At 38.5% G+C, this 121896-nt stretch overlaps 3 protein-coding genes across 5 annotated transcripts; all 3 read left to right on the top strand.

Moving 5' to 3' along the window:
- The first annotated feature begins 2547 nt into the window (after positions 1 to 2547).
- hnrnpul1l (heterogeneous nuclear ribonucleoprotein U-like 1 like) lies at positions 2548 to 79265 on the top strand. Its single transcript, XM_039768243.1, has 16 exons — positions 2548 to 2666; positions 2975 to 3298; positions 20178 to 20279; positions 22081 to 22255; positions 29814 to 29887; positions 39488 to 39627; positions 39752 to 39851; positions 39988 to 40100; positions 49498 to 49764; positions 50062 to 50184; positions 57334 to 57462; positions 64984 to 65152; positions 66819 to 67094; positions 67241 to 67458; positions 77911 to 78090; positions 78323 to 79265. Exons 2-16 carry the CDS (start codon positions 3055 to 3057, stop codon positions 78437 to 78439), a joined length of 2427 nt encoding a protein of 808 aa, XP_039624177.1. The 5' UTR covers positions 2548 to 2666; positions 2975 to 3054; the 3' UTR covers positions 78440 to 79265.
- LOC120538776 lies at positions 27027 to 29806 on the top strand. Its single transcript, XM_039768244.1, has 2 exons — positions 27027 to 28135; positions 28381 to 29806. Exons 1-2 carry the CDS (start codon positions 28063 to 28065, stop codon positions 29196 to 29198), a joined length of 891 nt encoding a protein of 296 aa, XP_039624178.1. The 5' UTR covers positions 27027 to 28062; the 3' UTR covers positions 29199 to 29806.
- A 20128-nt stretch (positions 79266 to 99393) lies between the features above and the next one.
- On the top strand, positions 99394 to 118309 carry ccdc97 (coiled-coil domain containing 97). 3 transcript variants are annotated; one of them, XM_039768240.1, is made up of 7 exons: positions 99394 to 99493; positions 109199 to 109389; positions 109789 to 110116; positions 110746 to 111015; positions 111315 to 111444; positions 116914 to 117011; positions 118086 to 118309. In XM_039768240.1, exons 1-7 carry the CDS (start codon positions 99484 to 99486, stop codon positions 118097 to 118099), a joined length of 1041 nt encoding a protein of 346 aa, XP_039624174.1. In that variant the 5' UTR covers positions 99394 to 99483; the 3' UTR covers positions 118100 to 118309. The 3 variants fall into 3 exon arrangements, with proteins under 3 accessions (XP_039624174.1, XP_039624176.1, XP_039624175.1); XM_039768242.1 differs by lacking the exon at positions 99394 to 99493 and adding an exon at positions 101054 to 101072; XM_039768241.1 differs by lacking the exon at positions 99394 to 99493 and having other exon boundaries at positions 109303 to 109384.
- The last annotated feature ends 3587 nt before the right edge of the window (positions 118310 to 121896 follow it).

Genomic DNA, 121896 nt, shown 5'->3' with positions numbered 1-121896 from the left:
CACACACACACAGGTGCGCGCGAGACAGAAACACACACGCAGGCACGTGCGAGACAGACACATACGCAGGCATGCGCGCAAGACAAACAGACACACACACACAGGCGAGCGCAAGAGAGACAGACAGACACACACACACACAGGCAAGAGAGACACACACAGATACACAGACACAGAGGCGCGCACTTAAAAGAGACACACACGCGATTGACAGATACACACACACACACATGCAGGCCCGCAAGAGAGAGACACACACATACAGGCCCGCGCGTGCATTGTTGCAATGTTACTTTTCTTGGTTGTTTATTAAATTACGGATTTTTCAAATGTTCATTTTTTTCCCTGTGCTTAAAACTCATTAAAAAAAGTGTTTTTAGCGGCGGGTCATAAGGCTATAGCGCAAACTCTTGCAGTGTTAGTTTTCTCTGTTGTTCAAGGTTTTCTTAGTGTTATTCAATGTTTTTACATTTAGTTTACTATTACGCTGTGCATTCAATGGTGTAATTAACTATGTGCTTAAAAACTTAAAAAAATATATATTTACATACAGTTCAAATGGTCTGGAACAGATTAATTGTATTTACATACAATCCTATGGGGGGAAATTACTTCAGTTCACGACCAAATCGGGTTACAACCAGAGTTTTGGAACGAATTATGGTCATGAACTGAGGTTCCACTGTATTACTGTCAGACAAAATTACAGGCATTTTATGGAATCACAAACCAGTATTATCGAGAGAGAAAATTAAAGTCACACAATACAGTGACGCATATTACGGCCACATACAAGGTCCCTTGCTATTTAATATAGACTGTTCCTACTAATGTTTATGCACTACTGCTCTAGCGCCTGTTACTGTAACAGGCTTAATGTCTAGTTTATTCATAATAGAAATTGCAATTTCACGTTTTCTCTGTGAGATCTTATTTTCGATTCTTCCTTCAGCAGCTTGGTCAAACAAGAAATTTCATACATCCAGGTGCAGCCCACTGTATTTAAGTGCGAGTAAGTACTGCTTTGTAATATTTTAATGGAAAATATTGTTATTACCACCCATTGTTCCAAAATGGATTTATAATTGTAAATGAGTCAACTATTAAAGTTTCAGTTAATTTAAAAAAAATCACATTTATTCTGTCATATACAGTACATGCAATATCTTTTTAGTTATTAGTTGATCAAGTAATAAGTCACTTCTTCAAGTAATTTAATATTTTCATAATTGTTTCATTTACATAAATTCAGGAATACCCTTTATGCCGAAAGTTCACAAACTACTTCAACAACAAATATCCTTGTTTTTGAAAAGACAGAACAGATTCAATTAAGGGGCTAATGCTCACAAAATTCAATTTCAGTTGCAAGCTATGTAAAGATTTCTGTTCATATTTATCCAAGAACCCAGATTTAATAAGGAAAACAGCTTCAGTGGAAAATTAAAAAAAATGTAGATAAATGCAAATAAACTAAATTGAAAAGAGTAAAATAATTTATTTTACTAGAAGTGAATTTATCATGTGTATCAATTTTTACAGGTGTACGACAGTTAAGTTATCCAAATAAGAATGGAAGGAATGAAGTCTGTTAAGTTAAGAGACTTGACATATTCAAAATATTTAATGGGTTATTATTTTGCCAGTGACCATCTTATCATAATTATAGTGATAAACTGCTACAAAAGGTTTATATCATTAAACAGTAAGACAGTTGGCAGCCCTAGGAGAAAAGTATGACCAAAGAAAAAGTGGGTGGACTGGGTGAAGGGGGATACATGTGAGAAAGGGGTATTAAGAGGGCAAGTGCACAACAGACTAGAATAGAGAAGGTTGGTCAAAAACACCAACCTCACATGAAAGCCTGGCCTGTACTGCAAATACACAAATGTGTAAATCATAGATTCATGTAAGCAAAACACTTTACGATTGTTCTAACAAGTCCTGCGGTGGGGTGGCGCCCTGCCTGGCGCCCTGTGTTGGCTGGGATTGGCTCCAGCAGACCCCCGTGACCCTGTGTTCGGATTCAGCGGGTTGGAAAATGGATGCATGGATGGATGGATTGTTCTAACTATTGAGCTACTGTATATAGCGAATCTGTATCTTGGATTAAATTGGAATTAATGCCCTGAAAAATACAACCTAATGGACTGACACATAACTAACACAGAAGAAATAAAAAGTTTCAATACGTCGTCCTAAAGCTTAGATTTAAGTGAATGTGCATACAACTAGTACTAAGGAAATTTGACAACAGTTCTGAAACTATCGCAACGTAATTTTTGCTCATATTTAATTCATTTTCTAGCTGTTTTACCGTACAAAATACTGCAGCCAAGCACTTCCACACAGGTAAGTCTTTCGCCGGGTGTATTTCCCACGTGATGCGCAGAGTGTTCTTATTTCCCGTTTACGCAATCACTCACTCCACCTCTGCAGCGCTGTCAATCATTTTGAAACCGCCAGCCTTTGGCGCGCATCCTTGACATTTTATCGCCATTGGGTCGTATACTGTAAGACCGAGCTGTGAGATCCAATAGGAGTGAGAAGGAGGGTGGGTCTAATCTTCAACAACTTGAGTCCGGAGGCGGCCATTTTGTACGCGGCGAAAGGAGTTGGACATTGATAAGTGGTGGTTATAAACAAGGCCAAGCCAGAGTGGAAAGGTAAGTTGCTCTATGATATATTGGTTCAAATACTTGTTTTAAAATGTTCATTATGGAAATTTCTTAAGATAGACATACTTTATATATATATATATATAATTAATGCAGACATAATTAAAATAATCGTTTACCTAACTGAAAATAGTCGGCGCGTTCACGCAGCACTCTTACCTACTTCCATTGAAACTGACGACGGGAACGCGCGTCAGGCATACAAACATACACATGTAAATCATTTTTGAAACTCCATTAAATCTGGTTCAGATGATGCAATTTGTAGTAATATTTACTTTTGCATTTTTCATCAGCTGCGACTTATAAAGAAAACGAGGACTCGCCACCATTCCCTAATATTTAAAAGAATTACTGCACTTGGTTTGGAAGAAACATGAGTTCGGTGGATGTGAAAAAGCTGAAGGTTAACGAGCTAAGGGAGGAGTTGCAGCAACGAGGCTTGGATACCCGCGGATTGAAAGCCGATTTAGCCGAACGTCTCCAGGCGGCCCTTGATGCCGAGGCCTCAGGTGGGGGTGAAGCGGGAGGCCCGCCGGCAGGCCACGGAGGGGTTTATCAAGGCGAGGACCAGGATGACGACCGCGGCCTAGGAGATGGTATTCTCTGCGAAGAAGAAGGTGAGTGCTTCGATTTAATGGTACATCCGAGCTCTTTTTTCCGGTTAGTTGAGCTTTTTTTATTTAAGGCGGCGTTGTGTTTTTGGTAAAGTTTATTAGTTATTCAGGAAGTTTGTAACTTTTACATTTTGTTGTGGAAAGTTAGATGCAACAAGTGTATGAATAATCAAGTTGGTAATTATTTTTGCAAAGAAACGAAAGTACAGGTGTTCAAGTGAGCGCTGTACAGTATTAACTATACGTGGCTAGTTTTGAACTCCTGATTTTAGGATTACCGGATGTTGCTGCTTAAACCTGCTCTTCAACTTAAGAAAGATGTAACAGCCATTGTAATTAAGAACGAATTCCTTTAAATGATACAGTTCAAATGTGAATTACGTTTTTTTTGTTTGCCGTTTAGAAATTTAAAAAGACTGAGTTAGGGTAAGCTGCCCTACTTTTCGATGTTGATAGCAATTATAACGATCTTCTTTAAGAGGCAGAAGTACATAATAAATAAGAATAGTTACTTAAAGCATCCCAAATATTAAAATGCGTGCTTTAATGTAAATGCTAAAATTCAAAATATTCACGGTCGTAATAAAATTGGTCTTTTGATAGAGGCCTAGAACCTTTAGTAGTGGTTCAAAAATTACATTCATAAACACTGATCCTGAAATAGTCCAAGAAAATACTCCACGTGCTTATTTTAACGTTGTAGGAGTTGATCTTTTAGGGCTAAGAGTACTGGTAAAAAGAGAAAATATGTGAAAAATAAATGTGATCAGCAACCTCCAAATTAGGATAAAATGATGCTCCTCATGCCTATATTACCAATCGTCACTATCTCTGAACGACCCCCCCCCCAGCTTTGTGAAAGGTGAACCTCTAGGATCAGTTGATGAGGCATGCACAACTTCAAGCAGAAATAAGGCAACCCAAATTGGCTTACTCTTTATCATGAAAGTGTAATTTCCTGCATGAAATATGGTACATAAATGGTCTTAAAGTGAGGATTTAAATGTTTTCAAAGCATTCATAAGTATTTCTTATGAACACAATGTTGAAGTTGCTGTTTGTTTCACCTTAAAAGTACTTAGATACAGTATGTTTTATTTATTTTGCACATTTCCCATGCTTGAAGTACTTTATAGAATTTAAAATGAACAGTGGGGAATAAACAACATTGGATACAAATTCAATATAATATCCTGCTAAAACCTTAACTAAAGAGAAATATGTGGAGCACAAAGCTCTGAATTTAAAGAAGACCTAATACAGTCCTATGAAAACGTTTGGGAAGCCCTCTTAATTCTTTGAATCTTTATCATTGGCTGAGCTTTCAAACTAGTAACTTCCTTTTAATATATGACGTGGCTTATGGAAACAGTAGTATTTCAGCAGTGACATTAAGTTTATTGGATTAACAGAAAATATGCAATATGCATCATAACAAAATTAGACAGGTGCATAAATTTGGGCACCCCAAGAGAGATATTACGTCAATAATTAGTTGAGCCTCCTTTTGCAAATATAACAGCCTCTAGATGCCTCCTATAGCCTTTGAGTATCTGGATTCTGGATGGAGGTATTTTTAACCATTCTTCCATACAAAATCTCACCAGTTAAATTTGATGGCTGCCAAGCATGGACAGCCTGCTTCAAATCATCCCATAGATTTTCAATGATATTCAAGTCTGGGGACTGTGAGGGCCATTCCAGAACATTGTACTTCTCCCTCTGCATGAATGCCTTTGTAGATTTCAAACTGTGTTTTGGGTCATTGTCTTGTTGGAATATCCAACCCCTGCGTAACTTCAACTTTGTGACTGATGCTTGCATATTATCCTGAAGAATTTGTTAATTTTGGGTTGAATTCATCCAACCTTCGACTTTAACAAGGGCCCCAGTCCCTGAACTAGCCACACAGCCCCACAGCATGATGGAACCTCCACCAAATTTGATGTAGGTAGCAGGTGTTTTTCTTGGAATGCGGTGGTGTTCTTCCGCCATGCAAAGCGCTTTTTGTTATGACCAGATAAGAGAAGTCAATTTTTGTCTTATCGGTTCCAAGCACTTTTTTCCAAAATGAATCTGGCTTGTTTAAATGAGTATTTGCATACAACAAGCAACTCTGTTTGTGGCGTGATTGCAGAAAGGGCTTCATTCTCATCACCCTGCTATTCAGATGTTCTTCGTGCAAATTGCGCTGAATTGTAGAACCATGTACAGATGCACCATCTGCAGCAAGATGTTCTTGCAGGTCTTTGGAGATGATCTGTAGGTTGTCTGTAACCATTCTCATAATCCTGCACATATGTCGCTCCTGTATTTTTCTTGGCCTGCCATACCTGGGTTTAACAGCAACTTTGCCTGTGGCCTTCCATTTCCTGATTACATTCCTTACAATTGAAACTGCAGTTTAAACCTCTGACATAGCTTTTTGTAGCCTTCCCCTAAACCATGATACTGAATAATCTTTGTTTTCAGATCTTTTGAGAGTTGCTTTGAGGATCCCATGCTGTCACTCTTCAGAGGAGAGTCAAAGGGAGCACAACTTGCAATTGACCACCTTAAATACCTTTTCTCATGATTGGACACACCTGTCTATGAAGTTCAAGGCTTAATGAGCTAATCCAACCAATTTGGTGTTGCAAGTAATCAGTATTGATCAGTTACATGATTTCAAATCAGCAAAATTGCAAGGGTGCCCAAATTTTTGCACAGTCAGTTTTTCACATTTGATTTAATTTCATACAACTAAATGCTGCTTCACTAAAAATCTTTGTTCGGAAAACACCTCAGTACTCAGATGTTCCTTGGAAATGAAAGACGTACCACTTATCTTTTTTTTTTTTTTTTTGGGAAAGTAGAGTAAGTTATTATGCAGGCTGAGGGGGGTTCCCAAACTTTTTCATATGACTGTATATACCAGAATAAAAATACAAAATAAAAGAAGAAAACCTTGCACAAAGAATATAATTTGTAGTACAAATGCAAGTCATCCTGAACACTTGGACAGAGGGGTAAACTGAAAAAAAGTGTAAAAGTCAGGGTAAGTTAATGCCTTTCTGAGCAAATTGCAACGTTTTTTGTTAAGACGCGTCGGATGACCTAATTTAGTGAAATTCAGTTCAAAGTCTGGTTTAATATAGTTGAAGGCTCTCTAACCCAGAGCACAAGCTATTTTTGGGCATAACGAGATTGCCAGGATTGATGGACCTTAGTGGGCAAGCAGGAGCATACAGGTGGAGAATGTTACCAATGCAGTGTGTTGCAAGACCATTTAAAGCTTTACAGGTTAGTACAAGAATTGTATATTAAATCCTGTAAACGATATTGATCCTGTGAAGGTAAATGATGGTGACAGTAATGTACTCACTGTTGTATGTATGTAAGGACTCGATGCTGAATGTTTAACCAGCTGGAGCTGTGATAAAAGATTTATTGAAAGGGTACCTGGCAGTAGGGAATTTTCTGTAGTTGATGTGAGATGTTATAAAGCATGAGCAAGTTTCTCTGCATTAGAAAATGAGAGGAAAGAGCGAACATGGGATATGTTACAGCGGTGTAATTAAGAAAGCAGATTATTGTGATTAGTGTGGGTAGAATAAGATAGGGATGAATATTGTATTTTTTTAATTTAAACTAAATTTGGATCGTGATTGCTTAAGAACTTGAGACTGGAGTTAACATCCCGATTTCCTTCCACTGTCTAAAGATGTGCTAGACATCGATGGATGGAATCAAAAATCACACCAAGATTCCTAGCAGAAGAAAGTGTAATCTAATTACCAAGAGTGATTGGAAAATATGCAAATTTTCTTTAGCGGAGCTTTACTACCAATTAGCATGATTTCCATTTTGTTGCAGTTTAGATTACAGTGGTTTATTAAAGAATTGACCATGTTGGTGTTAAAGTGAGCCGATTCCAGTATTCTTATGTGCATGTCAAATTTATTTATACAGCGCATTTAAAAACAACATAGGAATGCTGTGGTCAAAGTGCTTTACAGTAATAGAATAAAAGAAAAACATACAATTAAATAGAAGTAATATTACATAATCACAATGAGGAAACCATCAGTATTACTGAATGTCACGGAATGCAAGTGAATAGAAACGAGTCTTTAATCTTGTTTTGAACAGTTCAATTGTAGACGAAAGAGTTCCAAAGGCATGGAGCAGCAGCAGCAGCTGCAAAAGCCCTGCCTCCCCTTAGTTTTACACTTGGTACGAGGGACAACAAGAGACAACTGACCAGGGGTCTCATGTATAAATTGTGCGTACGCACAGAAATGTTGCGTAAGAATGTTTCCAGGTTCAAATCACGATGTGTAAAACCTACGCTTGGTGTAAAGCCACACATTTTTCCATGGTACCTATTACCCTGTCGTATGCAAGTTCTCCTCTTGGTTTTGCAGACTGGTGGGACCCAGTGTCAAAGCAGTGCTACTGTACCTGTGTATTTACCCTTTATTTCTTAGAACCACATTCCTGACACGGCTTTATAAATACACTGAAACTAACCGCATATTGTTTTAGTGTAATGCATCTGATTGTAATTAACCTGTAACAATATAGTGGTCCAGGGAAAAGCCATAGTATTCCAAATACCATAACTGCTTTAGCGTTGTTACTCTCGCTGCACCACCTTCATTTTCTTCTTTCAGCTGCTCCATTTAGGGGTTGCCACAGCGGATCATCTTCATTTTACTCTCACTGCACAACTCAGAGTATTTATATCGCTGTATCTGAATGGAGAATCACAGCAGCAGCTGATCAGAAAGAATTATCGGTATACAGCATCAAGCACATACTGCCTCAGCCACGGCAAAACGGTTCAAAGCCTTTCCTGTGTGGACCTCACGGTTCAGAAACTGTTTCATCCCTAGAACTATAAACACACTCAATCAATTGCACCTTGTAGAACTGTTTGTACTTGTAAGTACAATCGCCTCACTGTAATCTTGCACTACAGTTATAATATTGCACAACCTACGCCACTTTATAAAATGCGTATTTACATATAATGATGATATCATTAAGATGAAATGCAGCAAAATATGTTTTATACAGATAAAACTTTAACTTAAATAACATGTATTGTTGTTAAACATGTGAGGACACCTATTGTCCCTGCCTTGCACTATATATTTACCGAGGCTGGCGTGACAGTGGAAGGATAGACGGATAGAATAATTAAACACCTACTATGAAGATATTTCAATGTTCCTTAAAAGTTTTGAAGAATCGTCATTGTAAGCTTACAGATGGCTTAACGTCTATTACAGAGCTGATTGGGTATTTGGGGACAGAAAAGGACGGACAGGAATTGGAGTTTAGTATGTTTGAAAGAGACAGTACTGTTACAATAAATTATTTCATTGAAGGTTGCGCATGGCGCAGCAGCATCTCGTGTAAGACAAGAACAATCACTGCACCATCGTGTTCTCATGTTTAATAACATGCTTTCATTCCAATCATCATGAAAATGATATCACGTATACATCTCAGTATTTTAATTATTCAGAGAGCTGTAATATCACGAATGTAATGGATTCTGTGTCCTGTCGGAGAAAGAGAGAGAACGGAAGCACATAGTGATTCACACACACGTAGAGCACATAGAAGATCAAATACAAAACAAAGCATTTAACTTGCTACTTTAGTTACGATGGGATTTGAGAAACTAGTAAATTAAGTGATTTTAAAATGAAGTTTATGATGTTCTACTTTAATGACAAAATAAACAATGTGGTTAAAGTGGAAATTTCGAGATTAAAGTTGACATTTCGTCCTTTTTTCCCCACTGTGTGCCCCTTTTTTTTTTTTTTTTTGGTCTGTACCCTAATTGGCTCAGACGGTGGCCTACGACTCCCTTTTCATGGCTACTTTGATATCTGACAACTTCTTTTTTATTTTGGCACTGTGCGACTTTGTGAACTTGAGCTTTCGAGTTTCTCCGACATGCTATGTCACTCGATCAACTTCCTTTTGTTCATTATACCACTGTTTAAATTAACAAATAGTATGTTTTTCCTTTGCCTATAAATGACTTAAGGGCAATTTATATTGATTTGCCTATTCAAAGAGGTATAATTCTGGGAGGAGTTGGGGAGGGACTGCACGCACGTTACTTTTCACGCTGACTGGGATTTATGTAGCGGAAGTTGGCGAACGCACAGATTCCTGCATCTGGATTTTTCTGTGCGTAAGCACATTTCGGCTTTTGTGCTTATGTCCTGTGTTAGTGCGAATTCTACGCACGGCGTTATGCATGAGGTCCCGAAAGATCTAAGCACTCTAGATGGCTTGTGTAAAACACACAATTCGGATAAATAGGCAGATGCAAGCCCAAGTAAAGATTTAAAAGCTATCAACAAGATTTTAAAATCAATTTGAAAACTTGACAGGCAGCCAGTGTAAAGAAGCTAATATTGGAGAAACGGAATCAGACTTTCTTGCCCCAACCAGAAAGCAAGCGGCAGCATTCTGGACCAACTGTAACATGCATATCCGGGATTTGCTAATCCCAGAATACAGTGAGTCGTAGTAATCAAGGCGAGAAAAGATAAAAGCATGAGTAGCTTTCTTAAGAGATCTAGAAGATAAAGGCTTGATTTTACCTAATAGACAAAGCTGGAAAAAGCAACTCTTGACTTCAGAATTAACTTATTTCTCAAAAGAGAGGTTACTGTCAAAGATAACGCCAAGATTGTGGACTTGAGGTTTGCAAAAGACGGAGAAAGAGCCGGGAAGTCCAAGACCTCTTTGGGCTTTAGTTGATGGACCCACTATAAGCACCTCTGTTTTATTTTGATTCAGATCAAGAAAATTATTAGCCACCCAGGATCTTAGTTCAGATGAACACTTGTGCAGTTGACTTATTGCAGTGTTGCAGATAGGAATATAAACATGTGTATCATCAGCATAGCAGTGAAAAGAAATGTCAAATTTCCTAAAAATAACTCCAATAGGGTGAAGGTATATAGAGCACAAAATAGGACCCAAACTGGATCCTTGCGGAACACCACATTTAAGAGGAGCAGTGGACAAAAAAGTGGAATTTAATGTCGCTGAAAAGTGTCTACCAGTTAGATATGACTTGAACCAGTTAAGAGCAGCCCCTTTAAGTGCAACAAGATGTTCAAGCTGCAACAGCAATATCTCATGGTCAGTAGTATGAAAGGCAGCGGACCGGTCAAGGAGGACTGCAGCGCCACCTGAGTCGCTAATAATAGAGATGTCATTGAATACTTTAAGGAGGGCAGTCTCAACACCATGATAATGCCTAAAGCCAGATCGGTAGATGTTAAATAAATTATTGGAGTTAAGGTGATCAACCAATTGATTATAAATAATTCTAATATTTTAGCCAGAATGTATGTGGCTAGTTTTGCTATTCCGGCTGTCAGATTTTCAGGGTGTTGCTCCTTAAGTTCCAGTACTACTTGCCATCTTTTTATAGCACCTCTCCTATTCTCATAGCTCTTTATAGAAATTCAAAATGAATTACGGGGAATATATAGCATTAAATACAGACAATATCTGCCTAAAGCATTAGATGTTACTAAACATTAGATATTACTTAATTAAAATGGAGTTATACAGTTATGGCCGAAATTATCAGCACCCCTGGAATTTTCCCAGAAAATGCACCATTTCTCCCAGAAAATTGCTGCAATTACAAATGTTTTGGTATACACATGTTTATTTCCTTTATGTGCATTGGAGCAACACAAAAAAAACGGAGAAAAAAGCCAAATCTGACATGTCACACAGATCTCCAAAAATTGGCCGGGCAAAATTATTGGCACCTTCTCAAAATTGTGGGTAAATCGTTTTATTTCAAGCGTATGATGCTCGTTTGAACTCACCTGTGACAAGACACAGGTGTTGGCAATATAGCAATCACACCTGTAGCCAGTTAAAATAGAGAAAAGTTGGCTCAACCTTTCTGTTGTGTGTCTAAGCATGGAGAACAGAAAGAAGAGCAGAGAACAGAAATTGTGGAAAAATATCAACAATCTCAAGGCTACAAGTCCATCTCCAGAGATCTTCATGTTCCTTTGTCCACTGTGTGCAACATAATCAAGAAGTTCACAACACATGGCACTGTAGCTAATGTCCCTGGACGTGGATGGAAGAGAAACAGTGTCGGCTCGAACTATCCGTCGATATCTGAACGAAATGAAACGCTATGGCAGGAGAGCCAGGAGGCCCCCACTGCTGACACAGAAACATAAAGCCAGACTGGAGTTTGCAGTTGACAGGTGTCTGCATGGAGATTGATAATACACAAATAGGTTATTGAATAATATTTATTATTTAAGAAGCAATATTTGATTATTTTATACCAGTGGACTCCTGTTGTAGTAATCCGAAAACACAGAATCACGGAATTAACGCTTAAAAACAGATTTTAGATTTAAAAATGGAAATGTGTGGAATTTAGAGACTGAAGGGGTGACTGTTACAAAACTTCCCAATCAATTAAGCAATTGAATAATCTGTAGTTCTATCATTCAGATACTATTTTCTAGTTTTTTGTTTTTGAAGTGAACGCAATTCTTTGTAGAAACCTAGTTGTGCCACTGTTTGTACTCGTTTCCTGTATGTTTTCTCGTTCAAGGCATGTGAATTAGGTAGCTGCACATGACAGAAATGTTGAAGTGAACAGTATCAAATACCCTAATTACGTTGCAAATACTAAGAAACATGAGGTTAACTGTAAAATTGAGGACACAATATCCTGGTGACTTACGAATCAACGGGTTCCCTTTTAAAAATTCACAACAATGTTTCAGGATTTAATAAATGTTTTGCCTCACGGTGAGGAGGAACACCAGGTCCATATTTGACTCTTCTGTTACAAACTCGGCACGTACAAACCTGAGCAGAAGAGCAGGCATCTCCTCGGATGCAACAAGCCCTTTAAAGCGGGTTACTGTTTCTTGTTTTTTCTGTTTAGTTCCCGGATTTAGCGTCTTGCAGATTAGTTTGCTTGTCAGATGTTATCTTTATGAAGAGCTGCAACTTTTCCACCTTTTCACAGGCCACACTTCAGTCCCTTCACAACAACCAGCTGAATCTTAATGACGTTTTAGCAGTGGTTGCAGACAATGCATCATACTGTCTGAAAGCATACCAGGAAGTTTTAGGGGTTATGCCTAACGGTGTACATTCAACCTGCTTGTGTCTTGTCATCAGAGAGACCTTGCAGCACTATAAATACTTTAGTGAGGCTGCATCACTTGTGGTATGGGTAAAGTATGTAAAAGGAGATGGGCAGCCTTCTTGTCACTGAAAGAGATTATGCTGACCAAACCATACCCCCAGTTCGAATCAGTAGGGTACCAGGCTGAGCATATTCACCTCTACAAAGAGTTCTTTCTGGCTGAGAACACATCAGCTCAGGTTGTCACAAATATCCTAGACCCTAAAAGTAAAGTTAACATTCATCTCAGATGGATGCAACAAACTAGTAACAGATCTTACAATTCTGGAGGGCATTCGCTCTCCTACAACAATCTCAGCATACAGTATCATGGAGGATCTAGGCTCCTACCGGGTGAATGGAACTGCAGAATAAGGTTCTGTTGTGCTAGTGTGCTGTTTCATTAAAACGAATGTAAAGTGCCATTTCAAAACTGGAAATGTTTGCGTACACCAAATTCCATGCACTTTCCCATTATTAATCCCAATGAATGTGCACATGCCCTACAGCCCCACCCTGACACCTTCCTGAATTTTGTATATTTTGATTATATAAATAGGCCCTTCTGTTCAGTGTTTTGTTAAAAGATTATGGCAGAAGCATGTGGGGGATGGAGGAGAATATGAACTGGGGCTAATGGGAAAATTTACAATTTGTTAGCTTAAGCAGTGGTATGAGCAACAAAAGGAAGTTGATAGAGTAATGTAGAGACACACAAGATCAAGTTCAGAAAATTCGCATAGTGCGCAAAATAAAGTGGTCAGATATAAACGTTATTGACTTCCTCACAAAAAGCAATGCAAAGAGAAATGAGGCATTCACTTTACTGGCACTTTCTAACCACAATATTCATAAGAAAAATGATCACATTGAATAAACAGAAGCACTGTTTTTTACAAATGAAATAAGTGTATTAAATGTTGCTTTGTGGTGGTCTTTAAGTATTTTCTGTGTATTATAATTTTATTTAGCAGACGCCATTTTTCAAAATAACATTTAAAAAAAATTGGTTTAAATTTTTATTTACGAAACTAAGTGAACAAACACCAAGCAAAAATGTAAAGGAAAGAAGTATATTCTATAGTTAACTCAGTCACTAGATGAAAACTAGCGATCTTTTAAAGGGGAGTGACCTTTAAATAATAACTAATAATACAGTTTAACAATTTACAAATGTGTATAGGATGATCCTAAAGAGTTCAGAGCAAAAACAGATCTGTAAAGTCCCCTCAGTATTAGTATTTTAAATAACATGATGCTGAAGTTTGTGTGAGGTAAAGTCATCAACTGCTGTTGTACATTTGATTGCCTTTTTTTCTCCCCTGCCATCTATCTATCCCTTTATTTGTTGTGGACAGTCTACTTGTGAGTCGTTTGTATATTGTTTGCATTGAAATATGGCGCTTTTCCACTGCATAGTACGGCACGACACGGTTCAGTTCAGCTCACTTTTGGGGGTTTTCCACTGGGAACAGTACCTGGTACCTGGTCCTTTTTTTAGTACCACCTTAGCCGAGGTTCCAAGTGCGCCGAACCGTTACCAAAACGTGACGTGTAAACTCTGCTGGTCACTGATTGGCCGGAGAAAATCGTCATTACTGCGTCACTGGCTATTCTTTTCTTTAAATGTACACACACGCGGAATTTTGTGTCCCGTCTCTCCATCGCTGGACGCAGTTTGTTGCATAAGTGGATGAATGTTTCTTCAGACATTCGAAAGTTCTCCAGCCACTGAGTGTTTGTAAAACCAGGAACAATCACATCACACCACTCTGAAGCACTGTTAAATGTCCAAACAGATGGTCTGTTGCGGCGACTTTTTTGCAAAATGTGGAAGATCTGTAATATACAGAATCAGCATTTTAATGTTACACTGGCAGTTAAGTTCATTTTATGCTTTGCAACATTGATAAAAGTTAGCTAGTGATGTGCTTTTTTTAGACGCTTACCCTTGCGCGTCGTCGAGCTAAAGTGTTGTCGGTTGTCTGCGTGTTGTTGTAAAAGTTCCACGGTGTCACGGCAGTAGAGGCGGCGCAACTATAACGACACGTGAATAATCCTGCCCACTCTAAAGGGGTACTAAACTGCAGTTGAAACGCAAAACGAGCCGAACTGAGCCGAACCAAGGTAAGCGGTACTGAACTGTGCTGTACTATGCAGTGGAAAAGCGCCTATAGTGGTCCTTGTACCTTGGGTCTACAATAGTGGCAACAATGTACCCGAGTTCTTTGTAAATCTCAATAAAACGATTGTTTACGGCCTCCATTAAGAGATTTTACTGGTTTTTGACTCTGAAGTCAGTATGAGCACTCATTTTAATGCATTAACTGAAGGAATAAAGTTAGAAACCAAGGCTTCAGATTGGCAAATTTCTTTTGTCAGTTGTTGAGATGTAGCGAGGAGTGTGATTATGTTCTTGATCAAACCCCACTGATTAGGTATTGATTGCAGGTAACACAGAATCTGTGCACAAGTTCCAAGGTGTGTCTTCTGCTCCAATAAGCTTTGCACATATATAGAAATGTGCTGTTCCATCTCGCTGAAACATCTTTTTGAAGAATTTTCAACTGCATACCAAGTCCAGTTTGTATAGTTTTGGGTCAACAGTTTGCTAATTTTGAATGTTTAAAATGGCTGACTATTTTTCTGCTGATCACTGTTATATCCGAGGCACTTCAGTGGAATATTACACAGTCATTCACGGAAAACTGTAAAGTATGAGTCATACATGGCACACTTGTGGTCTTGCATTCTTCCATCGCCTTTGCAATGTCACGTGTGTTGTCTCGTAGTACTACATGAACATCCTCTTTGGGTATGTTCCATGTTTCAGACATGCTTTAAAATAAAATCAATAAAAATATATTAAAAAGTAAGTAACATTCAATTCAATCAAGTCACGCTTAAACCAAAATTCAACCCCCACCCAAGAGAGAGAAAACTAGAGCTAATCTTTAAAATTAGCAAGGAAGGATTAATATCCTTTTCCGCGGTACACAAGGTTTTTCTAAAATGTAATTGATTAGATCCTGCCATATTTTTAAGTAGTGAACAGATCATCTAAGTGAGAATTAGATTTTTTTTCAAGTTTCAAATAGTATAGAAAATTGTTTACCCATTGACTTAAAAAGTGGGGTGGGATTCTTCCTATTGAGCAAAACCAGTCATGCATACATGTAGTGAGGTAAAGGCAATTCTAATTTGTCCTTCTCCTCTTTAAGCCCATCTGGGAATACAACAAACACAGCTGTTAATGGATTAGGAGTGATTGTGGTACCAAGGCTGTCTGATAGGCATTTTGTCCTAAGTTGTTTGGTGCACATCCAAAACAAGAATCCAAAAGTAAAATGGAATTAAAACATAGTTCAAATTAATTTTTATTCAAGAATCAAAATGAAACTGAATAAATAAAAATATCAGGATCAGATGCTACAAGTGAAATAGTTCTTTATATTAAAATTCTCACACTCCTAGGTTTTCTTTGTATAGCTAAAGTGAAAAATTTGGCCAGTCCAATCTCTTCTCAACTGAAACTGGTCCTTGCTTATTAAGCTAGTATCCTATAAAAATGCTATCTTGGGCCTTTAGACCTGTTAGGTGAGAGAATACTTTTTTCTCTTTAATTCATGATTGAGACCTTTGACATTCCATTTCATAAAATTTACTGTTTCATCATAGAGACCTTGCTTCTGAACTTTTTTTTTGGCAATTTGTAGTAAGGTAGTAATTGTTAATAATGATGGCTTTGACCTAGGCTCCATAGCCATTACACCCAAAAATATGAAGTCTATTGTTATGTTTGCATTTAGTTATTGGGGTGGAAAGGATAAATAAGAAATTAGCATTGCTCCCTTTTTCAAACCCCTCCCCTAATCCCCCATATTTTTTCCCCCAAGTGAAGGCTATACTACACTTCACAAAGTCCCGGACCTCTGACATATCAAGAGTGACAAAGCACGTTCACAACAAAAAACACAAAGCAGCTGCAGTTTAAAAAGGTTAAAATTGGGATCTTATAATAGTACAGTCCAAATATAATAAACCTAAGGAGTGAGATTAAACAGTTCCCATGGAGACTGAGGTATCCTATGATAGACATGCCTGATACAATAAACCAAGGGTATGACTGGGTGAATGATGTAAATAGTTAATTACTTTGTGGTTGCCAAAATGTACACATGTTTGATGCAAGAAATTTCAATATATTACTTGAAGTTTAGCAAAAAAAGGGGGGGAAAAGGTGGCCGAAAAGAAAGTACAGGGTGGGCCATTTTATATGAATACACCTTAATAAAATGGGAATGGTTGGTGATATTAACTTCCTGTTTGTGGCACATTAGTATATGTGAGGGGGGAAACTTTTCAAGATGGGTGGTGACCATGGTGGCAATTTGGAAGTCGGCCATTTTGGATCCAACTTTTGTTTTTTCAATAGGAAGAGGGTCATGTGACACATCAAACTTATTGTGAATTTCACAAGAAAAACAATGGTGTGCCTGGTTTTAACGTAACTTTATTCTTTCATGAGTTATTTACAAGCAATAGCAATACAAGCAATGAGTTGTTACTCATTCATGCAGTTTTTCACAAAGTGGTGCTCCTAACCCCTTCTTTGACTGTAAACGACTTGGTCTTTCATTGTTTCTGGTTTTATGACTAAGTGTAATTGTCACCTTTTAAAACAAATTTCTTGATCCTTGCACAATATTTATAGGCTTGTAATGGCCTGTTCCAACATTTTTTGGAAGTGTTGTAGTTATGAAATTTGGAATGCGTATGTATTTATAAAAAAGTTATAGGAAAAGAGTTAAATTCTTTTACTGGTTTCAATTCAAATACGCATCAGAGAGTAATAAACACAGCTTTGTTTTAATTTGCATGTTTCAGATTTTGTGCAGTTGAGGTTTGTACTTGCCAATGAATTTTGTTATTGATTAGTTGCCTTGTTATATATTATGTACAGTTAGCTGTTACCGATCTCTGATTTCTTGTTACTTGATTGGCCGATTCTGATTTTTCTTTATCCCTTTATAAAAAAAAAAATAAATATATATACAATTTTTTTTTATATTTTCTTCATTTGGATCTTGATCTTTTTTTGTCCGCAAATGAATTAGAAGAAGCACTAGATGGCAGTAGAGAGACAGCTAAAACATAGGCATTGCATTAAGAATCTCCTCCAGGCTTATACTACTGAAGACTGTCACACCTCAAAACACAGACATTCAAGCTGAACAAATTGTTGTGCTTTAAATTAACTAATCTTTATATATAATCTTCATTTAGATCTTGATCTTTGTTTATCCGTGAATTCCACGCATGCATAGACCACCTTCCAGTTTAGTACGTTGTTGTTACTCACGAATGTCAACAATGTACCGGAATAACGAAAGGGGTGGTGGACAGTGTTACGCTCGTTATCTCTTGAGGCCTGGTTAGAGAATGAGATTGCCGAAGATAAGATACGTGCCTACATAACATATGAATAAAAGACCGACAGTGGGTAAAATGAACGGCACGTTCCGGAAATTATTATTGTTACGTTGTTGCTGGCGAGTGCTGCACATCTCATAGTCAGTGAAGTGATCCCTATTTATGCTTTAAAGAGCCTGAATACCTATGTGTCCCCCTTTTATAACCATTGCTCCGTGTATATTGACTTACTCTTTGGATTGCCACAAAGCAACCTGCGAGATTGGAGAAAGGTTGAGAAGAGATCGTGAGAGGAAACGACGGACTGTGTGTTAACGGACAGAAGCAGAAATGCTCCCACACCACCACATAATTACTATTCGGACAGTGATTCCGAGTAGGCCGTTCCTATCGAATCAATATCCAAGGGTTTTCTTGTGTAATTTTGTTTCCCTTATAAAAAAAATCAAGGGCCGAAGGGCCCAGTTCACGACTAGCAGCCGTGTTTAAACAGGGAGCCCTTCACAGACAACTTTTAACATGCTAGCGTATTTAATACATACACACACACACACACGCACTACGCTCCTGCGTAACCAGACACTTTGAAGCCTTATGTTCTATATTAATGTGATATCTTTTTGTATTAAACTATAGAGCACAGGTGTTAACTGTGCCTTTTTATTAACAAAAGGTGTAACAATTCATCCCACACTAACACGAGCCGATTGCTACCACTAATCTGTCCTAGGTAACGGCAGATGATAATAGGATAGACCAATATCACACCCCAAACAATTTCCCGTACACCCTTTATTCTACTCGGTTCAATCCCTTAATGCCAATACTTTATAGCCCACAAAAAAACCAAATAGTCAAGCTCTATCATCAAATAACGAGTATATTATATACAATCCCTTACACATGCACCGCCCCACCATAAATAACCCTTATTCTGTAGCGCCACAAATATATACATATATTTACACAATAACAATATTAATTCCCCAGTTCCCTTCAAGAGATGATAAATAGATCCACAAATGTCCCATGTTCTGTCCTGCAACTGCCGGCAATAAACGAGGTGTCCTGAAAATCGTGGACTACTGTCACAATCATCTTTTAGTCATAAAGACATACAGTCAGTCCTGCACCATGATACAATAGAAGTCCTTTGAAATAGCTCACCCGAGTCCGAAGGAATTAGAACGTTTCATTCCCGATCAAAAGAATACCTTCCACCTTCTGCCAGGACTGTAGGAGCTCCTAGTCTTCTTGTATAGCCAGTGCAGTAAGTGATCTCCTTTTATCTCTCCGATTTTCTTTTCCTTTTCTCCTCTTCTCCTTCTCTCTTAAAACGGCATGCTTTATGCAAATGACTCCCGAAAGAAAACAGTAAAACCGGAAGTTCCACATCTGGGCACCGCTGTCAATCTCCGGATGTATTGTTATAATTACAAGCTGTCATATTTTAATGTACGGTCTGAAACCAGGCTTAAATGGGGAAAGCTCAAGCACCTTTTTGGGGAGGTGGCTAGGCAGGAACCTGGAAATCGTATGTGCATTACATCTAGTGCTGTCTTTAATTACATCCCTTTGTATGCAGTGACAATCACATTTTTGTAAAGAGCTATATTTTCAGAGCTATAGTTTTCACATATTCCTTTTAAACACCACACTAGCCATACTCGCGTCATGCTTTTTGTTTATACTGTTTTCTCTTAGTGTGTCTAATAAAGATGTAAAATGAGTACATAGAAGTACAAGCAAAGGGGTAACACAAATGTTAACCTTGAGCATACATCCAATTTCAATATGAATATTCAAGCCTTTCTTTAGGTAAAATGAAAATTAATAATATAAAATTAAAATAAAATGAAAAATTACCTGTTCAGTCAAAATGGGTGTCAATTTTCTTACTACCAGCAAGAAATCAAAATTCTTTTAAGTAGATTGATTTAGCAACCATATATTAAATCGGGAGATCTCCGGTTTCCCTACCTTATGTAGCCTGTGTTTGTTTTAACACTGCATATTCTTTGAAGCTACAGTATGTCATGAGCATAAAAAAAGGTACGGTTACAGCATGATGTGGATCAAAAAAAAATGTCTCCTTGAAACAAAGTTCTATCTAACTATCTAAAAGCATGGTGGTGTGCTAATTGTAATGTGTTCAGAATGCCACTGAACAGTGTGGACACAATTGTGAGGATGTAGGAGTAATCCAAGATTTGTTTTTATTTTTATTTTTTTTTTATTTTATAATAGAGGAAGATTCATCGGGTCAAGATCAGCACTATCATGAATTAGAAGAAAGTGTGATGCAGGACCGCAAACCACCTTTAGACAACATGCCACCTTCCCATCCAGGTAAAACAATTTTTTTTCCTTGTTTGTGTATTTGTTGATTTAATTATTTATTTTTTAAGCAGTGTTTTATTTTGAAATGCCGATATGTTTAATATTTGGAAGCAAGACATAAACTAATGTATTTTTTGAGCAATTTGCAGGGAAGTACTGTAGATATGCTCTACTTTAACTCTATTTCTGTTGCTGGGAAAACTTTTAAGTCAAACAGAATAACTGGTTAATACAGTTACTCTGGCTGTACTTAACTTGTATAGTAAACTGTGGAATATACCTGATCAGGTGCAAGCTTTTGGACTACCATTTTCAGAAACCTCTCTTGAGGAATAATGTGGAAAATAACAGCTTAAAAGAACAAGAAACGGGAAATACTTTAGGGGCTGTTAGATCTAGTTTTATTCCTTGAAGATATAGATGGTGGAGGGGTAAGGGAACACAATATTATGTATGTGGTTTATTTTTTTCCCTTGTTTGCATTACATTGTAATTTGGAGAAATGTCAGACCTGCCATGTGTATTTAGAGAAAGCTATAATTTATGCACCACTTAAAACTGTTAAGCAAATTTTTTCATTTATAATGTAGACAATAAAGAAATGTGTACATTTTTGCTAATCTTAGACCCGGTCCACACGTACCCGAGTATTTTAAAAAAAACAGCTTTTTGTATGCATTTTGTCCTTTCCTCCACACACAAACTGTTTTAGATCTCTGAAAACTGAGCTTTTGAAAAACTTCCAAGGTGAAGATGTTTAGAAACTCTCGTAAACAGATAAAATAGTTTTTGGCTTGTAATGTCAGAGTTTGCATGGGTATCTTCTTTGATTGACATCTGTATATGTGCCATTATCTTTTTTTGTTTACATGAGTCAATTTTGTGCGATTGTGATCTAAACTGGTGTTAACCTTGTTAGCGGGACAGTTTACAAGTTTGCATTTTAAGCATACATTTACTTTATCAGAGGCGTCAGAATGCGTTGCAGAGGTAACTGCTATATCAAAAACTCTGACACAGATCTCTAGTTGAGAACAATTTGTGTTTGTCAAGGACATCACTGTTGTCTTTGAGTGAGCTGCTTCGCCCGCACATCGAAGGAAAGACAACTGTAAAGATATTGCTTATCAGTGTTGTCAAAAACATTGCCTGCACACTCTACTATTTAGTAGGTGAGGGGAGATTCCTCAAGGTGCAGATGCCTTTGGGTTATCAAGTGAGGTGGTTTCTAAAATAGTAAGGCAAGTGTTTGAAGCAATTATTGTTCCTTGGGCCCCATATGTATACAGTCACCTGTCACTGAGTCCAAAGTAGAGGAACATGTAGAAATACAGCACTAATTCATGGATTATTTGAACAGAAAGGGGAGGTTTTCTCTTAACATACAAGCCACCTGTGATTAAAATCGTTTATTTATTGACGTCGTAGTGAAATGGCTCGGTGATCATGACACCTGTATTTTTGCAAATTCCATGCTGAACACACATTTAAAATAAAAGGTGATGGACATTAATTTAAGTGACATTTCCTTTGTTGTCTGTCTGTTTCGTGCTTTTGACAGCAAATTTTTGCATTTTCATGTGGATGAAGATTTTTTTAAAAACTGCACATGTGGACGGAATTATTTTAAAAGCTGAGGAGGAAAACTCCCATTTGAAAAAATATCCGGGTATGTGTGAACAAGGCATTAGCCAATTATTCCAAAAGGGTTGTTAAGCATACTTTGCATTCTACAAAAAATGTGTGTTTTCATCTGTTTTAGCTAGAGTGGTAAACATGTTTAAATCTTTAACATTCTGCTGTTGCACAGAAGTGAAAGTGGAGGTGAAGGAAGAATCTGGGCCATTTGAAGTCACAAGTGCTCCTTTAGATGGTGTTCATCTCAAGCAGGAAAAGCCTCAAATATACTCCAACCAGCTCAGTCGCAAAAGGCCATATGATGATGGTCGTGGTCGTGGTTACTATGAGCACAGGGAGGATAAAAGGTATGGGACACATTATGTGAAGATAGGACTTCTGTCACTCCTTAGCTGTTTGTAACTGCAACAAACACTTAAGTTTTAATAAGTAGTTAATGCAACAAAATGTGTATTTGTTTGGTTTTAACAGGTAGAGGTTTTTTTTATTGACCTACCACAATCGGTGATGTCAATTTTACCAAAAAAAAAAATCTGGAGGCACGTATGTGCATTAACCCTCTTTCTCCTTGGGCATTTTGTTTTTCTGCTCAATTTTTTTTTTATCTATCTAAAACTCCTTAATCATTGCAGCACAGTTTTCAGGTTGCAAACAAATTCATCATCATCCTAATACTCTTCTTTCTAGCAAGAAGTTTGAGTATCGTTATGATGAGTTCATAAATAGCTGGTTTTTTTGTCTTTAAAAATGTGAGCCTACTGTTTGCTTAAATGTCGTTTTACTACTGTCAAAATTAATTGGCAATGCCCGTTTCATGCCTTTAAAGGAAATGTTCACTAAAGATATGTCATTGCAATTCATGGGGTAGTTATGTCTACACATGGTACTTTTCCAATATCCATAGTATAAATATTGTATTAAAATATGATGGGTTCAACAAGGTCAACCAGACTGCACACATTTACTTTTTTATTCCTGTGATCATGAGATGTACGTAGGTACAGTGCATAGTGTACAAATTGTAAAATATGTTCATGGCAGTGTAGGTAAAGACTGAAATCCTTTTCTGTAAACCTAAAGTAACACTTAAAGTTCTTCCTTTTTGGAAAATATAACTTTGTACAACTTTTACTTTACACTTAAGGTGTGCCAGAAGTTTGAAGCAACTAACAAACTCAATTCAGAGCATTCTTTGGTGATGCTTGTGGTTTTCCCATGTTTGTTTGGTGTTCAGCTGGTGCAGCTACATGCGTACCTAAGACTCTGTGGTCATGGGGAAGTTGCACCATTAAATAGAGTTCTTAAAATAAAAAACTTAAAGGCTCAATTTCTTACTTACCCAAGTGATCCATCACTGTACATATTTTCTGAAGGTTACTGCATCAGTCTGTAGCTCAGTTTTTTTTGTTTTTGTTTTTTTTTTTTACAACTACAGTACCTTGTTGCATAATTACCCAATATGAGGTAGTTTTTATTATTCAGTTTGCACATTTTTTGTTGTAAAACCATTCGGACAAATATTTTTTTTTGTTAAACTTAAACAATAAGGTTAGCATGTTACTGTATCGTGTGGAAATACAAATATATGTTACTGAACCAAAAAAACGTCAAGCCGATTTATTTTTAAATAAGGAATACATTTACTATAAATGTGCACTGTGACATATAACTAACTTTCCAGATTTTTGCCAGTAGGGGTCAGAATTTCAAAAACAAATTAGAAATGTCTTCTGTGTGGTCCATTTGGTCTGTTTTTATATTCACCATAATTTTCCTTTAAGGGGAAATGGGTCCAGGTTCTTATGGGTTAATACTTTATATTATCCATCGGTATTTTTATTATGCCTAAATTAAGTTATTGGTGTTTTCCTGGGGGAAGCTGCAATTAATAGTAAAAATGTAAATATTTTTTACTATTAATATTGGATAAACTATTTTATATATATATATATATATATATATATATATATATATATATATATATATATATATATATATATATATATATATACACACACAAACCCGTGTTTACCTGCCTCATTGCTAGCCAGTACTAGTGCAATTGTACTGCTGACAAATATCGATTTATTAATATTGATTCTGAAATTTTAAAACAATACAGTACTTGTTTTCTGTAGTTTCTGTAAATTAGATGTGCTTTCCTGTTCTTTTCATAGCAAGTTCAGATCCATAGACTACTGAGATATATATATATATATATATATATATATATACACACACACACACAACCTTCACTGACTCCTCATGTTGCTGTTCAAAATTAGCTGAAAAAAACTGCAGCTTTCAAACAGTGTCCTGTAAATGTTGGTCTCTTAATTTATTGAAGTTTTGTTAAGGTGTTTGTTTCTTATCCCTTTGTGCTCTCCTACTTTGCGCGTGATTTAACGAATGCTGCATCTTTAAAGTGCATGCATAGCCACTTTCTTTGCTGTTTGTCCCTGGGGTCTACATTCTTAATTTATGTTTGTTGTGTAATTTTAGCTTTAGGGGGTGAGACTACTTTAAAAGTTGACAGTAATCTTGGGGAGTTGGAAGAAATGCCTCTTTTCAGATGGTGTTTTATCTTGAAACGAGACTGGTGTGTGTATTGTGTTCTGTTGTCCTTAAATAACACTTTCTAATCAACACTTTTCAATCAAGTAATATTTAAATATTATCTAAGCAGTAATAGCTATAGTAATTTTTTTCTTTAATCCCAAGAATGTCGCACATAGTTATTAAAGACAATCCACTAAAAGAAAGGTACTCATCCATCCACTTTCTGTACTTGGTCTCTTGCTCTGAACCGTTTTATGTATAGTTTCACAGTTTGTTATATTTGTATGTTGAGCCTTGGGTGAAATTTTGATTGAAAAGTTTGGGAAACACTGCTTTAAGACTAATGTCTAAAGGAGGTTGCAGTACTTGCATTTTACTGACAATGTCACGAATGCACGAAATCAAAAGGAATCTAGTTCTCTCTTTCCCAACTGTTGTAGTGAAAATGGTGTTGAATATCGAAATTTTTCAAAATATTTTATTGAAGTTAGGAATTTCAATATCCATATGACGCTAAGCAGTGGTCAGCCATATAACTGGCTCTTCTAGAACTTGCTTTGTATTTATGAATGTTAAGTTTTGGCCTGTTAGGAAGGTTGTACTTGTATTTTAATTTAACAACCATCTTATTGTTGCAGCAGAACCTGTGCATCTTAACTGTGTTGCTCCCGCTTCATTAAGGCACTATAATCTACATAAAAATACAGCTGGAGAAAGAGGATTAATGTTCATAGTGTTTAGATTTTTTTCCACTGTTCTCATGAAGGTCCTGATATTGCTTTAATGTATATGCCTAAAATATGCTAAATATATATAAACTTTGTTCAGTTGAACCTTAAAAATGTTGTTTGTTGTTTTACTTTTACTGGCCATTAACCAAAGTTTGCTTTTTCAGTGGTAGAGAGAAACTGTTCTTGTAATTATTACTAATGAACTGTGGGAATCCCAGGAGTCATTTGTGGTGTGTGTGTTGTTTTTTTTTTTTTGTAGCTTGTGTGAAAGCATCGTTAACCCTTTAATGACATAAGTATTTAATGTTTAAAATTTGACCTGCTTCTGCTGCTAAAATGTATTTAATGTTCATTTGAAGTGTTTAACAAGTTGAGAGTTAAAAACAACCTTTAGCATGTTTTATAGTGTTGACTGTAACTTGGAAACTGCGTGAATTTACTATTAAGTTTTTGGAGGCAATGCTGTGTTCATCACTGAAAGGCATATAATGTGAATAAAGTATCTTTAGATATTTCACTAGCATAAGAAAGACTTGAAATGCAGCCAACAATAACGCGTATACTTACTAAGGTGCAATACCTATCACCTACCTTAGCAGCAACTTGTTTTTCTTACTCTTGTAGGTCTCGGAGGATAAGGCCACTTCTGGGACTACAGTAAATGTGTCTCATCCACTTAATGCAGCTTTATACCCAGATACCTTTTTAGTTATGTTCACTACAATATCTATGGTTTCAAATTGCAGATTATACAGTATTTTATCATTTAAAACACTGGGAGTAAAACTAATGAACTGATATTTATTAGAATTTGATGGTTATCTTTTAGATTCCAGTGCTTTTGTCAGATGTCTTTTTAGGTGCTCTTTTAGCACTCATGAAGGGGAGCAGTTTATTCATGGCAACTCTCAAATCATTAGACAAATATGTTTTACTTAGAAGATGCCTCACATTAAGAAATATACTGTGATATACAAACAAGATTAATAATCCACATAGTTGGGGGTAAAAAAACTGAACATTTGGCAAAACGGTTTCCTTACTTTAGTTTGATTGAATCGTGACCAGGGTGAAAACTTGCTTCCTTAAACTTGCCTTTAGACCAATGAATGAGTAAATGTGCTAACAAAAATCAATATAAAAACCCGAGTTTAGACAGAGAGGAAGCTGTAGGAATTTTTGTACTGATTGTCAGAAGTCCTCACCAAATTGTGTGATATTCTTGCAAGAAAATTTAAGCAAGTATTGGATGTGGTGGGGATAAGTAGATATAAAACACATGCTGCTGTCTCCTTGGAGAGCTGTTGTCCTTTGGGGGTTACTAGACCTAGAACAATAACAAGGAGGCAGTAAATTGTTCAGAAGAAAGCAGGTCACATGTTGCCTATATCTCTCAAAAATAAGTATTAACAGTGTAGAGGTTTTTTTAGCTCTTAAGTGAAGAGAATTGTTCAGTTTATTCTTATCTAGTAATTGGCACGGATTAAAAGTTTAGAGTTCTTGAGTATATTCAAAGCAATAATGAGGTAAAAAATAAATGTGCTAAAAAATATATTTATTTACATTAGCATATATCAGCGTAAACCAGTAAAACAAAACAGTCTCAGTGATTAACAGTGGAGACATTGACAGTTAGCTGCTAACAGTTCTGTAAAATAGACTAAATGTTGTGCAACAAGGCAAGTATTGTAAAGCATCTGAGCATAAATTTTTGGGAAGCAAAAAAAAGTTCTGTTTTTGTCTTGTGTATGTTAGACATACTTGTTCTTATCTGCTTCATTTCATTTTAAATTTGGATACTCTATGCATAATAGAGATGCTAATAAAATCTGTGCAATATAGTATTGTAGTACTTCCATACACTAAAAAAATAATTTTTTTTGCTATTTTTTGCTTCTGTTCCAATGTAGAAACTTTTTATAGTTACTTGCAAACATAGCATCTATATGTTGTGCAGCGCTAAAAAACACAAACTGGCTGATTTTGGGATCACTTTTTTCCTAATTGTTCATGTCATGTGTTTGTATTGTACTGATTAGACTGTTGACACAGTATGGAAAAAGTATCAAAATACAGTGCTGACAAAAATCATTGAAACATTTGAGTGTGGCTGTAGATGGGAATACAAATTTTGACACAGACAGCTTTTAGCAGCAGTGAAGCATTATAGGTTGTATAATTTTAAAAATGGGTTTAAAATTTTTGTATTCTGGAAGTAGATAAATGATGCTTTGTAAATAAGTCTTGAAAATTTTTCTGAAGCACCATTATAATGTAGCTCTATTGCTAATCTTGCAAATGTTTTTATTTCGGGAAACTGAAAAATATTTTGTCATTTAAGGGGTTAACTTTGTTTTTGATACAGGGAGTCTTCTAAGAAATTCTTCTGGATCATAGCTTTATTTCTGGGTATTTTATCTCTAGTTAAAGCCACACTATTAATAATCGTAACTTTTCTAATGCTAATGCACCTACCTTGCATATTGTATTAACGGGAAAAAAGAGGCTAAGTATCCCCTCCTTTCAGAATTCCCTCCCATGGACTGGTTTTAGACGTGGAGGAGAGGCCTTTCGGCACTAGGAAACCAAATTATACGGAAGCTGAGACCAGAGTCCTTGTAGAGGAAACTCTAAACCACAAAAATGTTCTGTTTGCCACTGATACTCGAAGGCCAACCCCTTATGAGCGACAAGCATGCTGGCTGGAGATCCGTGAAGCAGTTAATGCTGTAAGTTCTACAAACAGAGAAGTGGAGGAACTTAAGAAGAGATGGCGGGACCTGAAGAAAAAGACAAAAGATCGTATTACCAAATTAAAGGAAGCTCCTTCTGCTGGAGACCCTAGACTTTGCAAATGGGAGCAGATGATTGCAAACTTTCTGATGGATGAGATCACAGAGTGTGATTACAGCGGTTTGGATGCTGCTGACCTTGAAGGCAAGTTCTTGTACCATGATTTATGTTTGGGAGGGGTTATTTTCAAGTTTAAATTAATTATTATTAGTAATTACTTGACATCTTGAATAATTGTCTAGCAGGAAATTCCATTATTCAGTGTAGTTAAGGTACATACTGAAGCTTTCCAAGCTGCTTAGTTTTTGAATATGTTAACCATTAGCATTTCATGTGTTTGGGAAGGATTTTATATTTTGTATATTAAATCGGCCTGTGTTTGCTTCTAGGACCTCAGAACCATTATTTTCAAGTGGAGACTGAAAGCAGGTTTGAGACACTTCAACTGGATGGAAATTCCCCGACAACAGGAAAATCTGAGCAAAATCAGCCCATCATGATAATTGATGCAACGGGTGTTGTACACCACCAGGATTTTATGAGCAAGAGCAGTCGCAATGATTCCTCAGATTTTTCCAGTTCATTTGAACTTCCAATGTACAGTGATGAACCTCTGGTTAATACAAATGACAGCAGTAATACAGCCCAGGGAGTGGCTTGCTGTAGTGCCTCTGTTCACTTGAAGGAAACTAGTATTGCTCTAGATATGCCCTCTCAGGGACAGAGGGTGCAAGAAGTTTCAGTGCTGTCTGTATTTAAATCAACTTCTCCAGAGATAGTACCCATGCAGCATCAAAGACCAAGTTCTGTCATCCTAACAGCTGACCAGGACTTGTTGGAAGAGCCTTCTAGGCCATTTGTTCACAATAGAACAACGCAGGTGCCACAGTGTGGTGTTAGTACATGCGAAGAGGGAACAAGCATGAGAGATCCTCTGTCAGAACAGCTTGGACCTAGTATATGGAAAACGTGTGATGACTTGGTCCAGGAGCTACGTGAATGGAGAGAGGAGAGGTCACAACAACATGCAGAGTTGCTGTCGCAGAATGCACAGCAGCTGGCTTTTCTTCGGACATTAACCCAGCACATGGCAGCTGCTGTTCACAACATGGCTGAAATTTCTGCAGCTTTTCAGAAGATTGCATCTGATGTGGCATCAGTGATGAGATCTGCTTCTTGTCCTCCACGCGAGGATGCTAATCAATAATGTGGTTGAGACAGGTGGTTATGAAACAGGTATCGCACATGTGAAAACTAAATATTAAGGATTCAAAAATGTGTAAATTCAAAACAGGCTTAAGGTGTAGATATTTTTTTTTTAAGTTAATTTTACATTGAAGCAGTCTTTTACTTATCTACATTGGTTAACCTGATCTTGCAAGATGAAGACACAATCAAATTTCAATATAGAATAATGTAGTTTCTTTAGGCTAGCCTTCAAAATACATTTCCAGATTAAGTGCACTTACTACAGAGGAATAGAAGGCAGTATTTGTGTTATCTGTATAGCTACTTGGTGGTTTTGTTTTTATCCTGGGTCGAGGGATCCAAAAACGTTTAACCTGTTGAAGTTACATGTGTGTGAAACTATATGCGTTTGTCAAAATAGTAATGCGTTTTCATAAGGTCTTCAGCAGTTGCAAAGGTAAATGAAGTTTGTGTGTGTATGTATGTACTGTATGTATGTATGGTGTTCATTTTAAATTTGTGACTTATTATTCTTATCCTCATTTTAAACCATGTATACATTTACTCAATACTTATTTTAAAAATTGTGTTTAACACTTGCTTTAAAGTTCTTTACCTTTTGTTAAAATTATAGGTCTAGATCTCCCCAACCTCCTGCCGAAGATGATGAAGAAGATTTTGATGACACCCTGGTTGCTATTGATACATGTAAGTCCTTCATGTACAATGAATCTTTAGATCATATTTTAACTTTGGTTTGTGCCTTCATTGTTGTTGAGATGAAAACTGTCATGAATTGGGAGCTTTAGTACTAGTACTTTATTTGCTCGGTCACATCTTCCAGAGCATCTTGGTAATTTTTTCCCAGGTAAGGGCGCAGAGGTATTTACAAGAGTAATAAGTATCTACAGTCGCATCTTTCTTTTGTAATTTTTTTTTTCCTTTTAAGGTGTTGAGTAACAATGGTAGCATAAAGGTTTTGTTCCATTTAAATTTTTAATGAATACTGGATCGAAAGATCTATTTACTTATCCAGGGGTGTTTTTACTGATGGTGGAGAAAACGTTTAATCTCATGCACTTGTGGAAAACAAAGATACCATTGCTTATGCAGTGTGCTTAAGTTGGGACCCACACTAAACAGCAGCAAGCCATATTGAAAGAGAGATGAAAAACGCCTGATTACCCATGCTGCACAGTCCATGTTAAGTATGTAGTCTTAAACCTAGTGAGGTGTAAGGCAAGTTTTCAATTTAAAAGTTGGCACTTGTTTGAATGAGCCCTCAGTTGTTTCCAAGACATTTTTTCTGGAAGTGTTTTATGTAACAAATGTTTTTACCAAAACACACACGCTCGGGACTTTGTGTGTGCGACCGGATGCTTGATGTGGGTCATGCGGCATGAGTAATTCGAGGTTTTTCTTTTTTTTTGAATGGATTGATATTGTTGACTGTTTAGTGTGGGCCTGGATGTCTCTTCCACCCCCTTTCTACAAACAAATTGGTTAAATGTTTGTTTTGTATATCCCTTTAATATCTAGATGCATTTGAGATCTAAACAGTACTATGCTGGATAAATTAAACCATGGATCTATTCTAGAACTCTTGATCAAGTCCTCAAGCTTTATGGCTTCTGTTAGCTGGTGTAATGTTTATATCTGAACCACACACCTGTTTCTGTTGGTAAGATGGCTCGACTCAGAAATTTGCACCTTCAAAAACATTTCACATAGCTAACAAACTAGTCCCACACAGCTTTGAATTTGCAGAAATAGGCACTTGTTCAAACATAAACCAAAGATCTCAATGCACCAGTTGCCCATAAAGCCCCTGGTTTCACACAGCTTGCCAAGAAAATGAGGTGACTTGAAAATGACTGTGTGATGCACCTAAAATGAACTAATCAGAATATCTGTATCTTAAAACTAAAATCTTTTTCTGAACCACACACACAATCATGTTCCTTGAAAATAAAACTTTAAGAATAATCAAAGATGAATAGTAAACAGACTTGCCTAAGGTAAAATGTTCACAGCGTGGTTTACATGGTTTATTGGATCTCAAATGTGTATAGAATGTTGACCTTATACTTAACTTACAAACCTCAGGTTAGGTTGGGGTGCATCAACATCCTCAGAGCAAACATTGTATCCGTGGTGCTCTTTCTTGGCATGAAACCATACTGCTGCTCGCTAATCATCACCTCACTTCTTAACCTAGCTTCCACTACTCTTTCCCATAACTCCATGCTGTGGCTCATCAGTTTTATTCCCCTGTAGTTACTGCGGTCCTGCACTTCCCCCTTTTTCTTAAATATCGGCACCAGTACACTTATTCACCACTCCTCAGGCATCCTCTCGCTTTCCAAGATTCCATTAAACAATCTGGTTAAAATATCCACTGCCATCTCTCCTTAACACCTCCATGTTTCCATAGGTTTGTCATCTTGACCAATGGCCTTTCCATATTTCATCTTCTTCATAGCTGTCCTTACTTCCTCCTTGCTAATCTGTTGCACTTCCTGATTCACTATCTCCACATCATCCAACCTCCTCCCTCTCTCTCTCTCTCTCTCTCCATTCATCAGCCTCTCAAAGTACTCTTTCCATCTGCTGAACACACTCTCCTTTCTTGTGAGTATGTTTCTATCTTTATCCTTTATCACCCTAACCTGCTGCACATCTTCCCCAACTCAATCTCTCTGTCTAGCCAATCGGTACAGGTCCTTTTCTCCCGCCTTAGTGTCCAGCCTCTCGTACAACTCATCATATGCCTTTCCTTAGCCTTCACCATGTCTCTCTTCACCTTGCGCCTTATCTCTTTGTACTCTTGTCTACTTTCTGCATCTCTGACTATCCCACTTCTTTGCTGTCCTCTTCCTCTGTATACTCTCCTGTATTTCCTCATTCCACCACCAGGTTTCCTTTTCCTCCTTCCACTTTCCAGATGTCAGTCCAAGCACCCTTCTTGCTGTCACCCTTACTACATCTGCTGTAGTTTCCCAGCTGTCTGGTAACTCTTCACTGCCACCCAGTGCCCGTCTCACTTCCTCTCTATCTCAACCTTGGAGTCTTCCTTTTTCAACTTCCACCATTTGATCCTTGGCTCCACCCTCACTCTCTTCCTCTTCTTGGTCTCCAGCGTCATCCTACAGACCACCATCCTATGCTGTTTAACTACACTTTCCCCTGCCACCACTTTGCAGTCTTCAATCTCCTTCAGATCAACTCTTCTGCATAGGATGTAATCTACCTGTGTGCATCTTCCTCCACTCTTGTATGTAACCCTATGTTCCTCCCTCTTCTTAAAATACAATTCACGACAGCCATATCCATCCTTTTGGCAAAATCCACTATCCTCTGACCTTCTTCATTCCTCTCCTTGACACCATACCTACCCATCACCTCCTTGTCTCCACTATTCCCGTCACCAACATGCCCACTGAAATCTGCTCCAATCACCAGTTTCTGTCCCTTGGGTACACCGTTCATCACTTCATCCAACTCGCTCTAAAAATCTTCTTTCTCACTCATTGCACACCCAACTTGCAGTGCATATGCACTAACATTCATCATCACACCTCCAGTTTCCAGCTTCATAATCATTACTCTGCCTGACACTCTCTTCGCCTCCAACTCTCTTGACATACTGTTCTTTCAGAATATCCCCTACTCCCATTTCTCCTCCTATCCACACCATGATAGAACAATTTGAATCCACCTCCAGTTCACCTTGCTTCCTTTCTATTTAGTCTCTTGCGCACACACAATATATCAACCTTCCTTCTCTCCATCATATCTGCCAACTTTCTCCCCTTACCAGTCATACTGCCAACATTCAAAGTTCCTACCCTCCGTTCCACTTTCTTTGCTTTCCTCCTCTCCTCCTGCCTCCACACGTCTCCACTCTCCTCCTTCGGCCACCAGTAGCCCAATTTTTCTGCTAGCACCCTGTTGGCTAACAGTACTGATGGCGGCCGTTGTTAAAAGCAATCAATGATTCCTTTAAAGCCAAGGATACAGATTACAGGCAGGAAACCAATGTCTTCTCTGCTGACCCCAGTGGGATCCTGCTGCCAGAAGAGACGTCCTACCGACAGGCATAACCAACCCTTTAACTGGCTAGGACCTTGGCTCCTCCGACTCCCTCTGCCATTCCTAGGCCTTGCGAGAGAACCCTCCTGGAGCAGTTGGTCACCCTTGCTCCCCAAATTACTCAGCAGGAGTTACCCTCAGTACCATGTTGAGCAATGACCACATGCTCCTCTCCTAGGACTCATCTTTGCTGCTTGCCCACATTTTCTTGCACTGGCTCTCTTCTCCCAATCCTGCTGCCTTTCTCCTGTCTCTTTAACCTCGGTTTCTCTCTTCTGTGTCTCTCTTCTCTTTCTGTCCTCTACTCTCTGCTGTGCAGGCTCCTTTTATGGCCTGATGGGGTGTAGATATGATGTGGTGCTACCTCCTTGGTGTGAATGAGGCACCTGACTGATATGCTTGCCTTTGCATGTGAATGTGCAATCATCCAAGTACCACAGTCATCCTGTACCTGACCAAAGCCTGCACTTCCTGGGATGTGATTATTTAAAAACTGAACTGCAAACGGACCTCTCATCACAATACCAAGATAGAATATATTATTTAGTCTTATGAAGCATATATATATATATATAGAGATAGAGATATAGATATATATAGAGAGATATAGATAGAGAGAGAGAGAGATATAGATAGATATATAGATAGATATAGATATATAGAGAGATAGATAGAGATATACATACACACACACAAACAATCCCTCTTTACCAGCCACCTCGGGACTGGACACATGGCCGGTAGCTGTTTTGGCCAGTTATTCTGATGCATGCCTATTTTCAAGGTACTTGTTCTGTACCTCTTCGTTCCTGAAGAAACCATATCCACAAGGTTTCATCCACGATTTCGCACGTGTGTTTTTTTTTTTTTCTTGTACGACGACTGAACAGTTTGGTGTAGTAGGTCCACAGCTCAAGTCAAAAAGGCCACTTTTTAAATACTCGCCACACTCGTGGCTTAGCGAGGGGGCATGGTATATATGGCCAATGGCCTTTCGGTTCACGGAGAATTCGTGTTGTAGGCGATCTTAGCTTAGGTGCACAGGTGAGGAGTCGTCCGCATTCGTAATTGTTCCCGGGAATTGCTAATTGCCACATCTGATCCACATCCCCGTGATAAATAGAAGCATGAGGCGGTTAGGGGGAGGAAAGGGAAAGAACGGGAGGTTAATGGAGAAGGAAGCAGGTAGAGGAAAGCCGGTGCAGGAGAGTGAATGAGAGAGAGCAGATTCGTTGGAGCAAAGACGGGCAGCTGTAAGGTGAACCCCTGCAGAGGAGTGTTTTGCCGATGCTCAGTGGGGCTGAAGAAAGCGGTCGCTCCAGCTGAGCGATCACGGAGCTGCAGTGATTGTTATTGAAGACAACTGGCTGTCGAAAGGAGGCTTTGGGCTGGTTTAGCTCTAGCGTGAGCGCCCTGGCCGCTGGGGAAAGAACCCAAGACTCGGTCTGCAGGCAGGGCAACTCCCCTGTTGCGAAGCCCAATGGGAGAAGCAGGGGAGCCGCCAGGTAGAAAGAAGGCGGCACCCTGATTCATACCTACTGAAGTGTGTGGGAGTTCGAAGAAGGGTGTATGTAACATTTCTCATTTTTAACTGAAAAGAACATTTCATTATGAATTTTCACAAGAATCTTTTCAAAAGTGCATTTCAGCATTTTTTTTGTGTGAAAACCGTATAATCCTTTTTATTAATACTTTGCTTTAGTCAAAAACCTGACAAATCAATCAATAAATATTGGTGACTGGGAGAGTAGGCTGGGAAACTGCAGCCTGAGCAATGGTCCCTGTACTCAGTCTGGTTTCATGGCCATGGTGGCATTGAGTGTAGTACTTAGTAGCATCGAATACAAAGTAGGAAATCTCCCTGGGTAGGGCGATACTCCAACACAGTTTAACAGCACAATGTAAATATTCAATAAACTTAAAACTGTTCATGTTTAATCAATCTACCTACGTGTTACCTTTAACCTCCCTGTGAGAAAACTGTGAAATCTTTTGCTTCCTTGTACTGACACTCTACCCCACGCACAAACTGACTGAGTTTTGAGGATGTGAAAGGTTTGCAAAAAGACAATGTTGTGAAAAATGGTAAACTTGCTTCTCCTATATGGTTAGTTTAAATGCTTTCTCCAAATATAACTTGTGTGTGCCCTTCAAATTTATTGTCCCATTCTGGTTTTAATTTACCTGTAAGCAAATACTTCTAGAACCTCTGAAAGAGTCAGGCTTATTTAGTAATTGAATAAATATACAGAAAGAGAGAACCCACACATGTGTAGCATCTTACAGTATGGTGAAGCCTGTGCTCTTTTGTACCTTTTTGAAGTGTCCATGTAATTTATTATATGTTTATTTTCAATAATATGGATGATCTAGTTTCTTCTTGTGCAGAGTAAACAGCAAATCGACAGTGACCATACTCTGCTCCAGAGCTGCTGACCACCAATGTGCATGTGTAGAACAATATGGGAATTTGAAGTTTGCAGCTGGCTACTGCTGTTAAACTGTTGTGTGTGCGCGCCCAGCGCTTGCTTGATACTCCCTATGATCGTCTGTGCGAAAAGTTCACTGCTTAATGTTAGGAAACATTTTAAACTTGTACAAGGATTCTAAAACAGAAGTTTAAAGAGAAAAAAGCATGTCTTGTACAATTTTAGTTTTTGCCTCCACGCAAAGAGTATTGTTTGCCTTGCCATTCCACACTTTGTTTTATGCTTCTAAAATCATCCTGTGTCTGAAATGGATCAAGAATTTTCAGCAGTCAGATAGGCAAACGGTATATTACAGAACAGTACAATGTGTCGTTGAGTTGCTTGCATTGCATCATGCTATATGTTAAGTGTATGCGCTCACTTTTTTATTTATATCACATTGAATTTGAAGTAATTCATTAGTTTTAAGTCTGCCCTATTGATGATTTTAAATGACCAATCAAAAACTAGTTCTCAGCAGAACCCACTGTTTGTCAAGTAAAAGTGGCAGTTTTCGTTTCAGGACTTATTAGCTCTTGCCAAATTTCACATTACTTTTAATTTGCTTATTTAATTTCTTTGAAATGTCTTCATACTGTTGTAAATGCTGTGGACCTTTTTCATGAACTCTAATGTATATTACAAATGGTTTTTATTCTCTCATGATGTTGTAGATACCATGAATTTATATTCGGAAACCACCACCAATTTAGAAAGGTCAATAAATTTATCAAGTCATTCCTCATGTCCTGCTTTATAAAAAAAAAAAAAATTTTTTTTAATTTAAAGGAAGAAGTCAACCTTGCATTGCATAAGTGGAAAATACATTTCAAACCTTTTCTAATTTATTTGGAAAGTGTAAAAGATGAAATTTATAAATGTTAAGCAATACCTAGTATAGCTTCAGTGTACCACTACTGGAAAAGGGCTGGATTGCACAAATTTTAAAAATGTGTAGTACCACCATTATGGTATTTTCAGTACTGGTAGTAAACATCGGCTTTCCTTTAAATCACACAACCCCTCATCCACTCAACTTGGTACTCCTGCTGTGGAAAAACTTTTGTTATGTAGACTACATGCAGCAAAACCACATTCTTTGAAACTTCACAGGGAAGCTAGCAATTGTACAGTGCACCAGGGATGCTGGAGTGACACTGGAATTTGGAGTTCTCCATTATTTGCTTGAGAACAATTTCAGTACCAGAATGGGGGTCAAATATTGGTATTCATTCCAAAGTCAAACTTTTAGTGCCAATCCAACACTAGTACCTGGGCGCCACACAGAAGCATCTCAAGAACAATGGACCTTCAAGAATGCAACAGTGAAGTAGGTAGTTTACAGTGGCTTGCAAAAGTTTGGGGACCCTTGCTTAAAATGTTACTGTGCATAGTTAAGTGAGCAGAAGATTAACTAATCACCAAAAGACAAAGTTAAAGATACAGCAAAAGTTTAACCACCTGACATGGTTAGAACTTAGTAAAACCCACTTTTCGCAAGTATTAGAGCTTGTAAACCCTTTTTGTAGCAACCCAAGCATCTTTCAGGTCTGTCTTGGGGTATTTTCACCCATTTGTCCTTTATATAAAAGGCTTTTAATTCTGAAAGATTGTTAGGCCTTCTTGCATACACTGCTTTTTTTTTTTTTTGAGGTCTGTCCACAGATTTTCAATAATATTTTGGTTGAGGGATCAAATAATATTACAAAATGAGGAAACAACCACCTGAAAACACTTTGCAATCTTCTTGTAGCGTTCTCCTGCTTTGTGAGCATCAATTATTTTATTTTTCAGAGGAGTGCAATGCAGCTACTTAGAGGTGCCCATGGCTGCTGTTTGTTGGGACAAGGTTTGAGAAGTCAGAGAATTTATCCAGCTTCACACTTTGCATCACCTATGGTTTCCTAACGATGACTGCGAACAAGCCATAGCCCTAATGAGCTAATTAGGGTCTGAGACTTTGGTAAAAGTTAACAGAGACCTCAAATATGTTGGGGTTTCCAAACTCCTGCATGGTGCTCCTTTGCTTTTTTTCATTGTACAGTTGTACAAATCAAAAACATTGCACTAATCTTGCATAAAATGCTAAAAAGAAATGTCATCTTTAAAATTGTGCCTTTTGGTGATCATTTCATCCTCTGCTCATTCAACTCTTCACAGTAACGGACATTTAAAGTAGGGGTGCCCAAAATTTTGCATGTCACTGTACACTCACCTAAAGGATTATTAGGAACACCTGTTCAATTTCTCATTAATGCAATTATCTAATCAGCCAATCACATGGCAGTTGCTTCAATGCAGTTCGGGGTGTGGTCCTAGTCAAGACAATCTCCTGAACTCCAAACTGAATGTCAGAATGGGAAAGAAAGGTGATTTAAGCAATTTTGAGCGTGGCATGGTTGTTGGTGCCAGACGGGCCGGTCTGAGTATTTCACAATCTGCTCAGTTACTGGGATTTTCTAGGGTTTACAAAGAATGGTGTGAAAAGGGAAAAACATCCAGTATGCGGCAGTCCTGTGGGCGAAAATGCCTTGTTGATGCAACTTTGACTGAAATAACCACTCGTTACAACCGAGGTATGCAGCAAAGCATTTGTGAAGCCACAACACACACAACCTTGAGGCGGATGGGCTACAACAGCAGAAGACCCCACCGGGTACCACTCATCTCCACTATGAATAGGAAAAAGAGGCTACAATTTGCACGAGCTCACCAAAATTGGACGGTTGAAGACTGGAAAAATGTTGCCTGGTCTGATGAGTCTCGATTTCTGTTGAGACATTCAAATGGTAGAGTCAGAATTTGGTGTAAACAGAATGAGAACATGGATCCATCATGCCTTGTTACCACTGTGCAGGCTGGTGGTGGTGTAATGGTGTGAGAGATATTTTCTTGGCACACTTTAGGCCCCTTAGTGCCAATTGGGCATCGTTTAAATGCCACGGGCTACCTGAGCATTGTTTCTGACCATGTCCATCCCTTCATGACCACCATGTACCCATCCTCTGATGGCTACTTCCAGCAGGATAATGCACCATGTCACAAAGCTCGAATCATTTCAAATTGGTTTCTTGAACATGACAATGAGTTCACTGTACTAAACTGGCCCCCACAGTCACCAGATCTCAACCCAATAGAGCATCTTTGGGATGTGGTGGAACGGGAGCTTCGTGCCCTGGATGTGCATCCCACAAATCTCCATCAACTGCAAGATGCTATCCTATCAATATGGGCCAACATTTCTAAAGAATGCTTTCAGCACCTTGTTGAATCAATGCCACGTAGAATTAAGGCAGTTCTGATGGCGAAAGGGGGTCAAACACCGCATTAGTATGGTGGTCCTAATAATCCTTTAGGTGAGTGTATATGATGTCTGGTGAAAAGTTGTGGTGTGTGGTTTTTTTTTTTTGTATAGACTTTATTAGATGTGAATTAGCACATCTGTTCCCCAGCAGTCACCAGTTATTTGATAATTTGGAAAGTGTTTGATTCAGATAATTTTGAATTTTTTAAAGTGCCCAACCTTAATACCAAACACACTACACAATTCTGTATTTGTGTTAGACACAAAACATACAGAGCCAGATCTATCAGTGAATCCTGGTGTTTTTAGATTCAGATCTTGCTATAATATGCATTTCTTTTGCTTAGTAAGCAGAGCTTGCAATTGGCATATGTTGGAAGACTGAAGATTAATGTAGGTGAACTTAGTAATGTTTTAATGAGTTTTATTTTTTACTTTTTATAGATAATTGTGACCTGCACTTTAAAGTGTCCCGTGATCGATACAGTGGCTACCCGCTTACAATTGAAGGGTTTGCATACCTCTGGTCTGGAGCACGTGTGTCCTATGGTGTCAACAAGGGCAGAGTTTGCTTTGAACTTAAGGTAAGGAAGAAGCTTTGTGCTTTCAAAATTTTATTTTTTTTTTTCAGTTGAAAATTCTCAGTTTTCAATTTTTTTTTGAGTAATTACTTTAGTGTGTTATGCAAATATTTTCATTACTTTTTAGATCAATGAAGAGATCTCTGTCAAGCACCTTCCAGCCAGTGAACCAGATCCACATGTAGTGAGAGTTGGTTGGTCACTGGATTCTTGTAGCACCCAGCTTGGTAAGATTTCTGTTTTTGGTTTGTTTTTGTTTTTTGGTTTTTTTTTTGTGTGTGTGTTTAAACTTTAGACATCATGGCTGAATTTTTTTTGTTGACATTGTACAATGTTATATGGTGTATTTTAATATTTCTTTAGGTGAAGAAGAATTTTCTTATGGTTATGGAGGTACTGGCAAAAAATCTCATAACTGCAAGTTTGAGGATTATGGCGAGAGATTCAGAGAGAATGATGTTATCGGTTGTTTTATTGTAAGTTTTAACATTGCATTTTATGGAGCTGTGCACAGGTTCAGCGACATTTTCCTTGAGAAAAATGACTGTGTAAATGCCATAAATGTGATTTTTATTTACTTTATAACGCTATCAGCAAAATCGCTTGATTAACCTCCTTAGCATTATGTTTACCCTGGGAAAACAAGACAAATGTTTTTTGACAAGAAAAATTTTTTATTAAATGTAATAAACATCTAAATACTGAAATGTCAACATAAATGATAGATACTTTATTAATCCCAAGGGGAAATTCACAAAATACAGCAGGAAGGGAAAGTCTATTAGGGTTGTCACAATATCAAAATATCAAACTTTGATATGATACAAAGTATTGAAATATGATACCCAATACAGTACATAATGTAACTCAATAAAAATTTTCAAGTAAGTTTCAATTCTATGTGCATTAAACTCAACTATCTCTAGTATACAGTGAAATGTTACAAATACCATTGAATGTTAATTGAATAAGTATTGTCATCTCTGTAAACATATACTTAAAAATATTTAAACAAATGTTTTAACATTCAAGTTAAAAGAAATCTAATCCTTGGCGGCCTAAGGGATAAAGTGATCTATTTAGGCAGTTAACCATGCTCTGATATTGCATCGACTTTGCACACACTGTTCCCCAATTGTTCGTTTGTTTTTGTATTCTACACAAACTGCTACAATCTAATATATAAAACAGAGTCTGTGTGTGTGTATGTTTGTCTGCCATACAAATCTGCACCGGGTGTCCGATTGCCACCAAACTGGGGATGGGCTCCTTTGTGACCAGGAGGAGGTCATGGGATATGTTTGGTTGTGAAAAATGTTCATGATGAAGCGCAGGGCACCTTTTTACCGACACAACGTTTGGCACACGCATCGCAAAAGACGTTCACAGCTGCGCCATCTAGCGGCACGTTTGGTACCTGTGCGTCGCTCTTTCCCCATGTTTCTTTAAATTGCCAAGAGATGGTGCAAGTGTCCAAGTATGAGAAGGCCGACTGCTTTGGTCGGGTGAAGGGGAACTGCCATATGGATGTAAAACGTGAATGACCCAGTGATTGGCTGACACACCCACGTTTCCATGGGTCACACTCCCACATGCACTGATAATGCTGTATTTAATTCACCAACCTCCGTTATATCGCACCACGTTTGAACAGACACTCGCCTTAAAAAGACAGCATCCTTCCCCCACCATTTTCCCCAAACACAGCAGCGGTTGTATGTCAATTCTCTCTGTAGTTACCATCGCCATCGTCCGTTAGATGGCAGCACAGTTCAACACAGACGCTCTTTACAAACAGAGCACCCCTCCCCGCCATTTTTCCTAGTACGGTTTCAGTGCTACTCTTTCTAAATGGCTTTCTGGATTTGTATTTGCTCACTTTCCCACTGACAGTATGATTTCAGTGTTGCTCTTTCTGACTGACTGGTGCCATTTGTTCGCTTTCCGACGTATTGTAAATAACGTAAATTCATCTCACTGTGATGCTTATTCCGTACGTAATAGCATGTAACACATTATAATTGTCCTGCTTTTCGCTAATATAGCCATGCCACCGAAAAAAGATGTAGAATTGGAAGGTCTACTTCAGATGCCACAACAAAGTCTGTTTCAAGGGCATCAGAAACACCACAGCACACAGAATCTAGAGTGGAGGAACTTGTAATAAAATGTCAATCAGAAAAATGTTTGTTCTATTTCTATGTTCTGTTTCTTTCATTTGGGAAATTCACCGGTTATAAATTCCCCGGCAACGCCGGGTACTCCTGCTATTAAAATATAAAATGAAAGGTGGTGAAACTTAAGAATTTATTAAAATGCTTTTAAGGGAAGGAAAAGAATCTGTGGTTCTGAACATTCAAAGATAACTACAGAAAACATTATACAGTTGGCCAAAACATTTTGCCCCTGAAATATGGTCCCCTGGGTAGGGCTTTGAGATATAAACTTATTTTAGTAATTTTTTTCTATCTTGTAAAATTATTTTGAATTGCCCTCATAAATTAGCATGATGTGCTGATAACCCCTGTTAACACCCCCAAACAAAATGCTGCCAAAGACCTGTCAAGTCAAACAGAAGAAAAAAGGTTCTGGAGACACTCTGTTTGCACAATAATCAGTGTATTGTGCCATATTGCCCAATTGCATTCCTTTGCTAGAATTTTTACAGACCACAATGAATACAAAGCTCATAAAAAATCTTTTTTTATTTAGCCAATATTAAGAAAACAAATTATCTCCATACATACATGTTGAACGTATCGGTGCCGCTTCTCCAAAACAGTTTATGTCCATAGTTGGGCAGTGTGGCACACCGTAGGCTCTGCAGTTCTATGAAGTGACACTTCCTTTTTCCACCTGCTTTGGCACTGGTGACATGTCCTGCAGCATCAGCTGTTTTTCAATATTGCATCACTTATTGCGGCAATTGCCAGAGAAACCTGACTGGTGCTCGTTTTGCAGTGGAATTCAACTCTTACCCACATAGCTAGCATATTGGTTCAACAATAAACTGTGTCTGTATGATGGTGATCTCACAGAAATGAAAAATGTGGTACAGTACCAGTGCATATATTTTCTATATAATGTAGCGGCGAATAAATACTGTAACAGAGTGATCTGCTAAGAAAACCGCACACTGTATTACACAAACATTGTGTCTGCCATATTAGCCACATATTTTACTAAGTAAAAACAGTGTGGTGTTTGGCTGAAAGACAGGTATTACATCTTTGTTTTTAAATGAGTGATCTGCTAAGAAAACTGAACACTAACACACAAATATGCCACTGGCAGCAAAGTAACAGTTATCTATGAACATAAAGCAGTATGTATATATTCTATACATAGTTTAAATTATCGTCCAAGGGGAAAAAAGTACTTTGCAATTGCTGGGGGGCAGAGCTTGATTTCAGTTTTATTTGTATGGGAATATAAGATTTTTTTATTAAAAAAAAAAATAAAAAAAGTAAAACAACCAGTTTTATTTGGTTCATTCAAAAATCATAATTCATACTGCCTGAAATAGTCATGTTTAAAAGTTACATTTCTAAGCTTTATACCAACAGTAATATATTTCTTGTATAGCCCAAAATCACTCAAGGAATGCCTCATTTAGCTTTAACAGGCCCCGTTTTTGACATTCCCCAGGTTGAATCCTTTAGAAAAGAAAAAATAAACTCCCAAAAAATAAATGTTTGGGAAAACCATTCAGAGATGGTTAAATAAGTTATGAGATGGTTAAATACAATACACAAAATGGAAAACAAATAATCCTCATCACAGAGCTAGATGGCCAATTCATTGAGGCCACCTCAGAAATACAACAGTACAAGCTGCAAGGCAAAAGGCATGAATAGATACCACTTGCTAAATACAGAACTATCACACATGAGGATACACATTTATTTGTATTAATCAAAAACAAAGTAGAAATTAATGAACATAAATGAAAAACAACAATGTCTATTTAATTGTACAACCACTGCCAGTTTGTAGAAAAGGGAGTCAGACAAGCCAGACAGAGCCCTAGAGACCTCAACCAGCCTTCCCTCTTCTGGCCATTCTACAGTAGAGTCGGTGTTGGGAAAGCTAATCTGATTAAAGGACTCTTCTACTTCATGATTCCAGTGTTTGTTTATCTGAGATGACTTTTCTATAGGCTGGCAAAAAACTTAGCAGTCGAGCAGAGAATACCGAAAAGCGAAACGAATAGGCGCAAGGGTTAATAACAGTTCTTAAGTATTGTATTATTTCTGTTAAAGTACTGATGACTAACAGCAGAGGTGCAGAATACACAAGCTAATTAGTGGCTAAACTGAAGTAGTGAGTCTTCAGCTTGGATTTGAGACTGAAGAGGCACCTCTTAGTGTATCAGACGGACAATTCCACAGTTTTAAGGCCCTATAACTAAAAGCTTGACCCCTCACTGTTGTTTTAGTAATCCTTAGAACCGTAAACAGACGGGCAGCTTCAAATCTTAATGTGCACTTTCGTTTGTAAATAGTAATAAGTCTTGCAGCAGCATTTTGAATTAACTAAAAGTTATTTAAACAAGGCCTGAGCAGCAAGTGAACACCACATTGCAGTAGTCAGGCCTACTAGAAATAAATGCACACATTTAAGTTTTTTTTAGTATCCTGAACGTTTAGAAGACATTTTTTTAGTTTTCCAACATTTTTAAGATGGATAAACATGTGTTGGATAATTTTGTAATGTGCACTTTTAAATGACATGTTAGTGTCAAAGATAATTTCATTAATGACAAAATAGTGTTGCGATTCCCTCCTACAATTAACATTTTTTTTTATCCATGTTCAAAGACCATTGTTTTGATCATTCTTCTAGATATTTGTTTCACTTGGCAAAGCTGAAAATGTTTTAGGGGATGCACAGTAAAAGTGCAGGCATGTCCGTCAGCCTTAAGTTCACTCCACTCATGCACACACACAAACACTCACTTACTCACTCATTTATTTATTAACAGTTGCTCAGAAAAGCTTCACACAAACAGACCACCAGCACATTTGAAGGCTTTGCATAACTGCAAACGGTGCACATTGCATTTTTGTGTAAATAAACTGCAATGTTTTTTTAACTTCCACATTTTTGTAAGACAAATTAATATGTCAGTGTCCTCATCCTCACTGCCGCTGCATGTGAGTTTTTTTTTTTTTCCCCCCCTATTATAATGTGAGCTGCTGTACTAAATACAAATTTACTCATTTCCCACACTCGCACTCTGTTTTATTTAACTCTTGAGTTAATTTTTTTTTTTCCCCCCTTTTGTCCCTGGGCTGAATGTTTTTTCCAGGGAGACAGTTTTCTTAAAAGTACACACACCAGTAGTTTCACACGTAAATCAATATAAAATATTTATGACAATTGTTAATCTGCTTTATGTTCCATGAGCCTCTACAGCATTTAAATTCACATACTTATTACGTACTTGTTTGTCTCGGCTCTCCTAAGCTGAAAGGCACTTTCTGGGGGGGAAAAAAAACAGCTTGAAGTAGTTGAGTGGCTGGTTTGGTAATCTGTAGCGTCCACTAGAATGCTGTCTGTAGTGTCCATTGGCCCACGGCTTCTTTAGAAGTCCACTAGCCAGCTTGCATCCTACAGATCCATGTCTGCCTAGTCTTCCCAGAATAACGTTGCCTCAGAGTCCAATTCAGCAATAATACACAATGAATAAATAATACAAATTGAGTATTTTGCTTCTACTCATCCACACACACGGATTAGACGTCAAGTGTCGTAACTCCTAGCAAACAGTCTCCATATAACGTAATGCCAGGTTTTGTTAACGTTTACCGCTGATTGTTGCCCTATACCCCTGGATGTCAACTTATGTCTATATCGGCCCTCAGGGCTAAGTGTTAACAAATGTTGACATCCGCCCTAAAAGAGTTAAAAGAAAAAAATGAAAAAAACCTGAACTCGTTATGGCAGCTTCCTTTCAAATTTCTGCTAAAGGTGTGCTTCTCTGTTGCAGGAGTTCCCTTTCTTCCACTATAAGTTCAACTGGACAACATATGTATGCCGTTTCTCTTAGTTTTATAAAGAGCATTTCAAAGTGGCCACTATTATGGAAAGAGGCTTTTCTATGTAATGCATTACAATTGGAGTAATGTTTAGTTTTTAGGTTGCCCAACTATATAAAGAAAAACAAAGCTTAATGTTATTTGCTATGTATCCATGTGATTTATTCCCCCCCACTCCCCTTCAGGGAATTTATCAAAGCCCCTGAACAAGCAGGTGGTCATACAAACAAAACCCAATGTAGAAATTATAGCAATGACTTAGTAACAGTTTTTAGTGAGTTGCAGACTTCATCTGTAATCAGTAGTGGCGCACTACAATCGTGAGCAATCCTAGTTTTCATCCTCTCTCATTGTACATTTAGCATTCGATTGCTCAGAGGTTGATGGGCTTGTTACTTCCTGAGCAGTTCTTCTTTTCTCCATCCTAGCAGCCCGCTGCTTCTCTTTTTGTCCGCATCTTTTCTCGTTAAAACTAATTAAGTCAGTGTTTGTGTTGCAATTGCTTAGTTCATTTTCTTGAATTTTTCTCTTAAGCTGGCACTTAAGTCTTCAATCTGCCTCAAGAATGATTTAAGATATGAAGAGGTAGGGGAAGTGACAGCGAAGGTGGTAGGGATGAGAATGGTGCCTGCCCGCTGCAGAGAGTGGATTCTACAATAAAATAAAATTAAAAATAAAAAGAGAGAAATACACTTGGAGGTCAATCATCACCCTGAAAGCAGATAATAGACATCAAGCAGTAAATGTGTACCAAATTCCATTCCAGGTCAATAGTTCAAATAGTTTGCTACAGGTGATTTAAAATCCTGGGCAGACAAATGGTAGCGTATTATATATAAAGATGTGGTAGATGTTACTTGGTTGCATTTCTTTGTTTAGATGGTTTTGTTTTGAAAACACAATGCATATAAATTTGACTCAATATTCCTTGAGTTTTTAATTTAGATTTTATATCCCTGTATCATGGGATTTGTTTGCTTATTTATTTTTAATATTTATACACCAAGGATATTGTATATGTGCATTTTATATCTAGTTCTAATCGTATAGGATTATGCAGCAGATAAGTAGGACTTTTTGCATCATGCATAGAGGTAAACTTATGATTTGCACACCTAATGGCAGCAGATGTCCTCCTGCTCAGAATAATGTGCTGTTTTTTAGTTCCGCTTTTAAAGCTGACTTTGATTTGTCTGAAAATTCTAGTTGTCATTGTTTTGTACACTGTATCACCAGTGACAGAAGTATGTTTATAAAGAATGATTTGACTGGTAAACAATTTTGAATATATTATTAAAAAAAAAAAAAGCAGTGTTCATTAATTTACTGCCTATAGATAGCAATGAATAGTCTGTAAGGATTGTAATATTATACCATTTAAATCAACTCTTGTTTTCACATTACTTTTATTAGTTTAAAACATTTTGGTTGTACCATAATTTTATGAAACTTCTTATGCATCAAGGAACTAACATGTTGATTCTGCAAGCAGGGTTTAATTGTCCTGGACAGCCTGAAAAGTCAATGAAAAATTAACCAGACAAAATTCAATACTGAAAAGTCCTTGAAATTTTTATAAAAATTAAATGGTATACAAGTCATTAAAAATATTAATGACTTCTAATTATCGCCTATAAAAACAAAACTCCCACATTACGTATTCATATTTTTGACATCGTTCATTAATACCGCCACCTGTTGTGTTCTGTGTGTGAATGCTTGCTGGTGAATATAGATATGTTTCGTTAACCTGCACATTGAATTATTAGTGTTGGGTCAGTATTCGCTGGTAAATAGCAAGGTAAATTGTGGTGTTCAAATTAGACTTGTCACTGATTTATTGAGCAGTCAGAATGCCAGGAAGAGTGTTTTAACATGAAATGGTTTGAAAATGCTAACTGCAAAAATATTTTAGTCTGCTATGAAAAGTCGTATGAAAGGAGGTAAACTGTGTGACCTGAGAACGAGCAAGGAAGGCAGTAATTCTGTTAATTTTTTTTGACATTTTGCAATTCCATCTTCATATTTGACCACCACCCCAGTGAGCTGTTCAATTGCTAGTGAGTTAGCCGCTATTGAGATATCTAGTCGGGCTAGTGATACTTCTACAATATCGCCATCTTTGTTTTCATTTGGCTTTGAAAAGTGTGTATCTGAAATCCTATGGGTGTTAAATGTGATGACAAAACATTATTCATACAAGTCATGGAGAAGACATGGGTAACTTTTTTTTTTTGTGTGTGAGATCATAGAGAATCTTACAGTGTGCATAGACAAACTTCTTATATACCTTTTAATTCACAACAGTTTACTACTTGAATATGGCAACAAAAAAAAAATTCTGATCATTCGTTTGCCTAATAGGTATAGAGCAGTGTTTCCCAAACTCGGTCCTGGGGACCCCTGTGGCTGCAGGTTTTTGATCCAACCAGCTTCTTTTTTTAATTGAACTCCTGGGCTAATTAAGTGAACTGATATTTCCCAAGTTCTGTGTTTAGGGAACTAATATAGATATTAGAAAACTAAGTTTGAGAAAAAAAAATATTAAAATGTACCAAGCAGTTATATAGGAATGTTTTTTGTTTTCTTTTTAACAGTATTTTCATTCTACTTTTCTAGGTGTTCTAATTGTTTAATTAATCCATTATTTACTAATTAGTGGGTCTGACTCTAAAGTAGTTGTAGCCTTTGATTATTCAGTGTTGTTTGCCTGGGTGTCTGATCTGCTTGTTTTAAATTGTCATTATTAAGATACAACGAATGGGGAAAAACTGCACAGAGAAAGGGCAAAGTATAATGAAATCAACAAAAGAGAGTTAAGCATTTAAATCTATAGCAAAAGCACAAATATTTATAAATGTCTTATAAATGTAAAAATCATGCTGCTGTGCTTTTCTCAATGTCGAATAAAAGAAAAAAAAATACCAGCTAATTAAATGAAATCAGTGTTATCAGGTGTTGTCACTGATTAAGAATCCGGTTGGAACAAAATCCTGCAGCCACAGGGGGTCCCCAGGACCGAGTTTGGGAAACACTGGTATAGAGTCACTGGTGTCTCAACCAGTCAAGTTTCTTTTACATGCTCTTTTAAAATGTTGCATTTCTAAACAGTGCTTGAGCAAAATGATGCTTTTATTTTTCAGTGATTTCTTTTGTGTGTGCAAGCAATAGATGCACAGCATTGGCTCATCTCTGGTCTTTGCACACCATATGTATAATGGCATGTTTGTTGTCCAGAAAATGTTTTTTTTTTTTTTTTAAATGCAATGGCCCTCCCTGCATAAATATGGCAGTGCTTTCCATTACTCTGGGTAAATAGCATAAGTTTTAATGTTCAATTATGTAGGCTGTCAGCCGTTTAAAATGGGTTACACATTTGAGTTCATGTGTGTTCTTATTAGGTTCATGTAATTTTGCTGTAGATATTCAGAACAAGAGTGTAAAGTAATGTTGAATTCTTATGCCTGGGAAAGTCATGAAGTCCTGGAATATGAAATGTACTGAAGTGTACAAAGCCTATGCAAGAACTAATAGATACCACAGAGAATTTTATTTTTGGATAATTTGTGTAAAAGCCCCCATTTCCTGGTAACAAACTGTTAAGGTTACTATATAATGCAATAAAAAAAGGTGAAAGATTTCTTGCCATATCTGTGAAGCCCTAAAATCTCTCCCATAGATTTGAAGTGATCTGAAAATAGGATGAGTTGTTTTTTTATTGGCATTGTTTTACTTATGAAGTAAGATCATAATATTGTTGGATAATTTGACATTTTCTGTGGAGAACAGCTTACATATTTAACTGTTTTTCCTGTTCTACTTTTCCATACAGGATTTTGAATCTGCTGGCGATGTTCAAATTGCCTTTACGAAGAATGGAAAGTGGCTTGGTGTTGCTTACAGGATTCGAAAGGATGTACTTGGAGGTCGTGCACTCTTCCCTCATGTGTTGGTCAAGAACTGTGCCATTGAATTTAATTTTGGGCAAAAAGAAGAACCATACTTTTTACTGCCAGAAGACTACACCCTGATCCAGCATGTCCCATTACAAGATCGCATCAGAGGTGCTAACAGCCCCACTGGAAAGTCTGAGTGTGAGGTGAGGAACTTAAGTAAGCTGTTTTGCTTATATAAATATTTTTAATGCAAGTGATGTAAATGTTTTATGTAGTTGATGTAGTATTAAGATGCATATATTCAGGTTTCATTTAAAAACAATTTAAATTTAATCACCACCCTCTATATATTGGTTTCAAGTTTGTTTTCTGGGCTCTCTGCAGTGTATTGCTATCATTAATCTAGTCAACAGAAATGTGGTCCTTTAAGGGAGTCTTTAAATATAAAAATATAAATATTTGTGTTTTTTTTTTATTTTTTTTTATATATATATACAAAGATCCTGATGATGGTTGGATTGCCTGGAGCAGGCAAGACCACCTGGGCTATGAAGTATTCTGTTGAACACCCTGAGAAGAAATATAACATCTTGGGTACAAATTCCATAATGGATAAAATGAAGGTAAGATCATATTTATATAGTTAATAGACAACACACTAGGCTGATACTTGAATAATTTGGTGTTTTTTTTTTTTTTTATTGTACCATGAATTAACAATTACCCATGAAACCTGTGGTGCTAAATGAAATATGTGAATATTAAAAGAAAAAAAAAATGCAGTATTCCCCAGCTTCATACAATTTGAGTTGATAGGCATTAGAAAAAAGCCGAAACTAAAGCCTAAAAACCTGTCAAATGTCATCTTTAAAATAATAATAAAGGTTTAGATTTCAGTAAACATACCTTCCACTTTTTGAAGGCATGTCATCACAGATTTTTTCCAATGTTTTCCTGGAACAACAATGTGCATGTTCTGTTCAGTTACTACCATCATTGGAGTTTTTATATAAATAGCCATTCTTTAAGAAATGCTGGTACAAGTTAGGAGCCCTTAAGCTAGCATGTCATGAAATGAAGCATGTATCTGGAGCAGTTTAGAATGACACTGCTAAAATGGTTTGAAAAATACATTTACCCGGGTTGTGAAACAAACCCCCTTGCGACAATCTTTAAAACTGTGACTTATAGAACTTACATGTGTGGTATGAGGCTGCCACTAATGAGCTAATAAACCCTCCATCATTAAAGTTGTCTTTTTTTTTTTTTTTGATCTTTGTAGGTTTTAGAACCTTTTTGTTTTTTAGTTTCTATCAATGGAGTAGTGTGTCCAGGCTGGTATTGGGTCAGTACTAAAATTATATCAGCTTTTGGTTCTCAGTACTTGTACCCATACAGTTATGAAGCAAACAGATATTTCCAAAACACCAAGTCTTACTTCAGGCTACTTGGTGCACTGCATCATCACACCACACTATGTTGTTTCCCTCTTGACAGCTATGAAGTTCAGATCATGCCAAATCAATTTCTGTAGTTTTGATCGCTTCGTAGTGTGTAGTTTTGTTTAGTCTACCAAGTGTCAAAGGAAGGAAGGTGGGGATCAAGAGCAAAGTTGACATTTACTTTCAGTGCCGATAATCCTAAAATGCTGATACCATTCCATTTTAATAATTTTTAATACTTGTACCAGTATTCCGTGCAACCCTAGTCTAGGCTACAATGAATGATCAACCATGGAAATGTCTTCTCAGTAAAACAAACTGTAGCCTTGTATGGCAAAATATGGCTCATTGTCAAATAAGCATAGGTTTTCCAGCAATAGTGGCATTAAGTTCCCATCTCTGCATCATATGCATTTGTCCTTGCTAGGCTTTATTTTTTGTTTTAATTTTTTATTTTTTTATCAGTGTGTTCTGGTTTATATTGGTTTCTTGCAGTCAGGTTAAGTTTTGTTATCTTTGTATTCATATACATTGATCGGCTGAAAGAGCAACTTATTTTTGTAAATAATGCCTAAATTTTCAATGTCACCAGAAAAAAAAAGAATAGCTTGAATGCAGTATTATGATTGCATCTACACGTTTCATGAAGCTAGCTAACAGTACTCGCATAGAGTGAAATGTGCACTTAATTGAATGAAGTGAAATAAGCAGGTAGATGACTTTAAGAATGGTGGTCTGTGAAATTTACAGTGACACGTAAAGGTTTTGGCACCCTTGCTTAAAATGTCTGTTACTGTGAATAGTTAAATGAGCAGTGGATGTATTGATCACCAAAAGGTACAATATTAAAGATGACATTTCTTTTCAGCATTTTATGCAAGCTTAGCGTGTTGGGTTTTTTTTTTGTACAGTTATACTGTGAAAAAAGAAAAGAACCACCATGCCAAAGTTTGGGACCCCCAAGATATTTGAGGTCTCGGTTAACTTTTTCCAAGGTGGTCTCAAACCCTAATTAGCTCATTAGGGCTACAGCTTGTTCACAGTCATCATTAGGAAACCCCGGGTAATGCGAAGTGCAACGCTGTATAAATTCTATGACTCCTCAAACATTGTCCCAACAATGGGCAGCTAAGCAGCTGCCTAGCACGCCTCTGAAAAATATAAAATAGATGCTAAAAAAGCAGGAGAACACTACAAGAAGATAGCAAAGTGTTTTCAGGTGACTTTCCTCATTTTGAAACGGTGAATGTCACTTTGAGGTCTGGAAGAGTAAGAAAAGTTCCTAAAAGAACTGCTCATTGGATTGCTAGAAAGGCAAATAAAAACCCCTGTTTGACTGAAAAAAAAAAAAAAACACCTGTAAAAATGAAGTTAAAAACAGCATGGGTCATACAACAAGGTAATCTGAAACACACCACAGCATCTACAATGGAATACCTCATGAGGCACAAGCGGACTGTTTTTTTCCAAGGCCCTCACAGTCCCCTGACCTAAATATTATTGAAAATCTGTAACTAGATCTCAGAAGAGCAGTGCATACAAGGCGGTCCAAAACCTTGCAGAATTAGAAGCCTTTTGCAAGGACAAATGGACGAAAATGTCCCAAAGAAGACTTGAAAGATAGGTTACAAGAAGTGTTTACAAGCTGTGATAGTTGCCAAAACGGTGTGTTACTAAGTACTGTACCTGTGTGTATTCAAATATATTCATTCACACATAAATACATATACAGTAGAGTCTCGCTTATCCAACATTCCGTATCATCCGACGTCCCACCATGCCAAAAAAAAAAAGCGCAACCATTACTGCAAGTTTTTAGCGCAGTCTAGTTTTTTTTGCTCCCGACTCTACCGCAGATTACAGTGGAACCTTGGTTTACAAGCATAATTTGTTCTGGAAATGTGCTTGCGGTCCAAAGCACTTGTACAGTATATCCAATGCAAATTTCCAAATAAGAAATAATGGAAACTCCGATGATTTGCTCCACAACCCAAAACTATTCATATAAAAATGATTAATACAAAATATAAAGTAAAAATACATTGAGCAAATTAACCGGCACTTTACCTTTGAAAAGCATCATAGCTGGTGTGAGTGAGTTTCTAAACTCTTGTGGGATTCCACCCAGCGGGACAACACGCGGAAGAGCATCCCAAAGCAATCACAGTCTCCCAGCGCTGTAGTAGTTTGCCATAAAAGCGAATCCGAAAAGATCACGGACATGCTATAAGTGCCTGCTGTCGATAGGTGATACAAGGAACATTATAAATGCGCAGGGCACATTATTACTTTTCCCCGACCTGCCTGACTGCTGTGTCTGTGTATTTTAGAATGGCAGATCCTGCCATAATAAGTAACCGCGCTGGTGCTGTTTCAAGCTTAAAGCTGGTATTGCTAAAGTACTGAGACTCAGCTTTGTGTTTTCGGGTGCAAGACTGGGACTTGCACATTGCAGCACAAACACACACGTGCAGTCACAATGCTGTAGTAAACAGTATATGCTCGTACGGATGTTGACTATATGAGTGACGGAGTTAAGGCTCTAGAACCTGCAATTAATTACATTGAGCAACAAGAAGCTGCTACAGGAATCGTCATAATGATGCTGCAAAGATGGCGAGACTTGACAGCGAAGAAACGGCACTCGTTAGGAAAGCAGACTACGATCAAAAATGTCTTTAAATCATCACAAGACTGAACTTTTAAGTACAGTACATACTGCATTTAACTTCAGACAATTCTGTAACTGTTAATTTTTTTTTTCCAGTTAATTTATTCTGTTTTGTTGTTAAACGTGATTATTAGGTTCGTAATGTGTAAAATTATAACACAGTTTGACATTCAATAGGCTTTTTCTTAACATCTGCCATTATCCAACATTTTCGCTTGTCCGACATTCTGCCGGCCCGTTTGTCGGATAGCGAGACTCTACTGTCTGTGTGTGTATATGTGTGTGTGTGTGTGTGTATATATATATATATATATATGTATATATATATATATATATATATATATATATATATATATATATATATATATATATATATATATATATACACACACACACACACTCTCTGTGTGTATATATTCATAGAAAGAATAGACCCAAACAAGTAATTGCCTATTGCAGTACACCCCCAAAATTCGCAGGGGTTACGTTCATAGAGCACCCGCGAATTGTGGAAAACCGCAAATTTTGGATGTGGTTAAAAAAACAAAAATGCCTATTTTCATAGTTTAAACCTTAAATATACCCCCAAAACACTTTACATTCTTTATTTTTAGGTAATGTATTAAGTCGAGTTTGAAATTAAAGGTAAACCTGTATACTGTACTGCTAGAATGTAAAATAGGTGTTACCGCTATATGTACTGTAATTCATGCCAGCGTGTTTTCATTGCCAGAAGCCTTAGATGGTGCAGCTCGTTTCAGCGGCATCTTGGGGCTTTAACTCTTAAACTGCCACATACTTGGGGGTTAATGCATCCCTGGACACCAAATACTTTTTTGCTGCACTTTAAAGTCACAATTCACAAAGAAAAAGTGAAATTTTAACAGAACACATTTTCTTCCATGCAAAGAGCATCACAATTACTGCAACACTAATCATTTTACACACTGCTAATAAACTGTAAAAACTATTGGAACAATACGTACAAAGTGCAACTGATGCCATGGATGTAAATCACAGAGCCAACTGCGCCTAAACTGGCTGTATGCAAGCGGACCGAGGGAAGCGCAGATGCTTGCAGGCTAGTCTTAGTGCAGTTTGAACTTCAAACATGTCTCATGCAGTTAGTTATCGATTAAACAATAAACAAACATCATAGGGGAGCACAGGCCACATTCCTTGCGTGCTAAAACCGCACGAAACAGGTGCAGTGAAGAGAGAAACAAAGCAAAAACCCAAAATGGACAAGCGCTGCTCAGACTTAAGTAAACTTAGCGTCGAGCGAGAAGCCACAATCGAAGACGGTGATTTATTTTATTTTATGGTAAGGATTCCAAGGACGCACCCAGCCTTTAGAGACAAAAGCAAAGCAAACCGGTAATCAAACCGCAAATAAAGAATGTAATGTAAGCAAATGAAATAAGAAAACAATGATACCACCCCTGTTCCCCTTACGGCGATCACACATTAAATACAACAAAACACACAGAGTAAATCATGAAAAACAGCAAACGAATGAAATATAATGATGAAAACAGATAGTCCAGAGATCCGCACATTGAATTGGAATGTACAGATAGTCCTACCGGTAGTTCCTGAAATTGTGATGACGGGTTCAGGAGTGCTCTTTCTTTGCAGGATGGCCATGAATCCACGTATCCTCATGTACACAGGCAGGCGGCAGACAATCCAGACGCATGAAACAATCCAGGACAAAATGAATAAGTACAGATAGCCCAATAGAAGGCAGACAGGAACTTGAAACACAAATTACAAAAACTTTTTTTTTTTTTGGGTCACCTGCCCCCTTTTTAAAAGCCACGCTGACATCCTTTGACCTGCAACAGCCCCAGCATCCTCAGCAGAAGACCAATCGGAGCCACTGCAGGGACTGCTTAGAGTTGCAGTTTCAAGTTCTATTGGTTACTTTCACCATCCCAAGTCGGTTTTCTCTACACCTGCTTCCTGTTCTCTCTACAGTACAGTATTGCCATAAAAAAAGCCATAAAAATTGTGGAGGATATTTGCAATTTCCGCTAACAATTATTAGTTAGGTTCTAAGGAAAATTACGAGAATGACTGAGGCCGCAAACTCTGAGCCGCGACTTCGCGGGGGTCTGCTGTATACAGTTTGAAATAAGTAATGATGAGTCTGGTTATTTAATTTACATATGTATAAAAAAGATAATGTCTTATCTCGTGGTGTATTCCAAGTTGTAAGAACATTCAGGTTTGTGGTTAAAGTGCCCTATCCTATGAAAGAAAATGCCATAGTTTTGTTTTCATACTACAGTGATCCCTCGCTATTTCGCGCTTCGACGACTTTCGTGGCTTCACTCTATCGCGGATATTAAATGTAAGCATATCTAAATATAAATCATGGATTTGCTGGTTCGCGGATATCTGCGGACAATGGGTCTTTTAATTTATGGTACATGCTTCCTCAGTTGCTTTGCCCAGTTGATTTCATACAAGGGACGCTATTGCAAGATGGCTGAGAAGCTACCCAATCAGAGCACGTATTACATATTAAATAAAACTCCTCAATGGTTTACGATATGCTTCCTGTGCAAGGCTTCGCATACTTGAAAGCCCAAACAGCCCGTATTGATTTTTGATTGTTTGCTTGTCTCTGCTTCTCTCTCTCTCTCTGACATTCTCTGCTCCTGACAGAGGGGCTGTTTACACAGAGGCTGTTTGCCTAGAGGATACAGACACTACTCTAAAAAATGCTGAAAGAATACTTTCACATTGCTGCCTTCCTTGTAGCTGCTTTGTCCGGCGGTGCCTCACGCTTTAAAAGCACAAAAAGCCCTATTGATTTTTGATTGTTTGCTTTTCTCTCTCGCTCGCGCTCTCTCTCTTTCTCGCGCTCTCTCTCGCTCTCTCTGCTCCTGACGCACACTTTGAAGGGGAAGATTGCATTCTTTTAATTGTGAAACGGAACTGTCATCTGTCTTGTCATGGAGCACAGTTTGAACATTTGACTAAAGGGTGTTATTTCATGTCTAGAAGGCTCTAATGTTAGAAAATGGTATTTAGAAGGTTGTAAACAGGTTTTCTATGCTGTAACTGCGAAAATATTCAATTTATAAATAAAGAATCCTACTTCGTGGAAATTCATTTGAGGCAGAGTCTGGAACGGATTAACCGCGATAAACGAGGGTTGACTGTATTCACAAAAGGTCTCTGCATGTACATGGCTCAATCAGTAGAGGTTTAAGGGGACCTAAGAAGAATCGTTGAACTTTGTAAAGCTGTAGAAAGCTAGAAGTGTTTGTAAAGGCCAGTGACTATCGGTCTGCAGTCAGCCAGCCAATACATAGATTAAAAAAAATGCACTGGAGTCTCACTTTGACTCGTTTTTAAAAAAAAAAGCATGTTGAAAAAAAGACCATCAGTGTATACCTACTATAGCACAAAGTGCATTCTTCATTTGTTTGATATGACTTTTTACGTAAAGCATTATGAACTCTCAGAAATACTATATTTCACAAAATGAAAAACGTCCTGTAGGTTAAACATAAAAATTGTTCAAGTCCTGGACTCAATTTTGTCTATGTGCTACTTTTTATGTCTTCAATTGCATTAAAATATTGCATTGGTATACAAAATTGCATTTATTTAAATATGATATATATAAGTTTTGCTCTTTTTAGGTGATGGGCCTCCGAAGACAGCGTAATTATGCAGGGCGATGGGATGTGTTAATCCAGCAGGCTACACAGTGCCTCAATCGGCTTATCCAGATTGCAGCCCGCAAGAAACGCAACTATATTCTGGACCAGGTACAGCATCATATACCTTAATTCGTTTCTCTACAATCTATCTGCGTTCTTTGATTAGACAACTGATTAGCTTTGCCATGTCTTCAACTCCTTGTCACTTGTCTTAACTTATTACTGTCCCTGTAATACTGTTGCTTATGTTTCTTTTTTATTAATTTTGCAAAGCATTTATATATATATATATATATATATATACACTGTGTGTATATATTTATATATATATATATATATATATATATATTTTTTTATATATATTTATATATATCTACAGAGAGAACAAACATTCTTTTAAATGTTTGGGTCATAGGGTTGTTTCCCCTACATGTAAAGATAGACACTGAGACTTAATGATGTTGAAAACATTAAAGTCTTCCTGGTGAGTAAGAGAGAGGTTCCATTTGCTAAGTTATATTACTAAATGTAAGTTAACTAGACATCTGTAGATGTAGCTTGTGGAACTTTTTTTTGTTTTGTTTTTAAGCTAAATTGCAAACAGGTAAGTGAGCCATAACCAGTTTTTGCTTTTAAGTGCGTTTATTTTGTGTGGGATGAAACTTAAAGGTAAGTACGGGTCAACTGGACATTCTTTACGGGCCATGGCAAAATGTAAGTACCCCAGGTAAGTAGTTTCTGTTTGTCTTTGTTAAAGGCAAAGGAGCAATCACAGGAAAAAGGTAAGTTGAGGTAAGTATTACAGGTTAAGGGGGCCCAGTATCTTTCTTCTGTACTGAACAATAGGTAACATTTATTCTTTGAAGAAAATATATGTAGCGGTAGTAGTTGATACTGATAGACCATTTATATTATGCTTAGCCACTTTTTTCCTTTACTACATCATAGGAAGACATTAAAAGAAATTGTCAAACTCCCAGTTAGGGAGTTAACTCCCTACATAAACAGCAATAATGTTTAGATTCGTAACTCTGTAAGTGGCTTTTATGACTCAATTCATCTTGTTTAAGGTAAATTTCTTGCGTGCTGCCAGTAATACTCGATAACCACATCCCAAGTACGTGGTTGTGCCTCTTGATTTTTATCATGAATTCCTACAGAAGTAAAACCGTCTAGACTGGACATTCCTTGATCCCATGTTGTTTTTTAAACAAACATTAGTTAAGTGACGATAAAAGACATTTGTGGACAATCCATAAATATGTTAATATTTTCTTGTCACATTCCTGACCAGAGTTGCAATATAGTTGTATCCAGAAAATTTCAAATGATGCAAGAAAGTAATTTTGTACTTTACTATTTTTGTGTAATAAAAAAAAAAAACCTTTTCCTGATGATAAACTATATTTGAGCTTTGACAAAACCGAAATCTGAAGTGGAAAGAAATAATTGCATTTTTTATATGTGCTCCCACCTTATAGCACCACCCCCATACTTCACAAGTAGCTGAGAGGAGATGGCAGTTTTAGTGCTGTTCTGTTTTAAAAGGTCCTGTATTGAAATCTAGGCTTATATGAAAGATGTGATTCTTAAAGATAGCGACCAATTACATCAACAAAACTGCACATGTTAATAGCTAAGCTAAGTCAAAAGTACCCATTATGCTTGCCATAAGTATACTGTCAGGAATTTTTGCCTCTCCTGTACATGGTGTAGAAGATGGTATTTTAATAAAAATTAAAGGAACACTTTAAAGAAACACATTAGATACATCAGATCTCAATATGAAGTTGGATATCCATACAAATAACGACAGGGCAAAGTCTTAGGAACAAAAGGATGCCAAGTCTTGTAATGGAAATAAGTTTTCTGCCTACAGAGGGCTCAATTGTGTAGACACCCTAAAATCAGAGTGAAATGAAGATGTGGCAGGCTAGTCCATTTTTTCAAAAACTTAATTTCTGCTACTCAAAATGCTTTTCAGTATCTTGTGTGGCCCCCACGAGTTTGTATGCATGCTTGACAACGTCGGGGCATGCTCCTAATGAGACGACGGATAGTGTCTTGTGGCATTTCCTCCCAGATCTGTATGAGGGCATCCCTGAGCTGTTGTACAGTCTGAGGAGCAACCTGGCGGCGCCTAATGGACCGAAACATAATGTCCCACAGATGTTCTATTGGGTTTAAGTCAGGGGATCGTGAAGGCCATTCAATTGTTTTAATTCCTTCATCCTCCAGGTACTGCCTGCATACTCTTGCCACATGAGGCCGGGCATTGTCGTGCATTAGGAGGAAAGCAGGACCTACTGCACCAGCGTAGGGTCTGACAATGGGTCCAAGGATTTCATCCTGATACCTAATGGCAGTCAAGGTGTCTTTGTCTAGCTTGTAGAAGTCTGTGTGTCCCTCCATGGATATGCCTCCCCAGACCATCACTGACCCACCGCCAAACCAGTCATGCCGAATGATGTTACAGACAGCATAACATTCTCCATGGCTTCTGCAGACCCTTCAACGTCTGTCACGTGCTCAGGGTGAACCTGCTGTCATCTGTGAAAAACACAGGGTGCCATTGGTGGACCTGACAATTCTGGTATTCTATGGTAAATGCCGATCGAGCTCCACTGTGCTGGGTTGTGAGCACAGGACCCACTAGAGGACGTTGGGCCCTCAGACAACCCTCAAGAAGTCTGTTTCTGATTGTTTGGTCAGAGACATTCACACCAGTGGCCTGCTGGAGGTCATTTTGTAGAGCTCTGGAAATGCTCATCCTGTTTGTCCTTGTCCAAAGAAGCAGATACCAGTCCTGCTGATGGGTTAAGGACCTTCTATGGTCCTGTCCAGCTCTCCTAGACTAACTGCCTGTCTCCTGGAATCTCCTCCATGCCCTTGAGACAGTGCTGGGAGACACTGCAAACCTTCTGGCAATGACACACATTGATGTGCCATCCTGGAGAAGTTGTATTTCCTGTGCAACCTCTGTAGGGTCCAGGTATCGCCTCGTGCTACCAGTAGTTACACTGACCATAGCGAAATGCAAAACTAGTGAAAAAAACAGTCAAAAAGATGAGGAGGGAAAAATGTCAGTGGCTTCCACCTGTTAAACCATTCCTGTTTTGGGGGTCATCTCATTGTTGCCCCTCTAGTGCACCTGTTGTTAATTTCATTAACAGCAATTCAGCTGAAAGTGATTAACAACCCCCTCTTCTACTTAACTGACCAAATCAATATCCCAGAAGTTTCATTGACTTGATGCTATACTCTGATTAAAAAGTGTTCCTTTAATTTTTTTGAGCAGAATATATATAAAAAAAAAATATATATATATGGGAGTGTCCAGTAACGCCAGATTTCCCACCTACTTTTTTCACCAAAAAAATAATAAACGTCGCAGAAAATCTATGGAGATCCAAAACCCACATGTTTTACGTAGAAATCTGACTTTATTACTATAAAGTAAGTCAAAAAGGCACATTTAATATTTCTTATTCTTGTAATTTGTGCCAAGTATTAGAAGATCACGTGGACCGCACTGAGCCTCTAGAATGAATGCTAGCATGACATGAAGTCACTGTAACTTATTCCAATTTTTGTTCTAATGTTCAGGCAGCTCCTGAAGTGGCTGTTAAAATAGCTTGACTCTGCCTACTTCTGTTTTGTTTTCAGCTATTTCACTTCAAAGTGTAAAAAGAGAAATATAGTGAATATGAACAGTGAACTGAGTGAAGTCTCAGTTAGACAAGACCTATTTATGTAACACAGAGTAAGACTGTTAGTTGTGCTTACCTATGGAATTCTGATACAGCAAATACCAAAAAGTAACTGGCCATCTTACATATTGATGACACCTTTGAGGAGGGATTCTTATATTCTGAAATGGAAGTACTAAAACAAGCACCAGTATACCGTTTTTCTATTTTTCATATGACCATTGCATTTGTTAAATTCATTGAATCAAAAAAAATTGAACACAAAAAGCCAAGTTTACACCTCAGTAGAAACTAAGAGAAGAACTACTAGACGTACATTTCCTTCAGTTTTAAACACCTTTTTAAAACACGCAAGTTTCTTTTTATAAACCCTACATTATTTTTGCACACCACCTACCTACCTTCCATCCCACCAACATGTCTTTAAGCACAATAAGAAGCACTGACATCAACAACTGGTATAAATGATGATAAACATTGCTTGTACTTAACATACAGTATGTGTACTAAACCCAAGAAAGTTCCAGCACTTTGTCTGAAGATCCATACTGTACACTACTGTATCTCAGTCTCACCAAAGTGTCCTTTCTCTTTCTTTGTTTGCTTGCTGCTTGACTGTACCCTTTACTGCTATGTCCTTGCTTGTATTATTAGTTGTGCAACTGGCAATGGGGGAGCACTTACTAAAACAGATCGCTCATATCATTAGGACTCGCAAAAAACCTGTTCTATCAAGGTCTGTCAGAAGTTGCATTATTGTTGCTCTTTATTTAAGCTGTGTAAATTTGATTTTAAGACTCAACCTGCAATTTATCAAGGAGTTTCCAGCGTTCATTTGATGCGTCCTCTGAGCAGGTCCTAAGAAATTAGCGCAATGCATGCGCGAGTTGCAGTACCAGGAAAAAGTCAGGGGGACGTAGTGTGCTAAAAGTTGGAATGTGACGTTCAGAGTCTCTGGTTACTATCTACATGTGACAAAAAGCCGCTTTTCAGATCCTACGAGATCGGCATGCGCGCTTCGATGTTTGATAAATGGTTCGAAGTGGTGAAGCAAAATGCCGACATACAGATTCATTCGTGGTGCTTTTATATTCCCGATCGTAATGATAAGATACATTTTAAAAGTCTCGCATACCATCTTCTGTGCAGTCTATAAAATAAGTATACATGTTACTTTACAGATCGGTAATTTCGTTGAAATAATGAGTACTGTTAATAATTACACACATGGGGGTGACACGGTGGTGGAGTGTTAGAGCTGCTGTCTTGCAGGGAGTCACATCGCTGGTATTCCCTGCCTGGAGTTTACATGTTTTCCTGCTGGGTTTCCTTCCAAAGATATGCAGATTTGGTGACACTAAAATGATGCCAGCGTGTATGTGTGCTTGTATTCAATTTGTGATGAGCTCATGCCTCTTCCAGGGATTGTTTGCTTCGTGTCCAATGCTAACTGAAATGGACAAATCCCTGGACTGATGGGATTTAATCATTAAACATCCTTTTCAGAGATATTGCGGTAAGGTGTCATCGGAATTTAATGGGTGTTCGAGGCAATTCACAATACAGCGAAGCCGCACCTGTTCTCACCGTGATAATATCTCGCATTGCCACCTGCTGGAATCCTCCAGATTTACGTGAAGTACGCACGCAAGGATAAACAGTACAACACTTGTGTAGCAGGAGCATCTGCTGCAGCATGCATCGCGTGAAATATGAAACCCGGACTGCGGTGTACAGGTACCTGCAATACCACTTAACTGCTGCAAAGACCTGACACATCCCCTTCGATTGCCTATTCATCTCCTTAAGTTGTATTTATGCTCTGTTTACATAATTGTTTACATATTTCAAGTGAGTATTGATGATGCGCCATGTTGCATATAATATGATTTCCTTGAGAATGATCCAATTAAGTAGAAAGTTCTATCACCATAGTGGAAAAATTTTTAGTGCCATAATTCTTCCCTTGTTCTTATAACTTAGTTAAAGAAAACTGTGTATATGCTTCAAGACCAGCCAACTGTGTGTGTGTTCTGTTAATCTCTGGCCCCTTAATGGTTTTTGATAATTCAGACTTTGAAGGCACCTGGTATCTTCAATATTGCATGGAGCCTACATTTTTCTGTCTGTTCATCATTGATAGTAACACAAGACATAAAATTGCTTCCTAATTATGTTTAGGTTTGTTCAGTTACTGACATTTTTTCAGGTAGGTTGACTGATTATAAAAATGTCTTTACAGTTATTCTCCTAAACACCTACATCTACCCCTCCTGAAACTGATAAGAAAATTTCAATATTGCCTGGTGTTGGTTTTTTATTGCTGAAGGTTTTCTATAATGCATTAAAGCCGATTCTGTATTTTGAAGATTTGTATATCCAAAATGTACCTTGTGGAGTAAATTTGTATTATTAAGATTGCATAGTGGTGTGTGCTCAGTGCAGTTTTTATTCATGTTATGAGCTGATTGAGAATCTCAGACATGTGGCAGGCATAATTGTCAGGGCTGTCGGGACCATTTTCTCTATAGTAATCTGGAAAGGGACCTTGCTAATATGGGCCTCCCAGTCTCTCTCCTATAGTACCTCCTCTGTAGCACATCTATTTAATGTAACGTTTTTGCCTTTCCTTCACATTTTTCTACTTTTAATTTACAGTATTCATGTAATGGTAAAATATATACTTATTTTGCTGCATAATTTCATATTGAGAACAAAATCTCACATTGTTAATGATTTACATGAAAGGAGAGCTTGCACATGTCTTAGTGCTACTTCCCCTTCTCCATCACTGTACACTTGTGCTAAAAATTATGCGATATTCAGTTAGCTTAAAACAGTTTAAATATACTGTAAGATGTGGAACAAAAGTGTCGAACCATCTGTTCATGCCTGTCACAAATCATATATGGATGATAGTTGCTGTACCTAACTCTGTAATTAAATTTAATAATTTGAATGTTGATCCCCATTTTATTTTAAGACTAGATATTGCATTACCTTTGTGGTATTTTACAAGTATTATCGTACTATGCGGTCATCATACATCACGTAGCTCAGTACTTGACAAATTTTAAAGTGGGTGAATAAATGCATGGTAGTTCAGCTGTACAAGCAGAACCTCTTCTGAAAGTCTCTTGTTTATCATTTTTGTCTTTGGTTTTTCAGAAGTAGCTCATGGTGTCCCCTGCTAACCTATATTTAACACAGTGTTCAACTTATATAATTATGCTTAATTTGTCAAGTGTGGGCTCTTAGCAGTTGAAGAAACGTACTTTATGCTCAAACAAATTACATGAATGTGTGTTTGATGGAAAAACTTGCCTGCCTGTTTTTACCAAATAATAAAGTTCTCTAGGTGTCATTTGTACTTTTGTACATGTATTTTATGGTAGGTACTTTAGTTTTGCTGAAAGCTTATTGTATTTAGACTTGTGTTGATTCGCTCTCCTTCAAATGTGTGAATTTGTCACCTGGAATTAACATTCATTCCTAAATCTATGGGTCAGTATTTTAGCTAACTTGTGTTTTAGTGTGCTGCAAGTGGTGTGCAAGTGCATGGGGCGAGTTCTTTATTTCTTCCAGTCAAGTGCAAAATCATTCTGTATACTTTGAAATTGGAAATTTGAAGGAGAAATAATTCATTTTAGGTATTAAGAGATGTTGGGAAACATTTTTATCAAAGGGTTGAACTGGGTCCCCTTTTCTTTCTCACTGTGTTGTCCCCATATTGAAAGGAGAACGTCATTAAATCAGGTAAGAGTTATTTTGAGGGCAATAGCAGGGCCTGACAAACCTTGTGAAAACCAGAATTGTCTTATTGAATCATTACAGGCTTCAGTATCCTCTCTGAAAGCAATTAAAGGAAAGCTAATGAAATAATGAACAGATTTTACCTCTTCTTTGTCACCATTGCTAGACAAATGTTTATGGATCAGCCCAGAGACGAAAAATGCGTCCTTTTGAAGGTTTTCAACGCAAGGCTATTGTAATTTGTCCCACGGATGAGGATTTAAAAGAGAGAACATTAAAGCGCACTGATGAGGAGGGAAAGGATGTACCTGATCATGCTGTATTAGAAATGAAAGGTAGGATACTGGAAAAACCTACCAAAAACAAACCAAAAAAAAATCCACATCATCACACAAAAACAAATCTGCTTTTTTATAGAGTCGCAGCCGGAAGGAGCAACCTGAATCGCCATTGTGTTGTTTTGTTTTATCTGAAATACAGATATTTTCCTTTTGACTCCGCTTTATTTTTTATAGCTTTTTAAATGCATTTTAGAAATGTTGATTGCAAACCCATGTCTGGTCTAGTAAATCTCATCCCAGTGTATCTTTGCGATTGTATACATGAGAGACTGGCTTTCTGCTGCTTGTCAGTGATGAGTGTTATAGTCCTCATTTTAAGTTTTGGCTTGCATTTTTAAGTTTAAAATTATAACCTTTTAAATGTTGAGCCATTAACTTAAGATTAGAGGTATTGTAATTGTTAGGTTTATGGGTGTTTTGATTAACAGCAGGATCAGCTAATGAAGTCTTGCAGATTAGATTTAACAATATGCACCCTCTGCAAGTGTTAATGCCAAGCATTTGTTGTTCATGCATTTTGGCTGCTAGTAAAGGTGCTTTCAAGGTTATAGTATGAATCCATGTGTTTAATGGATCTGTTTCTTGCTGGAGTGTATTTACTGTAAATGTTCCTACTATTGTAACCAAAATGAACATCTCCACACAGGGCAGTTTAAATTATGCACTTTTTCAGTTGGGTATATGTATTACTGGGTATATTATTATTCTATATAGCTCGTCCGATCAGATGAGGATAAAGTGCAGGCATATTGGGGTCATTGTATGTGCATATCCCTTCATAATTATCCAGCTTGGCTGATCAGACTATTATACCTATGGATCTAAGTGCACCATGTCTGAAACAAAAGTAGTATCTTGTTGAATTTTATAAAGGTTCCATCACATGTTTATGATATCTGTTGTGTACTATTTGCAACACTCTTAATGTTTAAGTGTTGCAGTCAGTTGTTTCTTTCAAATTGTGTGTGTATATACTAATACCTGAGACAATATTAATTGATTTAGTTTCTTCCCCAGCCCCCCCCAAACAATTTATTTTTGTTCCTAAGTAGTATAATGTGTCGTTGAAAGAAAAAAAAAAAGTGTTACATTGAGAAGGTATTCTTGTGCTGCAAATCTGCATTACTAACTAACAAATCAGCAGATTTATATTTACTCTTAATGTAACGTGCAGGCTCTGTTTCCTGGCTGATCACTTAGTAAATATTTACTTGCAATTAACTATAAGGTAGATTTCTTCAGCAATCATTAGTTAAATTGAGCGTTTGTATTTGAGAACTTATTTTATCTAAATTTTTGTAGAAATCATTATGGGGTTTACTTAATGAATTCAGAATGGATTAAGGAAATTGATTCAAAATAGACTTGGGGTGACTCTGAAGGTTTTCATTTTGTGACATGTTCAAGATAAGTTTTGCAATCTTCATTTCTTTTTCTTTTTTTTTTTTTTTTTTTTTTTTTGTACCTTTCCTCCTACTTAAATCCTTTCCCAACAATTTTATTGCTGGACTGGTAGCCACTTCGCCATGTGGCAAAGCCTGCTTATTGAGGCAAGGATTTGCTACAGAAAACTATATAATCTGTTTGATGAAAGTTAAATTTGTCGTCTTTTGTTTGTTTTTTATTTTGTTTGTACTGTGTTCTTGATGTGGTGCTGCAGCAAACTTTTCACTCCCAGAACCTGGAGACTTTCTAGATGACGTGGTCTACATAGAGTTGCAGAAAGATGAAGCTGAGAAGCTTGTGAAGCAGTACAATGAGGAAGGGAAAAAAGCTGGACCTCCCCCAGAAAAACGCTTTGACAACCGGCCAGGCGGGTTCAGAGGCCGTGGTGGTGGATTTCAACGCTATGATAATAGAGGAGGTTCTCAAGGTGGTCACAGGGGATACCAGACTAGAGGAGGAGGTGGAGGTTCTGGTGGTGGCTTCAGAGGAGGTAGGATTCTGAGCTGTATATCAAACTTAAGTGTGAAATTTAAATATTACATTTTTCTGTTTTTTTTTTTTTCTCCATTTTCTTTTTTTTTTTTTCCTTGTATTTCCTTTTACATGAACATGAGGTTTTTTTTTTTATTTCTGCAGGTTATAATCGTGGAGGATACAACCAGAACCGCTGGGGTAGTGGAGGAAACCGTGATGGAAGTTCTGGAGGTCGTGGTGGCTACAGTAGGAACCAACAACAAAGTAGTGGGGTTACAACCAGCACTAACAGTGTCTACAACCAAAATCGTCCTGCACCTTACAATAAAACTGGAAGTGCAGGTAGCACTGTGGCCTCAACTGGATATAGCCAATCTCAGGTAACAGTAATGGCCTGAACAAAATTAACTGTGGTTATTCACTCAATATTTCCCAGATTGAGTTCTAGAATGTTTTGATGGGAAAGACTGGATTTGGCTAGGCACTGTCCACGTTTTCCCATAAAAATCAAGAAGGGTTTGAGGCTGTCAAGAACTGTCAGATGTATTTTTCAAAAAATTCTTACTTAAGTTTGCCAGCCTCTGTACTGTCCTGTTTGTTTAACCTAGGAATATACAAAGCAGATGTGAATTATGGTTTTAAATGTGCTACTTTAAAAAAAATTGTATCAGATTTACTTTTTTTTTTTTAAATTTTATCATCATTCCATACAAATCAATCAATTCCTACAAAAAGTAGGATTGAGAACAAGTCGACCCCCATCCAGAGAGAGAGAGCGCGAGCGAGCATGGCCAACGGAGTAAAACTTAAGGCTTGTAAACACACCTAAATTGATGAGTTTGATAAGCCAATAGAGATGAATGGAGAAGAAAAAGAAATACAGAAATAATTGCTTCCTCTGTGCTTTAGAGCTTATTCTAAAATATTACTGATTAGATCCTACCATGTTTTAAAAAAAATCTGTACAGATCCTCTGAGTATTTTTGATTTTTTCCAATTTCAAATCGTATGAAACATCGGCTTCCAACTGACTTAAAAGAGGAGAGTCAGGATTCTTCCAGTTTAGCAAAATCAAGTCTGCGTGCCAAAGGTGTACTTAATGCAAGTTTTTTTTTCCTTCTCCACTTTAAACCCATCTGGAAGAACCCCAAACACAGCTGTTAATGGGTTAGGAGGGATTGTGAGACAAAGGCTGTCTGAAAGGTAATTAAAAAATTTTGGTCCAGAATGATGATCATTTGGTGCAGGCCCAAAACATGTGACCCAGTCAGGCTGAGACTTAATTGCAGCGTTCGCAGGTTGGATCATGCCCTGGAAACATTTTGGAGAGTTTTAGGCGAGACAGATGAGCTCGATTATATAATTGTATGCTTTGCGCATATGGAGCTCGAGTGAATTCTCTGCATTGCTATTTTGCACTCCTTTACTGATATATTAATTGAGAGATCTTTTTCCCAGTGTCCTCTTTGATCTTTGAAAGGGAGGGACTGTAAAATAATTTCATATATTGCAGAGATGGTGTCTGAGTCCTTGAAATTGAGCAATATGTTTTCCAGCATGGACGAGGGTGCAAGATGAGGAAAATCGGGAAGGTTCTGTTTAACAAAGTTCCTAATTTGAAGATAGTGAAAGAAATGTGTAGCTGGAATGTTAAATTTAGAATATAATTGTTCATAGGATGCAAAGACATTGTCTATATAAAGATCTCTAAGCAAGTTAATCCCAAACTTTTTCCAGATATTAAAAACTGCATATGTTTGCGAAGCTTGAAAAAGGTGGTTCTCTTGCAGAGGTGCCACAGATAAAAGATTCTCCATCTTAAAATGCTTTCTTCATTGGTTCTATATTCTGAGTGAGTGAAGCACAATTGGGTTATTAGTATATTGCCAATAACTTGCATTTATTGGGGCACAGAGCAGGGAATATAAAGTACTGCAGGATTTTAGTTCTATTGCGGATGAAGCCTGTGTATGATGTTCTATTTGTGTCCAGGTTTTTATAGCTTGTATGTTTGCTGCCCGGTAATAAAACTGGAAGTTAGGTATAGCCATGCCGCCTTCTGCCTTTTGTCTTTGTAGGGTTGCTCTTTGGATATGTGGATGTTTTGAGTTCCAAATAAATTAGGTGGTTTTTGAATCTTATTGCTTAAAAAATGATTTATTGATTTATATTGGAATGTTTTGAAATTTAAAAAGGAGCTTAGGAAGATTATTCATCTTAACAGTGTTAATTCTTCCAGAGTGAGATGCATAGATGGTCAACCCTTCAAGTCTTGCTTAATTTTTTCCGTGCAGACGGCGAAATTTTGTTGATAAAGAGCTTTGTTTACTTGTGATGTTTACCCCTAGGTATTTAAACTGTTCTGCAATGATAAAAGGTAGGGTATCTAATCTAATATTATATGCTTGAGAATTCACTGGAAAGAGTACACTTTTATTAAGATTAATTCTGAGACCAGAGATCTTCTGAAATTCTGTAAGTGCTGGTAAGAGTGCAGGCACATAACTTTGTGGGTCTGATATATACAGTACCATGTCATCTGCATATAGGGAAATTTTCTGTTCCAGTCCTCCTCCTCTGATAATCCCCTTTATCTGATCAGCATTTCGACAGTGTATTGCCAGTGGTTCAATGGCAATTGCAAACAGCAGTGGTGAAAAGGGGCATCCTTGTCTGGTACCAAGTTCTAGTTTAAAGTAGTCTGAACAAATGTTGATACAAACTGATATCAGATTTACACTTAAACAGAGATGTGTGTGTTTGTTAGTAAAAAATTTAATCTCTGTATCAGATTTACACTTACAAAGATTTTTTTTTTCTTCCACTCAAACACAGTGATTTGATTTAATTGTATTTGTTTTAAAATGTTTATGGTGAAAACCCAAAGGGTCTCAGCTAATAGTGTACACTTTCCATGCTGATGGTGAACTGCTCAGAAAGTTATTACATATCCATGAAATAGTGAGGTAACCCAACCATTGTGTAGGTTATTTCTGAGAACATACTTGCATATTCTATGATGCATTCTGTAACTAATTATTGACATTACTCATCTTATGTTATTCACAATGTTGGATTAATAACTTCTTTCCCTCTTAACAACTAACTAAATAAAGCACATTGAAGAGAGATTAAAGATGGCACAAACTAGAAATATTCTAAAACGAAGCTCTGGTGTCCCACAGGGCCTTGATATACAGTTTTCAACACATTATATACTTGCTGAGCATCTCTTCACACAACATGAATGTTGTTAAAATCCACAATTTCTTATCTCCCAAAATTAAATACTTTACGACTTCTTGGCAGATTGAGTACTTGCCTACTTTTAGGGTCATAAATATTTGGACAGAGACAACTTTTTTCTAATTTTGGTTCTGTACATTACCACAATGAATTTTAAATGAAACAACTCAGATGCAATTGAAGTGCATGCAGACTTTCAGCCTTAATTCGGTGAAATGAAGGGGTTGTGTTAAAAAAATGCTTTAGTTGCCTCACATTTTTATGCAATCTTTTTGTTCAACCCACTAAATTAAAGCTGAAAGTCTGCACTTCAACTGCATCTGAGTTGTTTCATTAAAATTCATTGTGGTAATGTACAGAACCAAAATTAGAAAAAAGTAGACTCTATCCAAATATTAATGGACCTAACTGTATATATAATATTTTTTCACAGATTGTTTTTATTTGAATTTGAGTGCAAAGTTGTTTCAGATTATATTTACCATTGAAAATTTAACTAAACTCCCTTATGGTTTAGTTATTTATCTTTGCAGTGTTACCTGAAAGAAATGCCTACAAATCTCTCTTTCTCGTAAAGTTGACTTGCTCATTCATCTAAAAAACACTTTTTTCCATTTAGTTAAAAAGCTGAAAATGTGTAGAATGGTACATGTACAGTCATGTGAAAACATTAGGACACCCTTTGAAAGCATGTGGTTTTTTGTAACATTTTTAATAAATGGTTATTTCATCTCCGTTTCAACAATACAGAGAGATTAAAGTAATCCAACTAAACAAAGAAAACTGAAGAAAAGTCTTTTCAAGATCTTCTGTAAATGTCATTCTACAAAAATGCCTATTCTAACTGAGGAAAAAGATAGGACACCCTCACATGTATTCCCTCTTAAATTGGCTCAGATCTCACACAGGTATATCACACCAGGTGCACATAATTAGTAGATCGTTACTCTGCATGTTGAATGAGGCTTGCCCTATTTAAACCTCAGACATTTAGTTTGGTGTGCTCCTGACTGTTGAAGTGAGAGTGAGCACCATGGTGAGAACAAAAGAGCTGTCAGAGGACTTCAGAAAAAAGATTGTAGCAGCCTATGAGTCTGGGAAGGGATTTAAAAAGATCTCAAAAGATTTTGAAATCAGCCATTCCACTGTCCGGAAGATAGTCTACAAGTGGAGGGCTTTCAAAACAACTGCCAACATGCCCAGGACTGGTCGCCCCAGCAAGTTCACCCCAAGAGCAGACCGCAAGATGCTAAAAGAGGTCTCCAAAAACCCTAAAGTGTCATCTCGAGAACTACAGCAGGCTCTGGCTACTGTTGATGTAGAAGTACATGCCTCTACAATCAGAAAGAGACTGTACAAGTTTAACTTGCATGGGAGGTGTGCAAGGAGGAAACCTTTGCTTTCCAAGAGAAACATCGAGGCCAGACTGACATTTGCCAGAGATAAAGTTGACAAAGACCAGGACTTCTGGAATAATGTTCTTTGGACAGATGAGTCCAAAATTGAATTATTTGGACACAACAGCAGAGGACATGTTTGGCGTAAACCAAACACAGCATTCCAAGAAAAGAACCTCATACCAACTGTGAAGCATGGAGGTGGAAGTGTCATGGTTTGGGGCTGCTTTGCTGCAGCAGGACCTGGTCAGCTCACCATCATAGAATCCACGATGAATTCTACTGTGTATCAGAAGGTGCTTGAAGAACATGTGAGACCATCAGTTAGAAAATTAAAGCTGAAGCGGAACTGGACCATGCAACATGACAATGACCCAAAACATACTAGTAAATCAACCAAAGATTGGCTGAAAAAGAAGAAATGGAGAGTCCTGGAATGGCCAAGTCAAAGTCCAGATTTGAATCCCATTGAGATGCTGTGGGGTGACTTGAAAAGGGCTGTACGTGCAAGAAACCCCTCAAACATCTCACAGCTGAAAAAGTTCTGCATTGAGGAGTGGGGTAAAATTTCCTCAGACCGATGTCGAAGACTGGTAGATGGCTACAAGAACCGTCTCACTGCAGTTATTTCAGCCAAAGGAGGTAACACTCGCTATTAGGGGCAAGGGTGTCCTATCTTTTTCCTCAGTTAGAATAGGCATTTTTGTAGAATGACATTTACAGAAGATCTTGAAAAGACTTTTCCTCAGTTTTCTTTGTTTAGTTGGATTACTTTAATCTCTCTGTATTGTTGAAACGGAGATGAAATAACCATTTATTAAAAATGTTACAAAAAACCACATGCTTTCAAAGGGTGTCCTAATGTTTTCACATGACTGTAAGCAAAGCAAGTACATAGCCGCTAAGAGAGGACATTCTGACATATCAGTATTTAGCAGTAAAATCCGCAATAGACAATACAATACAGTTTATTTTTGTATAGCCCAAAATCACACAGGAAGTGCCGCAATGGGCTTTAACAGGCCCTGCCTTTTGACAGCCCCCCAGCCTTGACTCTCTGAGAGACAAGGAAAAACTCCCAATAAAACCTTGTAGGGAAAAATGGAAGAAACCTCGGGAAAGGCAGTTCAAAGAGACCCCTTTCCAGGTAGGTTGGGCGTGCAGTGGGTGTCAAAAGTAGGGGGTCAATACAATACAATATACAGAACAGAACAATTCCTTAATACAGCATAATAATAAAAATTTTAGAAGTACGGTTTAACAGTAGATGATATGACATAATTAGGTTTGGATATTTTTAGAGTCCTGGAGACCTCATCCATCTAGCTGCCTCCCCATTTGGCCATGCCACGGCTGAAACGTTGCTCCGATGAAAGGACCCCTCTTTCCCATGATTCCTGTGATCCTCCATCAGGGATGACTTTACCATAGGCAGGCAAACAACTTGGCAGGTGGGCGTGGCACCAATGGCCACATTTGGGTACCGAGAAAAGAAACAGAATAGGTGAGGGTTAGTATTCAAATATAATTATGTTACTTATGTTATAGTGCTAATGACTAACAACAGAGATGCAGTATGTACAGTTAATCAGCAGCTCTAGTCAGGATATGCTAAACTGAAGTAGTGAGTCTTCAGCCGGGATTTAAAGGCTGAGACTGAAGGGGCATCTCTTATGGAAGCAGGAAGACCATTCCACAGTTTAGGGGCCCTGTAACTAAAAGCTCGACCTCCCACTGTTATTTTATTAATCCTTGGAATCCTAAGCAGACCAGCATCTTGAGATCTTAATGTGCTCAGGTTTGTAAGTCATGATAAGTTCAGACAAGTAAGCGGACCTTGGCCATTTAATGCTTTATATGTTAAAAGGAGGATTTTGAAATCTGCCCTAAACTTAACTGGGAGCCAGTGTAAAGATTTAAGAACTGGAGTTATGTGTTCATATTTTCTTGTTCTTGTAATAATTCTTGCAGCGCATTTTGGATTAACTGGAGGCTGTATAAGAACAGTTTGAACAGCCAGTGAACACTGCATTGCAGTAGTCAATCCTACTAGAGATAAATGCATGAATTAATTTCTCACAATCCTGTTTATTTAGAAAGCGCCTTAATTTCCTAACATTTTTAAGATGGAAAAACATGTTTTGGACGACTTTGTAATATGTGCTTTAAATGACATGCTAGAGTCAAAGATAACTCCTAGATTGCGGGCTGATTCAGTAAAATTAATTGGGATTCCAACTGAGTTAAATGATGACAAAATATTGCTGTGATCAGCGTCATTCCCTCCAACAATTAACATCTCTGTTTTATCTGTATTTAAAGACAAGTAGTTCTCATTCATCCATTCCTTTAATTCACTAACACAACTAATTAAAGACAACATCGGAGAAACTTCATTTGATTTAAATGAAAGGTATAACTGGGTGTCATCTGCATACGAGTGAAAATTAACATTATGTTTCCTAATGAGAGATCCCAGTGGAAGCATGTAAAGTGAAACCGGTAAAGTTCCCAGTACTGAGCCCTGCGGGACACCATATTGAGCTTCTGTGTATAATGATGGAGTACTGTCTGCACATTTCTGTACATACTGGAATCGATTTGATAAATAAGAACTGAACCAAGCGAGCACGGGGCCTGTAAGCCCAACATCGTTTTCTAGCCTGTGCAGTAAAATAGAATGGTCAATGGTGTCAAATGCTGCACTTAAGTCCAACAACATAATTACAGTGGAATTTCCTTCATCAGAGGATATCAGAATGTCATTTACAACCCGTGTTAGTGCCGTTTCTGTACTATGACCAGTGCGAAAGTCAGACTGGAATTTCTCAAATAAATTGTAACAATTTATTTACACACAATTTCACAATTGTGACAAACTTAATACACCATAATCTCTAAAACGCCTTGATGGTTTTTATTGAAATTTGGTGAAATTAGCTGGCTTATGTTTATTTGGCAATACGCATGAATGAAACTTAGCATGATATGGTTTGCGCTGCTGAGAGCATTCTTTAAGCAAATGAATGACACAGCAGAAATAATCGACGGGCCACGTGAATAGCACCATTAACCAATAGGGTGGACAGACAACTTTACATTTTTCATGTCCTGGATAGAAAAAAAGATGTCATCACATTGTGAAATGGAAAGTGAAAGCTTGGCAAAGCATAGAGGTTAGCAAGCAGTTTTTTTGCTGTTGAATACAAGTACTTACCGACTCTTGTCTTAGTTATCCGTTCTGCTCAATCCTACACCTCCCACTCCTCAGTTTCAGCGATTAAAACATTAAAGATGAAAACCCCAAATCCACTACAACCTAAACCCCCCACTCCGTAGCCCTAGCTGCTTACTTTTGAACATGTTAATTGCACAACTCCACATTCTGCCATTTTATATTTGGTGATTAGTGTGTATGAAAGCACAAAAAGGTTGAAAATGGTGACAAACTGTGATAGGTACTTTATTAATCCCAAGGGGACATTCATATACTCCAGTAGTAGCAGCATACTGATAAAGAACAATACTAAATTAAAGAGTGATAAAAATGAAGGTATAACAGACAGACAATAACTTTGTATAATAACGTTTAAAGGGTACAATTGAAGAGTCGCATAGTGTGGGGGAGGAACGATCTCCTCAGTCTGTCAGTGGAGCAGGACAGTGACAGCAGTCTGTCGCTGAAGCTGCTCATCTGTCTGGAGATGATCCTGTTCAGTGGATGCAGTGGATTCTCCATGATTGACAGGAGCCTGCTCAGCACCCGTCGCTCTGCCACGGATGTGAAACTGTCCAGCTCCGTGCCTACAATAGAGCCTGCCTTCCTCACCAGTTTGTCCAGGCCTGAGGCATCCCTCTTCTTTATGCTGCCTCCCCAGCACACCACCACGTCGAAGAGGGCGCTCGCCACAACCATCTGATAGAACATCTGCAGCATCTTATTGCAGATGTTGAAGGACGCCAGCCTTCTAAGGAAGTATAGTTGGCTCTGTCCTTTCTTACACAGAGCATCAGTATTGGCAGTCCAGTCCAAATTTGGCATCCAGCTGCACTCCCAGGTATTTATAGGTCTGCACACAGTCATCTCTAATATTCACGGGGTCCGTGAGGGGCCTGGTCCTCCTAAAATCCACCACCAGCTGCTTGGTTTTGCTGGTGTTCAGGTGTAAGTGGTTTGAGTCGCACCATTTAACAAAGTCCTGGATTAGGTTCCTATACCACTCCTCCTTCTGCCCACTACTGATGCAGCCCACGATAGCAGTGTCGTCAGCAAACTTTTGCACGTGGCAGGACTCCAAGTTGTATTGGAAGTCTGATGTATATAGGATGAACAGGACCGGAGAAAGTACAGTCCCTTGTTGTGCTCCTGTGTTGCTGACCACAATGTCAGACCTACAGTTCCCGAGACGCACATACTGAGGTCTGTCTTTAAAAGAGTCCACGATCCATGCTACCTGGCATGAATCTACTCCCATCTCTGTCAGCTTGTCCCTAAAGAGCAGAGGTTGGATGGTGTTGAAGGCGCTAGAGAAGTCCAGAAACATAATTCTTACAGCACCACTGCCTCTGTCCAAGTGGGAGAGTAATCGGTGTAGCATATAGATGATGGCATCCTCCGCTTCCACCTTCTCCTGGTATGCGAACTTCAGAGGGTCGAGGGCGTCACAGACCTGTGGCCTCAGGTGGTGAAGCAGCAGCCGCTCCATGGTCTTCATCACATGTGACGCCAGAGTGACTGGCTGGAAGTCGTTCAGCTCACTAGGTTTTGATACCTTTGGGACTTGAATGATACGAGATGTTTTCCAAAGCCTCGGGACTCTCCCATGTTCCAGGCTCAGGTTGAAGATGCGCTGTAGATGACTCCCCAGTTCCAGCTCACAGGCCTTCAGCAGTCATGGCGATACTCCATCTGGACCTGGTGCTTTGCTGGCACGAAGTCTGCTCGGCTTTCTGCTTAACTGTGCTGCTGTAATTGTAGGTGGAGATGTCTCTTCTATGCTGGTATCAGTAGAAGGATGGTTGGAGGATGCAGTACTCCGAGGTGAGAGTGGGTTAGGGTGGTCAAACCTGTTGAAGTTGTTCATCTGGTTTGCTCTCTCCACGTCTCTCTCGATGGTGGCACCCCGCTTTGAGCTGCAGCCAATGATGCTCTTCATCCCATCCCACACTTCCTTCACGCTGCTGTTCTGCAACTTCTGCTTCAGCTTTCTCATGTACTGCGGAGTTCCTTCTGCACGCACTTGAGCTTGTGCTGATCACTGCCTTTAAAAGCCCTTTTCTTCTGGTTCAAAAGGCCCTTAATGTCACTTGTAATCCATGGCTGCTTGTTAGCATAGCAGTGTACTGTTCTTACTGGAACTATAATGTCCATACAGAAGTTGATGTAGTTAGTAGTGCAGTCAACAACCTCCTCAATGTTCTCACTATGTGACCCCTGCGGGATATCCCATTCCATAGTTCCAAAGCAGTCTCTAAGAACCTGCTCTGTCTCAGGGGACCACTTCCTGAATGAGCGTGTGGTTGTAGGTAGCTCCCTCACTCTTGGTTTGTAGTGAGGCTGAAGCAGAACCAGGTTATGATCTGCTTTCCCAAGCGCAGGCAGCTGGGTGGCGATGTATGCGTCTTTAACGTTTGCATACAATAGGACGATAGTCCTATTTCCCAGAGTGTTCCAATCCACATACTGAGAAGGCAGGTAATGTTTTGTCCAGCGTCACATTGTTAAAGTCTCCAACGATTAGCACAAGCGCCTCAGGGTGCTGCTTTTGTAATTTAGCTACAGTGGAATGGATGATGTGACCTGCTATGTCCACGTTTGCCCGAAGAGGGATTTAAACATTAACAACAATGACGTGTCCAAACTCTCTAGGCAAGTAATAGGGACGCAATTGTTGCTCTGTATCAATCTGTGCCAATTAGTTTGATTCATCCTTAAGTAAGCTATGGGTGTTGCTAAATAAAATAATTCTAATTTAGTTGAAAAAAAATTAACACATTTGTATTTCTAGAATATTGGTAAGTCTAAACTGCTCCTAAACTTCTCTGTATCAGTTTTTTTTAGTATGCCCATATGTTTGATGTAAATTTACAGTTTAAAATGTTTAAATGTATTTATAGATGGTTTAGTTGTAAGAAAATTAAATACAAGTGATTTCAACCCCCCTTAACATTTTCCTCTATTTCTTCTAGCCACAGACATACAGTCAGGGATATAATCAAAGCAGTTACAATCCAAGCAGCTACAACCAGAGCTACAACTACAGCAGCTACAGCAGCTACCCAGGGTACAGCCAGAGCTACACTCAGCCTGCTGCAACCAGTCAGAACTATAGCCAGCAGCAACAGAACTACAACCAACAATACCAGCAGGTGTGTGCCAGAATCCTGTTGTTGAGTGTCGTCATTAAAGTGATTAATACACTTTTTCCTATTATGTACTAGTTTGTTGTGTAAAATATTATGCTGGTAGTTTTCATCTAAAGTGCCTACGCTGTTAACCTACTTGTATGGATTTGTCAACTTGTGCAGTGCATATGGGCATGAAGGAAACAGCTGTGGATGTTTGCTAACATTGTATTTATTTCCATCTCTCTCTCAACAGTATGCACAGCAGTGGAGCCAGTATTACCAGAATCAAAGCCAATGGAACCAGTACTATAGCAATTACCCTAATTACGGCAACTATTCAGGCAGCACTCAAGGCTCGGGCACCCAATAAAGTCTATCTCAAAGCTGACACTTTTCACTAAAACAAGTTGCAGAGTGGAAACACTGGTTGTCCCTCAAGCTTCCTTCTGTGTATCACAGCCTGTATCTGAATAGGGAATGATATTGTATTAAAATCCCAACCCCACCCCTTTCCAATGTTAAACCCACACTTTTAAGTTTACTTTCTTGACATGTTTTTCCTTGGTGTTAATATCTGCCAAAAACATTTAATTTCTTATACTGAAGAATGTTATTGTGGTCAATAAATTGGGGAAAGGCTTTAATTCACTTCTGCTTATTTAGATTTTGGAATTTTCCATTCTTTTTGTCTAAGGCTTCAGTTTAATTTTTAACCAATCAAGGATATGCATTTTTCATGTTACTGCTGCTTTTAAAGTGGGTGAAACTCCTTTGTGCTCTAAAAGAGAAAATTATTATAATAATTTCAAGTCCATAGTCTTCAATGCTTTTTATAATACAATTACAGTTGTGTTAGATTTGTACAAAAAATGTTAAGCTCCTACTTCTCGCAGTTTTGTGTAACTTGGCTTTTTCTTTCCTTTTGGCAAAGTTCTTTTTATTATGTCTGAAGTAACAATAAAAACCAATGCAAGGCAGTTTTACCATAAACATTTTTTAGTTTTAAGGTTTTATGTACTTTTTTTAAGCTGTTAATATTTTTGTCAGAAGCACTGACAATGTTCAGCAGAACCCGAGGTCAGTAATGTGTGTTAACTTTTTATACAAGGTCTGTGTTTCCTGTAACTGCACGTGCTTCTGTGTTGAGTTGGTTGGAAATCTTTTGTATTTGAAATATAATCAAAAAACTCAGTAAATCTGTCTGAGACTTTTTGTTTAATTCTATAAGGTTTGCACTTGAAAAATTGTTTGCGTGCTTTTACTTCCTCTCAATTTTTAAGTTGAAAAAATATAAATTTTTCCTGGTGTCACAAATGTGGGTGCCTCCCATATGTATCCACTATAGAGTAAATCAGAAAGTGTTGTGTTGTGTGACTGCATAATTTGCTTCTGTGCTTCTCCATGTTTACTTTTGTGCCTTACACAACTATAATAATATTTATTATATGTGTAAAGTATCTTTGTTTCATCTTTTTGTAGCTTATTTTAAAAAACTCTGTCTGATAGAGATTGGTAGTAGCATTGCTAGCAACAACTGAGGTATACTAAAGTGGTCCAGTTTTTTAAAATACTCTAAGGCCAGTTGCTTTGAATTCTGTAATTGAAATATTAGATACATTTATAACACTAGTTGGCTCTGCCCCCAATCACTTCGCTCCCCCACCCCCGGGTTTGGTAATCCGGAAATACAATTTTAAGGCATTAATTTCATGGGAATTGTTGCATATGGATTTTTTTCACTTTTACTTCAAAAAATCAGTAAAAACAATATTTGGAATTCACTTTTTTCTTCAAGATCGCATTGAAATTTGATTCCGTGTTTGGACTTGCATCGTGAAAACGCAAGGTATAACTGCCTGTGAGTGAAATATTGTTTCTTTCTCTCTCATAAATAAAACTACTTTTTTGAATGTTTGTCCATGATCTTTCTTTTTCACTTAGTCATTGACGTGTCATCCAGAACGTATAAAATTGTCCGAATATCATTTATAAGAGCTGAGAGCGCAGAAAGTGTGTGCCAAAAGCATTCACACGACTGCGGTTAGATGACCGTGGTTTTGATTGAAAATAGTTGTAAGTAGGAAGTGACTTGAAAGAATCTGTTAAGTCTCTGTCTCATGGGACTTCATACTGCGTCAGCGTTTTTGGAATCTTTTAATTCTCACTGGCAACCTGAATTAGGCAATCAAAAAGTCTCCGACTTAGTTTAAATCCAAACAATATATTCGATCTCTGTTCGCTGTTCTGTTATTTCGCCGAGTAATATTTTCCGTTTGCGCTAATGCAATCTGTCCTGTTTTTGAGAGTTTTTGAATTTTCGTACTTTCATGATCTCTAACCAGCTTTGCATGTGTACTGCACCAACATTTTTGAATTCTTTACCATGTTCTACTTTGTCATCTACTCTTTGTCCTTTATTTCCGGACCCGGGTGTGGACTCGTCTCGCGGGATGTATAAGTGTCTCTCCAAGAAAATCACATCTCGTGTCTCTATTATAAAAAAAAAAAAAAATCTTGGAAGGAGACATGCTCCCTTGATATTCAGGTAAATAACTGTTAATTTTACATTTAATACTGATGTCCATTTCATCCTGTGCTTTTTCAGGATACAGTCCAGTGGGTTCTCTTAGGTTAATGGTTAAGATTAAACTGAACTAGTGTGTGAATGCTGATGTGTTGGTGTGCCCTGTAATATTAACCCATGTACAGGATTGCTTTCTTTTTTTGTTTTTTAACAATTATAATTTAAATGAGAAAAATTGTCTAAAATGATTTAAAGGCTGAAATCCAGACAAATTGGCAATCGTTGAAATTTCCAAAAAGGAATGGTAAGCTTGAAAGTGTGTGTTAACTTTTTAAAACTTTGAGTATAAATGTGCTGTGTAAATCCAGTTATAGAGGAGATTAGAAAGGGTAACATTTTCTTTAATTTTCTGCATGTTTTAACAATCAAATTGGTTGTTACTAGTGTCTATATAGACTGTGTGTGTGTGTGTGTGTGTGTGTGTGTGTGTGTGTATATATATATATATATATATATATATATATATATATATATATGTATATGTATATGTATATATATATATATATATATATATATATATATATATATATATATATATATATATATATATATATATATATATATATATGTGTGTGTGTATATATATATATATATATATATATATGTGTGTGTGTGTATATATATATATATATATATATATATATATATATATATATATATATATATATATATATATGTGTGTGTATATATATATATATATGTGTATATTATGCACAGTGCTGAGGCGTGTTGAATGTGCAAGTAAGAATTTCACTGTACTCTACACATTTGACAATACTAATCCATCTCTTTCTAGGTGTATTTTCTCAAGTACTGACTATTCAGTGCTCTGTAGATCATTTAACCTTGGAAAATGTATCTACACCCCCCATTTAAGTTTTCATGTAGTTTGTGCAGTGGACTTTGAATCCTGTTCGAGACTGGGTCCTTTCTGGGCCTAATACTTCTGAATAGGCTCTTGCACCTATCACCCTTTAAAAAAGATTGAATGAGGTACTTGATGGATGGCTTCAGGCTCATGGTTCCATTTACAGTATGTTTGTGCTCATGTTTTCAAGTTTAGACACTTTATGTTTTATATCTGTAAATTATAAACACTACCAATCAATAGTTTTAGATCACCATTTTTCCAGTTTTTTGTTTTCTATCTCAATTCTAATCAGTTGAAATGCAATGAATGATGTAAAATGGTGAAAAGGTAAGCAGTAAACTGCCAGAGATTTAAATTTAGGATAGCAAAAACTAACAAAGGACATTTCTAAATATTACAAATATTTCAGGAACAACTAACAGGTTACTACCTTCAGATGTTCTGCAGCAGTTAAAGTAAATTAAGCCTTCCAAGTTGAAGCAATTTGCACTGGTGTCCCAACCTCAGCTGATTACTTAAAATCCCTGCCTGTCTTAAAGCAGGGATGGAACAGACTGTGGTTACTAGACCTTCTGAAGTAATACTTGGCCAATAATCCACTGGCATAGAACAAAAACTGCCAAATCAAAAACCTATTAAGTTTTAATTCATCAGAATAGCCACCATTTGCTGATTAAACAATCAAACTGTTGTGACCCTGATGATAGAAAGCTCCATTCAGTCTGTATAATTCACCAACTCTGCCTCCAAAAGAAGAACCCCAGACAATTACACTTCCTCTTCCATTTTTGACAGTTGGTGTCACACATGGAGGAACCATCTTTTCACCAACTCCAGGGCATACAAACAACCCTGTGTGATGAACCAGTAATTTGAAATTTTGATTCATCAGTCCATGAGACTTTCTTCCAGTCTGCAGTAGGCCACAGCAAGCATTTCTAGTCCCTATTTTGTCCTTTAAGGAATGGATTTTTTACTGCAACTTGCTCTGTCAAATCTGCAGCACAGTAGAAACTAAGACTTGCGTTTTTTATTATTATTATTACTCGCACTGTTAAGCTGTGCTTCAAGCTGCTGTGCTGTGAGGTTCAGATCACGCAAGTTGGCTACCCTCAGAAACTTGTCTTCTGAATTGGTTGTCATCTTATGTCTGTCAGATTGCTTCCTATCAGAGTTGTTTCTAGTTTCCAATTGCCTTTGGATTGTGCAGGACACTGCTGTATTCTCCGACATTGGCAATTTCCCTAAATTAAGGGCCTACACTTCTAAGGGTAATAATTCTGCCTTTTTTTTTTTTTTTTTTTATATAATTGCCATTTTCTTGGAATAATTACTGGAGTTTACAACTTTCTAGGATGTAGAGAGTGTAGTAAAACAGTCTGTTCCAACTCTGCTTTAAGAAAAACTGAGGGTTTTTAAAGTAAGTGAGAAGGTGGGGACACACAGATTATTTTTTTTTTTTTGGTTCGCTGAGGAAGGTCCACTTGTAATATTTATAAAATGTAATTTCCTCCCCAAACCCCCACATCTACACTTTTTGGTAACTTAAGCTTTACATTTAAACCTCTCACAGTTTTCACCATTTTAGGTCTTTCATTTCAACTAATTCTGAAGAAAGTCTGAGGTGTTCTAAAACATTTAACCAGTAGTGTATACATACATATACAGTAAATTGTCAAATCAAAATTCCGCTGGAATAATTGTTTTTTATTAACTTTAACAAACTGATACTACGTCCAGATTTTTTTCCAGAATCAGGGCTGTGTTTGATAAAGTGGGCATTGTTCCTCCTTTGCTGGTATTTTATTGTTGCACAAGGCTGTCTATGAAAAGAACAGTTTAGACAGATATACAGAGATCCACCTGCGCCCTAATGCATTTTAGAAAGACACTAAAATTGTCCTTGCTTCTTTATTGCTAAGTTACCTATCATTGGTCATCTTCCATTCAGAATTTCATCTCGAAGGTGGGCCATTAATTAAGGATAAGTTGGTCATGGAAAAGAGTGGAATAAGCTGAATTTTTGTTTACTCTGATGCTTGCACTGATCTGCACACATAAGCTATGTAAACTGAAGTGGACTCTGAGCCAATCGACAGACCATCCCTTATATATTATATACTAGCAAAATACCCGCACTTCGCAGCGGCGAAGTACTGCATTAAAATTTTTATTAAGAGAAAAGTAAACCTTTTTAAACTGAGGGAAAAATATACCAATAATTATTTAAGGATCTCTCTGTATGCCACGTTGGCAGTTCGGCCCTCCGGTTGTAATATGACCAAGCTGTGCTCTGAGCTTACTCTTGAGCGTGCAATGTACAGTTGGCCATGTGAACAGTAATCTTGTTTCAAATCTCACAGCTTGGATTGCTGCTGTCCTAATCGGTTTGAGTTTCATGGTTTGTTTCAATTATGACAGTATTTGTAGGACTTGTGTTGAAGTGACATTCGGCATCTGTCAAGCGTTGTAAGCACACAACCAGTTTCATTGATAACTTCGCATCCAGCTTTTGAGAGTTTAAACATTCATAAACATCAAAGTGTCCACTACTCAAATCGTCACCTGTGAGTCTAAGATGTTTAAGAGGCATTAGCGGTTGTCCACAGGTGTAAAATATTTGGCCATTTTGGTACATGTGAAAGCAACAACCAAGCAATTTAGCGGCAGCCACCAACTCGCATGCAGAGCCATAGGTGAAGGGCTTAAGCATTTCACTCTTCTAGTGCTCCTGTGTAGTATAATTATCTCCTGTACCATCATCAGTCCACACCTTGAACCTGTCCCAGTCATTCAATACATAAGACAATGTTCCTCCGGATATGAAGAGTGAGCCCGATATGGCCGTGCAATATGTAACACCAAGAATGGAAAAGGTAGGCATCATCTCTGAGCATGGAAACCACTCCGTAAGTGACAGTTCTTTGATCGATGGTGATCACCTCGATAGACATGTTAATGGAGGTATGGTTGGAACGATAAAGGAAATGAGTACCTGAACAATGTAAAGTCTAAAATACTTGCACAATAACTATAATCGTAATAAATGAGCAATAAAACAGCGGAGAAGCCGTGGATTTAAATAAAAAGGCTACAGTTGCCAGCAGGGAGACATGAATACTGTGGAGAAGCAAGGAAGGGAATGAAGAGACCGAAGCGACGGATGGCCTTATATAGGCAGGCATCCAACAACGTGGGAGGCGTGGGGATGGGGGACCCAACGCCGCTTCACACGGTGACCGAGCTGCAGGTTATGGACATATATGTACGTAAGTAAGATTCAGTTAGTGTTGGGAACCCGCGTACCAAATTTCTTGAAGATGGGGCCCATAAGTAACCAAGACCTTTGGAAAGTTCAATATGGCAGCCGACAGTGGCGTCATACCACCGAAATATGTGCATACATCGGTTACGGTTAGTGCAGGGAAGCCGCCTACCAAATTTCGTGAAGATGGGGCCATAAATAAGAAAGTCTAACATGGCAGACATTGTCGACCGTTACACGTAGAATTTCGAAATGAAACCTGCTTAAACTTTTGTAAGTAACCTGTAAGGAATGAGCCTGCCAAATTTCAGCCTTCTATCTACAGTAATCCCTTCTCAATCCGCGAAGTAGAAACCATGTTTTTATGATTATTTTTATATATTTTAAGGCCTTCTAAACGCTCCCACCCTGTTTATAAATATTCCCCGCACAGTTATACAAAAACCCTTTGTATTCTCTTAGATATTAGGTAAGATACATTGAAATTATGTATGTAAACACACTGTTTATATACAGTAAAACCTAAATATTTTAAATATATCCAGCATCTCCGATATCACGTTATAGACATTACGATAGACAGGCCACCAGCAATAAATATATACAATACAAGAAAAATTGTATACAGTAAATGTGTACATATACTAAGTACAGTAAGTAGAAAATTAATTATGGTTGCTCACCAACAATGACACGGCGACTTGTCCAATAACAATAAGTTTAATTTTACTGCACAACAAAGGACAGCGTTACAGCTCTTCTAAAGGAGCCTCTTCAGGTGATTGTGTAGCACTGCCATTGTTCTTCTTCCGGCAGTCTTCAATCCAAATCCCTAAAGCAGATTCCATCCAGACTACCGCCTTATTATGTCCACTTACAACTCGTTTTGGGCCCTGGTTAAAGGACACTGCGGCCATAGATCTTCTTTTCCTCCTTTTTAAATAAAAAGAACCGTGGACTCATTGATGCTGTAATGGCCTCCTACAGCAGTGTAGCTTTTCCCTTCCTTCAACATATCCAAAACTTTTACCTTTTCGGCAATCGCGAGCATCTTCCTTTGGCGCTTGGGCACAGCCCCTGAAGCAGTAGCAAATCGTTTTGGAGCCGTAATGAAGGGCTTAAACACAAAAGAGCACAAAAATTAACTCTTTACACAGCGAAACATGTTGATGCTGAATGAGTGAGACAAGACTTCATGGTTCACGCCGCGGAATCGAATTCTGCACTCTGTCACTGAGCCAGTCCGCGCACAGGAACTTAACTGCATTCTCTGATTGGTTAGCTTCTCAGCCATCCGCCAATAGCGTCCCTTGTATGAAATCAACTGGGCAAACCAACTGAGGAAGCATGTACCAGAAGTAAAAAGACCCATTGTCCGCAGAACCCATGAAGCTGCGAAAAATCTGCGTTGTATATTTAGATATGCTTACATATAAAATCCGCGAGAGTAAAGCCGCAAAAGTCGAAGCGTGATATAGCGAGGGATTACTGTACACGGGAAGTTGGAGAATTAGTGACGCTGGAAATTTCAATATGGCGGCCGACACTGGCGTCATACCACCAAAATAAGTACTTACATCGGTTTCGGTTAGCGCAGGGAAGCCGCCTACCAAATTTCGTGAAGATGAGGCCATAAATAAGAAAGTTTAACATGGCGGACGTTGTCGACCATTATGACCGTTACGCGTAGAATTTTGAAATGAAACCTGCCTAACTTTTGTAAGTAAGCTGTAAGGAATAAGCCTGCCAAATTTCAGCCTTCTACCTACACGGGAAGTTGGAGAATTAGTGATGAGTCAGTGAGTGAGTCAGTCAGTCAGTGAGGGCTTTGCCTTTTATTAGTATAGACTAGCAAAATACCCGCGCTTCGCAGCAGCGAAGTACTGCCTTAAATTTTTATTAAGAAGAAAATTAAACCTTTTTAAACTGAGGGAAAATATACCAATAATTATTTGTTAAAGGTCTCTTTGTATACCACATTGTGAGTTCGGCCCTCCGGTTGTAATATGACCAAGCTGTGCGCTGAGCTTACTCTTGAGCATGCAACATACAGTTGGCCATGTGAACAGTAATCTTGTTTCAAATTTCACAACTTGGATTGCTGCTGTCATAATCGGTTTGAGTTTCATGGTTTGTTTCAATTACGACAGTATTTGCAGAACTTGTGTTGAAGTGACATTCGGTATCTGTCAAGCGTTGTAAGCATACAACCGGTTTCATCGATTACTTCACATCCAACTTTTAAGAGTTTAAACATTCATAAACATCAAAATGTCCACTACTGAAATCGTCACCTGTGAGTCTAAGATGTTTAAGAGGCACTGGCAGTTGTTGAAAGGTGTAAAATATTTGGCATTTCGGTACTCTTGAAAACGACAACCGAACAATTCAACGGCAGCCATCAACTCACATGCAGAACCATAGGTGAAGGGCTTAAGCATTTCACTCTTCTAGTGCTCCTGTGTAGTATAATTATCTCCTGTACCGTCATCAGTCCACACCTTGAACCTGTCCCAGTCATTCAATATATAAGACACAATGTTCCTCCGGATATCAAGAGTGAGCCTGATATGGCCGTGCAATATGATCATCTCGATAGACATGGTAATGGGGGTTGGAATGATAAAGGAAATGGGTACCTGAGCAATGTAAAGTAAGTGTAAAATACCTACACAATAACTATAATTGTAATAAACAAATAATAAAACAGCGGAGAAGCCGTGGATTAAATAAAAAGGCTGTAGTTATCAGTAGGGAGCTGCAGGCTATGGACATATATGTGTACGTAAGTAGGATTCAGTTAGCGTTGGGAACCCGTGTACCAAATTTCTTGAAGATGGGTCCATAAGTAACAAAGACTGTTGAAAAGTTCAATATGGCGGCCGACAGTGGCATCATACCACCGAAATAAGTACATACATTGGTTTCGGTTAGCTCAGGGAAGCCGCCTACCAAATTTCAAGAAGATGGGGCCATAAATAAGAAAGTTCAACATGGCGTACGTTGTTGACCGTTATTACCGTTACACGTAGAATTTCGAAATGAAACCTGCTTAACTGTTGTAAGTAAGCTGTAAGGAATGAGCCTGCCAAATTTCAGCCTTCTACCTACACAAGAAAGTTGGAGGATTAGTGACGTTGGAAAGTTCAATATGGCGGCCGACAGTGGTGTCATACCAACGAAATAAGTATGGACATCGGTTTCCATTTAAAGTTCAATATGGCGGCCGACAGTGGCATCATACCACCGAAATAAGAACCAAATTTCAGCCTTCTACCTACATGGGAAGTTGGAGAAATAGTGACGTTGGAAAGTTCAATATGGCGGCTGACAGAGGCGTAATACCACCGATATAAGTATGTACATTGGTTTCGGTTAGCGCAGGGAAGCCGCCTACCAAATTTCGTGAAAATGGGGCCATGAATAAGAAAGTTCAATATGGCGGACGTTGTTGACCATTATGACCGTTACGTGTAGAATTTTAAAATGAAACCTGCTTAACTTTTGTAAGTAAGCTGTAAGGAATGGGTCTGTCAAATTTCAGCCTTCTACCTACACGGGAAGTTGGAGAATTATTGACGTTTGGAAAATTCAATATGGCGGCCGACAGTGGCGTCATACAATCGAAATAAGTACGTACATCGGTTTTGGTTAGTGCAGGGAAGCCACCTACCAAATTTCGTGAAGATGGGGTCAGCCTTCTACCTACACGGGAAGTTTGAAAATTGGTGACGTTGGAAAGTTCAATATGGCGGCCGACAGTGGCATCATACCATCGAAATAAGTACAGCGGTTTCGGTTAGCGCAGGGAAGCCGCCTACCAAATTTCGTGAAGATGGGGCCATAAATAAGAAAGTTCAACATAGCGGACGTTGTCGACCGTTATCGACCGCTATGACCGTTGCGTGTAGAATTTCGAAATGAAACCGGCCTAACTTTTGTAAGTATGCTGTAAGGAATAAGCCTGCCAAATTTTAGCTTTATACCTACATGGGAAGTTGGAGAATTAGTGATGAGTCGGTGAGTCAGTCAGTCAGTGAGGGCTTTGCCTTTTATTATTATAGAATAAGGTGCATGCAACACTCCTGGGGTTCAGGAAACCATTCCATTCTTTCATTTTGGGCCTTAAATTTTTTCATTTCGTTGAGTTCCACACTAGTAAATCCCTGTGGCACCTACAGTCATGAAAAATTTTGGGATCCCCTCTTAATTCTATGGATTTTTGTTTATCATTGGCTGAGCTTTCAAAGTAGCAACTTCTTTGTAATATATGACATGCCTTATGGAAACAGTAGTATTTCAGCAGTGACATTAACTTTATTGGATTAACAGAAAATATGTAATATGCATCATAACAAAATTAGACAGGTGCATAAATTTGGGCACCCAACAGAGATATTACATCAATACTTAATTGAGCCTCCTTTTGCAAATATAACAGCCTCTAGCATAGACGGCCTGTTTCAAATCATCCTATAGATTTTCGATGATATTCAAGTTAGGGGACTGACGGCCATTCCAGGTCATTGTACTTCTCCCTCTTCGTGAATGCCTTTGTAGATTATCAAACTGTGTTTTGGGTCATTGTCTTGGTGGAATATCCAACTCCTGCATAACTTCAACTTTATGATTGATGCTTGAACATTATCCTGAAGAATTTGTTGATATTGGGTTGAATTCATCTGACCCTCGACTTTAACAAGGGCCCCAGTCCCTGAACTAGCCACATGGCCCCACAGCATGATGGAACCTCCACCAAATTTGACAGTAGGTAGCAGGTGTTTTTCTTGGAATCCGGTGTTCTTCCAATATGTAAAGCGCTTTTTGTTATGACCAAATAACTCCATTTTTGTTTCATCAGTCCAAAGCACTTTGTTCCAAAATGAATCTGGCTTGTCTAAATGAGCATTTTCATACAACAAGCGACTCTGTTTGTGGCGTGAGTGCAGAAAGGGCTTCTTTCTCATCACCCTGCCATACAGATGTTCTTTGTGCAAATTGGACTGAATTGTAGAACGATGTATAGATACACCACCAGCAGCAAGATGTTCTTGCAGGTCTTTGGAGGTGATCTGTGGGTTGTCTGTAACCATTCTCACAATCCTGAACATATGCCGCTCCTGTATTTGTCTTGGCCTGCTGGACCTGCTGGGTTTAACAGCAACTGTGCCTGTGGCCTTCCATTTCCTGATTACATTCCTTACAGTAGACAGTTTAAACCTCTGAGGTAGCTTTTTGTAGCCTTCCCCTAATCCACAATACTGAACAATCTTTGTTTTCCGATCTTTTGAGAGTTGCTTTGAGGATCCCATGCTGTCTGTCACTCTTCAGAAGAGAGTCAAAGGGAAGCACGACTTGCAATTGACCACCTTAAATACCTTTTCTCATGATTGGACACACCTGTCTATGAAGTTCAAGGCTTAATGAGCTAATCCAACCAATTTGGTGTTGCCAGTAATCAATATTGAGCAGTTACAGGCATTCAAATCAGCAAGATTACAAGGGGACCCACATTTTTGCACAGCCAGTTTTTCACATTTGATTTAATTTCCTCAGCCGGAAAAGGGTGGAGTGTCCTCTCAGGGTTGGGGGGGGAGATCCTGCCCCAAGTGGAGGAGTTTAAGTATCTCGGGGTCTTGTTCACGAGTGAGGGAAGAATGAAGCATGAGATTGACAGGTCGGATCGGTGCAGCATCCGCAGTGATGCGGGCTCTGCATCGGTCTGTCGTGGTGAAAAAGGAGCTGAGCCGTAAGGCAAAGCTCTCAATTTACCAGTCGATCTACGCTCCTACCCTCACCTATGGTCATGAGCTATGGGTAGTGACCGAAAGAACGAGATCGCGAATACAAGCGGCTGAAATGAGTTTCCTTCGCAGGGTGTCTGGGCTTTCCCTTAAAGAGAGGGTGAGAAGCTCAGTCATCCGGGAGGGGCTCAGAATAGAGCCGCTGCTCCTCCACATCGAGAGGAGTCAGATGAGGTGGCTCGGGCATCTGATCAGGATGCCTCCTGGGCGCCTCCCTGGTGAGGTGTTCCGGGCACGTCCAACCGGGAGGAGGACCCGGGGAAGACCCAGGACACGCTGGAGGGACTATGTCTCCCGGCTGGCCTGGGAACGCCTTGGGATTCTCCTAGAAGAGCTGGAAGAAGTGGCCGGGGAGAGGGAAGTCTGGGCTTCTCTGCTTAAGTTGCTACCCCCGCGACCCGACCTTGGATAAGCGGAAGAGGATGGATGGATGGATGGATTTAATTTCATACAACTAAATACTGCGTCACTAAAAATCTGTTCGGAAAACACCTCAGTACTTAGGTGATCCTAGGAAATGAAAGACATACCACTGTTATCTTTTTTTTGTTGAAAGTTGAGTAAATTATTATGCAGGCTGTGAGGGGTTCCCAAATTTTTTCATATGACTGTATCTAATGTTGATCACTAGTCCAAAGATCCAGAGTTTCAAGTCAGGCTCTCTGCCAGAGACAAAAACCAATTCGGGAGGTACTTGGTGCCTAAATCCTTGTGCTAGAAAATGTCCGTTTTTCCCATTTGTAGTGGCAACAAACACTTAAACAAAGACAAATGAGACAACAACAAGTACTTCACTTGAACTCCACACTGCATTGGATGTCCTTTTTAAAGGCCTGGTCTATTAAAGTGACTAGCGTGATACATTAAAACTTGGCTTTCTGTAGATCTGCTTCCTTGAGTTTGTTATGATGAAACAAGCTTGTGATTATTATCTGGTAAACTTCAAACTTTTATAAGACTTCAACAATTTTGTAGAGTAGAAGCCTCATGGACCAGCCGGATGGTTTGGATCTTTTTCCTCCTTGTTGTCATTTGGAATTTCCAAAAGTGAAACTCCAAACTGCAAAATCTGGAGACTCCAGACGGCCTCCTAATGTGGCAAGAATTACGTGGCTTTCTGCATTAACTGGTCATAAAATGTGATATGTTCTTCATCTAAGTCACAAGTATAATCAAACACACATAATTGTGATGTTTAATGTCTTTATTCATCACACCCATCAAACATTCAGTCTTACGTGGAAACATTAGGTGAACCCTTGGACCTTTGGCAGCAATACTCTCTTAACAAGCAGTTGTGGTAGCTGTGAATCAGACCTGCACCACATTCAGGAGGAATTATTTTGGATCATTCTTCATTACACAACTGATTTAGCTCAGCCAACTTCTTAAGATGTCTGGTGAATTGGTATCTTGATGTCTTTCTATATTATTTCTATGAGTTTAAAGCCTCCAAAGAGCCACTTGCCTTTTTTAATGTGTAGGATTTCCTTCTTTTATTTTTTAAAGCCATTCTGTAGTACAACTGTTTTGATGTTTATGGTCATTGTACTGGTGCATCACCCAACTTCTACAGACCGGCAGTGTGTCATTATCCTGTAGGATGCCTTGACAAACTTGGGAATTCATTTGTGTCTCTCTGATGGCAAATTGTTGATGTCCTGATGCAGCAAAGCAGCCCCAAATAAGCCCATGATCCTATCTCCGCCATACTTCACCACTGGTGTGACTTCTTCAAGTCAGCATGTGGTGCTATTTTCATGACGTATGTGCTGCTACATATTCTTCCTGAGCAATTAGACCCTAGTTTCATCAGTTCAAAGAACATTTACTCAGTGGCATTGTGGAGTGTCAAGGTGGTCTTTGGCAAATGTCAGACTTTTTTGAGAGTGGCTTTCTCCTTTGTGTCCTGACTGGACACATGCCTATTCAATGTTTTGTGTACTAAATGTCATTTTTTTTGAGCGGCATATGTCACATCAGCAGATGCTTCTTGTGAGCAGTAAACTCAAACTTTGTGAGTCACTTTTATTGGTCAAAGATTCTCTAAGCCAGACCTCTAATCTGGTTTCTCTGGCTGGACTCCAGGTAAGCTTTAACTTTTGTTGAAGTCATCAGCCTAGGGGTTCACGTACTTCTTTTTGAAACGTACTCCTGTGAATGTTTAAATGATGCATGCGATATGTACAGGAATCATATACAAGAAAGTGTGGGGCTATTAGTTTAATCGGACGGTTCATTAATGTAACTTTGATGAAGATCGGACAATATGTTAAGACAAATTTATATAAAAATACAGTTATTTCCAAAGAGTTCATATGCATTTTCTTGCCAGTATATGTATTTGTTATCCTTGTGTTCTGTTTTTGAAATTAATATACAAGTACTGTAATTATTTTTCTGTAACCCTTATGTTTATGAATGTTGTGTTATTTTGTTTCCTAGCACTTGCATCAATCTAATGGTTGGCACGCGTACAGAGAGAGGTAAGTAAAATAAAGAAGTTAGAAAATGCATGCTGGGCGCACCATTCAGGCGAGTCTGGCAATTAAGCTGATATGGAAGTTGGAGCATTTCACATTTGTTATGTACTTCATTCAAGACTCAATTATTACATTTTTGTTTATTAAATATTTTTGTTACAATCTGTTGTATTCAAAAGTAACGGCGATAATCCAATGCAATTAAATGTGTTCTTTTTAACAGCAGTTTACAATGGACTCCAAAATGTAGCCTGAATAGACTTGTGGCTCAATAGCTTCCATTTACAGCAGATTAAAATTCAGTTGATGTGTGTGTCAATGGTAGAGGGGCTATGAGTAATCTGATCCATTTTCTTAAATGTAACATTTTTAAAACCATGCCTAATAATTAGAAAATAAATATCTATAAATGCAAAATGACCAATACTAGCATAAAATCAATATCAACATTACCTTATAAAAGGAGAAAAGTAACTGTAATAAGAGCCCCATCGAGGTATTAATGGGAGTTAAGAGACAGTAACTGTGTGTGACAAGTGAACTGGATAAGGAGAAGGACAAAAAGAACAATGACCAAGGCTGACAGAAGCAGAGTGCATTTCATATGTGATCAAGTAGAGCCGTCGTAATTCTATTACTTTAAACGTAAAAGAAATGCACACTCTTTTAATGTTTTGAGTGGGGCCCTGTAGGTCTCAGAAAGGAACAATAAAAATAATGACACCTGTGGAGCTCCATAGGTTTTGTAATATATAACAATCTGCAAAATGTGTTTTCTATTTTTATGGCTACTTCTACATTTCAATCACATCGAGACACACCAGGACATACATTTATTTTTTAATGGTGATATACTGCTGGTGTCAATTATTTATTTAGACATTAATTTAATGTTGATTTGAAAGCTTTCCTAGAATGAATATTTGAATCAGTGAAGTGGGTGAATGACTGTGTAAGGGATAGATGTGAAATGCTCCAGCATATAATCTGTACTAATCAAAGGCAAAGCCCTCACTGACTGACTCACTCATTATTAATTCTCCAACTTCCCGTGTAGGTAGAACGCTGAGCTTACTTATAAAAGTTAAACAGGTTTAATTTCGAAATTCTACACGTAATGGTCGACAACGTCTGCCATGTTGAACTTTCTTATTTATGGCCCCATCTTCACAAAATTTGGTAGGCGGCTTCCCTGCGCTAACCGAAAACCGATGTACATACTTATTTCGGTGGTATGACACCACTGTCGGCCGCCATATTGAACTTTCCAATGGTCGTTGTTACTTATGGGCCCATCATAAAGAAATTTGGTACACGGGTTCCCAACGCTAACTGAATCCTACTTACGTACATATATACGTCCATAGCCTGCAGCTCACTCGCCGTGTGAGGCCGCGTTGGGTCTCCTATCCCAACATCTCCCACGTTGTTGGCTGCCTGCCTATATAAGGCCATCCGCCGCTCCGGTCTCTACATTCCCTTCCTTGCTTTGCCACGGGATTCACGTCTCCCTGCTGATAACTGCAGCCTTTTTTATTTAAACCACGGCTTCTCCGCTGTTTTATTGTTCATTTATTATGATTATAGTTATTGTGTAGGTATTTTAGACTTACTTTACATTGTTCAGGTACCCATTTCCTTTATCATTCCAGCCATACCCCCATTAACATGTCTATCGAGGTGATCACCATCAATCAAAGAACTGTCACTTACCGAGTGGTTTCCATGCCCGGAAATGGGACCTACCTTTTCCATTCTCTTTGTTACATATTGCACGGCCATATCAGGCTCACTCTTGATATCCGGAGGAACATTGTGTCTTATGTATTGAATGACTGGGACAGGTTCAAGGTGTGGACTGATGACGGTACAGGAGATAATTAGACTACACAGGAGCACTAGAAGAGTGAAATGCTTAAGCCCTTCACCTATGGGAGTTGATGGCTGCCGCCGAATTGTTTGGTTGTCGCTTTCAAGTGTACCGAAATGCCAAATATTTTACACCTTTCGACAACCGCCAATGCCTCTTAAACATCTTAGATTCACAGGTGACGATTTGAGTAGTGGACACTTTGATGTTTATGAATGTTTAAACTCTCAAGAGCTGGATGTGAAGTTATCGATGAAACTGGTTGTATGCTTACAACGCTTGACAGATGCCGAATGTCACTTCAACACAAGTCCTGCAAATACTGTCGTAATTGAAACAAACCATGAAACTCAATCCAAGCTGTGAGATTTGAAACAAGATTACTGTTCACATGGCCAACTGTACGTTACATGCTCAAGAGTAAGCTCAGCGTACAGCTTGGTCATATTACAACCGGAGGGCCGAACTGCCAACGTGGCATACAAAGAGATCCTTAACAAATAATTATTGGTATATTTTCCCTCAGTTTAAAAAGGTTTACTGTTCTTCTTAATAAAAATTTTAAGGCAGTGCTTTGCCGCTGTGAAGCACGAGTATTTTGCTAGTGCTGTAATAAACGGGATATATAATAGCAATACACATTACAAAAGGTTTATGGGTCTTTGCATAAAACATAGGGTTAAACATTCTCTACAGGAAAACCTGCTATGTAATAACCAATGAAAAAGATTTGTGATGGTGGGCCACCAATAATAAGCTCCTCCCTAAATACCCAGCTATCTATGTCACCGAACATCCAGCTCCTCCCTGTTCTGCAGGCTGCACTGAGGATCGCCTCCAACGATGCCATTGATACCTCACAGACAGATTTTGTTTCTTTTGTACGAAAATATAATTCATATTCCTCATGACACCAACCTGTGCTACAGTCCACAAACTGAGATGAGTGTCAAGCACTGATATGAATAAGAAAGGAGGAGAGAGGGGGAGTTCAGGGTTGTAGTTTAGGTTTTTTCCTCGTTACCAGTATGGCACTGATTTTATTCTTTGGGTCCTTGGATTTAAAGGTTTAAGAGAAACACTGTAGGACAGGAGTTCATGAACTGTTGTGAACCACATCACTACTTCATATACAATTTAAAAAAAAAAAACACAAGTTTTGACACCTTGTAGCATCCAAAATTAGAGGAGAACTAAGAGTAGGTTTAGGGTTAGGGTCTTGCCAAGCAGTTTGAGCAACATTATTTGTATAAAAATGTGCTATATAAATAAATCAGTGTTATATAAATAAATGTTGTTGTCCAAGTGTGTCCTTTAATAAACCTTCAACCTCAGCTTCGCATTCACCACCATTCATCTTTTTGTCAGAAAAAGCCCTTTTAGGAAAAATGACTGATGAGATTAGAAAAGGTTGTAGCATATCCCATGAAATAAGATCGTCAAAAAGTATATTTGGACTGTAGAGATACAAATATTATAACGGTGCTGACAAGCTGCATCAGTAAAGGATGCGTCATCCATAATTTTGAGAAGGCATCCCATCACCAGCAGCAGAGGTGCCTAAAAAAAAAAGCAAGCTTGCAAAGTCACAAACTGAAATCCATCCAGTGTGGCAATGGTGATAAGTCCTTTGAAGAGAAGTGAGGCACCTAAAAGAGCATAAAATGCGTGTGAATCCTTTGAGTCAGTGCTGGCAAGCACCTTGCAGCGCCACATTGGTGTCAACAATGGGCTGAAAAGAAGGCCAATTTAGCAAAGCACAAAGGGCTGTGGAGACTGCCGAGAATCTGCTTGGCTCTTCTGAGGAGATCCAGGATCTAGAGCAGGGGTGGGCAAAGTCAGTCCTGGAGGGCCGCAGTGGCTGCAGGTTTTTGCTCCAACCCAGTTGCTTAATTAGAAAACAATCCTTGCCAATAATTAAATTGCATGGCTTGTTAGTTGCTTTAACTCTGCCATTTTAGGCCATTCTCATATCCTAGATTTTTTTTCCTTTCTAAGGATATCATTCAAATGATTTGAAGTCTAAAATGGACTCAATCTTTCACTTTTTTCCAAATATTTAATTAAACCAAATAGTGCACGATAAATACACACGGGTGTAAATGGTAACAAGCTAAATGCAGAAATGCTGGTCTCTTTTGTCATTTTCATCTTATTGCTAATTAGGAGCAATTAAAAACTGAGAAATTTAGCTGTTTAAGACTAAAATAAGCAATAAGGGTTCAAAATCTTAACAAGTGAGGTAACTAAAGTGAAGCAGAAGTGTCACTTGAGCAATAAGTGCTTCTTATTAAGCAATTGGGTTGGAGCAAAAACCTGCAACCACTGCGGTCGTCCAGGAATGACTTTGTACTAGAGTGTCATCTGCAGCATTGTTACAGGGATGAAGACAACTTAGAGGCTGCTACCTCTGCACCTCCACCAGTGCTCTACCGTCTGTCAAGGTCCATTCGCTTGGACATGTGGATGCCAGAGGACCTTCCAGCTCATAGAGCTGGGAAAAGCATGGGAGATCAAGTTGTCCCTGACTCCAGATGAGCCATGCGAAGCAGGGCCAGTGGTAAAACTGTACAATCAAAGGAGGAGACAGATTACAGATATGTTACAGAGCAGCAATGGAGGGAGAGTCTCAAAGCTGAGATCTGGACTAGGATGAACAGTGTTTGCGGTGACAGTTCAGTCAGAGAATCCAGCCAAGACAGAGCAACATCTACAGCTTCATGCAAGGAGGTTCACCTGATCACGTACAATGGACCGATCATTGTGCAGAAGTGCAGCATTTAGCACCTCTGCTGCATCTCAAGACAATGCAGTATTCAACATTCATACTGCGACATCTGATAATGTAGCACTTAAGACCCCTGCTGATGTGCTTTTGTCACCAACTGCAGTAGAAATGAAGACCACCCCACCATTTTGAAGAGTTGTGCGCTATTTCAAGAAGATGGAAGTGGTCACTGGGGACAGTGACTTTGAAGAGAGGGCTCTGTAACAAGTGGCATCAGTCAGGGATGAGTCATCCATAGTATGAGCTGGCATCCCATCACCAGACAGCAGGGGCACCTATAAAAATGGCAAGTCTGTTAAGTCTTAGATTTCCATCTAGAGTTGCAATGGTGAGTAGTCCATTAAGGATAGGGAACCACCTGCAAGGGACAAGTAAAGAGGAAGAGGATCCATTCTGGCACTCGATGCCAACACTACCATATGAACAAGGAGATTGGAAGGTGCAACTTGGCACAGAAGAAGAGAAGAACATATTTATATCAGGCAAGATTTACTGCATGGTTAAATGTGAAGCGAAGATGGTCATGGAGCCCACCTCGCTGGTTCTCTTATCAGTGTTATGCTGAGGACACACAGATGCACCTGTCATTCCCTCCTGAGGACAATACGGTATTAGCTAGAGTCTCTTGATGTCTTACTGATAACTCAACCTAGGTAAAGGATCATCATCTACAGCTCAACATGGCAAAAAACGAGCATCTTGTGATCCTGGGCAGCCAGTCTGCTCATCTCCCCATCTCTGAACAACTTGGCTCACTGTGTGATTGATGAGCAGCTATCTTTTTCAGGCCATTTTCTGCTTTTCTCATCCATACAGGTTCACACTGTACAACATCCGCCAAGATCAGACCTTATCTGACAGAGTATGCAGCACAACTTCTGGTCCAGGCTTTGGTCATGTCGCGGCTGGACTACTGCAACTCGCTTCTGGTAGGAATACCCGCATCTGCTATCAGGCCGCTGCTGATGGTCCAGAATGTGTCTTGTATTTAACCAGCCAAGACGGGCACAGGTCACTCCTCTCCTCTCAAGTCACTACATTGGCTCCCTGTAGCTGCACACATTAAAGTCAAAGGCCTGATGCTTGCCTACAGAGTAGTCAGTGGGTTGGCACCAGAGTATGTGGAGACACTGGTGAAGCTGTAGTCTCTCTCTTTCTTGCCCACTAAAGTCGGCAAGGGAACAGTTGGCAGTGATGCTGCCTCTGTGTGGCATCAAGTCTCAATCCAGACTCTTTTCCTGTGTAGTTCCTAACTGGTGGAATGAGCTGCCCACCTCCATCCATAATGTGTTCAAGAAGCAATTGAAAACCCATGTGTTCTGTGCATATCTGTCAAAGTGTTTGAAAAAACAGCTTAGTGATCTTTAATGCTGTTGGTTGATTTGTTACTGCATAAAGTTTAATTGCGTTCTCGATTATTAATCAAGGTTTGTAAATATATTAGTTATTACATCTTTTCAATTGTGACAATTAACTTTTGTTACCTGTCCTGCTACACTTGCCGAGCAAATAGGCCCCAGCCTAATGTTACTCGATTATTTTTAACTCTTTTGTAAGCAAGCAAATAATTGTAAATGTCAATGTCTGTAGTCCGGATCTAACCGTAACAAGTGCAAACCGGAACGCAGCGTTGTGCTGGGACATGGAAAGGCCGGGTCCCTATGATTGAGACACACAGCGGATATGCTCCTGTGTGCGGGAGGGTTAGTAGTCTGAAAAATAAAATGTGAAACTGGAGTGGCAGTTGCGATGATTTCAGGTAGGGGAAATCATGTAAAGTATCTGACGGAATGCTAGTTGAGTAGAATTATTAGGGAACGCGAACCGGAAATAACGATCGAGGCATTCAATACAATGTTGCTTCAAACTGCGAAGAGGAAGATTGTAATAGAAATAATGAACTGAATTTTTATAAATACACAGCAATATGTTACCAATTCTATGACATCTGAATATCCTAAATAAATCTCAGCCTGCAACGAATTGTCGATGGTTCTGACGTTCCATAATATCGTTTATAAAAGAGAAGCGGCGACTTGCTTCAAATTGTGTACACGCAGGTGTTTGTAACATCGCCTCGATTTCTTCTGCCGGCTTTTGACATTATTATTAATACATGAACTGGGGAATATTTATCTTGAAACTGTTACGTGGGCTTGGCCTGTTATTTAGGGGTTCATGGAGTGTAATTACTGTTTCACTTGTTTTGCGTTGACCAAGTGGATTAATTTTTTACAGCGCGTTTAGGGGCGAGAAAACAGTGAATGAGCTAAAAGTCCGAGACACGATTTAAAATATCCGAATTAGCATACGACTCCCGAAATAAAATTCGTGGTATTTATAAAAAAATGTACCTCTTTACCTCATTAGATAGACATAATTAGCAAGAGTAGTGGCGTTAAATACCTAAAATATCAAAAATGTGTGCGTCAGTGTAAATGTTGGCAATCTAAATATTCCCGAATGTAGTAGAAAGAAACATAAAATATCATATCCGTAATAACGGACCTTGAAATACAGTAATCTAAAATGATTCCCCTCATACGTAAAGGTGCATCTCAGCAAATTAGAATATCATTGAAGAATTGACTTGCTTCGGTAATTCAATTCAAAAAGTGAAACTCATACATATATAGGTTCATTACACACACAGTGATATGTTTCAAGCGTTTATTTCTTTTCATTTTGCTGATTATGGCCTACAGGTAATGAAAACTCATTCAGTATGTCTAAAATTAGAATATTACATAAGACCAATAAAAAAATGATTTTTAATACAGAAATGTTGACCTGTTGAAAAGTATGTCCATGTACGCACTCAATACTTGGTCAGGGCTCCTTTGGCATGAATTACTGCATCAGTGCAGCCTGGCATGGAGGTGATGAGCCTGTGGCACTGCTGAGGTGTTATGGAGGCCCAGGATGCTTTGATTGCGGCCTTCAGCTTGTCTGCATTGTTGGGTCTGGACCAACCAAGCACAGTGATACCATGGTCATTAAACCAGGTATTGGTACTTTTGGCAGTGTGGGCAGGTGCCAAGTCCTGCTGAAAAATGAAATCAGCATCTCCATAAAGCTTGTCAGCAGAGTGAAGCAGGAAGTGCTGCAACATTACCTGGTAGACGGCTGGGCTGATTTAGGACTTGAGAAAACACAGCAGATGACATGGCTCCCCAAATCATCACTGACTGTGGAAAATTCACACTGGACCTCAAGCAACTTGGATTTGTGCCTCTCCACTCTTCCTCCAGACTCTGGGACCTTGATTTCCAAATGAACAGCAAAAGGGGACTTTGGACCACTGAGCAGCAGTCCAGTCCGTTTTCTCCTTAGCCCAGGTAAGACACTTCTGACGTCATCTCTGGTTCAGGAGAGGCTTGACACAAGGAATGCTGTGACAGTTGTAGCCCATGTCCCGGATACGTCTGTCTGTGGTGGCTGTTAAAGCACTGACTCCGGCCGCAGTCCACTCCTTGTGAATCTCCCCCAAATTCTTGAGTGGGCTGTGCTTCACGATCCTCTCAAGGCTGCAGTTATCCCTGTTCCTTGGGCACCTTTACTTGCTGTCACATTTTTTCCTCTCACTCAACTCTCCATCAGTATTCTTGGATACAGCACTCTGTGAACAGCCAGCTTCTTTAGCAATCACCTTTGTGGCTTCCCCTCCTTGTGGTGGGTGTCAATGAGTGTCTTCTGGACAACTGTCAAGTCAGTAGTCACCCCATGATTGTGTGGCCTACTGAACCAGACTGAGAGACCATTTAAAGGCTCAGGACTCCTTCGCAGGGGTTTTGGGTTAATTAGCTGAGTGGAGTGGGACACCATGGGCCTCATGTATAAACGGTGCATCCGCACAGAAATGTTGTGTAAGAACGTTTCCGCGTTCAAATCACGATGTATAAAACCTACATTTGGCGTAAAGCTCCTACCCTGGCGTACGCAAGTTCTCCACTCGGTTTTGCAGACTGGCGGCACCCAGCGTCAAAGCAGTGCTACTGTTCCTGTGTGGTTTATCTTTCTTTTTGTAGATCCACATCCCTGACGCGGCTTTATAAATACACTGAAATTAACCGCGTATTGTTTATTAGTTTAATGCATCTGATTATAATTAACCTGTAACAATATAATGGTCCACAGAATGGTCAAACTATTCCAAATACCATATCTCCTTTAGCGTTGTTACTCTCACTGCACCTTCTTCTTCTTCTTCTTTCAGCTCCTCCCGTTAGGAGTTGCCACAGCGGATCATCTTTTTCCATATTACTCTCACTGCACCACTCGGTGTATTTATATCACTGTATCTGAGTGTAAATCACAGCAGCAGCTGATCGGAAAGAGAATTATCGGTATTACAGCTTCAAGGACACGCTGTCTCAGCCACTGCAAAACGTTTCAAAGCCTTTCCTGTACGGACCTCGCGGTTCAGAAACAATTTCATCCCAAGAACTATAAACGCACTCAATCAATTGCTCCTTGTAGAACGGTTTGTACTTATAAGTACAATTACCTACCCCACTGTAAACTTGCACTACAGTCATAATATTACACAACCCGTGCCACTTTATAAAACCCTTATTTACATATGATAATATTATTTTTAAGATGAAATGCAGCAAAATATGTTTGTTATATTATACAGATAAAACTGTAACTTCATTTAAATAATCTATATTGTTAATAATTAAACATGTGAGGACACGGTGCCGCATCGCTAGCAAGTTCACGTATTGTTCCTGCCTCACACTGTATTCTTGCTGGGCTGGCACGTCACTGGAAGGATAGACGGATAGAATAATTAAACATGTACTATGAAGATATTTCAATGTTCCTTAAAAGTTTTGAAGAATTGTCATTGTAAGCTTACAGATGGCTTAACGTCTATTACAGAGCTGATTGTGTGGCGATTTACGTATTTTGAGAAGGAAAAGTAAGGATAGGAATTGGAGGTTAGTACGTTTGAAAGAGACAGAACTTCTGTACTAAAGCATTTCATCGAAGGTCGCGCATGGCGCAGCAGACATCTTGGGTGAGGCATGAACAATCACTGCGCCACCGTGTTCCCATGTTTAATAACATGCTTTAACTCCTGTCATCATGAAGTGGAAATTTCGAGATTAAAGTTGGCATTTTGTGCTTTTTCCCCCACTGTGTGCCTATTTTTTTTTTTCTCTGTACCCTAATAAGCTTTCATATGACACTCAGACGGTGGGCTACGACTCCCTCTTCACGGCGACTTTGATATCTGACTTCTTTTTTTTTTTTTCGGGCACTGTGCGTCTTTGTGAACTTGAGCTTTTGAGTTTCTCCGACACTCTATGTCACTTGATCAACTTCCTTTTGTTGTTTATTCCACTGTTTAAATCAACACATAGTACGTTTTTCCTTTGCCTCCACTTGGTATTCGCTGAAATTCTTCTATTTTCCCTCGTGCTTTTGCCATTGTCTTTTCACAGAAGGCTGATCTTAATGGTAATCTATATTGATTTGTATATTCAAAGAGGCGTAATTCTGGGAGGAGTTGGGGCGGGACAGCAGGCGCATACACGAGCATTACTTTTCACACTGACCGGGATTTATGTAGTGGAAAAACATGGAAGTTGGCAAACGCACAGATTCCTGCATCTGGAATTTTTTGTGTGTAAGCACATTTCGGCTTTTTTGCTTGCGTCATGTTATAGTGCGAGTTCTACGCTCGGCGTTATACATGAGGCCCCGGGAGTCTACCATATTGAACTTTGTCACAATATTCTAATTTTCGCCTTTCATTAGCTATAAGCCATAATCAGCAAAATGAAAAGAAATAAACGCTTGAAATATATCACTCTGTGTGTAATGAATCTCTATAATATGAATTTCAATTTTTGAATTGAATTACTGAAGTAAATTAACTTTTCGATGATATTCAAATTCATTGAGATGTACCTGTATGTTTGAAATTAGAGGGGAAGGCCATTAGGAAAGAATTTTATATCAAAAATATTATATTCTTGATCAGAAACCATGAAATAAAATGACAGAAAACTTCATAATTCTCTATTACTATTATAGCCCCATTTTGTGGAAGTTTTGTGAAAAGGAGTAACTTTGACCCCTTGTATCCCATTAGGGGTTGAACCCTTGTGGTTTTTTGATGTGGCCTGCACAACTGAATGCTCTTCTCCCCATGAAGGTTAGACGGGTGAGAGGGACGGTCAGGTGGATGGAGGAAAAGGATCTAAGGTTGCGGGAGGGAATGGCAACATGAAGAAAGTCGGACAGATATGGAGGGGCGAGGTTATGAATGGCCTTTAATGTTAATAGAATAATTTTAAAATCAATTCGAAACTTAATCGGGAGCCAATGGAGCTTCTGCAAGACCAGACTAATATGGTGAATAGACGAGGTTCGAGTAATGATGTGAGCAGCAGAATTCTGGACTAGCTGAAGTTTATGAAGAGATTTATTAGAGAGACCAAAGAGGAGTGAATTGCAGTAGTCCAGATGAGAAGTAACAAGAATGGCGGTGGTATGGGGAGTGAGGGAGGGGCGAATGTGATTAATATTACGTAGGTGGAAATAAGCAGACCGGGTGATGTTATTAATGTGAGATTGGAAAGACAGAGTACTGTCGAGGATGACACCCAGACTCTTGACCTGAGGTGATGGGGAAACAACGGAGTTATCAATAAGAAGAGAAAGATTATTGGCTTTGGATAATGATGATTTTGAGCCAATGAGGAGAACTTCAGTTTTGTCACTGTTTAATGTAAAAAAATTCAAATAAAAGCAGTCAATAAGTGAAGATGGTGGAAAGGAAGAGGTGGGTTTACTAGCAAGGTAGAGCTGGATGTCAACAGCATAACTGAAAATTAATGTTTACAAAAGATATTGCCAAGTGGAAGAAGGTAAATAATAAAAAGAAGAGCCCCCAGGACAGAGCCCTGGGGCACACCTGAAGTAACAGCGGTGGGTTGGGATGTGAAAGTTTTAAGATGAATGGACTAAGTTCGGCCTGAGAGGTAGGATCTGAACCAATCACGTAAAGTGTGGGTAACTCCAATCAAAGATAATCTATTAAGGATAGTGATATGACAAATAGTATCAAAAGGCCGCACTCAAATCAACGAGCATGAGAACAGTAATTAAACTGGAGTCAGCAGCCATAAGAAGGTCGTTGGTAATTTTAACAAGTGCCATTTCTTTACTGTGAAGGAGGCAAAAACCAAACTGGAACTCTTCATATTGATTATTATATTGTATATTTATATTATATTATATACTTGTGTTTAAAAGTTTGTAATCACCCAGATATTTTCATATTTTTAATTGAAATGGATACCTTTTTTTTAATCAAAATACCACTAATTGATTTACAAGTACAGTTAAGACATTACTACTGTTGCTAATGGCTAGTACTACTTGGCCTGACTGATTCTTGATTTATTTTTCACATTCAACTGCAAAGTTCCATTGTAAGTAGTCCTTTAGTGTCTTAATGGTCAACTCCCTTAGCTTATTCTTAATTAAGTTTTTATTAGTTCATTTATCGTTTTTTTTTTTTAACATTTGTCCAAACTTTTATTTCCTGCGTGAAATCAATCTTGTTGGCTTAACATTAATCCATTATTTCAGAACTTTGCTGAACTGTTTTCTTATATGACTGATGAGACTTTGTTTTTTCTCAGTCACTTTACCTGTCCATAATTGCAGTCATGTTCTGCGTACTCTTTGAGCTGATACTGGAAATTCTTTTGTGAAACATTTTAGTTTTTAAAGAATTATAGATATTTAATTGTGGCACTCTGGTTAGTCTGCTGCCTCCATGGCACAAGGAGTTCAAGTGTAGACTCCTCATTCTCCGTCTGGACTTTTGCCCACTCTCTGCGTCTATGAGGTATTAACCTTTTGTCACTAAGGATTTCCTCCAACGTCTAAGGAATTGCAAGTTAATGTTAGTGGTTTAGATTAGGCCCGGCGATGCAGTAATGGCCTGTCCAGATTCAAGTCCTGCTGGAACAGGCTCTAGAGCAGGGGTGTCAAACTCCGATCATGGAGGGCTTCATTGGCTGCAGGTTTTCTTTGTAGACACTTTCTTAATTAGCAAACACAGGGGCTCCCTGGGCTGAACTGGAGAATAACTTTTACTCATTTAACAGGTGCTTTTATCCAAAATCTAGTGAACTTCACTCTGCGGAATGTTTTAAAACAAGTGTTGCAGAGCACGCTTACAAAATGAATGTAATCATCACAAGTGAAAAGATGTAAACCAAACACAACACAAAACTGTTTTATCTTTCCTAGTTATGAGGACCTAACAATGCTGTTATCAATTAGAAAGATTATCATAGAACAAGAGAGTCTTCAAACACTCCCTAAACAAAGTAAGTGCTTCAGCCGTTTGTTTGGAGGTGGGCGCTTATGGGTCTGGATCGAGATCTGATGCCATATACAGGTGGTATCACCAAACACGGTTTATTAACAGATATGAGTTAGTGAGAAGCAGCATAGGACCTCAAGAGTGCCTCCGTATACGTTGGTGCTGACCCAGTGGCTACTGTGTAGGCGAGCATCAAGGATCTGAACTTAGTGTGTGCTGCTTCAGGGAGCCAATGTAGTGACCTAAAAAAGGAATGATCTGTGGCCTTCTCGCCTGGCTGACTACAAGACGTGTGGCTGAATTTTTAATCTTTTGCAGTGGCTTGGTAGCACATGTCGGTATGAGGAGAAGTTGTTGTCCAGACGTGACAAGACTGAGCCATGACCAGAAGTTGTGCTGTATAATATGTCAGATATGGTCTGATCTTGTAGAATAACTGTTTTAAAATGTCAGAGTGAAGTGAATCTTATCACATGCACCAGAAAGATGAGACAAACTGTATGTGTTTCATCAACTATTGTTGTACTTTTCCTCTGCAGTGTGTTTGTGGCTGACCCAATTGCAAGAGATACCTGACATGTGTAAGTGCATTGCTGATGAAGGCATTTCTTTTAAGCTCTTTTCAAAGAGTACGTTGGAGCTTAAAATGTCTCCTTCAGCAACCAGCTGCATTTGTAGTTTGCTCATATAAAGAATAGTCATGATATTGCTGTCTGTGTATTTTATTTTATTTTCTTTCAGTTTTTATTTCAATTTTCCACAGTATCTTTTTTAAAATGGGTGTCAGAATTGTGCTGTAGGTAGAGCTGCTGCCTCACAGACTCTGCGCCTTCATGATGTCTGTGTTGAGTTTGTGTGGGGTTTCTTTTCATTTCCCAAAGGCACATTGTGTCTTTGAGCGTGGGTGGGTCCTGTGATGGACTGGCACTCAGTGCTGCAGGAATATGGCACAGCCCTCTGTGACACTGAAATGGATTAGGTAGGTTGGAGGGTGAGATTTTTCATAAAATGCATTTTGCACATTCCCACATTCTCTCCACACAGGGCTAATCAAGTATTCTCCACTGCCGATGTTTTGAACACCAACTGCTTCTGCCCACAATGAAATGCAGTGCCCTTGCTAAGATAATTTTTTGCAGCTTCAGTTTGGGAAAATTGTGATGCAATATTAACACAAGGCCAAATTTAGATAGAGAGGCTAGATTTGAGTCAGTACAGATCAAAGGTTCAAAGGAAAACAGCAATAGTTTTAGGACACATTTACAGTGCATCCGAAAAGTATTCACAGCGCATCACTTTTTCCACATTTTGTTATGTTACAGCCTTATTCCAAAATGGATTAAATTCATTTTTTTCCTCAGAATTCTACACACAACACCCCATAATGACAACATGAAAAAAGTTTACTTGAGGTTTTTGCAAATTTATTAAATATAAAAAAACTGAGAAATCACATGTACATACAGTAAGTATTCACAGCCTTTACTCAATACTTTGTCGATGCACCTTTGGCAGCAATTACAGCCTCAAGTCTTTTTGAATATGATGCCACAAGCTTGGCACACCTATCCTTGGCCAGTTTCGCCCATTCCTCTTTGCAGCACCTCTCAAGCTCCATCAGGTTGGATGGGAAGCGTTGGCGCTCAGCCATTTTAATATCTCTCCAGAGATGTTCAATCGGATTCAAGTCTGGGCTCTGGCTGGGCCTCTCAAGGACATTCACAGAGTTGTCCTGAAGCCACTCCTTTGATATCTTGGCTGTGTGCTTAGGGTCGTTGTCCTGTTGAAAGATGAACTGTCGCCCCAGTCTGAGGTCAAGAGCGCTCTGGAGCAGGTTTTAATCCAGGATGTCTCTATACATTGCTGCAGTCATCTTTCCCTTTATCCTGACTAGTCTCCCAGTTCCTGCCGCTGTAAAACATCCCCACAGCATGATGCCGCCACCACCATGCTTCACTGTAGGGATGGTATTGGCCTGGTGATGAGCGGTGCCTGGTTTCCTCCAAACATGACGCCTGGCATTCACACCAAAGAGTTCAATCTTTGTCTCATCAGACCAGAGAATTTTGTTTCTCATGGTCTGAGAGTCCTTTAGGTGCCTTTTGGCAAACTCCAGGCGGGCTGCCATGTGCCTTTTACTAAGGAGTGGCTTCCGTCTGGCCATTCTACCATACAGGCCTGATTGGTGGATTGCTGCAGAGATGGTTCTCCTCTCTCCACAGAGGACCTGTGGAGCTCTGACAGAGTGACCATCGGGTTCTTGGTCAACTCCCTGACTAAGGCCCTTCTCCCCCCGATCGCTCAGTTTAGATGGCCGGCCAGCTCTAGGAAGAGTCCTGGTGGTTTTGAACTTCTTCCACTTACGGATGATGGAGGCCACTGTGCTCATCGGGACCTTCAAAGCAGCAGAAATTTTTCTGTAACCTTCCCCAGATTTGTGCCTCGAGACAATCCTGTCTCGGAGGTCTACAGACAATTCCTTTGACTTCATGCTTGGTTTGTGCTGTGACATGAACTGTCAACTGTGGGATCTTCTATAGACAGGTGTGTGCCTTTCCAAATCGTGTCCAATCGACTGAATTTACCACAGGTGGACTCCAATTAAGCTGCAGAAACATCTCATGGATGATCAGGGGAAACAGGATGCACCAGAGCTCAATGTTGAGCTTCATGGCAAAGGTTGTGAATACTTATGTACATGTGCTCAATTTTTTTATTTTTAATAAATTTGCAAAAACCTCAAGTAATCTTTTTTCATGTTGTCATTATGGGGTGTTGTGTGTAGAATTCTGAGGAAAAAAATGAATTTAATCCATTTTGGAATAAGGCTGTAACATAACAAAATGTGGAAAAAGTGATCCGCTGTGAATACTTTCCGAATGCACTGTATAAGTGAGGCTGTTTTGAAATGTCTGCTTTTATGAAGTTTAACTTATTGAGGGAGCAAATTGAGGAACTTAAGGTCAGAGACAGCTGTGTGTATGTATACACATATGTAGTAAATTTGCTCATAATGTCCAGTTTTTTTTAATCTGTTCACACAGTTACTGAAAGTGTAAGACAAAGCATGAAAACAGACAATTCACGCATTTATATTTTTGTTTGCAGGTAACTGGGGTGAAATTGAGGCCTCTGTCAGTCGTCTTGTTCCAGGGTATGTAAAGTTCCAGACACTCCTGGATGAAGAAATCGACCCAGCCTTTTGGACTCTGCAGGATAATGGCCATTCAGTTGCAGAGCCGTGCAGTGAACCAAATGAAAGTAATGAAGAACTTTCTGAAAATCGGCTGGAGGGTGAGGTATGACACTTTTAACTGCTCCGGCCCAAATATGATTGGCTTTTCTTCATCTGTCTTAAAAGTAATAATAATAAATATTGTTGCTCAAATGTTCTTTCTTATGTGTAGGCTATTAACTGCTGTTTTTTGGGTTTACCTTGAACTTTTGCTCTTTTAAATCCTGTCTTTGCTCTTGCCTTTGAGCTATTTTAAGGTTTTGAACCAGTTTTTAAATTTTTACACCTCTTCATCCATTTTATTTTTCCTCTCCGATGTTCCTTGTATATCTGAGTGCTTAATTCTTCCACCTCAGATCTTTCCTGTTATTCACGTTGGTTAAAACATTTCTAAAAAAAACAGCATGTTGCAGCTTATGGTGATTTAAAGGTTGCTGATGATATATCTTGTGAATTCAAATAGGAATCCAAGAAAGACACTCTGACCATAATGTTGGAGTCGATTGCAAAAAGTGGTGCCCAGATTAAGAGCCAGCAAAAAGGAGAGCCAGACCTAACTCTGGGTGAAAAGTTGGGCATCCTGAATGAACTGTATCACAGTAAGCCCCTAATCTTCTTGGAGAGGTACTACCGGCACCTCCAACCTGAACACTTGACCTGCTTCCAGCACCTGGCAGGCAGCTATGAGGTGGAATTTTACTGTGCAGAGATCCATCGTAATAACTCTCAAAAGAACAGTCGGACTCGCATTAAAAACAAGCGCTACGCTGCTCTGCAGGGTCTGATCCGAGGTGAGTGTTTCGCACATTATACTTCTTGTTTGGTTTTGAGCCTTTGTGTACCAATTCATTTGAGGAATAGAAAGAGGTTTCAATTCCACATCGAACTGGAGAAATTTTGTTCTTGCGTAGTGATCTGAAATTATAGTGTTACAGGAGACATAACTTTATATAAACACTTTGCCTGTTGTATAATATATCTATTAGCTACTGTATATATCTCTATCTGATATAGATGTATGTGTATGTATGTAGGGTGGCGCAGTGGTAACGCTGCTGTCTCACAGTTAGGAGACCCGGGTTCGCTTCCCAGGTCCTCCCTGTGTGGAGTTTGCATGTTCTCCCCGTGTCTGTGTGGGTTTCCTCCCACAGTCCAAAGACATGCAGGTTAGGTGCATTGGCGATTCTAAATTGTCCCTAGTGTGTGCTTGGTGTGTGTGTGTGTACCCTGTGGTGGGCTGGTGCCCTGCCCGGGGTTTGGTTCCTGCCTTGCGCCTTGTGTTGGCTGGGATTGGCTCCAGCAGACCCCCGTGACCCTGTAGTTAGGATATAGCGGGTTGGATAATGGATGAATGGATGTATGTATGTACTGTATATAGATATAGTTATGTATGTAATTTTTTTTTTTTTCATTTCGTCAGAAGGGGAATATTTTAGCGATGAGAGAATGCGTTCACGTGATCCCCTTCTTTATGAGCAATGCATTGGCCAGTACCTGACAGATGATGAGGTGATGGAGCAAAATGCACGTTCCATGTCCGAGTCACGCTGCCTGTCCGACGTCTTACTTTCCTCCTACCAAGAGCAGCTGATTCAAAGGAAAATGGAGCTGCAGCAGGAGAGGGAAGAGGGTGCAGAAGAAGAAGAAGAGGAGGAGGAAGAAGAAAATGATGATGAAGAGAATGAGCAAGGTGGTTGTTTTGCTACTTGTGTTTTTCCACCTCAGTACTTTTGAGTTAATAATGATCAAGTATGTATGTCCATGCATGTGCTTGTCTCTGACATCTTCATTTTATTGCTGTTGCATTTCTCTTCTAGTACATCAACTGTATTCTCCTTTTATATGTTTCCTTCATCCTCATCTTCTGGTTTTTGTAAATTAGTTTTTTTTTCCCCTTCATTGTTGTTTTACTAATACTTTATCATTAGCATGTATCTTAGATCTCACATAGTGCTTTCCATACTGACATCTGTCCTTTCTCATTGTGAGATGGACCAGCTGGCTTAATGGAAACTGAGTGGGTTCCCTCGGCAGAAGAGAAAGTCATGTTGAGGGAGGAATTCATCAGCAGGATGCACCAGCGTTTCTTGGATGGCGAGGACAGGGATTTTAATTACAGGTGAGTTATAAAAAAGACACATCAAAATAGAGCAGTGACTTAAAGAGGAAAGAAGAAAGTGTAACAGGACACAGAAACAGCTTAGAGGCAACCCTGTGCTTTTTGTAACAGGAAAGTATAATTTGACGCCTGTTTGAAGACGGTGTGTGAATTATGTATATCTTTGTTTATATATTGAGATATATAGTACTTTACAAACAGTATTGAGCAGCTCAAAAATACTTTGAAGTTAGTTATCTGCAAAGTGTTTATTCACTTGTTTAAAAAAAAATAATAAACACTGCACAATATAAAACACCATTCATCCTCCGAATATTTCCTCAAGGCCCCAGCCATTTCATGTATTGTGCAAAGTTCCAGTAATATTCCAGCAGCATACCTAGTTCAAATGAATGATTTAGTGATTGGCCAGTCATGTTTGTTGGCTGTGCAGGTTAATAAATAAATGGTTGTATTGGGTGGTAACCACAAATTGCTGGGAACTTGAGAAGAGATTTGGAAATGGCTAAGCTGACTTACGTAAATCACAGTTTTTATCAACAAGGTTTGAATCTGCACACCAGTGCAGGTTTTTATGATGAGGTCTTCAAGCTCCTATAAAGAATTTAGAAGACACTGGGCAGCTGAAGGTAGAAAAGAAAGTGACACAGGAAACCCAGTGTATTGATTGCTTAGCATCTAATCCTCTGACACCAAATTATCAATCCTGCAAAGAAGACTTAAAAGAAATGTTTTCTTTTGGGGCATGTTACATCTATGAAAAACAGTTCTTGTACAAGGACATTCGGGAGGAGAGATTGCATGTTTTGTGGATCTGTGAAAGCCTTAATTAGCTGTAGGCGGTTTCAGTCTGCCATCCCCTACTTTAAGAAGTACATGCAGTTTCCTTTCTTATCTTAAAAACATTTTAGGCATCTTGCATGTAGCATAGAGTCACAGCTAGTGTCAGAAAGCCATATGGAGAATTGAGTCTAAATTCATGGTTCATTAGAGACACTACCAAACAAACGCATGCTGTACTGATAGTGAGCTTTGAAAATGTTTTTCTTGGGTGGCCTAATAATTGCACACAATACTGTATGCACAAAATGCCTTCCAGCTCATATAACCCCAAACTGTGTGAGTTTTTATTTTTAGAAATTCTGATGAGCAGTCAAATATCTTAATGATAAGCAAGTAAGTCAAATTTCAGTTCACATTCTTTCATTAGCAATTTACCAAAATCTTTTTCCTCTTCATTGTCCCTGGAAGCTTAGCTTTCCAGAAGAGCAACAGGCTAGGGTACCAGAATGTGAAGGGAGGAGAATGTTACAGGCCAGGTGATCCACTAATTGCCAGAGGAGTTATCCTCTCTCTTGAAAACATTTTCAAAGGGCACGGGAGCAAATGATGAATGTGACAAACTCCTTTTGACAGCTAGAAGGCAGATGGTCCAAGAAAGAAGTTCATGGGACCATACTGTTCTTCAGGTCGTGTAGGCTGCTCGTCAGCCGCATTGGAGTACTGACCCTTTAAGACAAGAGGGAGTTCTAACTTGATGTCCGTAGAGCAAAACAATGGCACCCCAAATTCACAATTGACCTAGGCTGGGGTTAAATATTGCCAGAATCTAGTGAGAAGAACCAAAGTTGGGACAATAAAGGAGTGATTAGTGTGGTATTACTATGGGCAAGTGAGTGTTTATTGTTTAACTTTATTGATTTTGGACTATGACTTCTCCCTGTCCTTTTTTTTTTTTTTGTGAAAATCTGATATTTTCATTTATATGTGCCTCCTTAATATATTTCTGGGAATAGATTGCTGACATGAAGGTCCCAGTCTGGTAATACTTAGATGTAGTGTTGGCAGGACCTCTTGTCATGTCATGATGGAAAATGAGCTTCAGCACTAATATTAAAAACTCAAACTACAGCCTTCATACTATCCTTTTCATGGGTGGGCAGAAAAAGCTTCCCTGTTCTGGTTAGCCTGGCAAATATATATGTCAACACTTACAGCTTTAGCTCCAAATGAAAATATTTTTTCAAAAGAAGAAACTGTCATAAATCAGCATTAGCATAACTACACATGGAATTTGTGCTCTGGCATGAATATCGTCCCTGTAGGTCTTGGCAATTTTAATACATTTTTTTTATTAAGTAAAAAGTTTATATTTGTTCAAAATAAAGTTAGTTTGTATCTTCTGTAGGTTTCATTAAGCATGTTATCTGCCTCACTACAAATTGTTTTAAATTAACTAATTTGACTTTGAGCTTGTTAGGTCTGCCTTACTGAATGTGCCCATGGACGTTTCTCTTTGATGATTTTCACTCAGAATTGTTAAACTTGAAGGTCCATGCACGTTTAGAACCCAGGCTCAGCACACCTTTCCAAATCCTAAGGTGACACTGCTGTTTTTTCAGGTTTGGGATTGTTCATTCCAGTCTATTGCTGCAAGGTTATGGAACAGGCTTACACTGACATTGAGAATAGCAGAATCTATTGATTTGTTTAAGTGTCAACTTAAGACACGTCTGTTCAAACAGGCATTCTGGTAGCTTTGCTCTCTGTGGGTGATTTTTATATTGGCCTTGTATTTTATGTTCTTTTGATACTTCATATTATTCTGTTTTTTTGCTCAGCACTTTAAGACTTTTGTCTGTGATAGGTGCTTTATAAATACATTTTAACTTAATTTTACTTTTCTCTGAATGCTCCTTGCATACAGACACATGAAAAAGTTTGGGAAGACCTCTTAATTCTTTGGACTTTTGTTTATCATTGGCTGAGCTTTCAAAGTAGCAACTTCTTTGTAATGTGTGACATGCCTTATGGAAACAGTAGTATTTCAGCAGTGACATTTAAGTTTATTAGATTAACAGAACATATGCAATATGCATCATAACAAAATTAGACAGGTGCATAAGTTTGGGCACCCCGACAGAAATATTACATCAATATTTAGTTGAGCATCCTTTTGCAAATATAACAGCCTCTAGACGCCTCCTATAGCCTTTGATGAGTGTCTGGACTCTAGATGGAGGTATTGTTGACCATTCTTCCATACAAAATCTCTCCAGTTCAGTTCAATTTGATGGCTGCCGAGCATGGACAGCCTGCTTCAAATCATCCTATAGATTTTCAATGATATTCAAGTCAGATGATTGTGATGGCTATTCCAGAACATTGTACTTCTCACTCTGAATGAATGCCTTTGTAGATTTTGAACTGTGTTTTGGGTCATTGTCCAATTCCTGCATAACTTCAACTTTGTGACTGATGCTTGAACATTATCCTGAAGAATTCGTTGATATTGGGTTGAATTCATCTGACCCTCGACTTTAACAAGGGCCCCAGTCTCTGAACTAGCCACACAGCCCCACAGCATGATGGAACCTCCACCAAATTTGATAGTAGGTAGCAGGTGTTTTTCTTGGAATGCAGTGTTGTTCTTCCGCCATTCAAAGCGCTTTTTGTTATGACCATATAACTCAATTTTTGTCTCATCAATCCAAAGCTCTTTGTTCCAAAATGAATCTGGCTTGTCTAAATGAGCATTTGCATACAGATGGTGTATCTGTACATCATACAGTAATAGTCTATTTGTGGCATGAGTGCAGAAATGACTTCTTTCTCATCACCCTGCCATACAGATGTTCTTTGTGCTAATTGCTCTGAATTGTAGAACGATGTACAGATACACCATCTGCAGCAAGATGTTCTTGCAGGTTTTTGTAGGTGATCTGTGGGTTGTCTGTAACCATTCTCACAATTCTGTGCAAATGCCACTCCTGTATTTTTCTTGGCCTGCCAGACCTGGTTTAATAGCAGCTGTTCCTGTGGCCTTCCATTTCCTGATTCCATTCCTTACAGTTGAAACTGACAGTTTAAACCTCTGAGATAGTTTTTTGTAGCCTTCACCTAAACCATGATACTAAACAATCTTTGTTTTCAGATCTTTTGAGAGTTGCTTTGAGGATCCCATGCTGTCACTCTTCAGAGGAGAGTCAAAGGGAAGCACAACTTGCAATTGACCACCTTAAATACCTTTTCTCATAATTGGACACACCTGCCTATGAAGTTCATAGCTTAACGAGCTAATCCAACCAATTGGGTGTTGCAAGTAATCAGTATTGAGCAGTTACATGCATTCAAATCAGCAAAATTACAAGAGGACCCACATTTTTACTCAGCCAGTTTTTCACATTTGATTTAATTTCATACAACTAAATACTGCGTCACTAAAAATCTTTGTTTGGAAAACACCCCAGTACTCAGATGTTCCTTGGAAATGAAAGACATACCACTGTTATCTTTTTTGTTGAAAGTAGAGTCAATTATTATGCAGGCTGAGAGGGGTTCCCAAACCTTTTCATATGACTGTAGCTGTGCACAGTATGGGCTGCAGAGCTTCTAGGAGCTGAAAGGAGTGAGGTGCTGCCATCTATCAATCATCCTGAAATACATTTCAGAAAAGATTACACTGAAATAATACAGCATTCACACCCAAGTTGTCAAACCAGTACATGAGTCTGCTTATCGTTAATTGATATTTGAAAGAGCTCTTAATTCCAATATCAAGCACCATAATAACTTGGTTAATGAAGCTCCTTTATATGAAAGTTGACATAACATAAGCTATGGCACCAGTGCAACTTGAAGTACCTGTCTCTCAGGAGTGCCGTGGGATCATTACACAACCTCAAACCATCAAATAGACATTGGCTGTTAGTATTGTGTACACTAATGAATGCAAACTTATTATTATATTTTAGTGCATAGCCATTTTACTTCTAGTTTACTTATTTATTATTGTATAAAAACAGTGAAATTTAATTTACCCAGTTTGTCTCAAAGATGTAAAGCAGTATCCTTAAACACTAAAATGCAAGTAGGAGAAATATAGAAGCCAGAGAAAAGAAATGTCACAGAACAAAATTATTAGGGTTAGCACCCTGCCATGAAATGAGCTGACACAGGGGGCACGGTTACCTGCAAACACTTAGGGTGTGCTTCTTTACTGTTAACATCCATTAGCCTGAGTGCATGACCACCAGTGAGTCTCCTTAAAGATCCGTGGCGTCAGTGGTGCAATGCACTACTGGTAGAGTGAATATCAAGGATCAGGGTTGCTTTATTTAGTCGTGTTTACACAAGAAAACATGAAGCAGTGAACAAGGTATGTGAGATTGTGTGTCCAAGCATGTAAGTAGCCTTAGAAGATCAGTTAGGCATCAGCTGCAGCTCTGGAATAAACAGTGCCATCATCCCCAGTATGTCTTTATAATATGTATCCTTAATTCTACTTATATCTAACTATCTTATGTACTTTGTTAACTTAGATATTGCTGTATTCTTTTCACAGTTATCTTCTGCATAAAGCATTAAATGTTCTGCTAGTCAATCAACATTCTGTATTTTGAATTGTATTTCCTTGAACTTCTTGGCTGAATTTATTGTCATGGTTCTGCTCTTTGGTTCTGTTTGCAGTGAGGTGGATGATAACCCAGAGTATGACAATCTAGAAATTGTGAATCGAGATGCAGAGGAGCGCTATTTTGATGAGGAGGATTCTGATGGTGATATATGTGAGTGAGTGAAGATTTTCTGGACTAGGTCTGTTTTTGGATTTCCCCGAACCTGGTTGCTGACAGTAATGCTGAAAATTTCTCATGCTTCTCATCCTTCTGGGAGAGTTTCCAAAGTAAAAGGCTAGCTGGGATACTCTAGAAAATGATGGAGGAATATGTTTTTAGGTATCCTTTTGAGGTTTTTTTTGTTAAACTGAACATTATATTATTCATTCTTTATATTGTTGTAAGATCCCAACTACATCAGGAATTTTGGCAGTTTGTAAGATTTGCTCTGATGATTCTCAACACATTTGTTGGATCCACCATCTTTGGCTAATTTGCACAAGTTAAGGATATCTGATCCCTTAGCCTTCTGGACGCATGACATGAGTGTTTCCCTTACACACGTAAAAAGTGTCATCAGATTATTTGGGTGTTGAAACAAAGAAATCTGTCGGCTGTAAGTAAAACAGTAAAATGAAAGATAACACAGACTTGTGTACCAGACCACTTCAGAAGAGTTCACCCTACTAGTACAAGGCCACTAATTACTGAAAGTAATGAGAAGAAACAGATGTGTAATCAGTCACATTGCTTTGGCCCTGAAACAGTTGTATGTAGAACAAAATACAAACTACCAGAGGTTTAACATTTCAAAAATCAATTAACTTGTCCATGTAACACTGTTGTAATATGGATGATTATCTTGATTGATTTTGTTAGTCTGCTTGTTCTCCCTTTTTGTGTTTGATTTCCGTTAAGGTAAAAAAAACAAATAAAAAAGCAACACTTTTGTATTAGCTCTTTGAGATTTTGATAAAGAGAATTATTAAAATGGCCAAGACTCAAATTTTGATGTAGTCACAAGTGCCTGGGAAGTGTGAAAGCTGTGTTTTTCTTTTAAGAAGATGGAAATGTCCAGTTGTTTCGAGGGTTCAGTTACTTAATATTTTGAGAAAATTGTACTCAGTGTATCATGTCTTCAATAAATGAAAATGATCTGGTCTGTTTATAAGATGCTTCTTAATTGAACGCATGCATGACTTGCGTGATTTTTATTCTTGTATTGCTCTTTCCTTATTCACCCAGATGCTATGACTTAGAAGGAACTGGAGGATTGCAAGCAATGAACGTGTCATCAAATGTTAAACATGCTAAATGTAATAATAACTTAACATGTAAAAAACATTATTTTAGTCTTGCATTAGGGTGCTTCACCTCTTGCTCACTTCGAGGACCCCCGGGTTTGGTTTACCGGATATGCAATTTTAAAGACATTGTTATTTTCATGGGAATTGTTACATATGCATTATTTTCACTTTTACTTTAAAAATTTTGTAAAAACAATATTTGGAATTAACTTTTCTTCAAGATCACATTGAATTTTGATTCCATGTTTGGACTTACATCGTGACAACGCAACGTATATCTGCCTGTGAGTGAATATCGTTTCTCTCTAATAAATAACACGACTTTCTCAAATGTTTGTCCGTGCTCTTTCTTCTTTGCCTTTGTCGTTGATGTGTCATCTAGAACGTATACAATTATTGTCCTGTTAAAATTTATAAGAGCTGAGAGCGCAGAAAATGTGTCTGACAAAAGCATTCACACGACTGAGGTTAGATGACTGTGGTCTTGTTTGAAAATGATGGTAAGTAGGGCATGACTTGAAAGAATCTCATGTTAAAATTCTCCATCTCACGGGATTTCATACCACAACAACATTTTTGGAATCTTTTAATTCTCGTTGGTAACACAAGTTAGACGATCTACAAGTTTAAATCCGAACAATATATTTGATCTCTTTTCGCTGTTCCGTTATTTCACTGAGTAATAATTCCTGTTTGTTTGCGCCTATCCTTTTTTTTGAGACTTTTGAATTGTTGTACTGTCATCTCTCACCTGCTGTGCATGTGTACTGTGCCAACGTTTCTGAATTCTTTACGACGTTCTACTTTGTCATCTACTCTTTGTCCTTTATTTCCAGCCCCGGGCGTGGTTAAATCTCTTTCTTGCAGGATGTATAACGCTGCTCTCGTTTTGATGGGAGGGGTTTGAATGCACGCTAAGGAGATGTGGTTGAATCATCTGCTGGCTTGCTGCTGGCGAGCTGCGTGTTCTGCTTGTCACGCTGTGCGTCGATCATTTAAAAGCCAGTACAGCAGCTGTCCTTTTGTCTAACTGCCTTGTCTCATGTGACGTCAAAGTGTCTTCCGAGAAGATCACGTCTCGTCTCCCTCCCAAGATTTTTTTTTTTTATAATAGATGGTAACAGAAAAAAATTATTTTAAAATATAGATTCAGTGGTCAACTCAATAGGTGCACCTGCTTATTAATGTAAATTCCCTAGAAACAACCAATCAGGTTAGCTACAAGTCTATACTGTTTGTACCGTGCACACACATGATTAGTAGGTTTATTTGTTGTTCAAATCCAATATTAGAACAGGACGTGTTGACCATAGTATGACTAGTCATGCCGAAAATGGTGGTGTTGCTGTCACAGTGATTTTTATTTCACTATACAAACAAGTAAGCATCCAGTAAGCAACATTCCCTCCAATGAAAATACCTTGTTAAGAAAGGTCAGATGAGAATGGTCACAAACACTCAAATGTCAGCATTTTAAAACAGTGTTATGCAGAAAGACCAGACTGGGTCAGGCTTTGAAATGGATGTCCTTGAGAGGAGCACATCAGGTTTCCCTCCTCTCATTAAAGCTGTGATGGATATTTTATCACCAAAACTAGATACTTGATTATTGAAAATCAATTGCATCAGGTCAAGTTAACGTTTATTTCTGTTGAGACATAACAGATCATGGGGTCAGAATTTGTTGTTGGCAGTACGAAAATATGGATCACCCTGGTGTGTCTGCCAGTTTTACAAGATGGTGTTGGTAGAGTACTTTTAAGCGGACTGTTTCCTTGGAATGTATTAGGCCTCTTAATACTAAATTGGAAATATTTCAATGCTACTGAGACTGTTTAACCTTCATCCTGGAGTCGTTATTGGAAGTCGATGAGTACATATTTAAATCCTTGATGCATATTTTTTAAATATCCCTGTACACTTGGGAAATTTCTAAGGACTGGAAAATAGGAAATATGTCCCATTATTATAAATAGCAGATGATGAGAGAGGTGCATATGATATTATTTATCTTGATTTTCAGTTGCTTTTGATAAGAGATTGGGCATGGAACTAAGAAAGTGGGAACCCAAAGCATAGTGTGTAGATTGAAGAACTGGCTTAAAAACAGGAAGCAAAGAGTTATGGTGCAAGGAAACTTATCAGAATTATGTGACTCTCAGGGGTCAGAGCTGGGGTCACTGCTATTTTTATGAAGTATAAAAATCAGGACAAGAATATAAACAGCAAGTTCATTAAATCTGCAGATGATACCAAACCAGGTAGAATGGCAGATAATAAAGAATCACTCAAATCATTACCAAAGGACTTGGTCAGAATACGTGCTTGGGCAGATTTGTGGCAGGTGAAATTTTATATAAGTAAATGTACAAAGTTACATGTATTAAGCCAGAAATCTTATAGACTTGAATACAGAGTGGAAGTCTGAAACTTGAAAGTACTGGTTATGAGTAAGACCTGAGAGTGGACACATCACTATCTATATCCAGACATTGTGTGGAAACCATTAAGAAGGCTAACAGCATATTAGGTTATTTAGTCCAAGGAGGTTATGATTGAGCTTTGTAACACACTGGTGAGGCCTCATCTGGAGTACTGGGTGCAGTTTTGATCTCCAGGCTACTGAAATGACACAGCAGCTCTAGAGAAAGTCCAGAGAAGAGCGACTAAGCTCTGAGAGGTATGAGGAAAAATTAAAGGGCTTGAACCTTTTAAGTTTAAGCAAACAGAAATGCAGAGGTATTGTGATTTCAGTTTTTAAAATTAGGAAAGAAATGAGTACAGTGGATCCAGGCTGTCACTTTAAAATTATTGGAAACCTTTTCAAAAGATTACTGTAAGCAAGTGGAATAAATTAACAAGTAGTGTGGTAGTGAGTAGGACTTTAAAAACTCAACTTGGTCTGACATTGTGGTCAGCAACACAGGAGCGCCACAGGGGACTGTACTTTCTCTGGTCCTGTTCAGCCTACAGTATATACATCGAACTTCCAATACAACTTGGAGTCCTGCGACGTGCAAAATTTCGCTGACGACACTGCTATTGTGGGCTGCATCAGGAGTGGGCAGGAGGGAGGAGTATTGGAACCTAATCAAGGACTTTGTTAAATGGTGCGACTCAAACCACCTACAACTGAACACCAGCAAAACCAAGGAGCTGGTGGTGGCCCCTCATGGACCCCGCAATCATCAGAGGTGACTGTGTGCAGACCTATAAATACCTGAGAGTGCAGCTGGATGATAAATTGGACTGGACTACCAATAATGATGATCTGTTCAAGAGAGGACAGAGCCGACTATACTTCCTTAGAAGGCTGGCGTCCTTCAACATCTGCAATAAGATGGCAGTATGCTGCTTCTGGAGTATGTGAATTTCCCCTTGGGATTAATAAAGTATCTATCTATCTATCTATCTATCTATCTATCTATCTATCTATCTATCTATCTATCTATCTATCTATCTATCTATCTATCTATCTATCTGATGTAAGTGAATAGGATTGGTGAGCTTTGTCATTTTTGTAATGTTCTAATACTCCATATAACAAAGCATGCATCCTCTCCAGCTGGTTCCATGAACATGACATTTACTGTGTTACGGGAGCAAAAGTGGAACAATCAAGTGACCCCTTTTATCTTCCTCTCTTTGTCCCTGGCCCGTTGATTATATTCTGTAGATGAACATGTGAGCAAATGTAAGTTCATTCTAAAACAAGTTCTGTATTTAACAAATAAAAATAATGTTTGATT

The sequence above is a fragment of the Polypterus senegalus genome, chromosome 11 (assembly GCF_016835505.1).
Source record: "Polypterus senegalus isolate Bchr_013 chromosome 11, ASM1683550v1, whole genome shotgun sequence".
NCBI classification, from domain to species: domain Eukaryota; kingdom Metazoa; phylum Chordata; class Cladistia; order Polypteriformes; family Polypteridae; genus Polypterus; species Polypterus senegalus.
The sequence above is the reverse complement of the archived record's forward strand: the minus strand, read 5'-3'. Positions and strand labels throughout refer to the sequence as shown.

Coding starts and splice junctions, on each gene's coding strand:
- LOC120538776 (XM_039768244.1), top strand. CDS start 28,063: ATGATTGCAAACTTTCTGATGGATGAGATCACAGAGTGTGATTACAGC. Junction 28,136..28,380: donor GGATGCTGCTGACCTTGAAG/GCAAGTTCTTGT, acceptor GTTTGCTTCTAG/GACCTCAGAACCATTATTTT.
- hnrnpul1l (XM_039768243.1), top strand. CDS start 3,055: ATGAGTTCGGTGGATGTGAAAAAGCTGAAGGTTAACGAGCTAAGGGAG. Junction 20,280..22,080: donor CATGCCACCTTCCCATCCAG/GTAAAACAATTT, acceptor GCTGTTGCACAG/AAGTGAAAGTGGAGGTGAAG. Junction 22,256..29,813: donor GAGCACAGGGAGGATAAAAG/GTATGGGACACA, acceptor TTAAAATTATAG/GTCTAGATCTCCCCAACCTC.
- ccdc97 (XM_039768240.1), top strand. Junction 110,117..110,745: donor TCTGCAGGGTCTGATCCGAG/GTGAGTGTTTCG, acceptor TCATTTCGTCAG/AAGGGGAATATTTTAGCGAT. Junction 111,016..111,314: donor TGATGAAGAGAATGAGCAAG/GTGGTTGTTTTG, acceptor TCTCATTGTGAG/ATGGACCAGCTGGCTTAATG.